At 38.4% G+C, this 121,383-nt stretch overlaps 11 protein-coding genes, 1 long non-coding RNA gene and 1 pseudogene across 25 annotated transcripts; 4 read left to right on the top strand and 9 right to left on the bottom strand.

Annotated features, from left to right (window-relative positions):
• Window positions 1-276: 276 nt before the first annotated feature.
• On the bottom strand, window positions 277-32,263 carry dpr9 (defective proboscis extension response 9). Of its 9 annotated transcripts, none has more exons than XR_015271446.1 (9): window positions 32,075-32,263; window positions 30,981-31,279; window positions 25,290-26,110; window positions 13,393-13,913; window positions 9,249-9,471; window positions 8,763-8,890; window positions 7,836-8,022; window positions 2,566-3,100; window positions 277-2,132 (listed from the first exon to the last, which is right to left on the bottom strand). XR_015271446.1 is itself a non-coding variant. In XM_020958050.2 (8 exons), the coding sequence occupies exons 3-8, from the start codon at window positions 25,660-25,662 to the stop codon at window positions 2,616-2,618; spliced, it is 1,917 nt and encodes a 638-aa protein (XP_020813709.2). In that variant the 5' UTR covers window positions 25,663-26,110; window positions 30,981-31,279; window positions 32,075-32,263; the 3' UTR covers window positions 277-2,615. The 9 variants fall into 9 exon arrangements, 5 of the variants coding, with proteins under 5 accessions (XP_020813709.2, XP_086688072.1, XP_086688070.1 ...); XR_015271448.1 differs by having other exon boundaries at window positions 2,566-3,078; XR_015271447.1 differs by having other exon boundaries at window positions 7,836-8,004.
• On the bottom strand, window positions 17,937-19,824 carry LOC110188343 (uncharacterized). Its single transcript, XM_020958051.2, has 2 exons — window positions 18,285-19,824; window positions 17,937-18,138 (listed from the first exon to the last, which is right to left on the bottom strand). The coding sequence occupies exons 1-2, from the start codon at window positions 18,344-18,346 to the stop codon at window positions 18,054-18,056; spliced, it is 147 nt and encodes a 48-aa protein (XP_020813710.1). The 5' UTR covers window positions 18,347-19,824; the 3' UTR covers window positions 17,937-18,053.
• A 1,678-nt stretch (window positions 32,264-33,941) lies between the features above and the next one.
• On the bottom strand, window positions 33,942-34,757 carry LOC110188637 (low choriolytic enzyme). Its single transcript, XM_020958412.2, is given in 2 exon segments — window positions 33,942-34,702; window positions 34,704-34,757. Coding segments are annotated over 2 exon segments (756 nt in total). The 3' UTR covers window positions 33,942-34,000.
• Window positions 34,758-36,045: 1,288 nt separating this feature from the next.
• On the bottom strand, window positions 36,046-53,593 carry LOC110188571 (protein fem-1 homolog CG6966). The gene is made up of 5 exons (XM_020958332.2): window positions 52,649-53,593; window positions 38,330-38,690; window positions 37,672-38,271; window positions 36,809-37,601; window positions 36,046-36,747 (listed from the first exon to the last, which is right to left on the bottom strand). The coding sequence occupies exons 3-5, from the start codon at window positions 37,809-37,811 to the stop codon at window positions 36,562-36,564; spliced, it is 1,119 nt and encodes a 372-aa protein (XP_020813991.2). The 5' UTR covers window positions 37,812-38,271; window positions 38,330-38,690; window positions 52,649-53,593; the 3' UTR covers window positions 36,046-36,561.
• On the bottom strand, window positions 37,895-41,275 carry LOC147643914 (protein fem-1 homolog CG6966 pseudogene; annotated as a pseudogene).
• A 547-nt stretch (window positions 53,594-54,140) lies between the features above and the next one.
• Window positions 54,141-89,775, bottom strand: LOC110188406 (uncharacterized). 2 transcript variants are annotated; one of them, XM_020958131.2, is made up of 10 exons: window positions 89,433-89,775; window positions 63,724-64,281; window positions 60,430-60,546; window positions 59,927-60,362; window positions 59,608-59,856; window positions 59,282-59,541; window positions 59,061-59,205; window positions 58,686-58,835; window positions 58,369-58,546; window positions 54,141-58,307 (listed from the first exon to the last, which is right to left on the bottom strand). In XM_020958131.2, the coding sequence occupies exons 2-10, from the start codon at window positions 64,266-64,268 to the stop codon at window positions 55,669-55,671; spliced, it is 4,719 nt and encodes a 1,572-aa protein (XP_020813790.2). In that variant the 5' UTR covers window positions 64,269-64,281; window positions 89,433-89,775; the 3' UTR covers window positions 54,141-55,668. The 2 variants fall into 2 exon arrangements, with proteins under 2 accessions (XP_020813790.2, XP_086688069.1); XM_086831943.1 differs by lacking the exon at window positions 89,433-89,775 and having other exon boundaries at window positions 63,724-64,292.
• Window positions 89,776-90,260: 485 nt separating this feature from the next.
• LOC110188317 (uncharacterized) lies at window positions 90,261-92,879 on the bottom strand. The gene is made up of 7 exons (XM_086831941.1): window positions 92,679-92,879; window positions 92,532-92,601; window positions 91,969-92,025; window positions 91,845-91,892; window positions 91,718-91,777; window positions 90,586-91,569; window positions 90,261-90,522 (listed from the first exon to the last, which is right to left on the bottom strand). Exons 1-7 carry the CDS (start codon window positions 92,784-92,786, stop codon window positions 90,329-90,331), a joined length of 1,521 nt encoding a protein of 506 aa, XP_086688067.1. The 5' UTR covers window positions 92,787-92,879; the 3' UTR covers window positions 90,261-90,328.
• Window positions 92,860-95,052, top strand: LOC147643913 (uncharacterized). The gene is made up of 3 exons (XM_086831940.1): window positions 92,860-93,139; window positions 93,201-94,727; window positions 94,790-95,052. Exons 1-3 carry the CDS (start codon window positions 92,860-92,862, stop codon window positions 94,963-94,965), a joined length of 1,983 nt encoding a protein of 660 aa, XP_086688066.1. The 3' UTR covers window positions 94,966-95,052.
• A 128-nt stretch (window positions 95,053-95,180) lies between these two features.
• Window positions 95,181-95,637, bottom strand: LOC147643912 (uncharacterized). The gene is made up of 2 exons (XR_015271445.1): window positions 95,540-95,637; window positions 95,181-95,294 (listed from the first exon to the last, which is right to left on the bottom strand). It is a non-coding gene; the product is annotated as an uncharacterized LOC147643912 (long non-coding RNA).
• Window positions 95,638-95,814: 177 nt separating this feature from the next.
• LOC110188318 (uncharacterized) lies at window positions 95,815-97,869 on the top strand. 2 transcript variants are annotated; one of them, XM_020958026.2, is made up of 2 exons: window positions 95,815-95,952; window positions 96,486-97,869. In XM_020958026.2, the coding sequence occupies exons 1-2, from the start codon at window positions 95,938-95,940 to the stop codon at window positions 97,701-97,703; spliced, it is 1,233 nt and encodes a 410-aa protein (XP_020813685.2). In that variant the 5' UTR covers window positions 95,815-95,937; the 3' UTR covers window positions 97,704-97,869. The 2 variants fall into 2 exon arrangements, with proteins under 2 accessions (XP_020813685.2, XP_086688068.1); XM_086831942.1 differs by having other exon boundaries at window positions 95,848-95,952; window positions 96,468-97,869.
• A 219-nt stretch (window positions 97,870-98,088) lies between these two features.
• Window positions 98,089-104,233, bottom strand: Glys (glycogen [starch] synthase). Of its 4 annotated transcripts, none has more exons than XM_020958119.2 (5): window positions 104,055-104,233; window positions 100,490-101,463; window positions 99,191-100,058; window positions 98,985-99,120; window positions 98,089-98,549 (listed from the first exon to the last, which is right to left on the bottom strand). In XM_020958119.2, exons 2-5 carry the CDS (start codon window positions 101,461-101,463, stop codon window positions 98,458-98,460), a joined length of 2,070 nt encoding a protein of 689 aa, XP_020813778.1. In that variant the 5' UTR covers window positions 104,055-104,233; the 3' UTR covers window positions 98,089-98,457. The 4 variants fall into 4 exon arrangements, with proteins under 4 accessions (XP_020813778.1, XP_086688064.1, XP_086688065.1 ...); XM_086831938.1 differs by lacking the exon at window positions 104,055-104,233 and adding an exon at window positions 103,337-103,954; XM_086831939.1 differs by lacking the exon at window positions 104,055-104,233 and adding an exon at window positions 103,219-103,360.
• A 1,266-nt stretch (window positions 104,234-105,499) lies between these two features.
• Window positions 105,500-106,501, top strand: Hr83 (nuclear hormone receptor 83). The gene is made up of 2 exons (XM_020958206.2): window positions 105,500-106,229; window positions 106,290-106,501. The coding sequence occupies exons 1-2, from the start codon at window positions 105,602-105,604 to the stop codon at window positions 106,499-106,501; spliced, it is 840 nt and encodes a 279-aa protein (XP_020813865.2). The 5' UTR covers window positions 105,500-105,601.
• Window positions 106,502-107,094: 593 nt separating this feature from the next.
• Window positions 107,095-119,465, top strand: sra (RRM_RCAN_like domain containing protein Sra). Its single transcript, XM_020958069.2, has 2 exons — window positions 107,095-107,393; window positions 117,916-119,465. The coding sequence occupies exon 2, from the start codon at window positions 117,922-117,924 to the stop codon at window positions 118,819-118,821; it is 900 nt and encodes a 299-aa protein (XP_020813728.2). The 5' UTR covers window positions 107,095-107,393; window positions 117,916-117,921; the 3' UTR covers window positions 118,822-119,465.
• The last annotated feature ends 1,918 nt before the right edge of the window (window positions 119,466-121,383 follow it).

The following is a 121,383-nucleotide window of genomic DNA, read 5'->3' as shown; positions in this document are numbered from 1 at the left end:
ACTCGACATTCATTATGCCTCCCCCATTGGGTTGGTTGGCTGGCCTACATGGCGTATGATTAATCCCGTTTCATTATATTATCGCTTATGCCACATCCTTGTTCCTCCGCCTCCTCCTTTCTCAGCTTCGTCCTTTGTCCGGGCATGAAAAATGGCTTGCCCCTTTGTTTTGCCAGCATTTAGTTATAGACTCAAGTCTCACTTTTACTTACGCATAATTTATTACACATTTGTTCGAGCCATTAACCCTCCTACTTGACCATTAAAACAACTCAATTAACAGTTGACATAATATGCTTTAGTTTCTTTCGGTTTTCGTTTTTCGTTTTAATTTTCTTTTTTTTTTCAGTTTATCCTCCTTTTATTTTCAGGTTTTTCTCACACATTTTAAAATTCTTACACTTTTAAAAGATTTCTGTTTCAGTTTCTCTTCGTTAAATCGTATGTCTGTGTGGCTCATATTTAATTGAAGGTTACTTTCAGATGTTATGTTTTCTTCTTTTTTTTTTTGCTTTGATAACATTGTTGATTCTGGAGGGAGGGGGGGAGGGGTTTGGGGGGTTTTGTGTTAAATAAACCATGTTTCTTTAATGTATATATATATATAGCATTTCATTATATAATAATTTTATAAATACACATTTACATATATAATATTTATTTCAGTTTTATGCGGTCTTTTAGTTTTCCTTTTCATGTTTTTGCTTAGACTTTAAGTATCTTAAGAACTTGCCTGATGAAAGTGGAAATGTTGACAGAATTTGATTGAGCAGAGTTATGGGGAAAACACCTTAAATATTTCAATATTTCACTTGACACAAAGGAATATTATCGGTTGACAAACATTTTGCAATAAATATCGAATATAAAGCGCCTCATCAAACACAATGTGAATCCTATTTTGAATTCCATTTTTTATTCGCTCCTGTAGCCTTTAGAATTTAATCAGAATTTATTCGCAAAATTTCGCAAATTTCGTATGAATAGATATTGAATGTTTATATTGTTGATATATTTTACATGGTAGTTGGGGGAAAAAAGCTTATGAAAAACATGTTTGGGGGTTGGATTTGCTTTGATTTAACCTCTGAATACTCATGCTTGGTTTCAATAGTTCTTTTTTGTTTTCTGTCTGTTATCATTGTTAAGTTTTATTTTATTTATTTGCTTACTGCTTAGCTTGATTAATGAAACTTTTTCCCTTTTACTTTAATTTTTATTCAATACCTTTTTCTGTTTGCTTTATTTTTTTGTGTAACATTTGGATTTTATTGGTTTTTCTTTCTTTTATATATATTCGGTTAGCTTTACGTGCTCTATGGCAAAGTTTGGTGTGATGACAGAAATTAGCCAGACAAAAAAGGTTTGAGTTTGCAACCAAGAGAGGAAATGGAAAATGGTAAATATAAATGGTAAATCGTGGAAATTCGAATGGAAAATTGTACTTGAAAACATTAGAATAATTGTGGAAAATTCAACATTTTAGTTAGATGTAAAATACCCTTATTCTGTTGGGTATTTCTTAATGTATCTCTTTATCGTTTCGTTTAACACTTGACTAATTTTTTGCTCGCATTGAGTAACAACAAATAAATGTATGAAATGTGCAACAATTTTCCGTCCTCGCCGATTGTATCCTAAATTCAAACCGTCATTCCTCTGCACGTTGGGTAGTAATACTTATGTTTATTCAATTTGTACATTACACAAGAACGAAACGAAACAACTTATTCGAGGGTTGCTCTTTTCAAATACTTTATGACTTAATTTCTAACCATTCAGATGCAGCCAAAAGAAAAATTCTCCCCCCGACGGGTTCCGCTCTTCGTGCCTCCCCACTCCTATTTTGCCTTAACTTGTAGCTAAGTTTTCCTTTGCTTTAGTTTTTCCTTTATATTTTACACAGTGTTTTTTTTCTATCCTTTTTTTCTGTTTTCTGCTTTAGCCTGTACTTGAAGTTGAATGTTTTTTTAGTTTGCGTTTTGCTAATTGCCTTTCGGTTGAATATTTATCTGTCTATTAGGATTTCGCAAAATGCAAATGAGAATTTTCCCTTTGCCTTTGGTGGAGGGGGGGAGGGGAAAACAGTCACAAAGTGGCAGTCGAGAAGCGTTTCCTGTTTTTGGTATTAGCTGGAAAATATATATTACTGTATTTTTGTTTTTCTTTCGTTTTTTTAGCCTACTTTAAAGGGTAGTTTTTTGGTTAAGTTTTTTTCAGCTATAAAATAGTATCGAAGGTCGGAAAGAGTCGATTGAAAAAGCGCCTCTAGGTATGCTATGCAGCCTATTTACACAATTTCCAATTCTAGGGAAACACGGGGGAACCAAGGACTTAGATAGCTTCATTGTATGATACAAAGTCGTACATAAAAAAGGCGACAACTTGGCTTGATCTTGACATTATCTCTAGCATAGTTTATATTTCATATTCATTATGTTTTTTTTTTCGTTTTTTTTTGTGCTAAATATTACGTATACGTCGCAGATTCATAGAAAAACGCAGTAGCCAGTAAAGTTATGTTTTTTATGTATACGCTTGATAGTTATTATAGTTACAGCTTACGGTTGAGTTAAGAGTGGCCTCGAGGGCGGGGCAGCCAGGATTGGGTGAGTTCACCTGATGTCCGTCTCGTAGAGTTGTCTAGACGTAGCCGCCTCCGTTCTTGATTGTAGTTTCAGTTGCTGCCGGCACAGGCAAAAGTCCTGATTCTGCTCCTGCTCCTGCTCCTGCTTCTGCTCCTGCTCCTGCTCCTCCTTCGTCCACTTGCCTAATATCCTTGGCCAGGGCCAACGGCCACACCATCGCCAGTGCTGGCATCTCAAAAGGCTAGCGAGGATGTATTGTAGAGCATGTCCTGACGACGCTTCTTCTCCCCCAGCTCCTCGCGGAGCCTCTCCACTCCTCCGCTTGGCTGGAGAGAGCGGGGGCGTGGCCAGAGCGGCGCCCAGGAGCGCAGCGATCCACCGGCAAGCGCCCAGCTGAAGAAGCACACACACAGGTACACAAACAGACAGCGAGTGGGCGAGGGGTGAGGATGCGCTAGTGCCGCGTGCTGCATTGCTGCTGGGAACTCCCCTGGAAACGGAATGGGAAACACCTGTTTAATTTACATCTTTATTGCTGTCCTTATACTCAGACATTTGGGGGCAACTGAAAAGTCATTAAATAGTGTTTTGAGAGCGTGGTGAAAAATGGCAATGGGGTGTCACTGGGGTGTGCTGAACTTGGGGGGAAGTCCCACCAAAAATTGGCAAGGACTCGAAAATAAAATCGATAAAAGTGTACTTATAAGAGAGCAGCAAATATCAGCTTGGTTTTCCATAGCATATATATTATATTTAATATAATATTATATATTTTTTACCCTTAATTTAAAAGCAGATTAAAATTGCCTCTGATTTTAAATCAAAATATTCATAAAAACATTTAACAGTCAATATAATGTCCCAACAAATTCATAATTTTTATTCCCCCTGCCTGTATCAAGTGTCCTTGCCGAGTTCACTTAAAATAAGGGGAGAATAAGGGAAAACTGTCTCGCTCCCCCTATATCCCATGTCCTTAATGCCGCATAATCCCCTCTTCGGACACTAACCGGATTACCAGCTCCACACAATAGAGGGGAGGGGAGCCGGTGGTGATAACCAAAGAGCTGTCAAACAATAAAACTGCACAGATAAACAGAAAGCTGAAAACAATACAAAGATTGTCGCCAAAGTCAAAACAACAGGCCAAAACAAAACAAACAGCTAAACAAAACTAACAAAAAGAATCCTTCGCTCTGCGGCTCGGAATAAAGGCAACAAAATACAGACAGAAACACAATGAAACCGTCGACTGTTTACAACTTACTGGAAGTGATACAAAAATACAGGTGCAAGAGCTGTGAATGCACCTGCAAACAGAAAGTGAAAATCACCCACCGTTGCGAGGAAAAGATTTATACAAAAAGTTGTTTTAAACAAGGCTTTACTTGGGTCAAAAGTCGCATTGTGAAATGGTGCAGGAAACTTGCAAATATCACAAATTTCAGAACTAAAGATTATTTTTAAACCCTTGTTGGGTATTCAGAAGCTTGATACTCCGCAAATAACTTATTTCCGACCCTATAAACAATATATTCTTGATCAACATCAACTGGCGAGTCGATCTAGCCATGTTTGCAAGAAAAACAAATGTTACGATTTTTTCAAAATTTTATAAGGGGTTACATCAATTGTCAAAAAATGGCAAACATTTAAATTTTTACAAATTTTAAATCCAGTATGAAGACTTATAAGTCTTTTAAAACCAAAATATGATAGCTTTCCGAATTTGAATAAATTCTTTTTTGTCTTAGTTATGAGTTTTTAAATCTTTGATTTGTTGAACAAAATTATCATACACAAATATCGATAAGTATTGATTGAAAAACGAATATTTTATGATTAGTTATTATCGATTTTTGATTCCATTCTATAGTTAATTTGCAAACTGCAAGGGTTTAAAATCATAGGTTATCGGAAGTTAATATTCCTTCCTTGTTTAAAATTTATTCTTTTATTTATTCCTACTTTTAATATGAATAAAAATATAAATATTTTCTAAAACTAAGCATAGTATTTCCAGTTCTTTCCTAAATTTAGTTTTGCAATCCGTGTTTTAAATTAATCCGTAAAATCTTTGTAAACTAACTCTTTAAAAACTTTTTAAACTCTTCCAACTTCCATTATTGCCTGGTAAAATCTTATTGCCATAAATATTTTCTTTCATTAAAATCAACAAAGTGAACTTCCGGAAAAAATTCAAAAGTTATGGCAGCTTCCACGCTTCGGAATGGAATTTTTTATTTCCATTAACAATAACTTAATACATTTTGATTCTAAAAAAGTCAACAAAGCAATTTCAACGAACTGCAGTTGCAGGACTCAACTTGCACTTGAAGTCCTTCCTCGAGTCTTAAGTCTAAAAGTCTGACAGCGAACTCAAGCGAAAATTGCAAACCTCTGAACCCGATGAAGTCGATGTTGATGTTGCTGGGGATTTGCCGAACAACAAGAAAACAATTACCTACATATATATTTATATATTTATATAGTACAGCTGTATATGTGCAGGTAACAATACAAAATAAAAGCAAAGTAATGCCAAAAGTAAACAGAAGAAAAGGAAAGTGAGGGGGATAAACTTTCGACTGCAACACAACAAAGGCAGGATTGGTAGAAACAACGGCGTTGACGGGCATATAATCATAATAATAATAATAACAAACAAAGTAAAAGCAAATGCAAAAAAGAAAAACAACAAAATGTAACGGCAATGGGACAATGGTGAAAGTAGCAGAACAACAGACAAAACATAATAATAATCAGAAACAAGTGTGCCAAAGCAGTTAACGGAAACAACGCGCATTGCATGCACAATATGCTGACAGGGATGAGTGCCCCTCCTCATGAACACCCCCCAAAAAGCCTGATTTATGCACAGAGAAAAATTCGAATTAATTTCCTATTAAATTTAACAAATAATTAAATAGTTCAACCACTTGGAATTCGGGCTCTAAAATATCTAACAAGCTTTGTTTTTGATAAAGTTTTACCTATAATTTTTAATGGCTTTAAATCACTTACCGAAGTTTAGCAAAAAAAGACTGTATGCTATAGAACATGTCTCAATTTATATATTAATTTTTAAAACATTAAAAATATTTGTTCACTTTTACCGAATAATTTATCACAATATATATTTAACTTTAGCCTCACAAACTTCAATCCCTTTCTCTGATTATGTTAAAGTGTTCCAAGTTTCTTAAGATTTTTTCTTAGCTTTCCCATGAATAATTACCAACATTTTTCTCTCGGTGCATGCATAATTGTGTATGTGTGTATGTGTTCTTTTGCGAAAAGACAACGCCGTGTGACATTATCTAGCAGACACCGTTGCTGCGACAACGACGACAACTTGACATTAGTGAAAGTCGCAAAGGAAGTGGCGTGCAGCAACTGCTGCTGGTTTGCCTTTTCCCACTTTTCCTGCTGCTGCGAGTAAGTTTTCCTATCCACTCAGCGGCGGTAGGGGGGAAGGCGTAACATAAACATAATTTTCATGTGGCACGCGTGCCAGATACACAAAAGGGGGCAAAGGAGGCCAAGACCCCAAAAAAGTCGGTTGAATTTTAATACTCTTCTTTTAGCTATTTTGAGATGAAATATAATAATAATTAAGAGTTTTTCAAGAAACTTAAGTTGTATTTTATTTCTCTTGATAACTAAATTCATAGGAATATTAGTATACTTAGTAGTATTGATAGATCTCATAGATCCTAATAGATCCTAAATATTAAGAACTAAAATAACTAGATTAGATTAAACTATGTAATCTCAATTTTCAATGTTTATTCTTGAATCTATAGATCTTTATTAGGTTATATTTCATAGCTTATATAAAATATAACTTAATAATATGTAACAAACCCCTTTCCTAAGCTAACTAGCTCCTTAAAAGTTAGTATATTTCCCTGCAATTCAGATTTTTACCCCCTGGCCAGACTCACTCGGCAAAATGTTGATGGCTGCCGGAGTGGTTGGCAGATGGGGATAAATGGATGGAGGGGCTCTGTGGTTAATGATTATACGGTTGGATGGGGAAAAAGCTGTGGGAGGGAGGGAAAACCAACGACTACTAACTGTCTCTCCATTCTCTATGATTTTCACGTGGCACTTTTAGCAGTTTTCACTTAGCTGAACTCGAACTTTCGCCTGGAATCGGGTACATGGAAATAGACACTTTTCCCCCTCCTCGTATAATCAATATTTGCTCATTGGTTTCCGAATCGATTCACCTGAACTCTTACTTTCCTGTTTTGTTGATGTTTCGATGTAGTTTCGTACGTAATTTTGCTTCAGTTTTGTCGTAGTTTCTCTAGGTTTAAACAACACTTTGTTGGACATTTATTTGTCACCTCTTGCTCGGTCTCCACCCTTTCGATTATCTGTGACAGTACTTAGCACCCCGCTGTGTGTTGTTCTCTATTTTGTAGTTGCCCTGGGTCTTTCCATGCTTCTGTGTCACTTCTTGGGCTGCACCCGGAGGAGCTTTAGCTTTAGCTGCAATTTCTATGGCTGCCTTTGGACAGATTTTAAGCCAATTGATACGCTGACTCAGGAGGCCTGGTGGCAAGTATTAGCTGCTCCAAAGGGGATTTGAGATTGGGATTTGGGATCTTCCACGTTTTGCTACAGGCAATTCTTCAGCGATTTTTCTGCATTTAACTTTCAGTTCTTACAAATTAAAGCGGTATTTACTTAGTATCCTTAGACACTCCTTGAGCTACAGTAATCTTTTAATTCTCTTGAATTTATTCTATAGCTACTTGGGAAGTCCTTGAAATAAACTTCAAATTTGATAATAAGATGACCTTATTTATTTATTATTTACAAGAGAAAAGTAATTTTACTTGCACTTTCGATTTAAAGATTTAATTGTAATTGCAGCTACATTAAATTCTGTACACAACCCAATCAGATTTGTTATATTTTTCTTCTGCATTATTATAGAATTTCCTTTTTGATTTATTTATTTTTTTTTTGGTGGCTGTAGAGGGAGTAATCTCCTTTTTTATCAATACCTCTTTAACCCATTATATGTATGTTGTTTCCCTTTTGTTGCCATCGCATTTATCCATTAGCATTCCCCATTGTTTTATTCACATTTTTGTGCAGTTTCCATTTTTGAATTTCCCTCTCAATTTTTTCAACCATTTTCCCCGACATTGTTTTCTTTTTTTTTCAATGTCCTGTGGCGGCGGATGATTTTGTCTGATATGTATTTGTGTTGTCGTTGATTTTACTTACCATTGAGCACATGTACGGTAACGCTTTTGGGCTTTGCATTTGATGGATTACATTGATAATGCCCCGAATCCGAGGGACGCGCCGATTTAATTAGAAGGAATGATGTGGTCGTATCGCCTTTATTGGTAACCACCGACACGCCGCCGCGCGGCGAATCATAGTTGATAATCTGCGGATGAGATGGAAACTTCCGAAAGTCATAAAGTATTTTTCTTACAAATTGGCCCGGCTAAAGGCGGATGGTCATAACATTTTCTAAGCCATAAACCAGAGGCCAGATTACGCATACGCACTGTTGCACACTTGGCAAATTAAAATCTCTAAGGGAAAGCCGTCGAAAATATGCTAAGTAAGGGAAGAGCAAGATTGCAAATAAAAACCAAGGCAAAACAATAAAATTAAATCTGTCGAGGGCACAGGAAAACAGGAGGAAAGATCTCATTCCTCCCTGCTAATGGCAATATATTTTTTCCCCCACCGTTTCTATAGAAAACCCATAACAATGGCTGGCGACCATCAACCCTTGTGGCATTGTTGCTGCCGCTACTTCGCCGGTACAATAAGCCATCCGTGAAGTGTGAGGAAAACACCTAAAGTGGAAACTAAAACGTGGCTCAGACCAAACAAAACCGAAATCCATTTAAAGCTCAAACCCAAGAACCCTTTTTTTCCCCCAAGCCTCAGGCTCCAAGCCAACTTCCTTCCTTAAATGGCATTTCCCTATAAGAAAAAATAAAGAAAGAAAGACGAAATACGAAAGAGGGAAAGTTTTTGGCCCGGCAAAGCTAATTTAAAAGTTACTAAATTGAACACTAAAGGGTACACCCAGACTCTGGCGGGATGGAAGCGATAATAATGCCCCAAAGTAATTGCGTGTCCTGGCAAATGGCATTGGCTTGGCTTTATGGTCGCAGGACTCAGACTTACAGCATTATTATGATTCCAAAAGATATAGGCCGGCGGCTCCGGTGAGTTGAGTATGACACAGGTGAGATTTATAGTTGAACCGCTTTCTATATACAAATCGGGGGCACCGATAATTTCCGTTGAAGGTTCTGCAAATGAAAGAAAAGAAACAAAAACCCAATTTAACGAGTGTAATTAAAACAATTTTACTTCGAATTCAGTTGGAATAAAATAACAATTAGCCAAGAGAGAGGATTCGCGCCCTAGGGGCATGGAAATTTCAAAAGAAAATCCAAGCAAGGGGGAGAAATGATTTCCATCCTTTTGAAACGCAGAAGCAATTGAAATAACGCCGAAAATGAGATGGAAATATTTTGCATTTACACTTCGTTCTACAGTTACTTAATTCAATGATAATTTAATGTGGGAAAACTTTCGGATGAAGGGGAAATCTTATCATTTACATTTTCAGTTGAATTTAAAAGTTACTTAAGGGGTATTACTTACCAACGACATTAAGGTGAATGTAGTGACTCATATGAGGTGTGGTCGACACCTGGCACTCGTAGATCCCAGAGTCGCGATGTTGCGGATACTTGATCTGCAGCATCCAGTCTTCGGTTTGCGGCTGATGTATGGCCCTAAAGCGCTGATCCGAGGTGTATGTGTACCGGCCAACAGTCAGCAAATGAATGTCCCGGTGCCGTACCCAGGACACTTGAAGCAACATCTAAAATAATTCAAGGAGAATGGGGGAGGAGATTCTTCAGATTTCAGATTTCATTTGTTTGGCAAACAGTTTAAAAAGTCAATTTCATACGCAGCTGCTCGAGACCCCCACACACAGACATGTGTAAAATGCAAATTTATTTTGAAATATTTTATATATATGATTTTTTTTGCACATTTTCTGTTCATGTTTCGCTGTGTGTTTTTGCTTGAGGGTGAATCCTTTGCAGGGACAATCGCAGGGGTGAAATGCGAAGAGTCCTTTTCGCCAGACAACCTGGCACCGACAAATTGAATGTAACACACACTCACGGCAACATACTCACATGTGTGTGTAAAAAGAAAACAAAATTAAAATTAAAATTTACTTAAACTCACAAATAATATATGATTAAAATCAGTATTTTATGACCTAACAAACCTATGTTTAGTAATTACTTTACTTGTACGCACAAAGTCTCTGCCAAAATAATAATATATTATTTGTATTTCATGGCTTAGTTAAGTTCTGAATTAATTATGTCATAAAGGAAGAATAATCTATATATTTCCCTATCCTAAACATTAATTTTTCTTTCGGTGTGCTCGTGTGACCACGCCTGAAACGCCTTCAGAAACCACCTGCTGTTTAATGCTCAAGTTTTCCCCCTGTCCAGGAGGCGCAACATTTTTAAGTGACGCTGATTTAGGGGTTGCCTCCGGCAGGTGGAGTGGGTTTTTCTCGCTAAAAGGTAAAAGTGGGCGGGGACATACACACACCTGGCTGTGTGTTGCGTGTCATACGTCAGCTGCTTGCTGAATATTTTCAATTTCAATGACAACAGCTTAGCAACATCCTGCCTAACGATGAGCGACGACGCCCAGGACGAGGACGAGGACGACTTTTGGCAAAGTTAATGGCCAAGAAACTCGACAGAGGAAGGAAGGAAGCTTGGGGGCGATGATAGAATGTTGGTCCCTGGACCAGGTGTTAGTTGCCAGACACAAAGGTAAACTTTGGCAGATGCTTAAGCAAAGTTGCATGTAATTAACACCAAAAGTCCTCAAGCACAAATGCCGAAGGAGTGAGTGAGTGAATTTAGTAGGAGGTAACTTTTCCTTCTCCCCCGAAAACCGCACAAATTTTCCAGAGACTTCGCCTCCCGTAGATTTTTATATGCGCATTAAGCTTGTTTACAGTATCGTAAAATTTTTTAGCATATCAATATTTTCTTTCATTTTCCCTGCTGCTGCTCTGCGAAAAAGCGAACATCAAAATCTGAAAAATTCTTTTACAGCTCAATTTGTGCAGACGAGTCAAGGTACATAAATTTGTTGGCACCTTATTTCTTTTGCAGGGTTTTTGAGGTGAAAATTACTGCCAAAATATGGATAATTAAGGGGGGAATTTGGATAAGAATTCAAGCATATGAAAAGTATTTTTAAATCGCATTAATCAGCTTTTTAAAGTGATTTAAAATGAAACTTCAAATCAATATAAATACTAATGATTCTTTTGTTTAAAATAAGGAAAATATATTAAGAAATGTTTATTCAAGCATTGATATGAATAAAAACCATACTTATGAAACATAAAGCATATCCTTAAAAATACTCAAGTATGATAAACATTCAAGGGAATATCACATCCTTTAAATAAAACCAATAACCCCTGTAGTTATGTCCTTGCTATGCTAGTAAAAAAGGAAAGGAGAAACCAACATAAAATACCTTTTGAAAGCATAAATAAAGCACTATCTTCTTTGGCGGACCATCCATCCACATGGCCATTAAATGGTTTTCTTTATTTCCATAGAATTATGAGAAAAATGGCGATGGGTCTGTGTGTGTGTGTGTGTTGGTGTGCTGGCATTAAAACATAAAGCTTTCCCCGAGCAAAGCGCAAATGAAAAACGTCATTAATAATGCAGAGACCATCAACATCCGTTCGCTGTTTATCATTATAGACGGTGTGAAGCAAAGAGCACACGTATATGTGCATGTACACGAGCATAAAACAGAAGGATTTCTCTTTTTTTATCTTTTTTATATATTTTTTTTCCTCCTTGGCATCGCAGGAGCTTAGCGCTCGGCCCAGATGCTGCCAAATCTCAGCAGGAATGATGTATTACCTTTAGTCCTTAGGATGGGGTGGGGAAGAAACTGAAGCGCGGAAGTGGGTGGTATTTTGGGAGGGTGAACTTGTGGCTACGCTTGTGGCATGCCACAGAGAACTGAAAGCTAATTAGATTTTAAGCTGCCACACGAAGGTAATGAATATATTTTACAGGTTGCCTAATGCTTCTCGGGTTTTCTTCTTGGTTTTTTTTCTCATTTTTTTTTTCAAGGCATCTGATGAGCCAGAAATGGATACTTTCTAAAGCTGTATCGCTAAATAGAATTTTATTTTTATTCAACGATATAAATTAGCTTTGAAAATTAAATAAAAGGTGTCTAAAAAATAAGGATTACATCAGCTTAAGCTCATAATTTAATGTTTGCTAAAGGAAAAGGATGCTTTTTAATCAACAATTGATTATATTGTATCTTTTATTTATAAATACGTTTCTCTTTAACCAACTGAATTATTGTTAAAAATTAAAACACATTCCAGCTTCTCAATTTAGTTAAGAAATCCCATTTAAAATGTATTCCCCATAAACCCATTTCCATCCTTTCCGCATAAAATTTCACACTAAACAAACTTTTCAGGAAATTTAAAGAGTTTTCTTATTAATTAACTTATGCTTTAGGAAACATATAGACCCAAAGATCGATGAAGTTATCCCACTTAGCACTTTTAATGAAGTTATCCTGGGAAAGAAGAGTTTTACCCCCTACATTGTCGTGGTGCGAAAAACTTCAACATTGTCCTATGGCAAAGGTGAAAAGCCTTCAGCCACCGCCCCAAATTGAGGTTGCCTCCCCACCCACCCATTCTCTAAAATTTAATAATCACGCAAATTAGTTTTCGAAACCGCAACTCAAACAAGCCCCAAAAACCTGGGCTAATCACAGCCTGCCAGAAAGTTGGCTTTGAAAATGGGAGCAGCGGGAAACCCCCCGTTTCCCTTTCTCCATTTCCCGTTTTTGAGCCAAAATGCCGGGACATGTAACATATTATTATCGGAAAAACGGGCAGGGACCTTCTCCGGTCGGTGGCGACGCCGCCGGAAGTGACGGAAGCCGAATGACTACGGGCCCCTAACTAAACTGGATTCCTGCCGAGCGAGCGAGAAAAGCTAGAATACAGAAAAAACAAAACGAAAGGCGTTTTTTGGGTCCTTTTTCCCTCATTTGAATAGTTTTTCTTCCCCTCCCCCTCCCGGGTTGCCCAGGTGGATGAAGGCCTTACGGCCGGAAGTGGAAATGGAAGCAGTGGTTCTGGAGATTGTGTTTGTGAAATGTTTGCGGCACTTCCTTCCGCTCACGACGAAAAGTTGAATAAAGTAAAATCTGTTTCCTGTTTGGGTATAATTAATCATTTTGTTCTTTGGCAAGCGGAACAATTAGCCAGCCGGTCCATGTGGGTGCAGTCAACGTGCTAATTAGGCCTTCCAAAAAAAAAAAGAAATAGGGAAATTGGGGAAACAGTGGTACAGGACGAACTGAACCACAGGACACAAATCGCATTTTGATTTGGCAACGACAAAGTAATTACACGATAATTGCATGCAAAAATTGTCAAACGATTGCAGGATAATTTTGTAATGTTTTAGAGGAATAGGTTTGCCGGATTTTCTTTAAGAAGAAAATGAAATATCCATGATGTTTTCGTTAATTTGCTTGTCTACCAAATTAATGATGTTATACAGATTCTTAAAATACTAAAATCCCTTTTAAATTAATTTGCTTTTGCAACAAAAAACCCACCTTTATTGACCATCTTTTATTGGCAATAAAATGAAATGCAGATGAAAGCTGTTATGTATATTTTACTCACCGTTTTGTTGCCCAGATTCTTGACGCGACAGTTCAAATAGGCCGTCTTGCCCAGCAGGGCGGTGACGTTCTTGGAGAAGGCCTGGTCGAAGTAGGGACCCGCATTGCGGGCCTCCTCCAGCAGATCGATGCTATTCCGATTGATGCCGGATGCCATCTGTGACGGGAACGTGTTGCTGCTGCTGCCAAAGCTGCTGGCCTTGTGCAGGCTGCTGCTGGGAATGCCAACGATTGTTGTCGAGCTGCCGCTGGAGGAGCTCCTGCTGGCATCGGTCGTCATTGAATTGGTTTCGGAGGCGGATAGGGACGAGGACGAGGATGAGGATGAGGCTGATCCGATGACTGACTGGTGGCCATTTTTGTTATTTCCGGTGGCATTGTTGCTACTTCCGCTTCCGGAGACACCAGTGGGACCACCAGCTGCCTGCTCAGCAGATCCTCCGCCAGCCTCAGTATTTGGTATAGCATTGTTACTGCTACTCATATCCTTTGATTTGTACGAGTCACGCTGGGCGGCATAAACTGAAAGTAGTGGAGGGAAAAGAATGGAGTGGGCTTAGAAAAAATATTTCACAAATATATCTTAAAGAAAAATAAAACTAACTTCAGAAAGACAAAGTTTATATACCCTTCATTTTGTATTGAATTATGGAATCGAATCGGAAATCAATGATAACTAAACTTCAAATATTCGCATTCTTTGGATCGATATTTATCGATATTTTTATATGAATCTTTTATCGTCATAATGCATTAATTCGAAATCGGAAAACTTTTCTGTGTTAGTATTTATTGGGCTTATAAAACTGCATATTTAATTTTAAATTTAAAAAAAATTCATGTGTTTGTCAATTTTTGAGAATTTTAACGATGTCACCCCTTACCTATTTTTTTAATTTGCAAAATTTTTTAAAATTTTTTTTTAACCCGATGTGGCTAGATGTATTCGGCTGTTGATACTGATCAAAAATATATATCGTTTATAGGGTCGGAAATAATTTTTTCACAGCGTTACCAGCTTTTCATCAAATTTATAATACCCTGAAAATGTATAATAATTCCCTGTTAATACCTTAGAAGAAGGTCTATTAGCTTATGGCTCATTTAAATATACTTTTAAGATCTCAATATATCTAAGTAGATAAAACTGGATAAATAATTTGCATGGCTAAAACATTGGCTATCACGTGCGAAGTTACTTCAAAATTAAAGCCGCCTAATCAGCAAACATCAGCAAAACGTTCATTGACAACAATTCCGAAAAGCAAACAACAAATTTTGCTGATAACAACAAAATTGCCCATATCATAAAGATTAAAAACAAATCAAAGAAGCTAAGTTAAACTAATTACAAACACCGACAGCTAAGGTTCAATTAATTTCACAAGTATTGGTAATAAAAGAAATACAACTTTGAATGCATTTAGTAATAAATAATTTTAAATATTAATATATTGTAATAATAAAAACTTGTAGATTGACTAATTTGCAACTTGCTGATAAAATATAATAATGAAGAAAACATCGGACTTGGCTAGTCTGGGGCATGGCGATAAGGTTGGCAAAAAAAAATAGTTGGCCCAAACTCAGTCAGTCCAATGTACAGCGAACTCTGTAATCACGGTTGGCGGACATGACTCTTAAAATAACTCGACCAGAATAACCCAACAAAACTCAGGCGATGCGGACAGAGATAGACTTTTAGCCATTTTCTATATAGTTTTAGATGTTTTACGAATATTTTCTAGAAAAACTAAGGAAAACCTAGGGAAATATCAGGTATAATTTAAAGTTTAAAGTATAAAGTTAATTTCAGATTCCATGATAAATATATTAATTATTATTGATATAGCTAACGTCACTTAACTTGTGTTATAATATATATTTATTTAATATCTTTTCTTAATTATAATAACCAACTCGACATCTCTGACATTGAATAATATAGGTTCTCTTCAATTTTTTTTATAATTTCATCTTTAATCTTAAACATATAAGATGGAAGTCTATATCTTTATAAATTTGCTCTCCTTCAACATTTCCTAATTAATATTTATAGAAGAATATTAATAAAACTAGCCACATTTTAGCAATTTTAAGCTAGAATATTTCACTTAATCAACACTGAAAAGAGCGAACCATTGAGTTCGTCAGATAAGATTAAGCGATTCCCGGTTATTGGGTTCTGAAGCTTTCTATAAAAGCCGCAATGCTCGAGGCTGGGAAAGTCATTAAAGCTTATTGCAGAATCGGCTATCGACATGGACTTGGCAATGGGAAAGAATTCTTGGCGGCTTCTTCTTCTGGGCCTTATCCTGGGGCTACTGCCTGGCATGAGTCAGCAGGTGCGTGTAGAGATTAGGGGGTTTCCAGGCACCAGATTCCAGGTTGCCGGTTCGCGATAAGCGAAGTTAATCGAACAATAATTGTTTGTTTATTAGTCTGATTAGCTTAACCACGTTCTCCGGCTTTCCAGGCGGCGTTGGTTGAAGCGGATTACTATACGGCCGGAGTGGTGGAATTTCTCCCAACCAGTTTGACGGAGAACGTGAAGGCCTATGTGGAGATCATTCTCTCTGAGAATGCTAGTGCCACGGACATTATTGTCTTTCCGGAGAGCACTCTGAATGGCTCTGGATCCATGACATTTGTGCCCAATCCTGAGGATGAAATTTCACCCTGTCTGAATGATCCCAATGCCACCCACTATGAAGAATTCCTGGTCACCATATCCTGTGCAGCACGCAATGCCAGCAAGTATGTGGTGATCAATCTCACTGAGAAACAAAAGTGCGAGGATGTGCCAGAGGATACAAGACCCTGTGCCTCCAATGGCTTGAATACCTACAACACCAATGTGGCCTTTGATCGCCAAGGTGTTGTGGTGTCCAGGTATCGGAAGGTTCACCTGTACGGTGAGAACAAGAACAGCACTCACTTGCCAGAGTTGAGCACCTTCGAGACGGATTTCGGGGTCACTTTTGGCCACTTTATCTGCTTCGATATACTCTTCTATACGCCGGCCCATCAGCTCATTGAGGAGCAGGGAATCACGGACTTTATCTACCCGGCCATGTGGTTCTCCCAGCTGCCCTTCCTCACAGGTGAGACAGACAGACACACACTCGGGGCTATCAACCTGCTACGGCGGGTTCGTTGACACATGGCCCTTATCTTGGCCGATCGATTACTAATTGATGGCTCTCGCCACCTCTCGAGATGGAGTGCCCTGAACCGATTATGCACTGGGAAAAATACTTGGGTCTCGAGTGGCTGTAATCAGAAATCACTAATCCTCCTCTTCTCTCCCCACCAGCTGTTCAAGTCCAAGAAGGCTGGGCTTACACGAACGATGTTAACCTATTGGCAGCCGGAGCTAGTCGTCCTTTGGTAGGCAATAGTGGCTCTGGTATCTATCATGGACGCAGCGGTGTCCTCACGAGTGTGATGAATCAGGGTTTGGGAGAGCGTGCCATCTATGTGGCCCAGGTGCCCAAGTACACAAAGAGGAGATCCGTCCAGAAGCGAGCCAAGAGGGAAGCTACGATGACCCCTCGTCGAGTGGCCACCAGTTCGAGTTACTTCATGAAACGCGATTACCTGGAGAATTACGAGACAGAGCTACTTGAGTTCGATGAGGCAGGCACTGGAAATGTCAGTAGGACTCTTTGCCAGGGCAACTTTTGCTGTCATTTTGACTTATCCTGGAGATCCTTGGTGGCAGAGAGCGGTAGTTACTACAGCTATCGTCTGGCAACCTATGATGGCTGGCGTAATGAGCAGCAAGTAGACGCAAATTACATACGGAATTGTGCATTGTTTGCCTGCTCTGGTCCCACCATCGAGGATTGTGGTAAGTTGCTGACCACCGAAGGAGCAGAACAGCAACCCCGCGTAGCCTTTACCCGACTGGCGATCGAGGTTACCTATCCGGAATCGAGGGAATTCCTTCTTACCCCCAACACCCTGCTGAATAATCTGCTTCCCCTGGAACCCAGTCAGTTCGAGTGGTCGCAGAAGGACTCTGCAGACAGGTGACCTACCAGGAGAGCAGTGTCCATGATCTCTCTTTTCATTTGAAATCTTATATCCTTGTACAGTTTCCAGCATGAGGTTTGCTTTGCCTTGCGGGAATCCCTGGAGTTGACCAACTTGCTGACCTTTGCCATTTATGGTAATTACTACGACAACGAGTGCACCTTTGACGTAGGCGATGAGGAGAAGCAACTGTCCTGTGGCTACAGGAGCGGCTCCAGTCCGAGAGCGATCCTTGGGGGATGGCTGTCTATGCCCTTGGCTTTCCTGCTACTTGTTTGGGCCAGAATATGATAGGACATTCGATAGTTATCCATAAGTCAAAGGATCTAAATTCAATCTTGAATTGAATCTATCTTTTGTTTTCACGGTGTTGGGTTCTAATACAAGTCTTCGCTTAATGACTTCATTGTTCTATTGTCCATATTCTTTTTGGAATCTTTATGTTTTACCACTCCTAATGCTCGATATAACCAGTATTTTTTCAAAACAATAAAGCGATCAAGCTAATTTAATTCAGCTTAATAGAGTTCCTCCGAAAGTTTATTTACAAACTCTCAGAGCTCCCGAAAAAGAGCTGCTTATCAACACGACATTCAAATTGAAACGTAACTTTGGTTTGAAGGACTAGGCCGACATCAGTTCCAAGCCTGAAAGCTCCCTGGCCAGAAAAACTCCCACAAAGAAAAGGGCATAGCTCTTGACCAGCATCCTATGGAGAATGGAAAAAGATTTAGATTATATGAAGAGCTGATACCACGTTTGTTTCACTTTTTTTTTAATATTATTCTTTGATGTTAAGTCTCTCAAATGCATGAACGTTATGCACATTGTTATTTAATAGTCATTGAAACTCACCATTGGAACTCATTCCTGTAGATATTGCGAAAGATTTGGAAGGGAAATGAAGACTTCGCCATTTCGATTAGATTTTTTTGAATACACTTTTCAAACGAACTTATTTGAATGAATTTATCAAGAGAGCTACTCGGAATGTTGACTGAAACAAAATGCGTAGCTTACTAGTTTATTTAAATTTAAGTTCATGGGTTGCTTTTTATTTTTTGTTCAATTCCAAATAATCGAAATTCATCATTTACCCTTCTGTGTAAAATTAATATTTCCACGATCAACCCAATAAAGCCATTAATAACGTAAAACAAATACCGCACTTCGAATCTGGTAATTCCCAAAGTTCCACTTAGTTTTTGCAAATGTTTCAAATGCGAAAAAAACTATGCCATAAAGTCCTTCAATCGATGGCCACAACAACTGAAAACTGGGAAACCTTGTAACTCGTTTGGGTTCAACTTTTAACAGCCACCATGCCATGCCACCTTTTGTGGCAACCATTTAGGTAATTAGCGAATTACGCACACACCCAAACAGGAGCACACGTTTTCCCAACTTTTTCCTGTTGTATTTTGTTTACCCTCCATATACATTTTTGTTGTAATTTTTTTTGTGGAAAGGTAACCAAAGTTTTAGCTGGCTTGAAGGTAAATTCAACTTTTTGTTTTGTTCTACCAGAATAAATTTCCGCATTTTTTTTTTTTTTGTTTGTTTGGAATTTTTCGTTTATCAAATTTTCATGTTTTTCCTGGAACAGCCCCACGGCTGTGTGCGTGTGTGTGTGTGTGTGTGGGGGGAAACTGGTTGTTGTCGTAGTTACGAGCAATTTTTATCCAGCATTTATCCATCACTTAGCTACGAGGACGCCACAGCGTCTGGACCAAAAAACTAAGCTCCACTCGCAGCTAAGCGCCGACAAATACACGCAGGACCCACGCATATATATCCCCGACTATATATATATATCTTGGGGGCACTTGATACGCTTATTACGTCGCAGCTAACGTCTTTTTATGACACTCTCCTCTCTGCCAATTTTATGGTTCCAAGCCAGTCATCCCGGCAGGACTGGCTAGCTAGCGACTTTATTAGATTAAACATGTTGTGCACGTCGCCTTCATCGCCCGAAGCCTCAGACGTCGAACAGGCCACCGACTTTGAGCTGTGATGCTGTTTGGAACTAGTGACTTGGTGGTGACTGTGACACATAGTCACTGGTTGGGAAAGTCAATGATTTTTGGTAGGAAAAAAACTTGGTATTAAGCCAAGGATTAACTGAGGTAATGAAGGGAAATAATATACCTTTTTTGACTCCACTTTTAGATAAATATTTAAAAAATGTGACTGGGAAAAAAGTATATAGATCAAGACGATCACATTTGTTAGGAAACCTAAATCTACTTATTTTATATGTATAAGAAAGTATTATCTATAGTAAATCATCATCACTCTCAGACATGTTTTTTATAAAAGTTTGAGGTTTTAATATAACCATATTTATCATAATTATTTATGTTTATTTAACCTTAATAAAGTTAGACCCTTAACAATAAATCTACAAATTTCATAGGTATAAGAAAGTATTTTCCATAATAAATACATCACTCTCAGATATGTTATTTTATAAAAGTTTGAGGTTTTAACATCAACATATTTGTCATAATTATTTATGTTTATTTAACCTTAAAAAAGTTAAACCCCTAACAATATTATTTAAGTAAATAAAAGAACATACCAAACTTTTATATATTCTAAAGTTTCTAAAACTATCTAAAGATTTAGAAAAATCTAACTATATAAATCCTCCAAAAATCTGGTCACGTTAAACGCGACTTTGGCTCATCGCTCATGGGGTAGAAACCCATGCACATGTCCACATGCTACACCCAAAGCTACATCTCCCCATCCTTTTCTCTGGTGTATGTTTCTGTCCCTATCTACCGCAACCCCTCCAGTTTATTGCCCAAACTATTAGCTGAGCATCAGCTTTAGCCCGTTGGCCATGTTCCTGCCAGATAAGTCGAATATCCTTCATCATGTGCTCCAGCTTCTACTGCTAGCTGCGAGCTCCGGTTTTCGTCTTTCCTTCTTTCCGTCCCTCTTTCAGGAGGAGCTTTCTGACGATTTTCCACCCCTTTCCACTTTTCCCTTTGGCCAACTGCTATTGACAGGCCAAGTAAAGCGTTTCGGAGTCGTCTGCAGGAGTAGTTTGTCTGTGCTCTTTGGTCCGCCGGCTGCCTTCAATTGGCAAGACCCGAAAACAATGTTGCTAATAACTTGACTCCACCCCCTTGTCTGTTCTGTGGGGGGCGGTACAATGGGGGCAAACATGATAATAAATAAAACGCCTCTGGCTAGAAATTAAAATAAATTGACTGCCTGGGACAAAAGACCGCAACGTCAACTGTTGGCTGCCAAACATAAATTAGACCACCAAACGAAATTATTTCTTTTCTTTTTCTCATTTTCGGTATATATTTTGTACACTTTATGGGGAAAGTACTTTAATTTAGAGAAGAATTAGGTTAGCACCATTAAATTGTATTTGTTTTTTAGAAGAGAAAAAAAACCACAAGAAATAATAAAAAGTTTTACTAAATAATTTTTCAAACTATTAAAATGGGTTTAAAAGATTAGAATACATTTAAGAGGTGTATTATTTGAATGTAAATTAATATAATATTTATATAACCCTAAACATTATATAACTATTTAAATGTACTAAATTTGTAGAAGGAATTAAGCTGCAAGAAATAAATTTACCATTAATAATTTACAAATAAATAAACAAGAAACTTCCAAGGCAATCAATTTAACAGAATCAAGTTTCTGTAATTTTTGCTTTAAATATCTTTACATTTTTTACAAAAATCTAACTTTAAATGTTTAAATTTTCTGGTAAAATATAATTATTTAAAGGGTATCACAGCATTCGTTCCCTTAAATTTCTTGTTAAAATCCCTTATATTTTATTTTCGGTTTCATTTCTGTTTTGGCTTAAAAGCGCCCTGCAGAAATCAGAAAGTCATGTGCCAGGGTCGCTGTTTTCCGTGGTAGTTGTTGCCGTGTTCATGTCCCCATGTCCTGGCTCCTTCCACGTCCTGTGTGCCTTATGTCCTATGTCTTATGTCCTGGTATGTTACGTCGACGTCAACGTCAGCAACTTGAACGCAAGTAGACCGCAGGGCATGCTGTGTTCCTGTTGCTCATCTGTAGCTTCGTCCTTGTCCTGTTCCTGTCTCCTGCCTTTCCCCCTGACTCCTCCGCTGGCTTGCTTAAATTTTACACCCACACAGTTATTATTAATGGTGGGGAGGGGATTCCACCCTCTGCGGTTTGCTGTTGTTGTCAGAAACATTTGAAATGTCAAAACTTTTAGCTCCTCCCCCGCCATCGCTGGCCTGCGTTTGACTGTCTGTCTGTCTGTTTTCTAAGGTGAGCTGGCAATAACATCAGTCGAGAGAAAATAAAGAAAAAAGAAACGACGTTAACGCTTAAATTTTTAAATTCACTTAAAAATTAAAAATCATTTGTGTACCCCACGCAATGGGTCGCATAAGAATTTTACATTTCTCTTTTCTTCTTTTTTTTTTAAATATTTAAAGGCTTCCATTTGTCATGGTGCCTTGGGCATTGTTTGTGCGGCTTTTACCGTGACTTTGTCTCGGCTAAAAGTTGAACAGAATTAAATCGAGTATTCCCGGGGATGCTCGGCGGCATCTTGTTCACCTTTGTGTTCACCTTTTGGCAGGTGATTTTTCTCGGGAATTGTGTGCAGGACTTCTAGGAATTGGCAAACGGTAATTTGAGCCTAAAGTTAATACGGTTTGTTGGCCTTGGACAGGCTTCAATTGGCCGCGGGATAATTTTTTCCCAGTTGTTTCCGTTTCCTTTTCTGTTTCTGTTTTGTATTTGGAAAACAAAAAAAAACAATGGTTAACTTGGATGAATTACAGATGAGCTGAGAGAAGACACAGGTCAGTTTATGCAACCTTAAGGACTTTTTCCCGAGGCTTCAAGACTTAAAGATTCGCTGATTCCTTAAAAATTACTTTATTTGTACTCGGTACTCGTTTTATTATTATTATTCCACTGAAATATACTATTTGACTCCTAATTCTATTAAAGAAAGGGTTAAATACTTTATGTAAATGCCAAAAAGGTCATACATTTTCTTGCATAACTTTCCATTAAAATCCATAAGTCAAATCACGGCTGTTCCGAAATTTTCGTGAAAAGAGAAATAATTTGAATTAGGAAAGCTATGGCATGTTCTTTATCTATGGATCTAGTGCTCCAATGCTCACGACTGGCCGCTTCATTAGGACCTAATGACGATTCAACTCGTTGCCAATCCTCTCCGGTGGCATTCCGACTCTGATTCCAAAAACCCGAATTCCGGCAGACCGTCATTAAGCGACGGAGCACGGCATATGAAAAATGAAAGTCAAATAAAGGGAGGTGGAAACAAAAACACACACACACACACACGTCGTCCCCGCACACCCACACAAAAAGAAAAACCCCCTCAGGAGTGGGAGGATTTCCCCCTCTCGCCTGGGACTTGCTGCCTGGCCTGGCTTGGCCAAAACATTGATTTCCCAAGACTTTTCAGGCACACAAAATTAATTACCTAACCTAAAAACGCAGCCCAACAACATGCAGAGGAAAATCAGGAAAAAAAGAAAGAGGAAAATAAAGAAAAGTGAAGGAGGGGAAATTATGTAAGCCAAGAGGCGGCTCCTGCTACTCGATGCTGATAGATTTTCCCTCTCGATTTTCCGGCTCGCTTTGATTTGGCTCGGCTCTTGGCTCTTGGCTCTTGGCTCCATGGCTTGGCGTTTTTCTGCTGACTCATTTGGGCATGACAACGGCCCAATATGAATGATATCGAAAATCGAAATCAATAAATGAAATTGGTCAAATCAATTTGGCAACAATTGCAATTTTGTGTATGGGTCTGAGGCACACAGCAAGAAAGGAAACTAGAGCACAAAAATTTGATTAAAGTTTTTCGTTTTTTCCCCCTGTTTGTTGGCCATAAAAAAAGTGATTGGAATGGAAAATGAGCTTGGCCTGTGGAAAAAGGCCAAGAAATTTGTTGCTGGGAATTAAGGCAGAAGGCAAAAACTATTCAAAATGCAGCTCTCAGCCCTGTTTTGAGTGAAAATGGAAAAGTTTTTATATCAGTGACCTGGCTGAGATTTATATTAATTTTTAAAGTTAAGTTAAGTTTAAAGAGTACATTTCATCATTCGAAAAATCTTTTTTTATCGAATTAATATAATGCTCTATACTAATACATAAATAGAATAGTTTCTTTGTGAATCAAATTTACTAATGTGCCTATACAAAAACGTATTATTTTAATTATTTTGTATTTTATATAGTAATTATTTCTTTCCTATATTTATTCCCTTTCAGGGTATTATAATATACATAAGTCAGAAGCTCTTAACGCTATGAAAAAATAATTTTCGACCCAATAAATCATATTATATGTGTTCTTGATCAGCATCATCAATTCAACCCGTAGCACTGCCGGTCCGGGTTCGAGTCCCGGTAGTAAGTAGCATGGTCACCCCCGGACCTTCCTTCCATTTTTCATTGAACTTCTCCCCTCACTATTGTAAAAAAAGTTGCTATACTACAGTAATTGTACAATAATAAAATTCAGCTCAATAAATAAGCATTTTTTTTTTATTTTTTTTTTATTTATTTTATTTTTTTTTTAAATCATCAATTCAAACTAGTCTCTCAGTTTTAAAGCTATTAAAATTAAACTTTGCGGTTAGCCCCTTATATACTCTCACTACTTTATATGTCGGAACGGATCGAACGACTATATCATATAGCTGCAATAGAAACGATCGTTAAGTGTATAGGAATATGCAGTACTTTCTCTCTCTGCCTCTCTTTTTTTTCAGCAGGTCTGTCTCTCTCTATGTATCTCTTGGGATAACATAGCTCTTTCTCTCTCGCTCTCAGTTTCTCTATTCTCTATTCTTCTCTTGACTCAGGGACTATAAATAGAGGCACTGCACTCGCTCTGACTTTAGTCTGCCCGTGGCCTCCCCACTGTTAACATCTATAGTGATAGTGATAGTGATAGTAATAGTGATTGCCCTTCGACCCATAGAATATCACCTCACCAATGCAACTCCTCTGAATTATGATATTAATTATTATATATATATTATAAATTATATTGATTTATAACAATAGATTCAAAACTAACCCAGACCTTGGCGCCAAATTTTTCCCTACATCATTATACACTTGATTTTTTAAAAAAATTGTCTGTTTTTAGAAGAATATGATTTAAGTCAGAAGCTTGAAACGCAGTGAAGGAGTCGTTTCCGACCCTATAAAATATATATATTATTGATCAGCATCAACAGCTGAGTCAATCTAGCCATGTCCTGTAAAAAATATCATTTTCTAATTTTCGAAATCTTTTCGAGTCGAAATTAATCTTTTTTGGCGAAATTATGACATTTTGAATCTTTAATATCTTTAATATATCTTTAATATATCTTTAATCGAAAACATTTTATAATGAATACTTTACTGATTGCACTAATTGAATTCAAGTATTTTAAATAATATTTTATTGATTTCTGTTTTTAATGTTTGTATTATTTTATATCTTTACATAAACAACTGTGTTGCTTAAACCATATTTATGGCGACTTTTATTGTCAAAATATTATTGTCGCCAACAATTTTATTTTTTTTTTAATCAAAAAAGAGTATATTTTAGGAGTGTATTAATTATCAATAACAAATTCTAACCAAATTTCAAAAATATCGGTAAATAACCATAAAAGAAAGGCTTTAAAATTCTTATTTTAATACTCTCAGTCGAATGCCCATAAAAGTAGGCAATACTTTAGAAACTTCAATGTTTGTGAAGGATGAGCAGATTGTCTCCTTATATTTAGTTTGAATCCTTGCTTATTTATCTAGATTTATATTTTTGAAAGATTTTTTTTAATTGCATTCACTAACCTCCATTGCCGGATATCAGAACGATGACAACGACGAGCATGCTGAGCATTATCAGCGCTCTTTGGCAGCCGCTGCAGTCGAAGTGAGCGCCAATGCTGCCGCTGTGTCCGCTGGAGTTGCTCCTGCTGCTGCTGCTGCCACTCCTGCTCCTAGTGATGAGTATATTGCCTCCAATTCCAGCGATGGAGGTGGAGCAGCTGCCTGGCCAGAGCCGCGTGCAGTGTGCGCTGATTTCTGGTGGGTCCGAGGGCGCCAGCTCTCGTTGTTGTGGCTGCCACCTAACTTTGCATATTGTGGCTCGTTGCTTTAAATTCGTTCGTTGCTTTCGCTGCTGCTGCTGCTGCTGGCGCGTTTCCATTTGAAAAGTTGCCATAATATTTCACTGGCGAGCGAGTGGGCGTGGCGGCTTCCCTTGCTAGTTTTCCTTGGGAAACCTATTTGAAAATGTGTTTGCGGAATACCGGGGGGGCGTGGCTGGTGGTGGCCTGATTAGCGCCTGCCATCATCATCGTCATCCTGCCGCGATGCGTGAAATTGCCGCACAACAACAACAAAAATGAGGCCAAAAAGGGCAAATATCCTTGTAGGTGGTGTCCCTTTTGGTTTTTTCTTTGTTTCTGCGTAGTGTGATTGTAGTTGTTGCTGGACTAACTACTTTGCATTGGTTCCGCTCGATGGATGCTGACAAATCGCCGCCATTTTCTCAGCAATTTATATTCTATTTAATTTCAACTTGGAACACAATTCCGGCTGGCTATCACTTCATCTTCATTAGCCGTTGTCCGCCATCCGGGATTGCAGGATGGCTGCCAGGATTCAGCCTGCGGAGGAAAAACCGTTTTTTTTTTTTTTTTTGGGGCGTTAAAAATGTTTGGAATTTCATTAAAAATTCAAACGTCAAAGTCAAAATAAATGGAAATTTGTGTGTTTGTGTTTGTGTTTGTAGGACGCCTCGGTCGACGGCACGTGCTGTCGTCCTTGCCAAAAAAAATAAAAATAAAAATATAAGGGAACCCCCTGCCATGACATCCTCTCCTCCACCTGAAACAAGGACGTATATTCTCTTCCTAAATATATTATATTATCTGGATGCGCGTGGCTTGTCTGTCTTTCCGGATTGGCTCTGTTTGCTTTATGAATGTGTTTCCAGTTACTGGCGACAACAGTTTTCTTTTTCCCCTCGCTCTGTATTTTTTTTTGTTTATTTTTATTTCGCAGAAATTCGAGCTATGCTGGCAATATCGTAATGTGATTTTTATTAAAGGCAACAAATAATAAATTAAATGCGCCCAAGGCAGAGTTGTGGAATTTCTAATTTACAGAAAAACGTTAAGGGGACTGACTGTCCAGCTCAGAAATTCTTTAGGTGATTTCAACAAGAAAGAATTTCTAAAGATATTTATCTAATTTAAGGGGAGTGCATTTGTTTAATTAGCTTTTGAAAATGCTATGGAAAATGGTTCCAGATTGGGGGATTCTTGGTATTATTTCAGTTGACACATTAAGACTCAAAATTTATTTAAATAAAATATTAAATATTTCTTTCAACCAAATGTATTATAAGTATTAAATATAACAAATTCCTGAGACAAAATTTCCATGATTCCCAACCCAATTTATTGTCAAAAGTTGCTGAAAAACATATAGAAACAGCATAATGTTCTGTAAACTTCTTGAAACCCAAACAAAACTGCTCTCATTTACTACAAATAAATGTGAAAAAATATATATTTTAAAAAGTTGTAAATTATATAAAAACTTTTGGCGGACATTAATCTAAGCTTTGGCTTGAAACTTTTCCCATAAATCCTTGCAATTTCCACGATCGGCAAAGCGCAGGTCCTTTTGCTCATCGCTAATGCTGAAATAACTTTTCACTCGATTCGGCATTCATTTGGACACGACCCTGGAGAGCACTTTCATTCCATTTTCCGACAAAAACTTTACGCTAATGTCTCCCAGCGCTGATCGTATTATGCCTATTTACAACTTTCATTATTCATTTTTGGAAAACTAATGACAACGAGAGACGAGAGATACAATGTCCCTGACAGCATCCAAAATAATGAGGCACAAAGCGTTAAACAAAAGGAGAGAAATAAAAAACTGGAATGAAGAATGAAACAAAAACAGGCAGGACTCGTCGTCGTCACAGTGTATAACTTACAGCAAAAGTTTCATTTAAAACTGTCGTGCTGAGCGAGTCCTGCGAGTCCCCAAACTGAAACTTTTCAACCTACCACCACCCATGGCACTTTAAAAGTTGCGAAAAAATACCATCCGTCCATCAGGGGGCGGAGATCGCAGGTCCACAGGGGTAGAAAAGTCATCAAGTGCAATGTCAGAGCTTGACAAAATATGCAGCACAGCCTCCACCTCCATTCCCCTAGTCCATCCGTGGCGTCAATGCGTGGCAAATCCAAGGGAAATGTGCCACAAAACTTTGGCCGGTCAACAATAGATGTGCCGCGGCGGGGAAAACGAGAACGAGAACGGGAACGAGATGGAAAACTGTCGAAAAGTGGCATAGGAAAAGCTTCTCCTGGCTTCAAGGTGATGCCTGCCGTAATTTTTCCCTTTTTTTCTCAAGCATTTTTTGTTTTTTGTTGGGCTGCTGCTGCCGGTGGTTAGTTTTAATTAGTGCCAAGGTCCGTCGAGGGTTAAGCACGTCACGCTGATGGCCGGGCATTAAGTTGTAAGTGCCAGGGCGTGACCGGCTAACCCAACGCCCACCAAACCCCTACTTTAACTAACACACAAAAAAAAATAATAAACAATATGCAACTAATTTGATTTAACAATTTGTTTAAATATATGCCAAGATAGTATAAAACTGGGGAATATATCTTAGAGTCTGATTGACATTTTAGATTACTTTAAAAAACCCTGCAAAAGTGAAACATACAAGCTACACTTGTTTCCTGACAAAAGATTTATAGCAAAAAACAGTAAAAAAAATATTTAAATAGTAGCAAAAAAGTTTCCAATTGTAAAAGAGTTTATCTTAAGGAATAATAAAAGGTATAAGAGCTCGAAAATTAAACTTAAAGCTCGAAAAACCTAGAATTCTATTTGAAAAATCGTATTAAATATAATTATTCCCTTTATACCTTCAGATTTACTACAACTGTCGCCTCAGAAAAAGATAACCCTGAATCATAAAGATCTGATTCCTACATTTTTAACTCCAAATTTTTTAAGAATAAACCTCATTACTCTCAAAATGCAATCAGGTTTTTTTTCCCAGTATACCTGGAACCCAGGTCCAAGTGCCATGCATAATTAAAGCTCAACGTCTCATTATAATTTCCATTAAAAAGTGAGTGGCCGCCACCCAAACAACAGCCCCAGGGGGGTTGGGTCGAAGGATGAGTTTATCCCCTTGGCAAGGACTATTGAAAGCATTGACTCGTCCTTTGATGGGCCATCGATGCGTCGACATTTAAAGCGACAGCTGTCACGTCAAAACAAAAGTGGGACACGATGGGGACAGTAGCCACGCCGATTAATAAAATATGCATGACCAGAGTAATTATGTTTGATTAACACCCATACCAACAAATATATATATATATATATATATTCATATAGATTTGCGTTTTAATTATGTCTTGCAATTGCAATTCACCTCTATTATGATTTTTGCGCTTAACAATTTTGCATCTTTTGTTTGCTTTTGATTTCCTGCTATTTGTTAAATATTTGCATAATATTTCATTCATTCAAAGTTGTGTGTTCATATTTTTGTAAAAATTTCAATCAAATAAATACAGTAAAGTAAGCACAATGAAATCCTTTGTGTTGCATTTGCATTAAATATTTAAATATTGTGTTGAAGGTAAAATGCAATAAAAAAATAATAATAATATATATTGCAAGCTGATTAACTTGCAGGCGAGGGCAGAGTGCAATTTGGGGTTAAAAAGGCCTCAAAATATATTAAGCGGTAAAATGTGATTGACAGAAAGCTATTTTCATTATAATGCAAACTAGGCGAGTGCTAAAAACACATTTAAAATTTCCTTCATGGTCAGATTGCTAATGTAATCATAAACCAAATGATTATATAGATTTTTTATAAAATATTTATCATAAAATTTAATAAAAGATTCTGGGAAAAAAAAAGAGTGCGAATTAAGCTCTTTTTTGCAGCTTTGTCAGACTGTCGCTAAAAATATTCATGCAAATATTTTCGAGTTTATTTACTCTTTGGCTTTGGGTTTATAAAGTTTAATATAGAAATTGAAAGGGCTTTTGTTTGTGCCCTACTTTATTTCAACTTTCCGCAATTGGGTTGCTCACACAAACATTTTATAAAAATATTCCCCTATATATGTTTTATGTAAGAACCTCGCATGTTAAAGTAAGCTTATGAATTTTTTGGGGGGACTTAAGCTGATTTGGGGCAGACAATGTATGGGGAGAAAGTCAAGGCAACGAAAAAGGTTAAGTACAATAAAAATAATTTATGTATTTGGGTAACTTTCTGAAGCAGAAAGTTCAATTTTTCAGCCGTAAGACATGGCCTTGGTGTAGCAAGAGGTAAATGAAATCTTCTCTTTTTTATTTCTATTTGTGGGAAGAAAATCTTTTTGCATAAAGAAGCACCCATTTAACTTGTCAGAGAAGCTGTTTTATTTTTTTATGCTGTAAATAAAGGTGACAGCAAACTGGGCAATAGGTGTACAAACATATTTTCTAAAGCAATCTAAATAATGGATCTGAATGGTGAAATTGGAAGGGTAAATGTATGCCAAGAGTGTGATTTTTTGGGATTTAAATATTTTGTGGTAGGTCATTATGAAAGGATTCTATTATCGGTAGAGCTAAGTCGTTATGCCATATCTAGTAAGAGAAGAATTCAAGCTATAAGTATTAATTACCAAAGGTAGAAATACAAATATTTTAAGAGGAAAAACAGTATTAAAAATATAACTAGAATATTTCAAAGACTAAGACTACGATTATAAGTTTCCATGACATTGTCATAGTTATCCGTATTAAGGTTCTACCAAAAAATCGTAATATATATAAGAATGTTAACCAGTTAACACCCTAAACTAATTAAGCCATTTCAATTTACCCCTAGACCTTGTATCTTTCCTTAATTAATTTATGATTTCTCCTCAACCTTTCTGCCTAATTATCATTCAAAGCCATCTTGAAAATACATATTTATCGTCGGCTGTCCATCATTGAGTCTGATTAGCAGGTCTTTGGCACTTTCATTAGCATAATCCAAAAATAAACGTATCTCAATCCTTTCGATACACGCCTGTCAATAAGTTGATTGGAGCGAAAGAACACCTGTGTGTTTAGTCACGTGTGTTTATACCCAAGGCAATTCTTGGAATTTTCATAATTAAATTGAGTTCACCATCGGAGGCCCATCCTTTTCCACCACTTTTGCTGACCACAGCACAGTGGAACAACAACGAGAAAATTAAACAATAAACAAATACACAATACAGGGGGCCACCCGTTGCTTCCTCGCACCACCCACTCAAACCGCCGCCCAAAAACCACTCAATTTCCCCCGCCACCAAACAATGACACAATTGTGTGGATTTTTCCTGCCTCTTTTTTTCCTGAACGCTATTTGGGTTTGGGCATTACACGATTATCGGCGTTAACTAGACAATAAAATAAGAAATTATCGGATAATTAGCTCATAAAATTAATCGGGCTTACCTTTACGCTTTGTCCTGCTTTTTTTTTTGTCCTCTTGTGGTTTTGCTTTGTTGATTGATTGAATTTTAACTGAATTAAAGTTTAATCAAAAGTTTTAAAGGTTCCAATTTTCTCTTTCTCTCTTTTTTTTATTCACTCAATTTTTTTTTAGCTGCCAGAAAAAAAGGGACTTTAATATTAATCTTATCTTCGCCCACGAAAAGTCTTTAGAAATAATTTGATTTTGACCTTTTTTTAACGTATATCAAGGATATCTCAGCCGTGTGATTCTCGTATTTAAGCCATTTCTCGCCTCTTCCCTTTTTTATGCAAATATTTTTTGGTTAAGCAAAATGCGACCCTAATTTATGGTCCCAAAGGGAGTCAACCCAGAAAATAAAAAAAAAAAACTTCAAAGGGCAACAAAAAAATCGCAACATTTTCCGCGAAATTTAAAAGGAAACACACGCAAATATTTCCATAATTATTTCTTAAATTCTTGGCCTCTGTAAAAAAAAGTTATATGCCAGGACGGCCTTCGCAAACAAAGAGGAAATTTGAGGAAAACAAAGTTGAATAATTTATTTTGTGCACTGCAAAAAAGTCAGTTGATTATGTTTAAATTCTAATGCAGAAACACATTTACTTATTTCAAACTAATTTTTTGATTGAAAAAAAGGGATTTCAGCTTCTACATAAAGTTGGATTTATAGTTTCTTGAGCAGGCTTTTTATTTTGTTATTATTTTAACTGTGTCTATGTTTTGTATTTTATTTTCTTTGATTTATATTCCACATCCGCCGTGTGGCCTTGGACAGGTGAGAGCTGAGCTAAGGGATCAGCTGGCGCAGATGCACTTGAGTCCTTGCCTTAGCTCTAGTTTGGTATTTTAGTTTTGGTATTTAAGTATTCACAGATCGCTTGGCACTTTGGCACACATTCTTAGGTTTTTTTTTTTTATATTTCACTAGAGTGTTGCATATTTAATTTTTGCATCCTGACACGCATGGCTCCATTTTTCGTATGCCTTTTCCTTCTATTTTTATATACATATACATTTATCCTTTTTTTCACATTGCGTGCGTATATCTCACATTGGCTCATTTATTATTTACCGTTATTGCACATTGAACAACTTTTACTTTCGACTACCGCACCCGTTCGTGCGTATGTGTGTGTGTGTGACCGTTAGGGCGTGTATATATGTGTGTGTGTTTGGTATATTGAGGTTGTCCTCCGAAACAGGACTTTCCGCCGCTTTCCACCGTGCAAACGAACCGAACGAGACGACTGCGCTGAATACACTGAAAAGCCACACGAACGGAATCGAACGGAAAAGCGAGGCTCCAAAGCCAAAGCTTCTGGTTTTCCCCTTTCTCTCGCCGCGAGAGAGTGAGCTTTTCCGCCTAGCACAGTGGGGCAAAATGCATTCGTCCTGCGAGCACACGTTCCAGTCGTAACACTCTCTCTCTCGCGAACTTCTTTTTCGAACTTCCCGAGGGCTAGCAGGTCGTCTCTCTTAAATTTGTCGCTCTCTTAGGTACAGCATTCTACGACCATTTGTTGACATCCTCTAAGGAATTCGTCCTTCATCTGGGGGCTTTAAAATTTATTAACACTTTTCCATTTAATTAATTACATTGCATTTTTTAGCTGAGTATTATGTCAAACACGGCATTAGTTTTTGGAAAACTTAACAATAAAAGCATCCTTCAATCAGAATTTCATACAAATCAATAGTAAATCTTTCTAAAAAGGTACTTCTTAATTTATTTCAGTTGTAAGTTTTTAATTAAATATACTCAAATTTTGCTACCTTTCAGCTATACATTAATTTAATTTTAACCTTTCGCAAATCCTGAATTTAAGGAATATTGCTTTTTCATTTCAAACAATAAAACCTAAAACCCACGCAAAGCCTTTGAAAAGTGTCGCCTAACACAATCTGATACTTTAAATAATTTAAAGGGGTGAAAAACCAAGCTCAAAAGGTCAATGTCAGTTATTCATCTTGTCTTTGGGAAAATTAAAGAAAGATTAAAGATCATGTTATTAAACTGATATTAAAATCGTTTACTAAGAAATTATATATAATATATTATAAAGAAATCTAAAAATAACCATTAAAAAACGACATTTATTTAACAGAAGTTAAAAAAAGAAGACAATTCATATTTTGGGGTATTCTGCTTTTTATAGATTTATAGATGCTTTTTATTCTATTGCTTTTTAACTTTTATGTGCCCCACCTTTATATTAAGACTCCATTAAAGTTAAAGTTTTTAAATAATATAGTATTCTCCATTTTCAGTTCAGTTTCCTATACGTTGACCCCTATCCTTCGGAGGAGGTTCTGGTAATGTGGGTGGTGCTGGGGAAAAATGGGAAACGGAAAAACGAAGCAGAGTGAGACAGTTGAAATAGGCAGCTCCAGACACTCGGCCTGCTTAAGCACTTAGTGCACATTAAGTGCCTGGGATTTGGATTGTATGCTGGCCGACTGCCCAATCCATTCCATGGCCATTCTTGAGCAACCAAAAGTCCCATCTTCCTGCTTCAGCGGCTCCTTCGTCTGTCTGCAAAGTTAACTGACACTTACACTTGCACTCTTCGGCGAAATCAAATGCATTCGTTTCGTTCTCTGGTCTCTCTTTTTTATTCAAGAGGCTTTCCCAGCTAACTGGCCCTGAACGATTGGCATTAAACGCCTTTCACCCCATTTGAGGGGGGCGGTTGGGGGGAGAGTAAGTCCATAAAATAAATGCCGATAAATGGTAACTGAATTAAAACGAGCAGAAGTTTGAGAATTTTCCGACATTAGATTGAAATGAAATGAAACAAAAACATTTGAGCATATTTCCTTACAAATTGGAGCATGAAAAGTAAGCACTTTTCTCAAGGAAAAATATGAATTTTTAGCCATGTCACGGAAATATATCTATAATACCAATATAGCCATATTTAACCCATTAAAAGATTACATTTTAGTATGCCATATATTTTAATTACCAATCATAGTCCTCGCATACCTCTTGCCCCATCTAACACTTGTACATAAAACGAATCTTGGCCCAATCACCTTCCGAAGGTCCTCGCACCTGACCCATTTCCCTCTCCACTGTTTCACCATTAATTAAAGCCCGAATTGTTGGTTTCGAAGGATCCTTGGCAAAGGCATTCTTTGAGTAATGCATCACACTCTCATAGTCATAGGGAACATTGAAGGTGGTAGTTCGATCCTGTGCCATAAACTGTGACCAGTACTTTCGCGGTATGTTGTCGTAGTCAATGACCACATACTCATCACGATCGGGACGACTTTGTTCGTGGAAGAGTCCCATTAGGTGAAGAGTTTCGTGTTGGATTACAGCCGGCATGGTGAGGCATTTCTCGTTCAGAAGGACATCGTGGGAGCCGAAGGATATCGGCTGATAGCCCACACGGGTACCGCACATATTCGGCGATTTCTTGAAGCTCACATATCGCTTTCCTCCGGGTGGAGAGCCTTCGAATTCCTCGAACTCTACGCAGGTTTGTTGACCGAAACTTGCCATCGCTGTCCTAACATTGGCCACTTCCTGTTCGGTATAGTCCTCCGAGATTCGATAGTATATCTTGTTTCCTGGCCAACGTTGACGCGGCGATTGCAAGGCATTACGTGTCTTGGCCTCCGCCTGATCATCATCCACATGGATCTCGTTATAATAGTTCTCGTAGGACTCGATGCCCTGGGAAGCCACCAGGAGAGGTCTCCAAAGTCACCACAAGAAAAAGGAATCCAACCGATTGGAGAAACATTTCTGTAACGTATGCTGCATTTACAGTAGAAATACCTCCTTTTATACCCATTTCATTTAAATTTAATCAGTTTTATTTCTGTCCCGAAAGTGTTCTTTAAATTAAGGTTTTACATTCAGACAATCAGAGTCAGACATATATATATAAATAAACATTTTCCTGGGCGAACCTAGAACACTGTGCAACAAAAACCACTTTGTAAGACTTCCAAGTGAATATTTTATTAATTAAGATATGAGCTCTTCTTTATATATAAGCTAAGCTCGAAATATTGAAGCTGGCAAAAGCTCGAGGTATTGTCGGTGAAACTCATTTAAAACAGATTTTTAAATCAAAAAATCTTTCTTGAAACTTATAATTAACACTAGAGTTGCTTTTTTAATAGCTGGAACGTCCAAAGAACACCTTGTTGCACAATGTTGTTAGCCAAACAAACACACACATTTTAGGTTTAAACCTGCTTTCCATGAAGGAGTGTTGTATGGAGCCAAATTTGACTTTATCCGCTTCCTAAGACCTATATGGCTTAGTTTGCTATTTCAGCTTTTGCATAGTTTAACATAGATAAACAATAGTTAGACGCTTGCATTGTTGAACTGCATTTCATTACACATTGTTGGCTAGAAAAGTGATAATGACTTGGACTTTGCTGCATTAAATTGATATCAATTTGTTCTAGAGGTAAAATATTATAAATTCTAATAAATTCTTGGTGAATAGGTCGTTAATTCATCTTTTGCTCAATTAATTTCCACTAGAATTCATATTATTACTAGATAACCTTGTCTTTAAAATTGTTCTCAGAATAATATTCCAACCAATTCACAAACTTAAAGCCTTCGCTACTCCATATATTCAGCAACTGTTCCTAGTTCCTCCAAGAAGTGTACACTTTTTCTAGCCATCAGTGTAATCTTTCAAATAATTTAAAGATTTTCCTTCAAAAATATCCAATTTAGTCTCTAAAAGTTATTGCTTTGGGTGGCACCACGTAAAAACAAATAGTTAATTTTTTGTTAATTACATTTTGTATATTTCCAAAACTTAGTTTTCTCGTTTATAAACAAAACGCATCACTTGTGTGTGTGTGTGTGTCTGTGAGAGGTTGGTGGCCGGTATTTATGTTTTTTTGTTTTTTTGTTTTTTAAGTTATTATTTTGGTTTTCCTCGGCTTGGGCGTGATCGCTGCAGCTTTGAGGAGTTGCCGGCCTTGTGCGCCGGTTAATTAATATTAAGCTGCTCGATCACGCCCAGGCTTTGGGTCATTTATATATATATATATTACATGTACATTCAGTATTCAGTTTTAATTATAATTCATATATAAAATAGCAAAGTAGCAAGAACACATAATTACAAAAACAAAGTTTGCAACACATTTTTTGCAAAGCAAAGCAAAATTCAAAGACAGTAGGTTATCTCTTCTAGAAGTTTTCATTGCATTATTCCTTCGTTTGTTGCTGTTTGTTTGCTTCATTGTAGTGGCTTCTGTTTTGTTATCGTTGTTAGTGGTTTTGACGCTCATCGTCGTTTCATCAGCCTGATCGGTTGTCCATCGATTCCCCCAGGCACTTCGCTTGCTAACATCACAAATCAGTTTCCAGTCCGTTTCCAGTCCGTTTCCACTTCCATTCAGCATAGTTTCGAACTCTCTCTCCATCTCTAAATATACAGTGTGTGTAGACGGTAGTCGTTTAGTATTACTTTAGGTATTATTTAATGGATGGCGGGCGGGCAGGCGATTGAGCGATTAAATGAATTGAGTGCTTGACTCTCGTTCAGTCCTCGTTCCCGATCCTGGCCTCTAGTGTAGCTCGATGAACTCGAACAGCGTTGCCGGCACCGTGTCCTCATAGCGTATGTTATGTTTCTTGATCGTCCTTGCTGCCAGGCACGCCAGCGTCGTATACTTCATAGGATCGATGACCTTATGCATCGGCGTGGGAGCCAGCAGACTCTCAAATGTCTCGCCCGCATGGTTTTTGGTGTCCTGCAAAAGTTAAGCAATGTTTTAGTATGAATTTTGGGTTTTATTCTAATTAACTGTATACCAAATGCGCTCCGCCTTCTAGGAGAATGTGCGACAGGGGCTCCACATAGGGCTGCATGGTGGCCAAATGCAGAGGGGTATTGCCCGCATCATCGATGGCATTCGGATCTGCTCCCACTTCCAGCAGGGCCTTCGCCAGCGTCACTGATGGAAACTGACAGGAGGGATAGCGGCCGGCCAGCGTGCCCTCCCGATAGCAGGCATAGTGCAGGGCCGTTCGGTCAAACCGAACGCGCACCTTCAAGCGATTCAGGCGGTAAAGGGCTCTCATCACTTGTTGACGCATCTCCGGGGTCAGGGTCTCGGTGTCCAGCAGCGAGCTCAGCAGACAGCCTATGTGAATGGCACTTATCATGGTGCAACTCAGGGCATTTGGATCACGATTGCAATCGTGCTGATGCGCTGAAAGCAACGTCGTCGAAGAGGTGGATGATGAGGAGGAGGAAGATGATGCCGAGCATGATGGCGACTTGTCAGCGGTCGGCATTTGCTTCTGCGGTTGCTGCTGATCCTTTTGCTGCTCCAGCGTGAAGGCCTGACCTCGCTCCACCTCCTTCACTGCCTTGTAGAAGATCGTCAGCATACCGTCCGCCTCGATGGGCGGAACAACTCGACCCCTGGGCAGCGGGCGACCGGCCTCGACCAGCATGAAGCTAAAGAGTTCGGCAAAGGACAGCAGGGAAGATTGCGTCATCGGACTGAGCGGCTGGAGGATCTTCTGCTGCATGGTCAGGGCATAAGACCAGAGCTCAATGCAGCGGTCAAAGCGTCCAGCGTCCGCATAGCTGGCACCCCTGGAAAAAATCACACAAATATAAGTTGTAAATCCTTGCAACATTCAGTGAAATCATCACATTCACAAACCTGTAACGGATGTAGTAACTGGTGTCCGGGTGCGTGGGTCCAAGGATTCGCTGTCTTATAACCAATGCCTGCATCCGCATCTCGTCCGGGTCAAGAACCATTTCCTCCAGCTCCTCCACAGTGGTCACCTCACGCACCATCTCGTATGCTGGCACTGCCTCCTGCACCTTCTTCAACAGCGGCGGTTCCACAGCCCGCTCTTCGAGGGCTCGACGCCACAGTGTTAGTGCCGCAGCCAAATCTCGCTTCCTATCCACATATGTGGCCCCAGCAGCTCCAGAGCATGAATCCTAGACTCCCTGCTCACACAGGGCAGTGTGATTAAGTGCTCCACAATGGGCATATGACCGGTGACACTGGCCGCCAGCAACGGCGTCATTCCATAGTAGTCCACATCCATGGTGGCGCCGTGTTTAAGAAGCAGTTGCAGTATTCGTAGGGATCCCGATTCTGCGCAATCGTGCAACGCAGTATTTCCCTTGACGCTGCACCGATTGACATCCGCATTTAGGGAGAGCAGATACTGAGCGATGCGGAAATGACCCTTGTAGCAGGCGATCATCAGGCAGGTGTGTCCGTGTCGATTCGCCACCTCAAAGTCTGCAAGAGATTAGGTAATTATTAACTATTCGATAAGATATCTATATCCTTGACTTACCCGCTCCATGATGCACCAGATATTTAACAATCTCGTAATGTCCGTCAAAGCAGGCGGCTCTCAGTGGTGTGGAATTTGTCCTCGTGGTGCTGTTCACATTCGCCCCCCGACGGACGAGCATCTTCACGATGCCCAGGTGACCGGTGGCCGCTGCGCACCACAGCGGTGGGGCATCCTCGATGGGCTCACCGTCAAAGCTAACCGAACCCACTTGTTCCACATTGGCCCGACACTTTGTCAATAGGTATTCTACAATGTCGTAATGTCCGTTGCGGCATGAGATGACCAACGGGGTGGCTCCGTTCACTTTTGCCGAGATCAGGCTGCCCACTTCGCTGGCACTTTTGTTGCATAGTGTGGCCTGTAATTAGAAAAGGAAAAGAATCTGGGTTAAATATATAGAGCAAAGTAGAGCATCTCTTAATCGGTCAGCCTTATCTGATAATTTATTCGTTTTTAAATAGGGCAAAAGCACAAACTAAGGCGTCATGTATAAGTGTTATGGCGCCATCGAGATTTTTTAAATGGTTTCTGGTTCATTACCGATACTATCACAATACTATCGCTCTATACAACATGAAAATAAATGATATTATTCTTTTACTAATAATATTTGTATTATTTAATGACAAATTAGAAAAAATTCAAGAAAATAAATCCAATCAAAATATGATTTAGTGATTTTAGTTAGTGACGTACATATTTTCACTGAATTAATATTATTTTATATTTGTTTGCTTGTGGAGATTACATATTAATTTATGTAGAATTATGAATAAAAACATTTCTACAAACATTATGCAGATAAGAACTTGCTGAGAATTATTATAAAATGTATTGTTATTAGGCTTTTATGAACTAGAAACTATTTTGTGGAATCAACAGATTCAATAATATGGGTTCTAGAACCTTTTTCTCGAACATTTGATTACGTAACTCTCTTTAAACCTCTTTAAACTTTAAAACTTATTAGCAAAATAAAACGAGTTTTATGTTGAATCATTTTCCGATCTAAGCTGGATTTTGGTTTTTTATTGTTTTCGTCATGGGAAATGCACTTGTTATTACCTCAAAAATTGTGTATACATTTTATCAATATTATATAGCCTTATCAATGCATTATCACTAGTTCCACATTGATATATGCATTACGTTTCTCTTGATACAGATCCCAAATCACATAACAATTCCAATTAGCTGCGTTTCTATATATATATTATATAAATTTAATCAATGAAAATATATTGATAATAATTTATAATTGCTTCCAAACAAAATGAAGACGAACAAAGCGATTCGCTGACAGAGAGGGAAAAAACTCAGGCCACCTGAACAAGAGATAATAAAATGGGGCGGGGAAAAGGCACATGGGGAGATAAGAGAATCGGAGATATATATATATATATATATAAATATTGCTAGCAATCAGCTGCTCTCACACTCAGTTGTCTAGCAAGCTTATAATTTGTATATTTTTTTACATAGTTGTCTCTCGACTTCCAGTCTGATATGAAATTGAAATTCATTTATGTCAAACGTGTCTCATTTTCGCCTTATGCTAATTATGTTGTTTGTCAGCGCGTGCAAGGCGGGTGGGGGGTGGTGATGCTTAGGGGTGGGGTGCCTCGGAGCTGGTCGCCAGATTGGCTACGGAGAATAGATTAAAGCCACAAAGGAATCAACAACAATTTACATATAATTATTTCTATACAAATTAAAATCAATTTCCATATTCCTACACAGAAACTATCATTTCTAGAGTTTTTAAAATCATTGAAGTATTAAGTTGCTTAATAGAAATTTAAATGTTTACATTTACTTCTCATTTAAAACAAATTTCTAATTTTAATAAGCTCAAATTTATTAAAAACTTTAATGAAACACTCCTGAAGGCAGTTGAAAGACACAATGTTGCTAGAAATATGTTGCGCAACATGGAATTAATTAGCAACAAGTAGTTCTTATATTTTGTTTTCAGTTTCTTTTTTACTTTCTATAATTTATCTCATTGTCATATTTATTCTTACTTTAAAAATTGATCTAAGATACGTTTTTAATTAATATATTTAATGTGTAAAAGTAAATTTTAAGGAAATACAACTTATAGGGAAGAAAACCTTGACAAGAAACAAAAGCATAATGTCAACCCATCAAATTCAATTAGAGCATTCTTCAATATGTGTGTGTGTCTCACCCAAGAATCGACATCAACAACCCAATAACCCCTCCCAGCCACCGCCTCTGATTGCATAGAACCAGAAACGAGATAAAAGCAAATAGGAGAAGCCGTGATAAAAGATGCCAGCCGAAAAAAACAACATGTGGGGGGTTTGGGGAGGAACAAAAGACCTTGTGAATGCCGCACGGCTTTTTTTTCGCTACAGTCCAACCAGACAAGTTCGACAATCTTTGGTAGAAAAAATATTATAACAAGAAATTATACCTTCTGTTCTCTCACAAATTACGTAACTTCACGCTTATTAATTCTAAATGTATTTAATTTTTAATTATAAGTAAAGTAAATGTATTTATATCTGTGAAATTGATTTTTGATAAAATGATTACTGTAAAAAATATATACATTTTGGTTTGAATTTATTTAAACAACATTATTTAGAGCTTGGTTTAATTCTATTTACTAATTGGTAATAAATAATATAATTAAACTACTAGCTGTATTTTTAATTGATTTCATTATATAACAAATTATACGTTTTTTTTTGTAATTTTTGCACATGAGTCTTAATAAATGGTTTCAATAACTCAATTTATTTAACCCAATTAAGTTTTAATGTATTGTTTTTATTGGATCCTTTTCGTTTTGTTTATTTTTTGCTATTAAAAAGCAGACTTTCTTTGATTGCTTCCTACTTTCTGTGAAGAGAATTTTCTTTTGGCCATTTTCTTGGTCTCGATATTATTGCTTTCGTCACCCGACGTCGGCATTCTTTTCCTTAACCCCATAAACCACTCAAACGCCCCGCCAATCAGCGCCTCGTGCGCGTGACAAGAACGAAAAAAAAAAATATATATATATCTATATAGAAATAAAACCAAAACAAAAGAAAGCAGTCAAAATAAAAATAAAGAAAAACATTTTTGGCACGACTATTAAGCAGAAAACGTATTTCTTTCCTTTTTTTGAAAACACCGATTATTGAGCTATATTCGCAACGGAACACAACAAGTGCAATGCGCAAGCAAATTGAACAATGAAAATTACGCATTAATTTTGCAAAAGCAAAAGCTGAAATATGTTTACAGCGACGCCTCATTTCCCCCTCATCCGCATTATTATTGACTGGTTGAACTTTTCGCTTTCGAACCCTCCCGAGGCGATATTGATCATCATCAGCAGCAGCAGCTGTTCTCTCCCCTTTTTTCCGGCTTCTGATCCATTCATTATGATTTCCAATTTATGATTTGACAGCGATGAATCAGCTTGTTGTTTGTGTAACTAATTAAGATTAAAATAAGCCAGTAATAATTGAAATATTAAGGAAATTAAATACATATTTTGTAACAATAAAAACAATGGGTAAAACTTAATACTAGATGGTTTAAAAAGCTTGAAAATTTGTATTAAAATCTACAAATGTTAATAAATATTAGAAAACTGCTTCACTGCTTCTTACTCCAAGAAATATAGTATTGAAATCATTTAAACTCCTAATATATTATTTAATTTTAGTCTAGTGTCATATAAGCACTATTTGCTCAATTCTCCGTGCATTTTTTTTTGCTCTTTTGGCCATCATTTAACCTTGTTACTCGGGCCCAAAAGCCGAAAGAAGCTTCAAACGAAATGAAAAGTCAATCTGACAATGGGGAAGGGGGCAGTCCGTGTGGCACAGAAATCAAACGGCACGTGAATTGTGGGCGGTACTAAATGGTAGGGTAGGGGCGTGGCAGGGCCACGGGGGGGGGGGGTTCTGGGCGGAAAGAAACGGTAGCGGATGTAGCAGCCGGTGGAGGAAAATCAATCAATTGTGCTCAGGTTACTAAGCATTATGCTATAATAGATGTGACCCCGTCGATATTGGTTCAGTGGCCTTATTGCCTGACTCGAAAGAATAAAAAAAATATACGAAATTCAATCAAGAAATTGAAGAAAATTATGGGAAAGTCTTCACTTGCTAAATGTTTTCTTTAATTTAATTATGCTAAGTAGGCGAAGGTTGCTAAGGAATAAAAAAGTAACAAACAATGGGAAAGACCCTGCTTAATGGGGTAAAAACTTAAGTCCTTCAATTTTGCATCATTTATGAACTGATAATTGAAAGATAAATAAAAAGTGAGCAGTAAATCCATTAAATTCAATTGTTAAATTGATATTTGCTATGCAAACTTCATGTACTTCATGCAATTTATACAAGATCAATACTCAGACATTCTCTGCATCTATTAATATTTATTTTAGCCATAAACGTATATGGTATGTTCTGATACTTGATTGTAATTTATATTCCAAGTAGTTTTACTTTGCGTAAACATTACTTAGAATTTAGTATATTCACATTTGCCTTGTCTCCCATGTAACCACAAAGTGCATTTCACCGATAAATTCTTGTTTATTTTTCCTTAGAATTTTAAGGCAAGACACTCACATGAAATCCCCGAAAAACGGAAAAGATCCCCGCAAAGCTTATGAATATTCCAACAAAATTGGCCAAGAGCAAATGCAGCTAGTCAAAGTTAATTTATTTTCTTAATTCCTATATTTAACCTTGCACCAGAAAAAATAAAACAAAAACATGAGAAATTTCACTTCCACAAAATTGTGAAAATAAATCTCTTTTTAATTTGTTCTCTGTTCCTGGGTTGTTTGGCAAATTGGGGAAATGTGAAAACAACAATAATAACACTGGCGATAAATAACAATTTCCCAAGGTATTTATGTATTATTTTTGTTTTTTTACATTTCACATATTTGTTCTCAAATTCAAAGGCAAAAAAAAGGAGAGTGGAAACACCTTGAACACATTTTTACCGCTATGCACAAATGTCAAGTTAAAGCGGCCTAAACACAGCTATTAAATTAAGGCAACAGCACGACCAAACAAACAAACAACAGCAACAACAACAAAAATTGTTCGTTTCCGTGTAATAAACAATCAACAACTTTCCATTGTTATTGTTGTTGTTGTTGTTAGCCACTGAAGTTGGCTTTGTTGCTGCTATTTTAGCCATGTTTTTGTTGTGTTTTTTTTTTTTGTGTGTGAATTGTTAGTTGGTCGTTTCGCTTTGTGATCAATTTTCTGCTTTGACCGATTTGAATATCTCTCCAAGGCACAGGGAAAAAATTTAGACTAATTTTTGGTTAAAAGATATTTAGTTGTAAGTCCAGGAAACTATATATAATATATTTAAAGAATTTTAATGGAGTAGTAATAAATTGTGGAGTTTCTTTGATTTCATTTGCATCTCTCCTAATGAGTGCTTTCTTTCGATAATGTTTTTATATTTTATGAAATATTAATGATACATTTTTATTTACACTTTAAGGTCTTAACTAAAACTGACAAGTTTCCTTTAAAGGTTTCTTTAAATAAAATATATTATATTATTTTTTTTAGCCTACCATAATTTCTTCAAGTGTCTGTGCCATTCATATACGCATAATTTATTATAATTTTGACATTGAACGAGTTCAATGTCGATGATATGCAAGTAGACGAACGCTCAAAGCCTCAAGTTCAACCGACTTCATCGACTTGGTCATCCAACTCCGATATATAATTCAATTTGGGATGCCGTTCGACCGATCGACCATTCAACTGAACACTGACCATGTGCGGTGCGAAATCCGTGGCTAGGGGTACGGTGCCCAATGCTGGTCTATTCAAATCAGTCAAGCCGTGTCTGGGCTAAATTATTTGGTTTATTTGTTAGCTTTAGCCACAGACGCGTCTGTGCAGCCGGCTCAAGGGTGACAGAAGCCAAAGCTTTTGGCCAAAAAGCGTGGGTGGCAGCAGACAATTTGACAAGAAGATTGCCCATCAGAAAGAAGCCCAGGAAAATGTATTAAAAATAGGAGATGAGAAATTACTGCACTAGGAATGATTTAGAGAGTACTTAAACCAATATATACTTATTTATCGAGTAAAAACTGTTGCTACTCTGTTTATTAAACAATTATCACTTGGTATAGCAGTCTAAGCTGGGAGAAAAAATTCGTAACAAGAAAGTAAGCTAACTTTGGGAGCTGAAATTTGTATACACTTTGCAGAAATCTGTCAAAATTTAAATTTAAAAAACCCTTCTGACTAAGTTCTTATAAGGTATACAAATAAGCATATTGAATTTAAAATTTTAATTGAATTTTCAAAATATTATCTTTAAGAAACATTCTTCTTCTATCGGACAAAGCTAGATTACTTCGGTTTTTAATACAGATATATATGTATATAATACTATCTATATGTATGTTGCAAGATTCTGACTAGAATATAAATACCCTGAAGAGTATAGAAAATATACATCATATTATATAATACGATCCATTTCACTATTACTTCATTAAAATAATCAAAGATTACGAAGTATTGAACACAATTTATTAGTATATATTTTTTCTATAAATGTATTTTAATATAAATCAATTTCTAAAGGCAAATTGTAATACAATTTCTCTCAGTGCAAACAGCATCACAACGTCAATATCAGACTGCGCCGTCGCAGCATCACCAACAAATTTTGAGGTCAACGGTGCTTTTAACGGAGCATCTCTAAAGGTGAGACCATCAAAACTGGTTCAATGAAAGGGTTCAGATTAGAGCCCAACCGGCAGTGTCAAGGTCAAGGCTGTTTAGACACATGGAAAAATACTAATTCATTAAATCAAGCGTGGAAAATTTAAGCATATCTGTCGCCGGTGCAGGTGTACTCCTATATCGATGGGATTATTTTTATTCTGTTCTTTTTTTTTTTTTTGTTTTTGCGAAGAGATAAGTGTCGCTCGCATAACGCTGAGCAAACATAAACATTGTGATAGCAGATGGGGATTGAATTCAGAAGATAAGAACAAATACTTTACCCACAACTCTCTTCTTGACATTGCGGCTTTCTTTCTTTATATTTCCCTTTAGATTAACGATTATATTTCTTGAATACTTTATGAGTCCCACACGACTTTTTCCTACGTTTTGTTGATTTAGTTAATCGTGCAATGAACTTGAGAACTTGGATCGCAGAACAAAGTGAAAGAGCAAACAGAAGTAAACAAAAACATTGATACCTGGAGCTGAATTATAAGGGGAAATCTATACTTGACAAACAATTTAAAAGCATTTTCAGTCCAAGTTTATTTACAGAGTATAAGAAAATTTTGTACTATTAAAATAAGATACATTTCTTTAAAATTAACTAAATTAAATCAATTACAAGTGCATTCCTTTGTCTTTGCTTTTCCTTGTTGACATCGTAAATAGTTAAGATTTGCGATAAGAATGCACTGAACGAAAAGATACGTTACCTAGAAGTAGTACGTTCGTATCTCAAGGTTATTCAATAGTCATGGTTAATTACGCGGGTTGTTAAACTTCAAATCCGGATGTCACCTTCACGAAATTATTATTATTATTGCTATTTGAATTTAAGTGCTTGGCTGTGTTTGGCCAAAAGAGGTCACCGAATTTTTACGACATTTAAAACAGCTGTCATTATAGTCTGCATTATACTTCCTTCCCCTTAGATTGTTCAAATATGGAGTCTAAATTTGTTTTACTAATTTTACTACCTCTATAGTTGGGAGTAGGTTTTTATTTACCAGAGCAATTGCTAAGCTTCTGTTACGAATAAATTACCCTTCGAATGTTCTCTATTAAAAAAAAAAGCTTTTAAATAACGAGATGTGGTGCAACAACTGTTTCATTTAAAAAATCTATAAGAGCCGGCCAAATGTTTAGCTTCATTAAGAGGTTCTACTTGGGGTATTTGGCAACTTGTTTTAGCACTTCCTACCGCCAAGTTTCGCTCCATATAGCGATTGCATAATTCCCCCGAAAAGCTTGCCAAAAGTTGCAAAACTATTCTATACGTTGGGACCAAATATGGTCAGACGGGTGAAACGGTTTCTCGATATTGCCACACAATCAATGCAGGAATTCTTAATGCTTTTTTTGCAGTGCATAGACCAAAACAAAAACCCCTTTAAATTGTAGGAAAACAAAAAAGAGACTTCAGGAATCTCCAATGGCAAACAAAAACACTTTGGAGATAATGCCAATGAACGCTATCATTATATATATATAAGCACAGAACACGCACCGCATTTAAACTGGGCTTTTGTATCTATGTATCTATTTATTTCTCTCTTTGGTTTCAATTGTTTCGTTATCTTTGTTTTGCTGTTAATTGCCCTTCCTTGTCCGCCTGTACATAGTTGTTGATGTTGTTCTTGTTGGCTTCCTCTCTTGACTACAGATGCTTGGGCTCTATATCTCATTCTATATGTAGAAAATTAAACATACACCAAGAGTCAGAGGTTTAGGGATTAAATTGTAGCCAATAAATAGGTATAGAAAAATAAAATTCTTGAGATGTTTATTTAAAATATTAGCAATCAAGACAACATTTTCAATATTTTACAACTAATTAAACAAAAACTTATTTAAGGAGAAATGAAAGTATATTTATATTCATTTTATGGGCATATTTTATATGAAATATTCACTTTTTTATACTAAAAAAATGTATCTAAAGGATAGGGAAATATATCAAGTATTTTTCAGTAATATCTTTCTTTGTTGTACCTATTACTTTTACCGCAATTGTTAAAGACTTGTTGAAGTGAGTAAATATTCTCGACTTACTGGGGACCAATGGCCACAGTGCCAGCGAATGACAAAGACCAACATCAACACCAACAGAAACACCAACACCACCAACACCAACAAAAACACCAACACCATCAACAACACCAACATCCACAGAGAATTCGAGTCAAAGTAAACCAGCAAGATTGGCTCTGACCTTACACACACCATTGAAAACTAATAATCAAGAAGCAGTTAAATGGCAAGCCAGTAGAAAAATAAAAAAACATTGACGTAAAAATACAAAAATTAGGAGAAGCAGGTCCCAAGCTCAGACTAAAAGGCAATAAAATGCCGCTAAACTTAAACAAAATCCAAGTAAGAAAACTAAAAGAAATATAAAAAACCATTTTGCATTTTGAGGTTACTTCAACAAACCGGCAAAGCAAAAGAATCAACCTCAACCCCAAAAATAAGAAATAAGAAACAGCTGTTGACCAACTCCAAAATCAATGTTCGGTTTTTAGGTTTTTTGCATAGAAACACAAGAAAATAAAAAAAAAAACGAAAAGCGAACAGCAAATGAGAAAAATAAATAACTAAATGTACATGGAATTATCTTTAATGTTATGCCTTGGCAAATGTTTTGAAAACGCTCAAGAAACGTTGCCTGATTGAAGTGTGTGTGTTTTTTTTTTTCTTGAATTGGAACGGACTTTTCGAATTTTGCTTTGCATGTAATTAAAATCATCAAGAAACAACAAATTACTACATACTTAATGAGTTCCAAATGAGAATAATTAATCAGTTTTGGTCAATTGCTTACGTATTGCAAGGTTAAACATTTGTAACCAATGAATAAAGTATTAGAAATTAAACAGTCTAGTGATCAGTCACTTAAGTTTAATTTAAATACAATATAAAGTAAAGATACAATTTATTGTATCTTTCAAGAACTAGTTAGCTGGAATAAGAGCTTAAATTGTATCCGAACCAAAATTGTATACTATTAATTGTTGCTTTGTTCTCTTTTGACTTCCAGATAAATAATCAAGATCATTGAACCCAGCTATCCTAAGGTTAAACGTAATTAATTTCATTTAAGGCAGTTATAGCTGAAATTAGTCGTTGAACCTTAGATAAACAACTTGCCTAAAGGGTTAAAGTTTACCAGCTCAATGAAATGTAGACAATTAACAAATACAAAGTAAAAATAATACTGGGGAAATTAAAATGACACGTGTGATATTAAATGTAATATTTATATAAATAGTACAATTATTAACTATATATATATTAGTATAATATAGTATATTAATTCATACGTATGCATCATTATAATAATAATATACCTAATAATTACTGCTCTGATAACGACTTTTTAAGTAAGGAAACTACAAATACAAGGTTTCGGAAATATTAAAAAAAAAATATGTAAAATAAATAGTTCAATTATATTTATAAACTAAACTAAACTATTTATCAGAATTTCGTCTTTTCATACCCTTTCAAGGTATTACAATCTTAGTCAGCAACGTGTAACGGTGTGAAGGAGTCATTTCCGACCCTATAAATCATATATATTCTTGATCAGCATCAACAGCCGAATCGATATAGCTATGTCCGGATAAAAAAAAAAATCAAAAATGTTTCAGTTTTCAAAAAAAAGATAAGAGGTTATATCGTTAAAATTTTCAAAAATCTTATTTTTTTTTATTTTAACCTATTAAAAACTGACATGAAAAGCTTTCAGAATTAAAATATATGCTTTTTTGACTGAGTTATGAGTTTTTTAAACTTTGATTTGTTATGAAAATTATCAGATTAAGAAATCGATGCAAAGAATGCAATTTTTTTTATCTTAGTTATGATCAATTTCCGTTTTGATGCTATAATTTAATTGCAACTAGAAGGGTATATAAACTTCGACTTCCCGAAGTTATTTTCTCTATTTTTTTTTTAACTTGAAATTGCAAAATATAAAAATTTGAGCTCACTTCAATGGACAAAGTTTCTAGAAAAGTTTCTATTGAGTTATCGAAGAGATCAGAGTTGGTCCAGTTCCGTTCCCATTCTCCTCCACCCGCACAGACCATCCATCAATCATCCGATCCGTCCCCATATCACATTGCCCCAAGATGAAACCCCAAAAACGAGGTGGGAAGTGGGGAAGTGAGGGGAAAAACGAGAAGGAAGAAGCAGTAGAAGTGGAGGAAGAACACAGAAATATTTCGTTGTGTGTTTTTACTCAACTTTAAGTGGCACTTCAACTTCGTGTACGTCCAAAAAAACTCTTCGGTAAGGTGTTTTTTCTGTGCGTTGTTGTTTTCCGCTCTCTGTCTTATTTTGTTGTTGTTGTTTGTTGTTATTTTTGGAACAAATATAAACAACGACGGAGCCAGAAAAACCAGTTCTATGAGGCGAAGGCTAGAACATGTTGCACCATCGAGCGCTGGTTGCCTCGCTCCCTCTCGCATTTGGAGCATTAAATGCAGCAGCCCATACACAAAAATAAAAAAAAAAAACTTAAAGCTATTTCGGGGCATAAGTATATATATATAGTATATAGTATATATTTACTTATTCCATTTGTGGGGGGACTAGTAAGCAATCCCTACAATCGACCGCTGAAAACTCACACCCCTTAAATGACACATTTCCAGGGTCGAGCCCCGGGTAAATTCAGGAAGTTTTGATGAAACGAAACCAAACCGAGAACGAACATGAATTTCCAGCTCGTCAATGCAGTCGGGGAAAAAACGTTGAGCTTTTAATTGAACTTAAACCAATTGAAAATCCATTTATAAAAAGTTCATCTTTGGGCATTCTCCTTATCTAATTTGAAGTAATCTTCAAGTTCAAGTTCAACTTTTGTGAATTGGCTAATTCGCTTTCAAAATTTGTTTTATTCGAATCTGGTTTTCAAACATGTTTTTTTAAGGCTTTAAATATTTATTATTTTCAAACGATTAGGATAAACTAGTTTCTTTCTAATAAAATATATTATAAATAATATATCACACATTTAAATTGATCACAGAAGCAAAGCTCATTTCCGGGTTCATCAGAATCGAGTGATTAGAATAAAATATGAATACTGGTTATATTTATTTCGCTCGGTGCAGAGTGTCGAGCCTTCCAAATTGGAGTGATTGAACGCTTTCAAGGATAATTGAAAGAAGCAGAAGCAGAAGCAGCGACTGCCAAAGGAAGCCAAGCTGAGCAGCGGGGGACAAAAGCTCAGAGCAATGGCTCTTTGTTCCCAACGATCGGCATAATAATCATTTTAATAAGCAAAGTGCGTTCGGGGAGGGGGGTACTGAAGCGGATGAGTGAAAGAGAGGGTTATATGGCCGGAGAAAGAGACGGGTAGAACCGCTCAGCAAGTGACTATCGCGGAAGTGAACTCCCTCCGCTGACGACGTGATTTCAGCTGTTGAAATTCGTTGGCAGTTATTAACGTGTTCCAAGAGACACAAACGTGGCTCCCAGGCCAAAAACAACAATCAAATAAAATTGTTAAAAATACTTGCTACGCATTTGGAGCACTCATCGGTTAACACAAACAAAATATAAGCAGAATAATACACAAAAAGCAAAGTCGCTGAGCTGATAAGATAAAGCCCCTCAAAGGAAATGAATCAAGCGTTGTGGAAAATGTGAAAAGCAAAGCATAAAGCAAAGAAAATATGTGTAATTAGCTTAAAGAATTTACTCAACCCATAAAAAATATTTGAGTTGTATGAAATAATACAAACTAATATTATTAAGATTCTCCTTCTTATGTTATAAAGTAGATTGAAGTCTGTATTTGAAACCTTGGGTATTACAAAATATTGTATTAATTTTGTTTTTTTTTGTAGTTTCATTGAAATAAATTCTTAATTTTTGATATTTTTAACAGGCAATACTCAAAATAAATTGATTAATTACTTTATTCTATGTGAGTAATATATAGTTCCTGGGTTATTTATAAGACCCTTAACTATACAAAACTGCTTGACTACAAGAACTAAGCTAAATCAACACTAATAAACGCAAGTAATTAAGAAATAACTTCTAGAGCACATTTTCATATTACATTTTGTAAAAATGCAAGTATTTTCAGACTATATATTTTTCTTTTTTTTTTTTTTTACGTTACACTTGCAATTTGCTCGGCCGAACCAATTTCCATTTCACGTTTAATTTATGAAAATGGCAGGCACGGGGGCCGCACACACAAACTATGGCTTTGCTAAACTTAGAATCAAACCCATACTAATAAGCGCTTATACAATCGTACTAAATAATAAACACCCACAAAGTGCGGCAAAAAATATAAAACAATAACTAAAGTGGGGGCCACAACGTAACTTAGCGTCAATGCAACATCGCCAATTGCAGCCAGTTTGTGTTTCTACTTAATTTTGCCAATGTCAAGCCGCCTTTGTGGCAAAGCTTGGGCCAAACTTAAGAACTTTTGTTATGCAAAGAGCGTGCTGAGGCAAGTCTTGCAGTCGCAGGCAAAAAGTTTCGCATCCGAAACGCCCACAAACCACAAGTACTTGTTATTGTTTTGCCTGAAAGCAAGTCATTTAGCGGATTTGTGGCTAAAATAAAATTTAAATCATTGATTTCATATTAAGAATATTTTTTTTAATTTAATAATGAAGTAAGAAAGTGTGTAGAAAATACTAAAAAAAAATTTAACTATGCCCTAAGCTTGAAAAACAGTGAAGGAGTCATATCCGACCCTATAAAGCCATATATGTATATTCTTGATCACCATCAACAGCTGATTCGCTATACCTACATATGCCTGGTTGAAAAAAAAATTTTGAATTTTTTTTTTTAATTTCAAAATTTGATAAGGGGTTACATCGTTAAAATTGTCATAATTTGGCATAAAATTTAGTTTTTTTTAATTTCAAAACTTAATATGCAGTTTTGTTTGGCTTCTAAAATCTAGCACAGAAAAGCTTTCCGAGTTGAAAAATATGCATTTTTGGCTTATTTATAACAATTGAAAAACTTTGTTTCACCTAAAAAAAATAACAAATAAAAATATCAATTTAATGTCCCTAGAATACATGTATCTTAAATTTTCTTGGTGCTAAAATCGATCAATCGAAATATTTTTTAAACTTGTACGTTAAGCAACCAATGAAACCATTATAAAACGTAGGGACTGACAAGTTTAATAAATCAGATTTTTTCTATAATTCTTTTAAATACTATTACTACGAAATAATATAGATCCTCCTCTATGTATTCTCACATCATTTAGCTTTTTTCTGGCCACATTTGCATATTTCGACCAACACTGGTGCAGAACATGCGCGTGTTCGGCTTAGCGGGGTGGGAGGGAGATAGTGAGAGAGCTTGTTGCGTGAGTGTGTGTGTGTGCTGGGAGCGTGTCTGAGCGTGTGTGTTTGTGCTGGAGAATTTTATTGATTAGTCACAAGGCTAAAAAAACACTGTCTCAGCAACAGCAGCAGCTGAGATTTCTAAACAACAATAACAAAAAACCAATGCTCGTCAAGAAATTCCAATTCGAACTGGACTTGAACAAAAATCTCACCTTCAATTGGGGCAAATTATTGTCCCGCGCAGCGTTGAAAACAATGAATTTATAATCCATTTTGTCGATTAATCTGTTTGCATAAATGCCGCAGAATGCGCTCTCGCTAAGAATTTATTTATTTCTTTTAGTTGTTTGGGCAGCAAAGAAGATTTATTTTGTTGTTTCCTTTCCTTCTTTCTCCGCCTTCGCCAAGAGAGAGAGAGATAGATAGAGAGAGCGAGAGGGAGCGCAGCCAGAGAGCGATGTGAAGAGCAGAAGAGCGAGATTCTTGAGGATGCTTTTGTTGTTGTTCTTGTTGCTGCTGCTGCTGGCTGGTTGTTCTTTTCCTTTATTTTTTATTTCAAGTAATTTATTTTTTGACGTGTGGTTGATTTCTTGCACAAAAGACGAGAATATATTATATATAACAATTGCGTTTTCGTCGATCTTTTTATTGCCTCGCTTCCGTATTTTCCTCGCCTTTCTTTCGTATGTATTTGCGCACTTTTCTTTAGCCTTTTCGCCGTCGTCGTCGTCGTTGTTTTGAGGAAGACGAAAATTTGCTGCTCTTTTATGCGTTTTCCGAATTCCTGCGATTCCGGGTCGTTTTAATTTTTTAAACTGGAACTATGGCTCTCTAAAAATCGCCAAAACTGGAAGCCAGAAAACACGCACAAGAACACTTGACACGCTTTTCGATTCGCGCATTTAACACAAAATCAGATTCCCCGAGTTTTTCGAAGAGCACGCGTCCGACAGCCAGGAAATTTGATTTGCCTTTTCGATTTCAAGTGATGCGAACCGAAAACAGCGCGCGAATTTGTTTTGCTTTGCTTCCAGTAACGACTTTTCCGATTTCCGCGGCGCAGCGGTACGGTTGTCAAAATTTTTTTTTTCAAAAGCTTGCCAGCACTCGTATTTATAGCGCTGAGGGTGTTGCCAGTTGAGCTTATTTCTGGCTATATCTATAGCTAATACATCTGGCTATATTTAAAAGTATGTAAAATGTAAAAGCTTTACGCAGCTAGCTGATAGCTATACAAATTCTTATGTACATTTGATAAGATAAATATGGATATTGTTTAAAATACGTGTTTTTTGCAAGAAAAATACAGTCTGCATTGACAGTGATGTAACTAAATTGAGAAATATTTCCCATTTTGTTTTATGTATTTGGAATAATGTAACAACGCTGATTTTGGAATGTATTCTACATACGCATACGGAAACATAGGGGGCGTCTTATAACGTTCACATCAGTGTTGCCAATTTAGTTTATTTACTCTCCACTCTTAATCTTTCCGCTCTGAATTTTTCTCTTTTCCTAGCAGCCATTTAAATCGTGAAATTCTAAGAGAGCGTCAGCTGTTGATAGTTTTATAGCAAGTAGCTAGTGGCAGTGAGCAAGATGTCTGGCAAATAAAAAATGATGCAGTATATTTAAATTTAAAATTTCCGTTGTATTGAATTCCAAGTTTAAACCTCATTTTTTAAGAAACAACTTACAGTGTTTATATTTATTTACTTTGGTTTATTTATTGAATTTATTCCATACAATTTCATATGCATTTTGTATTTGTTTTTAGTTGTTTCATTAAATCATAAACAGTTACATTGTTTTACATTGTACATTTGAATATGCTTTACTTAATATGTATTATTAATTTTAGTTCATACTTGTATATTTCATGTATGTATATATCATATGGTTATGTTTATTATGCATATGTGTGTGTGTGTTTGCTAGTTTGTTTCAACGGAAAATGTAAACAAAATGAAAACAATTGGTTATCGATTAGTTTCCTTTTCAACGTATTATCCTCTATTTGTAATAATATAATTAGTTAAAGCTACAACTTAGTGCGCATTCTTGTACTCATCGCCAACAACTACAACAAAAGGTATGACACATAAACAATAACAAAAAAAGGAGTTTATCGTTTTTTGTTTAACAACAGAGAACATACATTTAAATAAATTCAGTTAAAAGGTAAGTTAAAGTTTAATATTTAATAATTCTTAATTTTTTTTGTTTTGCTGTTACTTTTTCTTTACTCATTTCTTTTTATATCACAAGTTAAAATTTTGATTATTGTTTGGTCAATTTTATAATAATATTTAATAGTAGTTGTATATGTATGTATATTATAAATGGTATTTAGGTATGTGTGTAAATTATGTACATAAGAAAATATACTAATTGCATAATTTAATAAACATATTTCCGTTAGTATCTCATATAAATTGGTCTAGATAATCAAGTCAAGTGTTACATATTGGTTTCTTGGGTTCGAATTGGGGAGATTTTGGTATACAGAGCGCAGTACTAACGATTCGAGAGTGATATATGATATATATAGTTAAAAATAGTTGATTTTCTTTAAAGAGATTACATAGAAATTCGAGTTAGTTGCATGCGTTAAGTTTGAGAGAGGGTTTTTTGTTTTGAGTTTTCTTATATTGTTTTTCTTTTTTGTTCTAAGATATTTATAAATCGATTTTACTATATATTTAAGAAAGATATTTTTTATAGGAGACCCTTGGCGATGTGGCTTCTCTGTGATATATAGATATAGGGATACATTTGGATATGGTCTTTGGGATTGTAAAAACAAAACATACAAATGATATTTTATACTTGTTTAGATCTTGAACCAAGTAATAAAAGTATTACTTTATTAATTTCCCAAGACTGCGATATGTAGATATCCTTAGGATCTATATATCCACCACAATCGCTGACAATCTCCTCGATTTGAGCTTCCAGTGTCGATATTAGTAGTCGCTGGTGAGGGCCAAGTCTTGGGGTCTTCTCTCAGACCATTGACTCCCTGACGCGACCCTTTACCTGTAAATCGGTGTTTTTCTTTTAGTTATAAGTTTAAATATCAAGGACAGGACTCTTTGCACATCTAGACGTAGGTGGTGTAAGGGGATTTACACATGGAGAGACGAGCGTGCGATATGTCGGGATGGTTATTGGATTGGCTGCCTCCGCTGCTTTCCGGGATCGGGTCACTGTCCTGCATATCTGTGGGTTATGGCGAGAAAACACGCAGTGATCGCAGCAAAGTGGCCAAGACATTGGCCAAACACTCGGCCTGCAGGGCCAACTGTCCGGCTCCAATGGGTCCAATTTCCACACCTACCAGTTCCCTGAAGCTACTCGCCACATCGTGCACCTTGAGCACTATGTTCCGTGTCTGCAGTGGCGCCGACGTATGCCTGGTCATATCCTGGGCCAGCTCGGTGATCCTGCGAATGGCTGTCAGGCAGGAGGTTAGGTGTTCGGGCAGCGTAATCAGTGTCATGTCCGACATGGAGGCCACCAGAAACTTGCTGGCCGTGACCAGTGCGAGTGTCTGTTCGGTGAGTTCGTTCCGCGCCCGCTGGAACTTCTCCTCATCGATGGAGGTGCCACCACCGGCTGCCTGAGCCGCCGAGCACTGGGCCGCCACCTGGTCCAACTTGATGAGGAGACCCGACATGGCCACATCCGTTTTGGCCAGCAGCGCCTCGCCGTCGATCAGGTGACCATTCTTGATGAACAGCTTCTCGCCGTGCAGCTGCTGCGGTTTCTTGGGGAGCATGGGCAGTGTCCCTCCATTGGTTTGGTTCAAGTGGGGCAATCGGACGGTGGCCGGTATGGGTGGTGAATAGTGGGCGGGTGGTGGTGATGGTTGTGCCGTTGTTGCAGTTCCAGGTGACGAAGGATTGGTCGGTGGATTCACTCCGTTCAAAGGACGCGGGCGATTGGCGATGGGCGGCAACGGGGGTTTCTTGGGACCACTCACCAGGACATTAGTATTTGGATTTCCTCCCTCCAAGGTGGGACTTATGCGAGGCGGCAGCTGAGGCGGTCCAAGCTCCCTTTTCTCCTGCGATTGCGGCTGCATCTGCACTGGATTGGCCATGATTCTCACCTGCTTTTTGGGCGAATAGCGCTGCAGGAGCTCGGCACTTTTCGGTGGCCTTGCCGGCGGCGGAGAAAGCTGCTCGGAAGTGGGTGTCCTGGGCGGTGGTTGTAGTTCCTCCGGATCGGGTAGCTCCTCTTTTTTGCTGGTGGGACAGCAGCTGAACTTGCTCTTCCGCTCCACGGTGGCGTATTCAATGACATGGGGAGTGGAATTACTGCTGCTGCCGTTTTTGGCCGTTCCATTGGCCACCGATTGGAAGAACTCTCGCTTGGCCTGTACGGAATTGCTGTACAGGCACTCCGTTTCCACTGGCTGAACCACCGACTGCACCACCGATGGCTGGGGATGCTGCTGCTGATCCAAATTCGGAGGTGGAGGTATTATAAACGACATAATCTCCTCGGGTGTGAGCTCCTTGGCGGGCGTGGCCTTTTGGGTGGGTGGTGCCACCATTATTTGCTGCAGAAAACTGTCCAGCTCCTCGGCCTTGCCCTCAAAACCTTTGGGTGGAGCGGCATTCATTAGCGAGAGCGAATCCAGTTCGTCTGGGGTTTGGGGTGGCGGAATGGCACGTAGATCTATAAGATCTGTATCGGTTTCAATGAAGGTATCCTCCCTCACTTCGAATCCATAAATCTCTGAAAGCTGGCGGGCTGCCACATCGGTGTCCGCCGATGCCGCATTGCTAATCTCCTTCAGTTGCAACAGATACTCCCTCAGATTGTAGTCCTTGGTCTCGGCCCCAAAATGAGTGCCATCTGGACTGTGGAGACCAAAGCTACTCCTCTGCGACAGTGGTTGCTTGGCTGCTGCTCCAAGTCCTGCCACTCCTGCGGCCTGAAGTTGCATCATCTGCGGTCTCCGCGCTGTTGGCGACTGAGCCGGTGAGGCCACGGATTCCGAATCACTCTCACTCTGCGAGAAGTCGGTGCCCAGGGCCTGCAAGTCGCTGAGAAGCTGACTGAATCCATTGAGTTTCCTTTGAGGCCGGGGACTGGAGGTGCTGCACAAGCTGGGCTTTCGCTTGGGTGTGGCTGGTGTGGCGGGAGCGGATGAGGAAACTGGTGCCGTTTCAGGAATAGCATTCAATCCCTGCGTTATCCCACTCAGTTCGTGGTTAATGGTCTCCGCTAGAAGGGTCAACGAATCGCTGTGTTTCAGTGGATGTCCTGGCGGGATAGTAACTCCCGAACTTAATATCACACCGCCCTGCGACTCCTCCGTGGAGGAGACCTTGCTGCTATTGAGACTATCGCAATCGGAGTCGAATTCCAACATAGCCACGCCTCCTCCTCCTACGCCGCCGCCGCCCTGCTCCTGTTCACTTAGATACTGCTCGGAGGTCTGGACGAGGTGTTGTAGCTCTTGAACCCTTCTGAGTACCTGCTCGTTCTTTGCCTCCAACTGATGGCTACCCGAGTGGCTGCGTCCTTCGCAATAATTGCTACCGCTGCTATCACTCAATCCCGAATCCTTGGCTGCCTCCTCCAGCAGCTCAGTGGCCATCACACTGTGCAGGTCCAGGTCCATGGCATAGGGCAGCGATGGTGGCGCCTGTACGGATGATTGCTGCTGGAGTTGACCTCGCTGAACGAGTGGATGATACGGGGGCGACATCAGGAAGTTGACGCTGTGCGCTCTCGTATGGAAGGGCAACAGGTAACTCCAACCCGCTGGTAGCACTGTGTGCTGGGAAAGGAAGCCGGGAGCATTGTCCTCATCGTGGGGTTCCCGTTCTCGCAGTATATTTAACATGTTACCTTTTGAAGCAATTGAAATCATTAGGATATTTTCTTTAAAAAGTTTAAAAGAATGTCTCACCTGTTAGCAGTCGATAGTAGCCCCCTAAAACCAGGCTAAATTCACAGGCATCGCGATCCTCCATGATGAATTTCACCGCTCGATCGCCAAGCATGAAGATGGATACACTACAGGTGACATCGTCCTCACGATTCACCACAACATGAGTAAAGTCCTCGATGGCGGAAATAGGTTGTGGCTAAAAAGGAGAAAGGAATGGTTAATCGGTAAAACTCCAGCCAAACAAGATGAGTAACGCCATAACAGTTATTTTGCTTCAATGCTTAAACAAGTGCGTTATTCATCTTGTTATTAAAAAGGTTTTGGTGAAAACTTACCACCGAATTACGGGCACTGGATATCTGGCTAAGTCCAAAACGCGGACTCACCAGAAGGACGCGTTCGACGCCCTCTCTTTGGTTTGTGCTGAAACATTTGGCTCCATAGCTGGGTAAACTAGCAATAATATCTAGATAATGGAGTTTGGCCTGGAAAAATTACACAAAAATATGTTAAATTTTATATTTAGAAAGATTCTGCTCCCTCTTGAGTTTGATTCAGTTTTCTCTTTGTATTCTATTCAACTGCAAAACCAATAAGTGAATTTCCTTTTTTGCTAGACATAACTTTGTTATTCCTATTTGAATGCTCTCTTTTTATTGCATTTACTATTTCCCACTTTTGCTATACACATTTTCTCTATTTAAACTCACCTGCAACTGTGTGAGGACCTTGCTGGAGGATCCCGTCATCTCGGCGTTGAGCTTCAGGAAGTGTGAAATCAGACGGCGCAGCTCCTTCCGCTTCATGCCCTCGAACAGACTCACTGGGACGAAGCGCTCCAGCCCGAACTCTCGTCTGCAAAAAAATAAGAGAAGAGATTGCAAATTGTAAATAAAGGAACAGCATCTCGAGGACTTGAGGCTGAACTCACTCCACCAGCTTGACGGTGAGCTTTGAGGGGGAAAAATTGTTGGCCAAGGCGTGCTGATGCATGTGCAAGGCGGCCAATCGGAGTGCCAATTCCGGTTGAAGCTCTGGGGCGAATCTCTCCTGGTTAACATCGTTGCAGCACTGCAAATACAGGTAGTCCAGGGCATGGAGATCCCGCTGTGCCAGCTCTGCGGCTGAAATGGGCACAAAGGTGATCCGGAAGAGGCACCTCAACTTATGGGCGCCGGGACGAGCAGCAATCTTTGTGGGAAAAACATGGGATACATTGAGTTAGTAATATATTTCTATAATTTATTAAATGCTTACCCTTGCCAAGGACTCTTGTGGATCCAGCAGTGTGAGCTTGTTCCGCTTGAGACTCTTCACATGCTCCAGGACCAGACTGAATAGCTCACCGCAGCACAGACAGAGCTTATCCAGCAGTGAACTAACCACATCCTGCACCGTTGTGGTGGCATCGTACTTAAAGGACTTGGTTTGACCATTCTCAAGGAATACCTTCAACACATTGGCCATCGGTGGCACACAGATGTCGCCCAGGGAGAAGGCTGAAGGCTAATGGTAATAAGAAAACCTCAAATTATTTCACTTCCTTTCCGTAAGAAGATTCTATATCGAAACTTACGGGAAACAGAGGAGCTCCATTGACGCACACACTCTCCGCGAATCGGACTCGACTAGGACGTGACCTCAGTTTGGCTCGCTTGCCCGCAGAGAGAAGGGTGGACTTTCTGCCCGGAAGGATGCAGTGTGCCATCGGTTGGCAGACGAAGAGATTAACCTGCGACTCGCAGGCTCGCACCAGTTGGATGACATGATCTCGCGGCGCATCCTTTACATCCTCTCCATTCACCGCCAGGATTTGATCACCCGGCTGGAGTTTACCGATGCTAGGACCACCCTCTGTCACAAATCTCACAATCACGGGACGCTCACTCCCGGCCACAAAGCCAAATCCAAGGCTGGCGTTCCTCTGGAGCTGAACCATTCGTGGTTCTGGTGGATGCTCATCCCAGCGTATGCATTCAGGGGCCTCATATGTGGTCGTCTTGTTGAGGTGGCTAATTGGTATGATAATGATTTAATTAGGGTATATTTTGTGAACCATTTCCAGGACTATATACTCACTTGATGTAGTAGGAACGACCCTTGGAGTCTATGGCACGCTCCCAGCCATAGGAGAGCTCCTCGTGTTTGCTCCAATCCTCACAGGCAGGCAGCCAGCCAGCAGATTGAGTCATGTGACTGAAAATGTTGCAATAAAATGGTTTAAAAAGGGAGCTGAGTTAAAGGTAGGTAAACAAAATATCACAAAATGTGATAACCTCAACCAAATATTAAAATGAGTCCATGGAACAGTGCTCAGTCAGCTGTCAATGGCAATTTGTAATCCAATACAGTGAAAATGTATATTTATTACGAACCGCAGAATAAAATGCAATCATAGATATAGACAAGTAAGTCGTCAGCCGAGACACATCAACCAATGGCAACTAGTTCAGTCTTATTTATTTGTATTAAATTCAATTTAACTACAATGTATCATAGTTTATGTGCTCACAGCTTTGAATTCACTTAAATTCTCTTGTTTATATCCATGATTAAGCTGCATTTTACAAGCAATTTCATATTAGATAATAAACAATGGTATTTAATAATTGAAGACATCTTTGAGCAGCATATTTGTAGTTCTATGAAATTGTTTTTGTAAATTTCATTGGAATTGCAGCATCCTTCTATTTATAATTTTCAAGCATTACATCCCCCTTTGACCCTGAACTTGTGGTCACCCACACCACCCACTCCTCTCGTATCCAGAACCCAGAAATATGTTTGTATTCAGAAATGCATTTCAATTGACATTAATCAACGCTAATTGGGTTATTTGCTCAACTATGCAATAAACAGCAAACCCATAATCGGGACCCCAGAACTAGAGACAAAACCGGGCCTCAATCCACACACCCCAATCGAACCCAACTACAGTGGGGCCTTATTATGGTGAACTAATGAATAAATAGGAAATTCTATCTTGTAGAAAGTATCAAATTAAATGGGTTAATGTTTGGGATATTTATCGAAATGAAAAGAAAATATCAAAAATATTCAATTATAGAAAATATTAAACATTTAATTTATCGAAATTTAAATTTGCAATATTGCATGTTATCTAAAATAAAACAGCAAAAATAAGATATTCTTAATTGGATTATCTCCTTTAACTTTACATTAGAAATGACATACTTATTGTATGACATTAATATTGGTAATTCAGGGATATCCGTGAGAAATAGCAATGTAGAATCGATAACTCTACATTAATATTGGATATTGCTTCATTTATCGATACATCTTCGATAAGTCAATATTTCTTAGCCTCCCAGGCTCATATTAAGCAAACCAGACTATGCAAAACAGAGTTGAATGGAATATTTATAATCAAACCAATAAATAAATTAAAAGAATAATGAATTAATACGAAAATCATGTAATAAAATGTAAACAAAAGAAGTTCCACTGTAACCAAGCTCGATACCGTACACCACAACCCAATCCCCGTCAAAATCCGATTGCAGTCCCCACATCTGGGGGCCACCTTGGTGGCTTCCGTTGCTGTCTTTCTTCATTTCCTGGCTGCACACAATTGTGATAATTAGTTTTGCACTTTTGCACACTCTCTTCGGCGTGGAGAGGGAGTGGAGCCGGGTCCGGGTCCGGGTCCGGGCATGGATCCCACCAAGCAGAGCTGCTCACTCATTCAGACTATCGCCTCGATGGCAGACCCACAGACCCAGAGAGAGAGAGGCCCACCTACCCGCCCCAAGGCCAGCCCACTGGCAGAGCAGACCCCTTTTGGTTATGGCATTTTGTGTGCTTTCAGTTTGATGTGCAACAAAGTGTAAAATTATTTAATAGAATTTCGTGCATAATCAATTTATGTGCAGCAGCGAGAGAGAGTGGGCCCAGCATTCACTCAGTGGTCCATTCAATCTCTCCGCCAGCCACTTTCATCCAATCTAACCGGGCCAGGACACAGTCCATCGTCGGCCATCATTCCCTCACTTTTTCAGTCCTTCTGTTCCTCAGTCGTTCAGTGGGCCAAATGCCATGAAAATGCTTAAAAACTTTGCCCACGCTAATGGTCATAAAAACGACGGCCTTTCTGCCTTGTTAAATATTCTTTCTGTTGCGTAGCCAAACTCATAGAAATGGCAAAACTTATTAAAAAACAAGAAAGAAAGCTAACTTCGGCACGCCGAAGTTTATATACCCTTGCAGATAGAACTTCTATGAATAGGAATCCATACAATATAAATTATATATATTTGTGTTAAAAAACAATGAATAATAATACCTGCTTTCATTTCATTCACCTATACATATTATATTTGCAGTTTTACATTCACAGATTTGCATTTTTCCTCTACATCAAACGATCGTTTGTATGGCACCTATAAGATATAGTCGTTCGATTTTCATAAAATTTGACAAAAAATTTAAGACTAATATAAAATAGCTATACCTTAAATTTGATGAAAATCAGCTGAAAACTAAAAAAGTTATAAATTTAATTGTATTAATTTCTCGATCGTTCCTATGGGAGCTATATGATATATTGGTCCGATTTTCATAAAATTTTACACAAAATTGTAGAGTATAGTAAAATGGCTATATCTTAAATTTGATCCAATTCTATTGAAAACTGAAAAAGTTAAAAACTTTTTTGTAAAAATTTTACGATCATTCCTATGGCAGCTATATGATATAGTCGTCCGATCCGGCCCGTTCCGACATATATACGAGTGAGAGTATATAGAAGGCTAACTACAAAGTTTCATTCAGATAGCTTCAAAACTGAGAGACTAGTTTGCGTAGAAACGGACAGACGGACAGACGGACAGACGGACAGAAGGACAGACGGACAGACGGACAGACGGACAGACGGACAGACGGACATGGCTGGATCGACTCGGCTGTTGATCCTGATCAAGAATATATATACTTTATATAGTCGGAGGTGCCTCCTTCACTGCGTTGCAAACTTCTGACTGAAATTATAATACCCTGCAAGGGTATAAAAATGTGGTTTCAGCAAAATCCACGTCAAAATGCAAGGGGAATTAATGTCAAAACTAGGTATTTCTGAGAGTTTAATATTTAACTTTTTGACTTTTGTTGCTAGATTTATTTATTTTCATACTAGGGTTTTTGCTTAGAGCTGTTTAGTTAAGAAGTTTAGTTTTAGATTATGAAATCTAAATATTTTGTAAGCTAAGTTTGGTCATTTAAGAGTATTATTTAAATTCCCATAAAATATAATAAGTGGCTAAAACTTTTTTGAAATTACTGTTGACCATGGAAACTCCTTTTTAATTTTAAGAATTTAACTCAAGTGATTAGTTGCTAATATTAAAAACTTACTTGCAGTAGTAGAGCCTGCCCTCCTTGCCCACATGTACACTCCAGCCGGGCTTGAGTTTCTCCTGTATGGCCTCCAAGTGTCCATCAATTTCTGGCCAATTTCCGGCAATGCCAGACATGACACTCCCCTGACTTTGACCCAATATTGGCCCATAGATACCGGTGCCGCAGTTGGTTCCGCTTCCATTACCATTACCATTCCCATTCCCAATGCCAGTGACCAGGTCTGTTGTTGTTGTCGTCGTTGTTGTTGTTGTCGCCTCCAGTGCTCCAATTGGCGCTATCGCTGGGATTCCGGGCAGGGACTGCGGACATCCGTTGGAGCGAGTGGGCGTGGCATGGATGGGATGGGCAATGGAGCCATTTGTTGTCGGCAGCGTTGTTGTCAATTGTGGCGATGATGTTCGTGTCAGTAGCAAGGGCTTGGAAGCAGCTCCTCCTCCTGGTCCTCCTGCACCAGTAGCTGATGTACTGGCTGTTGTGTTGGCGGCATTTTGCAGCGGATAGACATCACTATTCGAACGCCCCGAAGGCAGTAACATCATTGAAACACATTCGCTGCAAGGAAAGCAAAGGCGTGGTAAGTTGGGGGGATAAGTCAAGTCGTTGTCGGGCCATTTTCACACATTGTTCATGCCACAAATCACATTCCGTTCCAAGACAGACCAAAGACCAAAGACCAAAGACCACAGACCAAGTTGACCCACTTTTGGCTCAAAACAGGCTCCCATAATTCAACATCCCGGCTGGCAGACTAAATACAGACCATTGGCATTGCCTTTTCAGCTCTCTCGGTTTCTGGACACAAGGAAAAACAGGTCTCCCCATAACAGACATCCCCATAATCATGACCATGATCATCATGATCATCATAATCATTGGTAGTGGTGGTGGGATAGGTTCAGGTTTTAGGCCAACTTGTTTTTAATGTTATGACACAATTTTCAATTTGCTTTTACTGTTTGGTTTCGTTCTCTTTTTATATCCCTCTTTCTCTCTCTGTCTCTTTTTGCATATGTTTTCCTTCCTTTATTTGGCAAATCGTGTAAACATGATTTGGCCAATGCGATGAGGAACTGGTTCCAAAACGGGCTCAAATAGTTGGCATTGTTTCAGCCAAGTATTCAGAGCACTCTGGGGTGGCAGGATCAGAGTGATCTTTGGTTGGGTTTAGGTTAAAGAGAAATATTCTCTAAAGGTTTAACTTAGAGATAATAATAACCTTTTAGAGGAAATATATAAATAATATTGTTCTGTAATTTAGTAAATAAATCGAAAAGCATAAATATAACTTAGAGGAGAGCACAAGAATATGTTGATCAACAAATGCTGCTAGTCTAGGTAGGCAAATGTTGCAGGGCAAATGTTGCTAGGGAATTGTAGCAGGACAAATGTTGATATAAGCATGTAGCCTTTGTTGCTTGCAGCACTTTGTTAACATAATTGTTTAATAACTTCTATATTTGCTATTTAATTGTACTCAAATGTCAAGAACACATTCATAAAAAATTCATAAATTTTTTTATGTACTTCTTAAGAAGAGCTTACTGTGAAAACCCTTAAAAAAAAAGTTGAAACATACTTTTGAGGCACCATATTCAGTGAAAAATTTTATAATTTTACGATTTATATTATAAAGACTTAAAATGTAGCTTAATTTTTGACACCTTTTCGTTATTTCCAAACACGCTAGGTATTTTTTAAGCCCAAATCCCGACTTCCAAATATTTACGCCCATCTTAAGCTTGATGTATCCCAACAAATCTACAAGTATAATATTTGTGCTTATGTAAAATTAATCTATACTCAAAGATTACACACATAACACATAACATCAAAGTTACAAGCCAAAAGCAAAGAAAGTATAACAACATTTCAACCAATTCGGTTTTTCGGGTAAATCCATTCAGGCATTGCCACAGAATTGATCAATCCCACCCACAATGTTTACACTGTCCAAACTCTTCAATAATATCAAAGAGCATTTGCATAATGTTTAGATTTCAACGCCACCATCGACAGCATTTCGACTTTCGCCTGCTGACATGGTTCAGTAAATGGCTTGCAAAAATAAAAAAGAAAGAAAAGATTTTTCTAAAATTTATTCCCCGAGCGGAAGAGGCGGTCAGGTGAAGTGCAGGGTTGAAGCCATGAGCAAGAGCTTGGGCGAGAAGTGAGTGCCAATGCCCGATAGTGCCGGCTAGTTGGCCGGGTCTAAACAAAAACCCAGCAACAGAGAGAGAGGGGGCCAAAATGGACGTGTGTTTGTTTGCTTGCGCAATTTCATCGGGCGGAAAGCTGGAGGAGAAGGGAATCGCAGGAATCGGATGATGGCTGGAGTGCCATACGGATAGATGCGGCTTCAAAAAACGAGATACGACAGAACCGAGCCAAACAAAGAGACATCCATTAGGCGAGGAGTCGAGTCGAGAGTTAGCGGCCAAGATGGAAATGGAAAAGGAGCTGCCAAAGAGCTCATCACGATGCTCCACACCATTATAATGCAAGGGGAGGAGGGAAAAGGCCATAGATTTTACACAGAAGGAATTCATGTTCTTATGATCTTATAAACAAGTTCTAGCTAACTAGGAGTATTGGTAAAGGAAAATATACTCATAGAAAACCCTTAGAAAAATTCCAATATAACTAGGTTTCCCATTTTTTGATTTCTTTAATATTTTGTATTACACATTATATCCGATTTATAGAGTTACTACCATTTATTCTCAGTGCCATGGACTAACAAGTAACGGCTTGGCAAACAACGGGCAAAACTGGCAAGCGACATGGTCAAGTTCCTTCTCGTCTCCATGTGTATTTTCCTCCATTTTCTTCCTATGCATGTATGTATGTGTGGTGCAAAAGTTTCATAAACAACTTCACAGATACATGCTATCTTACAGTAAAAACTGGAACACTTGAACAATGTTTTGAATTACATATTTTCTTTGTTTGGGAGTGGACCAAATAGACAAGTGCAAAAATGTTCATAAAGTTGTTCATTCGTTCGTTTGTCGGTTTGGTTTTTTCTTTCTTTATTTTTTTTCGAAATCTCTCGCTTTCCTCTTTCTGGTCTAGAAATTCTTGGCTACGGAATGTTGATTTGTCTTGGGACAAGAACTTGCCAGGCTGGCCCAAAGGATATTTGGCAAATATTTCCTTTCAAATTAGGAAATATTCCTCGAAAGTTTAGTTTTAAATTGAGAAGGAAAATGTGATAATTTCGCGTGGGGGTTTTAAATTATATTGAGGTAGTTTTTAGGAAAAATAAGTTATGTTTAACAAAAAAATAATATATCATAACATAACATACCACATAACATTGGTTAAGAACTGATTATAATTCTTAATTAAATATCCCAAGTTATACGACAGGGGATTATTGTTTCTACTTTTATTGATTATTATAGACCTTTCTTACAAGGATGGAATTTTACAAGGGGTTACATTATTAAAATTTTAAAAAATTGGCAAAATGATAATTTTTTAAAATATAAATTGAGTATGCAGATTTTTTACCCTTAAAAAAACTAACACAGAATTGCTTCCCCATTGAAAATTAATGCATTTTTGAATGAACTATGATGGATTTACTTTGCAAAGGTAAAGAATTTTCGGGCTTCCTTTTATGTTAGGGATATATTTTTAATTTATAGTTCGAAATGACTCAACATTTTCCAATTACATGAAATAGAAAAAACCTTTCCATTTCCCTCTTTCCCTCAAAAATGTAACAGTTTTCAATCACTTGTTTTTTAACCGCTGTCCAGAACTCTTAACTGTTCAAACATTTTTGCCATCGTCCAAAGCTCTTCAACCATCCATCCAGCCCCAAGTCGCCAAGTGTAAGCGATACGAAGTACGAAAGCGGTTCGAGCTCCTCGCCTCTTTCATGCATTTGGACACCAAGACCAAACAAAAAAGTTGTCAAGATGGGATGACAGGAAGGAGAGAGGGAGGGAGGGAGTGATGTAGGAAGGTGGGCTGGAAGGGGCGGATATGGGGGACAGGAAGAGTGAGGGAGGGGGCCTAGTGGAAACGGGAGCGACACTTCCAGCGAATGATTTGTGTCAACAGAGAGAAAAGGCAGCTGAGAAATGTTTATGCACGTGCGTTTCTGTGTGTGTGTGTGTGCTCATACCTATGTGTGTGTGTGTGTGTGAGGTGGATGACGTCGGGGCAATGACAGAGATCAGTAAATGGAAACCACACATAAGATATGTACAGTGGCAGGCAAAGCAATAGGAGCAGAGTGCCACACTGCTTGCTAAGTTTATCCAACTACATATTTCCTATTGAAAAATCTAAAAATTTTAGAAACCAAGTTTTATAATAGATATTTTAATTACCCAAAATTCTTATACCGTATATAAATTTAAATTGTTATAATACATAAATATGTATGATTAATATTATTATGTGTAAATATAATGTTATCCATCTTCATAACGTTTTATTCTTCATGGAACAAATAATCATTAGCCTTTTCAAAACAATATTTTGTTATTTTTTATTTTACTAAAGTCAAAACTTCATTTCAATATTAATTCAAAAAATTCCCAGGAAGTTTCTCATTGAAAGTGATAATAGATAGATATCTTCTTCATTTTTAAATCAATAAACTTTAAATCCAATATCTATAATAAAGAAACAATATAATCATAAATGTTCCTCATTGAAAATGAGCATAGATCAAACATATCTTCTTCATTTTTCAATAAAATAAACTTTTAAATTAATTTCAATAATAAAACAATAAAAATCATTAAAAGTTACTCATTGAAAAAAAAAAACCAGAGAAAACTCAACTCCCCTTAAGGGAATGACTTAATCCATGGCTTTTATCCATCAAAACACTTGTAAAAGTCCACTTAAAGTTGTAATTCCCACAGATAATTTCATAAATGTACGGATAAGATCTTCATTGCTATTATTTTGCCAACAACTGTCTGTCTGTCAGTGCCATGGACAATTGTAAAATGTCACTGCGGAAATTGTGCGAAGCAATGAAAAGAAATGAAATGAAAAGACAGCAAAAGTCTGATGATGGGGCGATAACAAAAAGAGCAGAGCGAGAACGAAAATGTTGACCAACTGTAACAAATAAAAAAGTACAACAACAACAACAAAAAGAAACATGTAAAAAATAATAAATAGCAAACAAATAAAACACACTGAGAAACAAAGTTAAGCTCTGCAAATTGTCCCAGTTCGGGGAGCTTAAATGAAAGGTGGATTGTTATAGCCCTTTCCCCTCCCTCCCCCCACTTTGAAGGAGGAAATTCTCCTTTGTCAGAGAAATTAAACACAATTTGTGAATGCATTTGTTGTTTGTATTAAAGACTCCAGCAATTTGTGGCTCTTACAGTACCCTCGTTTTTTATATCACCCCACCTTCCCGGTCTCATTTTGCTTGGCTACTTTTGCTTTTACCAATTTCGCTCCGATTCGTTATTGTTAATTGAAAAGAAATTACGGCGGCACAATGAAATAAAATTGCTTGTCGTTATTTATTTTGTTGCCACCGTTTATTTCAATTATACACATATAACACAAAGTAAAAGCAATATAAATGTGTCTGTGATTATAAAAAAAAAACATGCATATATAAAAAACCAAAAGAAAGTCATGTAAAAATGTATAAAGCTTGGATTGAAGAAAAATTAGTAAAGAAAATGAAAGATTATGTAGATAATAAGTTTTCTGAAAACTACATTTGTTTATACATTTTATACATGCCAACGAACTTGGCTAAATCGCCTCGTCTGCTGATGACTTTATGCTGTTCAAGATGACTTTTTCTTACATTTATTTTACCCTTGCAGGGTCTTATAACATAAGTTAAGATATTGTTTTAGTTAAGGTTCTTTACCCATTTAAACAAAATGTTTAAATATGACTCTTATAAAAGATATTATTTTCTATTTTAAGAACTTGAACTATTCAAGAAATAATAAAACTTTTTCAAACCAAATCAAGGCTTTCTCCTATTCAATTTTAATATAGATTTTTATGCAAAACTTTTACTAAACTACAAACTATTACTTTTCGCTTTCTCAGAAGCCTTGAATTGAATACTGCCACAACATTGAGAGTCACCGTAGTGCAAATCAATAAAATTAAAGCAGAAAGCTGTACCGAAACAGCAACCTTAACACCCCATAGGAATAGCCATGTGCCAGCCATTTGGTTAGATCGTTATAAAAATAAGCACACACATATGTGTGTATATACACACTCGACGACTGTGCACATACCCGTTGCCATATCCATATAGACACGGGCACCCATAACTACCGAAGCATCGATATATCGGGATATCGCTGCCGTCGCTTGCGGTCGAACGTGATTCTCAAAATGTCACGCACACACGGCAAAATGAAATGGAGGAAAAGCGGCAGCGGTATATCAATTTGTTTTATTTTATTTTATTTTCATTTTTTTTACTCAGTGTGCAGGGGGCCCCCCCTGCGGGGGACCAGGTAGAAATGCTTTCGCTTCAGACAGCCAACGATAAACATCCATTCATGAAAACCCGACAACAAACCGGGGAGTAACCTCTGTCATGGCAACGTTGAACTGATATAGTGCCAACATCTAGATAAATGTAATGAAAAATCCAACTATGCAAAGCATGCAAAACCTGTCTGATTAGCTACGTGTGATTGCAAAAAATATATAAATATATTATACACACAGCTTACGGAGTAAGTCTGGTTAATTAAGTTAAAGATTTTAAAAACATGAATGGCATAAAACCAAGAAAATCGTAAAGATACTAAGTTCAGCAGGGTCAAACAACTAAACAGGCTTTCAGCTTGAAAAGTTAAGTGAACTTTATTGATTTAAGTTAAATAAATAAACGTGCAAAACGTATTTAATGGGTATATTTAAATATATATTCTTACTTGCTATACAACGCATTCATTCAATAAATTAAGTCTATTCTACAAATTCCACGAAATCTTTTTAAAACATTTTAATAACTATATACAAGTGTTTTCCTTACCTAAACTTAAGCTTGTATAAAAACAATATGCAAGTTAAAACTATCTATATCTCATATAATTAACCCCGAATCAATTATTAACCATTCGCACCCCTTCGAGAAACATTAAAGTCTGTTCATTTATTTGCCAAATTAGCTACATCACTTAAATGCGCATTTAATCCAACTAATTCGGGGAGTCATTAGCGGCCTAATTTCACACTTTGTGCTGGATATATGTATGTATGTACATATATCCCGACAAAAGCCACCGACATCAGATGAATTGGAAAACAAAAAGCGAGAACAATGTTACAGAAGATTCCTTTTGCCGAGCGAACGACTCATTAGCAGAATCACTGGGGCACGCCCAAAAGCAGACTACAAACACACACACAGGGAGAGGGAGGGCGAAAACCATTCGCAGATACAACTGCAGATACTGAGATACAGATACAGATACATTAGCAGATACCAAACACATTCGGCAGATTACAACTTAAGACGAAACTTTTAATTGATATACGATACACATACCAGTACGAATCAAAAACAAAAAACGAAGTAAAAAAAGGCTAGGGGATAAAATAAACACAATGATGTGCAAATATTAAAATGAAATAAAATAGTTAAAGAAAATATTTATAATTGAAATGGTCTACAATTAAGTTTAATATGTATTATAGTTAAAGAAAATATTTTTAATTGAAATGGTCTACAATTAAGTTAATATGTATTAGTAATATGTATTTCCCTCGTATAACTATAGATTCTCTTCATAGAACTCATACTCTAAGCTGACTTATGACACTCGAATAATGAGTTTTTAACAAGTTCCCAAAGAAGTAAGGGAATCTGTAATAAGAGAGAGAGAGTTTATTAAGTGCCTGACGGGCAGGTACCACTTCTCTTTTTGCTTTCATGTTTCTTCCATTTTTAATAAATATATACACTATACAAACAGCGAAATGTCAAATGCAACACGGCCCAAAGGAAGATGACAGCTCACTGCCTGAATGAGCACCTTGGCTTCCAACGAAAGTAACCCCCACATCTCCGCCCACCTGACATAACGTGACGTGAAGTCTTCTTTTATTTTTTTTTCTGTGTCCAGGAGAGGGAGGGGGAAGGGGAGGCAAATGAAATGCAATTTTCACGTACCCAAGTCACATATCATGGGCCAATCGTGAGCCAAAGAGAGTGGAGCCGGCAAAGGGGAAATGGTAACGTGCCTTGCTTTTTTGGCTAACCTGATTGATTTCAACATATCCATCAGGGCCCCAGCATTTTCTTCCTCCCCCTCCTCCAGATTCGAGCGACTCACTTATTCATTCACTTATTGCTATGCTCACACTCTGCTAAGGCATGTGGATCCCGTTTGTTTTCAAAAAGAAACAACACGTTTCTACAGAGGAAGAAAAATATCTATGAAAAGTAAATGAAAAGTCAAAAGTAGGTGCAAAATATTGATACATTATGAGGGAGTTTTAAGTAGTTATTATTTTTATTATTAGTTCCTTTTTCCTGCAAACATTGTTTCTTCAAGACATACATATATTAGTACTAATTAATATAACTTTAAAGAGATAACCCGAAACCAAAGTAAAGACTTGCAATAGAATAATAAAGGGTTCTAAAAAAACATAATGTATGCTTTAAAAATACTAATTCACAAATTGATTGCATTTATCTATTTATTCCTTTTTAAGGATCTGGAGAAAACATTTAATTCTTGCCAAACCCTGAGTTGTGAAATATATGTATCTTCTCAGCAAACTTTCAGAAGGAACCTGTCTTCAAGTATAGTTAATTTTCTCCAAGTGACATTGTCACCCTCTTACTCTGTACTTTGTAAGCAGTTTCTTAATGCCATTGAGCAGCAGTCACGAAACAGGCAGCTATGTTATATGAAGTTTGAAGGCTTATTGAGGCGATGTCTCAGTTTCGTAGTTCCCTGGCAGCCGCAACCCAGACCTGTGGCTTTTAAGGGCGTTGCGATGGGAAGTTGATGTTTGATGGGCAGGAGGCTGTCGAAGGCACAAATGTGCTAACAGCCGAGATGTTGATGCTGGATCGGACGCAGGCACAGACGGATGGATGGATGGAAGGATGGATGGATGGAAGGATGGATGGATGGATGGATGGACGGGAGGATTATCAAATTGGCCCGGGGATTGTCCTGATTGAGGGGCAGCATCTGGTTAGGCAAATGTCGCCAACTTGTGCGGTTGTCGAAAATTTGCACAAGGAGTTTCCAACGTTTTCCACTTGGCAAAGTTTGCTGATGAAATGGTTTACCATTTGGGATATATATTGTATGGCTTCTCCGCAAAAGCATTTAAGTTATTGGAATCCAATTTAATACCAGAGATTACATTTTTAATTAAATGGGTGCCAATATATTGTTCATACTTTGTATGGAAATTCTATTTATTATTCGCATGAGAAAAGCTTTAGAAAATTACCAATTTTATCGACATTATTTTATGCATATGAAGCGTAACGTTTACCCACACATCGTGAGCTTTGCGATTTATAGAAGCCAATTATAATGTTGCTAATTGAATGCTAAACAGGTGAAATGGAAAACAAATATATTTGGTACAATGTATATGACTCTGTTAAGTGAATAAACGGTGATAAATTATGTTTGATAGTGGGTTTTATACAAGTTGTATTATAATTTGTTGGATTCTGAAATGGTTTTTCAAATCTGATTTAATTGCATTCAAATTGGATATTACTCATACGACCTGTGGCATTTTTTTTGGCGAAATGAAATCCCTTCCATACTTTACTTTAATTTTATGCTAATGAGAGTCAATAATAATCGCTTCAACAAATTCGCAAATATATCAAAATGAATGATATTTGTTATCAACGAATTAAGAGCAATTTTATGGAAAATAAATATTATTGAAGCACAATTACATAGATTCATTAAAATGCATTTGCCATAATAAGTAACTCAATATAAAGCATTACAAAAATGGTGTAGTCTTCCATAATTTGTCTCGCAAAGCGATGCCTAGTTAGTCCTTTAATTAATAACACAAATAAATCAAATATATATATATATTTCTGAATAATGGCCAAACCAAATTCAATTTGTCGTTGTCATCCAAATCATTTTCAATTATCCACTTAAGTATCGGTTGAGCCGAGACTCTATTTCTCGGTCTGTTACCCAATCGACAACAGACACAAACCAGGGATTATGTTTTTCCCCATCCAAAAAGCGTGTAATCATTTAGGATAAATGGCCTTTTTTCTGTGGGGGAGGCGAAGGCGACTGCAAAGAGTGCCACTGATTAGAATGTAAATTTTTACGAAATAGCTGAGACACTTGTATCATTAACAGCTGTTTCACATGACACATGACAGGGCAAGGCGGGGCGGTGGCAAGGCCATCCCACGTTGATGATGATGATGAGCAGTGGGTGGTGGGTTGTAGATTTTAACAAACTCACGCCCTGCGACACTAATGACTGCGAATGAACCTCCTTGACACAATTATGAAAGGAAGATTCTCGCAAGACTGAGGATGAGGTGATTTCTGGGGGAGGACGAAGGAGAAACCTGGCACTGTCACTGAAGGCAGCTTAAAATAATGGAAATAAATTGCAAAATTGTTTAATGTTCGTGGCGCGTTTGGCAATTTGTCGTCCTTCAAACCACCCCCTAGGACTCACACACACACACACAAAGAGAGAGCGGTTCAATGGAAACCGGATGTAGGACACAATTGGCGGAAACGTTCGGCCGGGGAGTTATTGATTTTCGAATTTAACGGCTTTATGCTTTATTGGCCAAGTCAATTGCTAGCCATTTGTTTTTTGCCGCTGGCCTGGCTTCGACTTCTGCTTTTTGCTCTGTCCTTTTGTCTCAGTCTCAGTCTGCGCCACTTTCTTCTCCGTTGCCTATGTTTCCTGTGACTAAAGTGAACGCTGGAGAAAGAGTTTTGGAGTTTATATAAGTCTTAAGATTGAATTTCAAAGGTAAATTTAAAATATTTAAGGAAAATTTATATACAGGCAGTCAGAAACTTTGAATAAAATCGTTGATTTTTAATGGGAGTTATAAAAATATATAGTTTTTAAGGATGTTGAACTTCTGCAACATCTTCATTGCTCTACATGTCCCTCGCAACATATATCTTTACTTGGCAGTTGTGCAATATGTTTAGCAGCATTTTACCCCCCTTTGTCAACATTTTCTTTGGCTTTCTCTTATGTTTAATTAAACTATTTCTTAAATTCTAGCATAATTAAGGAAACTAAATTAATCATGTTCCTTGTAGTTTCACTCATTTTACTGTTGCTTTCCTACCTTTTTCTTCTATAATAAACTATATTTGTATATTAATATCCTTTTTCCGAGTGCTTCCTGTACCTGCATTCAACGTGGCTACTGGTTCTGGTTCTGGTTGGCCTGCTCTGAAATTGGCGTTTCCCTTTTCGGCCTTTTTACTTAAACCGAAATGTCGTTTCGATTTGGTTTCTTACAAATGGCCTTTCAGGTCCACTCCCCACCATAACCCCCTATAACTGCCCCGGAAGCCCGCCTCGTCAATTTGTTTGCCGCTTGTGTTTTGGCGAATTAGCCGTTTAGCCACAGGCAGAAGAAAAAAAAACGAAAAAAAACGAATATACGGAGGATAAAAATAGGGAACACGGACTGGATTGGAGAGGCTTTCCAAGGTGTGTACGTGTGCACGAGTCCAAGGCGAAGCAATTTATTGCATACGCAGAGGGGCAAAATGTGTGTCCTGCTCACCCGGGCGGCTATTGTAGGGCTTTGGGTTTATCAATGAGGCGTTTGAACTAAGCCTTATCGGGGCATCACCAAATAGACGATGCCCCCACTGATAAGCAAGATGTCCAACAACTTCTCCCCCCTTCCTGCCACCGAAGCACAAGGAACTTGACTTTGCCCCATAACTTCGCCAGCTAAAGTTGGCGCATTCCATTGCAGACAGAACGAAAAGTTGGCAAATATTCCCTCAACTTCCACACCCAAGATGGAAAAAACACACAAAAGTTAGTCCCCAAAATAGGAAGAAGGAGGGAGATTGTCTATGGACCTTGGGGATTTATCTATGCCCCCCCCCCAAAAGGTTGATTCAATTTCCGTAGAAATGCGATTATCTGGAATGTGCAAAATTCATGTTTTGTCAAAGTTAATTGGAAAATTGAGCATAAGAAATATTTGATCGGGGATGAATATTTTTAGGAAAGCGAAGAGCAATGAATTTGCATTCACATTATACTAAGTGCTTAACTTCTCATTGCTTTAATATTATTTAACTTTAAAATGAATAAAAGCTATTGTTTTGAGTTCAGAGCTTATGCCTAGGGGCAATGTGAACAAATTACTCAAATATTTATTTTCACAAATCCCAATTAGAGCAGATTGACATTTCTCATTAATTAAATTTGCAAGGACCTAAACAGTTAGTGCCCGAGGGCGATTCCAATTTAGAAGCAAACAGCCAATGCTTGGAACTTTCACATTTCAAATTAAGAATTCTCGAATCGTGTTCAATCGAGAAATTCCATCGCTCTATCCATGGATTCATTAGGCATCGCGTCAGGTGACTGCCTCCACGTCGCCTCTGCTCACTTTGTTTGCCACTCGAGTGCAGGCAAAGGTCCTCCAGTGTGCACTTGCTATAAATAAACGCACACAGCGACACGTAGCAGGACACACACACACACACACAAAGCAAGGAAACGCCCCCAAGGCGTGCATTAATTACAACTTCCGGTTGGGGCTCGCCCGTCAAGGCGAAAAAAAGCGGGAAAAGGAAGCGAGCGACGTCAGATAACAAAACAGAGAACGCCATTAAACTGATTGAATGACAGCCTGATCAACTGAGCGAATGAATGACTAGGGAGCCGTTAGGGTTTGACTTGAAATGTCACGTTTCATTGAAGGGCCAGGAGCATAACAAAAAAAAAGGACCTCCCTCTCAGGTGGTTGTAAAATAGACTTCCTCCCTATAAAAGGTCTGAGGTAAGCACTTTTTGTGGTAAGAGAATCTATATTTACTAAGCTTTAAAATGTTATATTTTACAAGAAATAAATTCTGAAAGCAAAATTACAATATTTATAATTTGTGGGCTTGCCTCATTTTAAATTGTGTGCTTTATTAACATTTTTTATGATTATTATGAGGTGAATATTTTATATTTTGCAAGAACTTCTCTTAGGTGAAGGTAAAAGCCTCCCAAAACCACTGAGAAAATAGTGTTCATATATAGAATAATACCTAACAAATTGAAAAAACCTAAAACTAAGTTTTAAATAAACACAATTAAAATAATGAATTATAAAATACTCACAAATTACAACATATTCCTTCTCTTGAACATGTTCATTTAAAACTCTAAATATGGCAAAAGATCTTCTATAAATATTTATGCAAATACAAGTGCATAAAAATCCCATTTCAGCTGCAGCTATAACATTCCAAATCAAAGAACCTTTTAAATTGATTTTACGATATCAATCTCAAGAATTTTTTACAGTCTCAATGATTTTTCCGCAGTGAAAGAAGCAACTCTAAAAGCAAGAATGAGGAAACCAAATCATGCAATCAATAAACAATGATACGGACGAAGCAATTCCTATTCCCCCCTTCTATTGTTTACACGGAAAATTTCTTAACAAGTGTGAAGTGAAAAGCCGAAGATGGGGAAATTAGTACAGAGGTGGATATACATTTCTCAAATGCCAAACGAGGGAGAGAGAGAGTGAGTGGGTGAACAAAGGGATTATTGACTTGGGGCAAGTTTATTTTACGCCAAATGAGCTCAACCGCAAAATATCGATTTAAATCAATGTCCATCCATCTCACCCTGGTCTTTTGCTTATTTTTTCTGGGCCCTGACTGGTCTGTTCTGCTCTGCCAAGTGGATTTGTCTACAGCGAAAGGAAGGGAAGGAGGAGGAGCAGGTTACAATGGTGTAGGTGGAGGTGGAGCTGGGGGATTCGGATTGGACTGAGGCAGGTCACGGTGCCTTGCCTCCATGAATGGGAGCGCGTGCACATGGCTAAAACATGGAACCCGTTGGGCCAGCTTCTGTGTGTGTATGCTGGCTGCGTCTTTTTTTTATTTTTAGACATATCGACGTCTCAGCTATAAATATTATTTCTATTTTATTACACATTTTATTCGAAGCGATGTTTGTGTGTTCTCCTCTCTGAGGCACTGTTTTCGAACTCGCGAGCGCTGAGTGCTCGGTTCTGTGCTACATAGGTTCTGCGGATCCCTGGGCTAGGGCAACATCTGGCCGCAGCACGTGCCAATCCATTTGGAAATCCCTTCCAACCAGCCAGTCTGGTCCACAACAAAAAAATAAATTATATTACATCGTTACAATCCAAATAGAAAGAGCGGCGACATGGGATCCAGTCGAGAGTAGAGTTGAGAGCATTAATGTATGCACAGCATTGGGTTTATGCTTCGTAGAAAGCTATCAAGAAAGTCGAAGCCCAAATTTGATTTGTTCAATTTCAATAAAGTTGTCACAAAACAAAAGGAACAGAGCTGTGTTTAAGGTTTATCAAAGATATCTGATGTCATATGTTGTGCCTGAGAAAAGTCTGATGATGTCTTTCGTGGTGAGAGATAAGCCTTCACCAATATTTATGAAGATGCTGGAAGAATTCCTTGGTAAAGGCAATTAAAAACCTTTTTTATGCGTGACATGTGGTTAAGATTGTAGAGAATGATATTATTTATAAGATAAATATATTTTTCAAGAAATTTTATTTATTTAGAAGGAATATTTTGATTTTGATTACTGTAAATCGTTATAACTCATTAAATTTATACCTAATTAAATTGTTTAATCACTTAAAACTCTTATCATTTTTATATTATTTCCTGTAAATAACAATTCTAATATAAAAAGACTAATCCCCCTCCTATATCATTGAATTTCAAGCATCTCCTTTCATAATCCATCAAGATCTTTTACAACAAGACACTCGTCAGAGTAAATCATAAAAAATACGGGCAAAAAACGAGATCACTTGTCTATGAAAATGAAAACGAGGCAATGTCGGCGGTTTTTTTTGAAGACCCCAGAAGAAGATTCGACCCTTAGACCCGCAAATAGATGAATCCGAGCCAAAAGGGAAAGGCGGTGGTGGGATGCGATCTTATGGGATGGGCCACTGGTGAAGAGGCGTTGGCATTGCGTTGACGACCACGTTAAATGACTGACTGAATGACTAAGTGAGTGAATGAGTGACTGAACGACTGAGTGAGTGAGTGAATGAGTGAGTGAGTGACGGGCCCTACTCGTCCACCGATCCCTCTAAAAAACTGAGATCTTGACAAGCAAACGAAACGCTGAAAATACAAACAGAGAAAATCAACCCAAAAGCAAGATATCAAGATCAAGCCGATTCAACGGAATTCCATTTAGTGCTGGGCAAATAACAAATAACAAATGAACCAGGAACTACAACAAGGTAAATGGAGGAGAAACAAGTTCAAGAGAAAATTAAGGTGTAATTGTGCTTTGCAGTAACGGAAAGTCGCGACTCCAGAACAAGAACAGTCATAAAAAATCAATGTTTGAAGTCGGTGTTTTATTGCTTGATTCTGTTTTTGTTGGCGGGAAGGGACTTTTCCCCCCTCTGCTGATTGAAGGGGCAGTGGGTGGAAAAATCAGTGGGGCAGCAGTTACACTTTGGCCCTTATCAACATTTGTCCAGGCGGCGCAATAAACTTCCATCTATTGTGCTGGACCAGGTCGTTACTCGCCTCGCAATGACCGGAATAATGCTCAATATGGTGGCATTGGATAGTATATATATTGTTTATGTATCCCAAAATTTAATGGAAAAATATAGCAGAGTATTTAGAAGTATCAACAAAGGAAGTTAAAGTGCTTTGAATGCAATAAAATAACAGAATACCTGATATTATAATGATAGAAACTTGGTCCATTTAAACTCACTTAAAATGCTAAATAACAATCATTAATATTTCAATCAATAATACAAATAACTAGTATAAATATAATACAATTAACAATCATTAAGTACACATAAATATTTGTATCTTAAATGCCAATAAGATACACATGCACAATTAGATAAACTTCCTTCCCCTTTACTATTTACCAAATGGTGTTGGGCAAAATATCCCTCAAACACTCAAATAAAATCTGGCAAATAAATCAAAACATATCACATAAACTTGAGAATCAATCCTGGCCACAAGAACCTCCTTCTCAAACCACTTGACCCTCTATCGAAATATGCTTACTATCATCGAACACTTGAACAGCCAGCCACAAAGATACAATTTCCTACACCCAAACCCCCCTTAAGTGCCTTGACCCTTTTGGCCAACCGAGGAAAAAAGATTATAATAATAATCGTATATTGCCGCAATGCCATAAAAGTTGACCAACTTGGGGGGATTCCAGCTCCAGCTCTCGAGATTTTCCATACATATAAATGAACTAATTTGGTTTACGCTTTTTGGGTGATTTTATGGACCGCAGTGCCGGCAAATGGCAGCCAGAAAAAGCCCTGGGAATTTCTCATAGTGTAGGAGGAGAAGGCAAAAACAATTGTACTAAAACATAAATTTACTTTATTAAATAAAGAAAATACAGCCATAATTCTTTGGCTTCCATTTCGTCTTCTCTGCTGACGTTGTCTCTGCCCCTCGTATATATTTTCCCTCTTTTTCTTGGCTGGCGTCATTGTGGGCGTCTTAACAACCACGCCGATGGCCAACTGACGCTGAATTCTGGCCTTACTTAACCAAAAATAATTATGTGGGATACCTCCGAAACACACACACACATTGGACACAACTAAATTAAGCATATTTTATCTATTTTTATAAAGAAATAAAAATAATAATTTGGCTGCTTCTTGCCATTTGTTAATGGCTTTGAAATGAGCAAAAAGTCAAAAAGAGCAACCACCAAATATTTCCAATAAAAATATACCAAGATTTATGTCACTCATAGAAGACAGATGTATACTCTTTCATAAATATTTTGAAACAAGGAACATTCTGCTATTAAAATGCTAAGTTTATAGATTTGAAGAATCTGTTTTAACAACTACTTTTAATGGGAAAATGTAACTAATAAACTTAAATAATGTTCCCTAATATAAACTCTTGTCTTGAGTAATTTAATTATAATTTTTATTTATTAAGAATATAACGCCTTTATGTTCAATGAAATAAGCTAATTCGTTATATTTACTTTAGACTATAAATTAGTTTAAAGTAAACAGAAAATTTCAAGGCATTTGCCAAGATAATTTCAAGTTATTTCAGGTCTTCAACCTCCGCTAAAGATCGTAATACCCATTATATACACCCGTGTATCGGCAAAGGTGGAAACTCTTTCGCAAGACGCCAACAACTATAACAGCTTCCACCTGCATGCCCCACAAACAAACAAACAAAAAAATAAATGAGAAGACAACAAATAAAAAGTGAAGACGAGGCGTTGTCTTCGGTGTGCCTTTTTTTCCACGACTTCTCCCCAACTATTTCACCGGCGTTTTGTGTCTCGTTTTTTGTCTTGTAATTTATTTATAAAATCTTCCCCCTACACAGACCAGACCAAAAGTTGAGCAGAAGACGCACCGAAATCCGAAAAAAAAGAATATATATATATATAAAGTAAAATAACGCACACCGGAAGTTGTGGCTGGGCGCCTCATCTCGCCTTCTCTTCGCATTCTGCATCTTTCGGAAGCCAGACAAATGCTTTAGAGACAAATTACTTGATTTGCATATATATATATAGTATATATAGAAAGAGCATTTTCTCTCACCCGAAAAACCTCTCAACATTGTCAATTTTTTTGTGCTTCTACACGCTCTTGTTCGGTTGATTCTTTTTTTATGGAAATTTATCAAAAATTGGATAAAGGGGGGACCGACCCAAGAAGTGGAGGTTTGAGCGCAAATTTGACGCGCAACCAAGCGCAGCAACCGAATAAGAAAAACCCACCCGAAAAGGGGCGGTAAGTTGGGAGTTTTTCCCTCCGCCCGAAAATTTTCCCAGCTGTGCCCCCTACTGTCAGTTGGACAAGCCGGCTTTGCTTAAGACGGGTTCCATTCATTCATTAATACCCCAAAAGCAGAAGCGACGCGGGAGATATCCCAGAGATACTTTTTTTTATTACACGACGACTCCGACTCCCGCCCCCAAAGACATTGCACCAGCATAATCCCAATAAGACGATGATTCGGGCTGACTGACTAGATGCCATTGCTATGGCAGCGATTACGAAGGAGACACCAGCCACACCAGCATCCAGCATCCAGCATCCAGCATCCAGCATCCAGTATTCAGCATCCAGGCACCAGTAGCATTCGCATCAGCCAAAAACAAAAGTTAAAGCCAAGTTCCTGTAGCCTGTACAGTGGTCCAAGGTCGTTGGGCAAATGATAATGCCAACAGATTTAGAGTGAATAGATCAACAGATGGTCTATATAAATGATCTCGAAATGAAATGTTTATGAAGTGGAGGACAAAGAAGGCCGATCATTGATGATGGTTTAATGGATAAATTTAATGAATTGATTTGTCTTGTTGATTTTTGAGAACATAAAGTTATATATATCACAAGTAAGGAAACTATCTTTGGGATGATTGCAGTTTTTGAATTATTTTATAAAATAGAATTGGAAATTGTTCAAAGCTAAGCTTAAAATATTAGCAGTTATTGGCTCGATATTTATAGATATTTTTTATGATAATTTTCCCGAGATATCACAGTTTAAAAAACTCATAACTCGGTGAAAAAAGTATATATTTTAATTTGGAAAGCTTTTCCATGTTAGTTCTTGCTTGTTTAATAATTAATTTATTATAATATCCCAAAATCTTTCTGTAATTCGAATTAATTTTTTGGATTTCACAGATTTAATAGAATGTATCCTGAATTTTTTTGTACCCATAAGGAACATGGAGATAAGTATTGCTCAAGTTCCTACCAACATTTGCCTTTATTTGGTTGAGTCAATATTTTCTTCTTCCTTCCGTGATGTTTAAATAAAGTTTGTTACAAACATAACATAAATAGACAATGGGAACAAGTATAGCAATGTTTGAAGTAAGATGGGTACATTACATTATTTATTACTTTCGAAAGGAAAATCTATATTTTTCAGCTATATACAAATAGCATATATATTTCAATAAATACTCGTAAATAGGCATATAAACCCAGAATAATTATAATAAACTAGTTTCACAGATTAAGCACTATCTCAATGTGATGCTCCACTGATGCCCTTTCCCGATAGAAATACATATAAATATAATGTAATGGATGCATGATGGATGGCTGGCGCCGCACTACTGACTAAGCAGGCAATAAATTTTCCAGACCCAATCGCTATCAATAGATGATCAGATCAGGTGTAATACGATCGGTTATAAATAGTCTCGCGTAACATCGCAAAATAATCTACGCTGTTCGATGCCCCTTAATCAGGCGGCAACATCAACCGGATTATGGGGCACAGAGGGACCCTTATGGAATCCCATTACTCAATCGGAGGCCCTCTAATGAGGGGAAGAAATCAAGCAAATTAAATTCAGATCATTTTTCCAACCAGTGAGTGCAGTGTGCTGGCGGCTAATACCCAAAGCTCTCGTGCAATCGCGAAAATGTAGGGAATTAAGTCAGTCAGTGACTGTGTGTAACAGTTAACTGAATTTGCTCTCCGAGTTGCACAATCGTTGGGGAGGAGGAAAGTCGGTGGGAAATCGAGGAGGCGGGGCAAAGCTGCGGAAAAAGGGGATCAGACGAAAGTCTTACTCAATCCCAGTTTGCTGCTGCAGTCAGTCTGGGGCAAAAAGTAAAACTCAGTTTGAATGCAGCGCAACTAATTAGTTTTGAGGCTGCCTTTCTTGCTGCCGTAATCGCAGTGGGCCACAAGACGGCGACAATTTTTCCCACTGAATTTTCACTTTTTCCTTACCCGGTTTTCTTTCCATAGCTCGCTGCGCCGTGCTACGTGCCCGGCCAAAGAAATCAAAGAAAAAACCGAGTCGAACAAAAGAATTTATGAGCTACGAAAAACTCTTGGCCTCGCACTTGCTGGGAAATAAAGGGAAGTGGGAGGAGGCAGTGGCAGCTTTTCTATCTTTGTTATTTTTCCCATCGGCATTCGTTGTTCTTTCCAAATAAAATTTCCATAAAATGAAAACCGTAATTTAAAAATATTTAAATTGCTTTTTTTCGGGCCGGATTAAGCTTAGTGCCAGCGAGTATATACATAAACATATATATTTTCATTCAACTTGTCTTGCAAGGGGTCAATTAATTCATTCTTGGCATTCCAAATAAATGATTTACGCCACAGCGCCATAGTTGTTCCAACAGAGAGTCGTAAGATTTATGTTTTGATAAATGAACTCTATGTTGTGGCTTGGTTACAGCAAGTCTAGTTCAAGAATCTAAGATAAAGCATTGTTTCTTGCAAATAAAACCAAGAGAATAAACCGATAAAGCTAGAAAAATGGTTTGTTTCATGTAAATTTATGAAACCATAAAGTAACTGAAAAAGCTTGCTTTTAAATCAAATTTTCAGTTTGTTCTACGATTTCAAAAACACAATTGTTTGGTAATTAAGTTCTTAAATTATATTCTCTTAAAAAGAATAGTTCCAAGTGCGATCTGTATCTAGTTTTCGGTTTATAAACTATGGGAAATTTATCTATAATTTAATTACCATCAAAAAATAATAATTTAACAAAGGCTTTACAGTTTGTTTTATTTATCCCCAGCCTTATCTTTACGAACCAATTGGCTGATTAATTATTTTGTGTTAACTTTCCTTTTTTAATGGTTCCTATAAAGTGTGCTTCTAATCTGTAATTAAACTAAGTAAAGTTACGACTTTCTTATGACATCATTATTATGTGTAAACACTGCCAAACTTTAACAAGAAACTCAATTATATAGAATCAAATGCAAAGATAAGGAAATCGGAGTGCAGAAATATAACAAATCAAAGTAATCGATGACCCTGCCACAAGGGTATCGAATGGATGCCAAGTGCTTTTTACGATTATATTTTATTTGAATTTTATTTGTCGATTTCTTTGCCACTGCCTTTTGCATGCTTAAATTCAAAATCATGGCCATGGCTCCTAGCATGCGATTTCACGTTTTCTGATTGTGTTTTTTTTTCTTCGATTTTTGGTCTTTTAGCCACACACAATCACATACAATTCGAACGAGAGACACGCAAATAAATAAATAAACATGGCTGAATAAATGAATATTAAATGGCCAAAAGCTTTGACCGAAAACCAAAAAAAGAAAAAAGGCAAATAAACACAAGTAATAATGGAACGAGAATAAACAAATGAATGCTCGCCAAAAAGTGATATTCGATACGTAAATGGAAGAAAATGTTTAAATGTTTGTGTTTGTTTGCCTAATCAATTTGCCATGATAGTGTACATGTGTGTGTGTGTGTGTTGCCTTAATATTTGTTTATTTTGTCAGAGGGGCAAACGAAATTAAATTCTAAGCCTGCAACAGGCAAGAGATCCAAACAAATATTTGAATGACGGCCATAAAAATTGAATTGAAATAAAGCAGAAGATTGAAATACACTTGCAGTAAAGATATACCTAAAAGAACAAGTATCTTTGAGTGTTTTTTTAAGCCGCACTATCATATTATTCCATCAAATAATGGAAGGTATAAAAAAACTTAATAATAGTTTAAATTACATTTCAATAATGCCAGAAATTAAAAGAAAAATACCTGTTAAGAATAAATCTGATATTTGCAAGTCACAAAAACAAGTTAGTACAATTTTATTAACCAATTTGGTTAGCTCAAACATTGTTATTATAAGCTAGAATATAAATAAATCTATAAGTTGCAGATACTCTCTTAAAGGGTAACCAGAAATAAAATAAAAAAGCCACTGCCGACGTCATCGAGCAAATATTTTAAAGCTTGAATTGAAACTTGAGGCTTGAGGTTTATTTTTCTAATACTGTTGCCGCCCACGTACAGCGCACAGTAACAACAACACCTAAAGATACATCAGCTAAGAGATACTTTTACAGACGCACACACACACAAAGAAGCGAACAGTGAGAGCGGCAAAACCGCGAGAGCGGAAGCAACAACTTCGACAGCATAGAAGTGTGCGAGGGAGAGGAGGCGATCGGTGGAGCTGCTGGAGGGGGCGTGACAGCGAAGGGGCGGAAGGGCGCAAAAAGGGGGAAGCGACAAAGAGGGGAGTGACAAGCTTTTGCGGTTTTTAGTTACACCAACCTCAACTTGTTTGCCAGTACCATGGGACGAAATGGAAAATTAATCAAAAAATGGAAATATTTTCTATTGGTCATAAAAGAAAATAATAAATAAAATTAAATATTTATTATTTAAATGATAAAAGTATAATCCAGTATAAAAGTAATGATGGGACGAATTTTAAATATAAGTAGATAGAAGTATATATTTTAATTGTATAGATTCTATAAAATTATATTTGTTGTAAACCTATAAGGTCATATGTAAATATTGAAAATAATATTAGGTATTTAAAATAGTATTAATAATAGAAACTTCAAGCCCCAATAGTTTCAGTGGCAAGTTTAAACAGTATTTCCCATTAAATCAAAAAATAATTCTAAATACAATATATTTACTAGGGCCCCAAAAAAATTAAATACTTTTTGATTTGGAAATTATATAGAATCCCCCATGCAGTAATATCATAAAAATTACAAATTAGAAGCGGCAGAAACGATGGCCCACTGTGCTCGCGATGACGGTGTCTTTTGCCTTACGCTATTGTCATTTACTTTGTGGCAAGCAATTACATGCGACAAGCCAAGCGGCAGTTGTGTTGTTGTTCTTGTTGTTATAGCTGTTGCTGCTGTTGATATTTGATGTTTGCAGCTTATGGGTTTTCTGTAGGCGTGGCCCAGTTTATTGTTGCCATCGTAGTTTGCCACATTTGGCCGGGAAAATTTATGTCAAGCCGACTTATTTTTTCTGTTTTTTTTTCGGCCTCTGCGCGAAAACATGCGTAAAAGTAGCTGCGAAAAGACAGCCCACTGTCCTGCTTCTCCTCTTTCCTGCCCCCAACTTTACCCCTTATTTCTAACGCTTGCTGAAATTCAAATGCCAGCCAACAAACATGCACAAACTTTTTTTTTTTTGGTACCCAAAAGGGGTGTGTGTGTTAGGGTGGCTCTAAATTTACATAAGCCAATGTTCCTCTAACAATAAAACCAACAAAATGTAGTATCTTTGTTGTAAATTGTATTCTATTATTGAACAAAAGAAACGACCGTCATAATCGTTGTTTACCTCATAAAAGTCAGCATTAAGAGCCGGCGTTTGTTAACCTGAGCTAATAACTTCAATTGACACCTAAAGTTAATGGAAAATATGGAGCTTCTTAAGTTTACTACCATACTTTGACTTTAGGCACGTTCTTGTTAATACATTTAAGCATAACAATTTATATAGTATTAAGTTTTAGGAGACTTTTTGTGCATTATTTAAAATGGGAAGTTTTTGGTTGTATAGTCTTTAGTATTCTGGCAATATTTTGAATATTCTTCAATTTCTGATTAAGACTTATTAGCTTTATAAAATGTGTGTTCGGGAATAGTGACATACATATCTTCTAGATTCCTGAATAACATAATGTTTCCATTTATTAGTAGCTCAAAGGGAACTGAAAGAAATATGCAATACCTTTCTATATATTTCTTACTACATCGACGTCTAGTCTAATTAATACACTTAAATCATATATAAATATTAATCCATTTAGATCTGATTTTAATCTTAAAAACTTTTAAGAAATGAATATACCCAAAGGACAAAGCTTGGTCAAACTAAGCAAAGTTCTTTTAAACAATTATTCCGAAATGTGGAGTCTGTGGTCCACTCCTATCGTACCACCCCCCATTACGTGTGGGCGTGAGCGTAAGGGAAGAAAGGAGGAGAAAGAGAAAGACAGAGATGGCCTGCGTTTAACAGCAGCGTTGACAGCCGCATTGAGCGCTTGGCATCTGTCAAACGTGTCATACGCAAAATAGCTTAACTGTCATAAAAACAACAAGTGCGTCAGGCAGCGGAGATCGTAAAACGCTTTATTGCAAACCCCGAAGGGCCGGAGTGGCAGGGTAATGGGGCGGCGGGGGTGTTACACACATGGCAAATGTGCGGCGCCGTTTATGTCTCACAAATGGGAGCAACCGAGACGGACTGATGGGTGAGAGCGAAAAGGTAAACACTCGAAAATCCCATTGATGAGAAATTCCATTGGGAGCTGTGTTTTGATTTCCATAATGTTTATGTTTTATGTTCTAACCGATTTATTTGATTTATTAACTTTACATCTGTAAAGGGAAATTCCTTAGAGGATTGGATCATTTTTTTAAATAAAAAATAACTCCCATTTCCAATAGAACACTTGCCGAGTTGGAATCATTTTCGCCTGCAAGAACAAGTGCAGGTATAGAAAGACAACTGTACGGATACGTAATATTAATGGTTTTATTTAAGAAAACCGTTAACATGGTAAATAAAAGCTTTAAACCTACTTAACTCAGGTTTAATGCTTTATTTTTACCATTTCAACTTCCTCTTAGCTTCGCTAATGTTTATGCATTATGGTTTATGTGATTTATTTATTAACTATCCTTTGCAGCTCTCCCACAGCTTGTTTCTCTCTGTCTATGCCCCACTCTCTTTCATTCTCTCACTCCTTTCGCCCGCTTCTTTCTCTACTTCGGCTTCTGGTCGAAACGCCAACGCCTCGCACACATACACACACTCGCATAGTTTTTGCCCCATTCACATGCACTCTTGGCTGTGTGCGTGGTAGAGCGCTGGGGTTTTAATAATAGCACACACACACATTATAAAAGCTCCCGCTGGAGCAGAGAAATGTTGCAGTAAAAATTTCAACGCCCGCACTTCTGGCAAATATCAAAAAACAGCAAGCAGAAATCACAAAAGCAAATACAAAACTTTCTTACCAACACAGACGCAGGCACACAAACTCCCTTTGCCCGAGAGGGCTAAAAGGGCGGCGGGAGGCGGGCGGAAGAGAGAGAGAGAGAGTGGGAGGAACTGCCACAATAATACTCTTGTTGTCTGCGGCAACAGTTATGAGCGGTGCGAGAAAGAGAGGGAGATGCAAAAAAAAAATAACAGGAAGTTTGTTGATTTTTTCCTTCTTTTCAATTAACACAAACTACAGGGGGAATGAGAAAGAGGGAGAAAGAAAAAGTCAGGGGGAGAAGAGAAGAGAACACCTCTGTGGGAATTCTACAATTTATGATTTTTTTTGCACGGCATAAACAAATGCTTACACAACAGCGCAATTTATGTTTATTAAAGATAATTTCTGTCTCTTCATTGCCTTTGCCATGTATTTGCTACCCGGCCTTTTCTGAAATTTTATATTTTTTAATATATTAACGAAAATATGCAAGTTAAAGTTAAAACTTTGAACTTTCGGTTAACCTTATATGTACACATGAATGTCTTTTTAATTTCAGTTTTTGCTCATATGTATACATTATTACTATACACTTTTTGTTTACTTCCCCAGCCAATTGTTTATTTATTTTTGCACGTTAAAAAACCACAACAGAAAAACCAACAAAACACACACGCATAGGCAGTTCACACGCATACCAATTCATATTTACCGTACCTCTCACAACAACAATTAGTTTTTCACCAAAATGCACTGGACGTCGCTCCCGCTGTCGCCGCTCCGCTGCGTCGCTGCTGCTGCGCTGCTCACCCCGTAGCCGACACTTTTCTTGCTTTTGTATTTGCAAAGACACAAAAACACACAGTGAGACACACAATCACAGAGACACCGGCGCCGCCGACCGCCTTATTCTTTTTTCAAACAAACTCAAATCCGCTAAACACACACACACCGAACGGTAGATGATGCCGCGCCGTCGTCGTAATTCGTTTTATTTTTTGGTTTTTATTTTAAAAACATGCCGTCCTGGACCGTCGCGCTCGAAAATTTTTTGGAAAATGACGTTGGTCGCTGGTATTTATAGCCTTTAACCGACAGTGCTGGCAGTTAAGCTTTATTCAAACTAATTGAAAAAGCTTTTGAAAGCTTATAGACTGAAAAAGTGGAATTTAATATATTATTCCTATTAATTTTATTTTATAATCAACGGTTTTATTTGTATAAATTCTTACTTTATCTTTTACATTCTTTAAGTCCATTTAAATATTTAATAATTATTGAATTAAAATCCCTGTGCCTACATTTAAATTTTACATTTTACCCGTGTAGAGAAAAATTGATTTTACCTATTTTCCCCACTAGGTAAAATACTAAAATTGTATAGTGTGCCAGGTTATTGGATTGGGTGCTTTTCTGTGTTGGATTTTAGAAAGGTGCAGGCACAAACCATTGCTATTAAAGGGGAAACCCAAATTATTAAAAATCAATAAAGATAATTGGGGAAATATAAGCCGAATTAACACAAAATTAGGAAAAAATAACATATTTGTTGACTAATTAAGTACAGGAATCTGGATACTTTATTAAAGACATCGACTTAACAATTAGCAATGTCAGTAGCACTTCTTATTGCACCAGTCCCAAATGCATCCATCGTTCGGATTGCAGCCGAACTCACCCGGATAGATTTCACAAAAGTCTTGGGTATTCATAAAGCCACAAAATCCATTGGGACAGAAATAGCTGTAGCAGCCGGGCGAACATTTGTCCCGGAGATGGTCCTTGCATCCGGAGCAATCTAGAACATCTGCAGGGATATATGTATTTTATGTTACCTCAAATTAAGTTTGCTAAATTATTTAAAACTCACCACTTTCCTTGCAGTCAGGTGTGCTGCAGGCCACCAGCGGAGGATTGGGCGGCATTACAACCATTTTTCGATTGAGGTACTCTGTCTGAACGACCTGCGGCGGCTTGAGGTAAATCACATTTGAAGTGCAGACCCTCGGATCGCATAACTTGTGATCCTTGCTGGAGCACACCCAGTTGGGGGCGTAGTTGATGCAGATGCGGGGACTCTTTACCACACAGCAGCCCGAAGGCGGCAGGTTGCCTGGAAAGGCCTCATCTCCTCGCTCCGTCGTGGTGGGCACTAAACTGGGATATACCCAAGGTCGTTTCGTGCTCGTCTTCACCATTGTGTCTTCGGGTATTGATGGTGGCGTTGCCTCGTAGCTTTTATCCGAGTCCGGATTGTAGGGATCGGGTGTAACATACTCAACCCGATTTATATTCTCACTGGTTACATTGTACTTATGCTCGTTGTGGATCACATTGCCGATCTCCAGGATGGTGGTAATATAACCAGGCTCCTGGCACCGTCGACCGTGCCATACGGTTCCTGGTGGACAGGCCGGTGATATGCAGCGTCCGGCGTAATATTCGCCTTCTGAGCAAACGATTTTGCGGCACTGCTCCTCGTAGAAAATCGAATCCGGTGGACAGCGAACATATTCCACAGGAGGCGGAAGTGGAATTTCTTCAGTGGTAGTTTTTGTTGTGGTAGTTGTTGGTTCTGTTGTTGTAGTGGTAGTTGTTGGTTCTGTTGTTGTAGTGGTAGTTGTAGGTTCTGTTGTCGAAGTTGTAGTTGTTGGTTCTGTTGTTGTAGTGGTAGTTGTTGTGGGTTCTGTTGTAGTAGTAGTTGTTGTGGGTTCTGTTGTAGTAGTAGTTGTTGTGGGTTCTGTTGTAGTAGTAGTTGGTTCTGTTGTTGTTGTAGTAGTAGTTGTTGTCGACGCAAAAGGACAAGGCACTGGATTCGTCGGATGGCACAAACCATCAACATTTAGGAAATATTCTAAAATATTTAAAAGTCTAATAAATACATATTCATACAGTATTTAAATCATAAAAGCTGAAAGCTTTTTTTTAACCATGTTAAAAGTCTAACTTTACTCAAATAATTATTGGTAAAAAGTTTATAATTGGTATATTTTTATGCTTACCATCAGGACACTTTGTAGTTCCTTGGGGATAGCAGTTTCCATTTTTGTGTAGGTACTGGCCTAAACAGAAAACAAATCATAGATTAATTATAATTCGGCTCTTATTTAATTTATTTATTATATTTACCAGTTTTACACTTTGCATAACAATTGCCATCCTGGCTTAAGTTATAGCCTGTAAAATGTTAAGAATATATTTAAATAAAATATATATACCGAGTGAAGTGAGGTTCAGGACTTTTTAAGCTTACCAGGGGGACATTGATTAGTCTGTGGATAACAATTTCCATCTGTGTTCAAAAAGTATCCTAGAAATCAATACCAGATTATTTTATAAATGTTTCGAAAAGTCCAATTAATTGCTTACAATAAGTAAGTTAAGTTCAGTGTTGACATTAAACTACACTTTTTTTATGCAATGAATTAAAATCGCTGATAAGGAATTCAAGCCTTTCCACTTATCAAACTTTATCGATTATTTATAGACTTAAAGGCGTCATACTTATTGCCCAACAAATTAAAAGATAAAATCATTAAAATAAGCTCATTGAAATTGTAAACAAGAGACACCTAAAACATATTTATAATATATTATTTTTTTGTTGTAAGTAATGTAATTTATTTTTAGTTTACAAAGCCATTTAAACATTCATGTATGGATGTTTGGGTTTGTGAAACAATTAACATTAAACACAAATGTACACAAAACCTTACTGATAATCTTGGACTCTACAGAGTACGCATAATTATTTTTAGAACTGAACATTTCGTAAATACTTTTTATAAGATTTCAAAAGAGAGAAAGAGACCTTACCCGTGGGACAACTAGACACGCTTTCGCACCGGCCATTGATAAACTGATAACCCGATGGACATAATGGCTCCTAAGGAAATTGGGATTTCGGATTAGGGTTCAGATATTAACAAGTATTTGCTGACAATTGTATTATTTATTATTTACCACGATATCTGCCAAGGAAATTTCACAAATTAAAAGGCTTATCAGACATCCGAGGAGAGCTGATCTCTGCAATTTCGTAGGCATACTGCTTGATTTCCGGAACAACATCTACGGGATCTGTTCGCGATGACACTCGAAGAGAGACTAATCAAAGTGTCGATCCGGCGATGAGCTCACTAAGATGGCTCTGAATGGAAAGCATAATTGCCGGCACCGCGATAACCTTCTCCTCCGGATCCCGATAACGCTGAAGGTCGCACTGGCGACAGCTTCTGGTTTGGGGTATTTGACTGGACTGTTCCTCATCCGCGATCAGTGTGTGCCGGTCTCAGTTCTAATCGGCATGTGTGATCGCAAAGTGCTTCCCTGGTGGCCGCTTCTCCTGCCGCTGCTAATCTGTATCACCGGATTTCCAGTGGAGGCTATCGATTCCGATTCCAATCAAAGTCTCTGCCCAGATGGTGAGTTAATTGAGTTGTACTCTATTCGATCCTGTTAATCCAAATCATGGATGTTTTACAGGCGAGGTCTACATCAATGGCGTTTGCTCCTCTCCGGCCCCCGTGGTGTCCCTGTGTCCCAATGCTCCGCTAAGTCCGACTGTGGTTACTCCTAGTCCACCGACTACTCCACCTTGTCCCAATGCTCCCTTATCTCCCACTGTTGTGGCACCAAGTAATCCTCCTTGTCCAAATGCCCCCTTAACTCCGACTGTTGTGGCTCCAAGTAATCCTCCTTGTCCTAATTCTCCAGTTAACCCCACTGTTTGTTCAACACATTGTACAACGACTTGCGTCACGAATTCCCCAACACCTTGCCAAAATTCGGGTGCCAGTCCCTGTTTCAATAACTGTATCCAAACCTCACCCTGTACTTCTCCATGCAATAATAATAATTGCGGTAATCCTCCTTACCCTAACAGTCCTTACCCCAATTATCCATATCCCAACTATCCATATCCCAACAATCCTTGTCCAACCAATCCCTCTCCCAGCAATCCTTCTCCCAACAGTCCTTATCCGAACAGTCCTTGTCCCAACAGTCCTTATCAGAACAGTCCTTGTCCCAACAATCCCTCTCCGAGCAATCCTTACCCCAACTATCCTTGTCCCAACTATCCTTATCCTAGCAATCCATCTCCCAACAATACCTCCCCCAGTAATACCTCTCCCAACAGTCCTTGTCCTAACAATCCCGCTCCCAACAATCCTTCCCCCAACAATCCGGATTCAAACAATCCAACTCCTTGCAATCCTGATACAAAGAATCCTTCTTGCAATCCTGATTCAAACAACACCACTCCCGCTCCTCTACCACCTCCGCCAACCTATCCGCCACTTCCGCCTTTGCCGACCTATCCGCCACTTCCGCCTTTGCCAACCTATCCACCATTTCCGCCTATGCCAACCTATCCGCCACTACCAACGTATCCACCCTGGCCAACAACATCAACTCCTCCTCCGGACGATATTGTCGAGATCCGTTGCCCGGAAGGAACTATCCTGGTAAAGAACCGCTGTCGCCTTCTCTACTGCGGCGGATATGGAGTCTATGCCAATGGACACTGCACACAGGCCCGTTGCCCGCCAGGATTCGTTTGGACTGGCCACAGGTGCTCCATCCCTCGGCCCACGGAGTTGGGGAATATCCACCTGGAGAGCACCGTTCACCAAGAGTCTGGCAATTTGCCCCATTTGATCACAAACAATGTGAACAATGTCAAAGTAAATGCCTCGATTGTCATACCGGGACAAACCTCCGAGGAGGATGAGGAGGAAGTGGAAGTGGTGGTGCCACAACCACCAACGGGACCCTGCTGTCAAGTGGTGGCACCCCGAACCTGCACCGCCCAATCCAATGAGACTTACAGATGCTTCAGCCGGAGCCAGCAGCAGTGCGGTACCTTCTGCAGTGCCAACCGAGTGGTGCTCGTACCGATGGTCGTCTCCACTTGGATGACGCAGGCCAACAACCAGATGATGGTCATACCGCCCAACTGGGCGGGTCAGAGTTGCCAGTCAACCGGCGGAGTCTGCCAGCCGGCAAACAGTAAGCCAATGAGATGGAAAACTCCTGAGTAATGGTCTGATTTTTCCGATTTCCTTTCACAGATTTCTACGATTGCAGCGGCTGTGCGGCCGGTGACTCCTTGACCTGCTCCTCGTACTGCTACTCATACAAATGCAGCAGCCACAATTGTGCCTTTTATGATCAGTCTCAATACTGCGCCCAATATCCTGGCCAAATCGGATGCCGACCCTCGGAAGGATGGTTCCCGACAGGGTAAAAGGAAGGCTTTTCATATACAAATATAACTTGGACTTTTACTGAGTCACAGCGTTTCAACAAGTTCAGTTAATAAATTACCTATGGTAATTAGTGGCATTCTCAAAGAACTAATAGATTGGGTTTGACTGTTGTAATGTTGGTAACAATTTGGTTCTGCTGTTGGTGAATAGCTGTAGATGTTGATATTTTTGTTGTTGAACAGAAATTCATAAATTTTTGGTAAATAATTTAATAATCTAATTAGCATAGAAGTTTTAGTTGTAATAATTGTTGAATTGGTATCTAATTCCTTGTGTTGTTGGTGAATGGCAGTAGTTGTTGTTATTTCTGTTGTAAAAAGAAAAGGATACGGCATAGGCTTTCTTAAATAGTAAATTTCTTCAGTGTTTTTTTTGTAATGTTTTGTAATTGTTTATATACCTTAAATTTCTAGCCAATCAACCCTTTTGGGGCTGAGACAGCACACTGTTTACTTATTGAAATTCAATAGAACATATTTGACGTCACAGGGCAATGTGCTGATATAAGAAGGTGCGTCACTTTTAAATATTGCCTATATATACAAACTTTACCTTAAACCTTAGGAGAGCGGATGTTCTTTTACATTTAAATATTCTATTTCAACGGATTCCCCTATATTTGTTGACAAAACTGACATCAAATCTAAAAACAGACTCTAGTGCGAAAATCCTTATCGATAATCATTTGCCAGCAAAGTTTTTGCAGCATGCTGGAACTGTGAGACTTCGAGTGACTCGATCCACCTATTGAGTGAAAGCTTTTGTCAATAATCAATTCATTGATAATGTTATCGGGTGTTATCTTCAAGGGTAGGCGGCGGTGTGTGGTGGAGGGTTTGTGGGTGGCGATACCACACAAGCACTGCAGTTGAGACTCCACTTTTCGCACCATCGGACGTACATAAAACCGAGGCGAAACCAAGAACCACAAAGCCGCCAAACACTCGATAATGCCGCATTCCAAGGTGAGTAATGAAAACTGGCGGCGGGATCATCAGTGTCCCGGAATTTGGCGCCGTTTTAAAGCTAAAATAAAATTGGTAGAAGTGCGATAATGGCAAAAGCATTGCCCCAAAAATTCCAATTCTATTTTCTTTTTTTTTTCTCGCCATTTCGTTATCAAGTGTTCGTTATGAAATTTTTGTGATTGGCAGATGGTAGCCAATTTAATGGGCCTATTAATAATGAAGATAAGATCACATATTTCTCGGCTTACTGTTACCCAAAGATGTAATAGTTTTAACACACTTCCTAGGGAAAAAGTAGCTTAAATAGATTATTTCATTTGGGAAGAAATATATAGTATAACATACATTTGGCAAACTTTTAAAGCTCACCGATAGGAAGTATCATATTTTATCATATTTAAGTGGAACAGGAAGTATAACCTCAATCAAAATTGACACTTAATACTTGTTTGTTATAGTTATTTAAACAAATATATCACTATTATATTTATGTAGATATATTCATATCACAGTACTTGCACATTTTCCAGCTCCACTTGCCTGCGGTGGTTGGCCTCTTCTTGTTGCTGACCTTTGGCACCACCACCACTGCCCTTCCATCCGACACGCTGAATAACAAAACAATTGTGGTGCATACGCCGCTTCAGAACTATGATCAACCCACTATCAGGGACTACGAGGAATGCCAGGCGAACAGGGATCAGTGTCTGAGTGTGTGTGACGATGATGTTTCCTGCATTGAGGAGTGTCCCGTATGCCCGGAACTGTACGAGAAGCCACTAATGGTGCAGGGCGTAAATGATACGGATGTGGTGGCACCACCACAGACCCCCATGAACACCACCAACATTATTAGGCTGACGAACGAGATCAACAACATCATTGAGCATCAAATCCAAAACCGTAACCAGGTCAATGTCCAGGTGCAGCAGAATGTCTCCCAGGTTGGCGGACGCTTCGGATTGGGCTACAGTGATCAGGGTTCCTGCTGCTATGTGGTCCGCCAGGATCGGGAGTGTGAGAAGAAGGGTTCGGAGGGATGTCGCGAGAAAAGCCGCCAGCGGGTCTGCGGAGAAAGGTGCCAAGCGAGGGTGATGCTGGCCAAGTTGGTAGTCCAATGCGATGCTGAGAACCCTGACAACTGCCACGAGACCATCGAGTATGTGCCCAGGCGGAGGAGAGTCCACCCGAGAAGGCAAAACCAACCATGCCAGTACCTCGGCAACAATTGGCCCTACTTCACATGTGGCCAGGACCAAGGACAAGGTCAAGATCAGGAGGCTGCTGACACTCCCAGAGTGAAGCGTAGCACTTGCCAGCAGTGTCTCAATATGCCCTACGGATACATCCTGCAAAATGGACTCCCACCTCAGTGTGCCGGCTGCTTCCAGGGATTCGGAGCACCGATGATGCCCATGTACAGTATTCCGTACATATACAATCCCTTTGTGCCAACTCCCCCTGGATATCCCGGCCACTACCCCGGATATAACAATGGCAACCACAATGGTAACCAGAATGGAAATGACAACGATGTCACGGGATCTGGAGATGATGGTTTTGTAGTCTGCGATGATGATGATATAGAAAAATGTCTAAATGATAAATATGGTTCACTGGAAATGGCACCTGAGAAGCCCCAGGAGGATCCGGACTATAATGTCGAAGCTCAGCGCCGCAGGAGACGGCAAAGTCGCCGTCACTTTGTGCGATCGATTTACAGCAAACGAAACCGCAAGGATAACTAATTTGAATCCTGATATATGTACATACATATCTCCGAACTCTTAAGATTTTCTGTGAAATTAAATTTAGATACATTTTACTAAACCAACATTGAACTCGCCATTTGTTTATAGAACTATTCCCAATAAAGAACTATCTTCAAGCGGTTTACGCCGCTTGAACTCCTCAGCTTTGTATCTTATGAATAATTAAGGAAGTAAATTCTTAGGTGACTTGTAAACTTGTGATTTAAATTGTAATATCCCTGCCTTTCAGGCTAGACTAAATTTGTAATTTTAATAGTCTCGTTTTTAGCTGGAGAATATCTGGACTTGAAACTAAAGACTTCTACCTCTGACATTGCATTTTGTATGTACAAATGGTTATAGTTTACTTGACCAGTGAGAGTGTACTTTAAATAACGATTTATTTGATAGGCAGGGTGAGGTGGAGCAGGGTTACAGGGCGTGGGAGACCTCGTCGCTCTCCTTATAGACTAAACAACGTTTAATAAAATCCTTCCTTTTTAGTGTATAATAGTACATAATAATTTGATTTGATGTGTGGAAACAATTTGTTCTGGCATTTTCGGTTACAGGTAGATAGTTTCGTAGGCTTCTTTCTTACTAGGTGGAGGAGGCTCCCACCCGATCGCCACCCTCCTCCTCCTCTCTCGATGAACTGTGGTTTGGAACGACGACTACTAGAACTTATGGTAATATTGCGCGTGTGTTTCTTTTAGTTGGTTTCTGTTTTGTTCGCTAAAATTTGAAAGGTCTACTTGATGCCCAGTTCCTTGAGTTCAGTTTCCTCGTCGACGGAGTCCTCATCGTCTGAGCCATGCACCGATGGTGCCGGTGTGGTGTGACCTGGTAATAAAAATAGGTTTTTTAGTATCTGAATTACATAATTGTTAGAGTCAGGCGATTGATCAGTATACATTTTAACTTTAAAATCAATATAAAGCCAGTAAAGTAATATTTTGAATACAAAACTTGTCTAAAAGTATACAATAAAGGGTTTTCAGTTGCTTATCAGTATTTGCATACAGTATTTAAACAAATCATTAGTAGTTACGTATGTAATCAACAATCATATACATATTTGTTTACTTTTAGATCTCAAACACAAACGTTTTTATTTCCAGAATAAAAACCATAATTTTAGAAAGACTCTGTTCAACTGTATGCTTCTTGGGAATGTTTATAAATGCATTTATTTATAATTTACAATCAACTAATTAAGGAAAAATGCTCAAAATGCATAGATTTACTGAGAAATCGCTCTACTCTCATTTCACTTACGCGATGAGGTGGGGCTTGGCGGTTCGCTATGCGGCCGCGAGAAGATCAAATTGTTGCGCGATCCATAGAGTGACAACTCATCCACATAATCCGGATACACAGCCTGCAAGGCCTTAACCCTGGCCTGCCTGTAGTACTGTAAGTATATAAATATTATAAAAAGTTAATTTACACTGCTAAAAGTAAAGTATTTGTGATATACTAACAATGCCCAGGGTGCGCCAATCGAGCAAGTCGCTGAGTCGCTCCGTGCGGTTACGCTGGATGATGCGCTGGCGGCGATTGAGGCGCGAGAACTCCATCATGAAGCTGGACAGCTGCTGGACACTGTTCTCCAATCCAATATAGCGGCGATCCACAATGTAGATGCCGTAGGACTTGGGATCACTGATGTGCTCCTGCATGAAGCAACCGAATCCGGACAGATTGGTGGTCACACTGGGTATACCCATCACCGTACACTCGGCGGGTGTATATCCCCAGGGTTCGTAGTATGAGGGGAAAACACCCAAGTGGCAGCCACGCACGAACTCCTCGTAATCAATGCCAAACAGGGGGTTCGTAGAGGTAAGGAACTCCGGATGGAAGACCATTTTCACCCGGTCGTGCACCGAGTTGAACAGATGACAGCGTCGGATGGAGGCCAAGACCGGATCGTTCCAATCATCGGCCACATTGTGTGTGGTAACCGGTGGCATCGAGTCACGTTGCATGGCAAACATACAGCGCTTGATCTTCACCAGATCATCCTTCTGCAGCAGATCATCGGGATTGGGAATATTACCCTTGAGGCAAGTGTCGAACATCCGCTTGCCCACCGCCTGCTGCACGTTGTTGATCGTGTCGCGAAGTTGCTTGATCACAGCATGTCCGCGCAACGAGTCCACATTGAAGTTGTTCGTCTTGGTTGGGAAGATGAGGAAAGCCACCACCGTGGTATCGGGTTTTTCATGTTTTAGCATAGCATTTAAGCGAGCCAGTGACTCGATAAAGATGTCAGCTCCCTTGTTACCAAACTCGTAACGGCCGGCGATGAAGAAGTACAGGGTCTTGTCCAAGTCAAAGTCCATGTGGCTGTCGGGAAAGGGTAAGAAAAGGAGATAAATTTAGTATATAGCACACTATCAATTGGAACACAATCTATGTATATCTAATTGGTTATCTTTAATCCTGATACCACATTTGTAGACAGAACATTTTACTTTGTTATTCAGTTGAAGGTGTGAGCTGAGCTGGTAACTTATATTATATATAGTTTCCATGCTATTAAATTTCATTTTATGATTGCATTCAGTTTAAATGCAAAATCATATATGTAATCTTGCTTCTAGATTACAGATTGTCATGTTTTCAATCGATCGATTAACCTTAATTCAAGGGTGAAGATTTTACATTAAATTTCCGCATAGGATTTACGTAATGTTCCCTCTACTTCTTTTGCTTACAAAAGGTTAAGATCTCATAGAAATAAAAAGGATAATGTTATTTAATATCCTTGAACTCACCCGTAGAAATGTCCTCGAACAAATTCATTGATCTTCTCCTTGGCAACGGCATGCAAGTTCTGGAACTCATGAATAGCCGAGAACTTCTTGACATTCAAACCATTGGGCGTGATAATGTCCGGCTTGCGCTTGAGCAGATGCTCCGCCTCGTAGCCCGTAATCTCCGAGACGGTGGTGAACACATGGGCCAAGTGGGTGGCACCTCTTTCCAGGCAATAGCGATGGTAGATCTGGCGCTTGCCCGCCTCCTCGTCCACCGCAAATTTATCCAGATTGTTGTAGAAATCAGTATTGCCAGCACACAAATAACGTCCCAACAATGTGGCATGGGTGGTGAACACAGTGGCGATCTCCACTAGGCGAGTACGTAGAACAATTAGGGCCACACCAGCTTGCCACTCGTGGAAATGGGCCACAATCCTGGGGGCACTGAGCTCATTGTTCTGCGAATAGGTAACGGCGAAATTACGGAACTCCTCCAGGAACTCGGCAATCATGAAGCCCAGGATAATGGCATCGTTGGTCTCGATATCCAAATGAGGTATTCCAATATGGCACTTCTCCCACATCTCCGATTTGAACTGATCCAGCTTCCAGGCAGCGGACCCAATATCGAACAGGATTAGCTGCGGATTTCCATCCACCAGCCAGCGACCAGTGTGGATTTTGTAGCCACGCGATCGCAGTGAGTTCACGGCATCCAAAAGGGGATTTCCCCTCGGGAACTCCATCTCCTCCATCTCAGTGCGGGCACAGTTCTCCTTGTAGGGACCCATCATGCACAGCTGCTCGCCCATCTCCTCGGTGGATACATAGGCCTTGGACCGGATCACCGTGTAAATGCCGCCCACCTTGTTGGCCACCTCCCATGCCACCTCGAAGTTCCAGCGATTCTCACGGGAGGCGATGTCACCTCTGTCAAAGTAATCCTTCAGGTCCGCCCCGGACTCCACTCTCGAAAAGCGACGATTCATCTGCAAAAAAAGAGCATAGAGGAAATAACAATTTGTAAGTCATAAAGCTTAGTTTGTATTTGAGTTTAATTAGATGATCGGACTTTTAGGGCGTAAGAGGTGTTCTCGTTGTCCTCAAAGCGATAGGACTGTTGTCGGCGCATCATCTTGATATGCTGGGAATTTTGTTGCAATCTAGGCGCCGCTGATCTACAGGCTGAACCTCTCCGTTGAGGCTCTCGTTGCGGACTGATAGTGTCAACTAAATTTAGCCACCGGCTTGACCCACATTACAAGCTACGATTCCTTATCAATACACTAGAACTGAGCGCGAAGATTGCATTATTTAGCACTTGGTAAAATGATTTCATAAAGGTATTATAATATAAATACACCTTCCTGAAACTACTTTTGCTTGAAACATGATTGGAGGTCTATAAGTTTTAAGATCTAATTCGAACTTTCCAACGTTTCAAAGGCTCAACTGTTACTAAGAGTGATTTAGGAACTGAAATGAGCTCTATTTCTCCCAGTGCAGCGACCGCTCTTGATGTCGTAGTCATTGGGCTGGTCATTGTCATCACACGCCGGTTCATTCGTTGCATCATCACGCAACGAGGTGCGATCGATCCGCTATCAGGCGAATGCCATTGCATCGATGCAGTTTACGGCCTGATAAGACAGTAGTTGCGGTACCTATGCGACAACCGCCCCTGTTCCTGTTCCTGTCCTGTCCCTGACACTCGCTTGCCGGCACATGCATTTATGTACGTGACATGCGCCATTAGCCAAAAGCCATAAGCCATGTAGAATATATATGTACATAGATGATCGTACGTTGGGCCTGTCCATAAACCATTTTCAGATTCTATTTTTAGATGTAGGAAATGGCCAACGATGAGTTTGCCACTTTTATTCGCATATGTACAATGTATACAGGAAAATTTGTGCCAAAATTTGTTCATTAATAACGTCATAGATTAGCTGAAGAAATAAAGCACGGGACCAATTTAAATAATATTACTTTAAATTTAAAAAAAATAAAGTGGTTTTTGGTTAAAGAAGGGAAAGTTTCATTACGAATAAAATGAATACATAATAATAACCGGAAATAAAAATTTACACAGCTTTCATTATGTGAAATTGGTGTTTTTAGGAGACCTATAGACATTTAATTGGTTTTGTTCCTAATGACCTTGACGATTAACCATTTATGGCCTGAGCACATGTAATATCAAAACACTCAAATAAACAATAGCTCTTACCAAAATCGCCATTTAATGTATTATTTAATCCTATGACAAAGGGCACACACCCACCCATTATCTTATCTGTGTTGGTATCATAAATTATTGTTGACTTGTCCAGGACTCTTACACAGTTGCTACTATTTTTATCAACTGTTTTTCGATCTATACTCTCCACAGGAAATTGAGTTAATTAACTGAAGTTTTGTTAACTTTATATAGCTAACATCTTTAGAAGGATTTAACTTGGCAATTAATGAAAGTTTAGCATTAATAACTATCGGTTTTCCTTAATCAAAATGAATGGAAAATCCATAACAAATTTGATTTAATTTCGAGGTACTTGGCACTCCCACTGACAATTAGCTATCTAATCTTTAATGTTATTAATAAATTATGTTTATTTTAACACTGTGTTCGGCCTTTAATCCAGTTGCAGCCGCTAGAGGGCGCATTCAGCAATTACGGAGAAAAGAGATCTTTTCAAGTGCACTTCTTTCTCTCTCTCATTCTTTCTTACACCTCACACCTTTCACTCGGAACTTTGTTTGAAAACAATTAACGCAGAAATGCAAGAAAAAGTAAAAGTGATATTTGGACACTGGGTTCGAGAGTCTCTCACAATTGATGCGGCAATGTCTTCTTACACTTGATAATTCTTATTCAATTGAGCAATGGGAGGTGAAAATTAAGGCGCTGTCGCCCCTCTCGCTCGCACACAGACACGCGCTGCTGCAACACAACTCCAACAACAAGAAGCGGCAGCTGAGAGGCCCCAAGTGCGCCTGTGTTTGTCTGTGTGTGTGGCAGAGATATTTTTTCATTGCCAGAGCGGCGGCAGCTAAAAGTCAAATAAAGGTCAGTGGCAGTGCTGTCGCCGCGACGCCGCTGCGAGCAGAGCATTAAAAATTGTTCACCATTGTTGGTATAGTTTATTCTTGCGCCCCTTTTGATTATTGTTTTTTAATTTTTATTTTTCAACCCGCTCAACAAGTTTTAAACTTGATAATTTTGTTGCTGCAGTTGCGGAGAGCGAGCGAGAGCGGGAGAGAGGGGAGAGCGCAAAGAATTTGCTTTTTTGTTGGGGTTTGTAGCGTTTTTTGCAAGCGGCCGGCGCATTGATAACGTCTCTTATCACCGCTTTTTGTTTATGTTTCACGTTTATCACTTTTCCAGGCAGGTAGTGCGAAATTCTATGTTTATATATGTATGTGCATTCTGTATGGCGTCCGCTTGGCGCCACTTTCAAAGTGCAACAAACACTCGCTGATAACGCAATTTGTTTGTATTTGCCAGTGTGTGTGGGAGTAACTTTTGAGTAATTTAGCACGCGCGCAGGTAGTACTTATATTTCTTTAAATTCACCTTAAAGCTACAGCAGCCGCTGTTGTTGGCAACACGAAACAAAACGAACAACTAAAAAGAAAAAAGAAATTGAAAACAAAAAGAAAATTCATGGGCACACTGGGAGACGGTGATGTTGTAGTTGCAGAGTGGGAGTTTGCGCAGAGCGGGAGAGGAAAGCAGAGAGCAAAGAGGAGAGCGCAAAGGTAAACGGTGTGACCGTGCAGCGGCGTAAAATACCAATTGAAAGAAGATAAAAGAAAGGTAAATACAATTGCCGCCATTCTGTGCAGGATTCAAAAATGTATTGACCATTCTAAAATGAAGCAAAACCAAAAGCAAAGAATTCTCAGCAAAATGTTTTTTGTGAACAAAGAAAATAACGAAATCAACAGGTAATCGTAGCCCAATTAATCCAGTTATAGCTCTAAATAATTTGGCACAGTTTTATTTCTAAATGAACCTCTAAAACACCAAATTACTAAAATTAAAGCTTTTAGTTTAAGTGAATTTTTATTTATTGCAACTGAGATAAAAAATGTCTTCAAAATTACGAAATGATTAAAGAGATACAAAAATTAGTTTACTGAGTGTTTAAAATGTTGCTATAATTCGAATTTCTTCTAGTTAAAAATATGTATAAATGTTAATTTATATCTATCTATTCAAGGATACAGCAGGACTTATTGTAAAACAAAGTTTATTTTCTTGCAATCTATATCATTGGCAAATTATGTTGGTTCACGTTGTATATTCATTTTTCAGAATGTTACATAAAGTTAATAAAGCCTTGTAACCCATGTATTTGTGATATTTAGAAACTGAATTCGAATCAACCTAATGTTATGTTTATAAAGGTGTGTCAAATATTAAAGTACTTTACCTAAATATAACAACGCATTAACTGTGACTTACAGCTAACGTTGAATTACCCCAAGTCGCCGTAGAATTGCAAGGATCTGAAACCCAGGTGAGCTTACACGCTTACACCCCATTCCGGGCTCCACCCTCCAGGACTCTTCGCTATTTACACGGAGTGTCAGCGCTAAGGACTTCAGCGCGGACACTTGAAGTGGCCAGCGCGCGTCCAATCACAGAGCAAAACAATAATTGTTTACAAATTGTTAACACGCTCGGCAATAGTTGTATGTGATTGTCACTTTTGACGCGCAACGCCTCTGCCGGGAGCGTCTCCGGCAAACAGAAAACCACAAATCACGCTTGGAGCACAATGCACTCCTACACTTTGAAAATATTATGGTATATAGGAATCTTGTATCCTTAAAAAATTAAGCAGATCTTTCAGATCTGTTATTATATCTAGTAAATATTTTTTCCAACTGAAACAAGTTCACAAAGGTGAAAAATACAGACTGAAAATATTGAATTATGGATACCTTTTATTATATTAAGAAGTTTTTTTTTTACTGTTACCCCCATCATTCTTTCCAAGTGTATTTGGTTTGCATATCCTCTGCGGGCGTGGGACATCCGGTTCGCATATAAAACCGCCAATATTCATAGGTCCCTGATTCAGTCGGACGCGACTCTTATTGGCGGCGGTGACCATGTCGAGTATTATTAGTGCCTGTTCGGTTTGCGGAGATCAGAGTTCCGGGAAGCACTACGGTGTGTCCTGCTGCGATGGATGTTCCTGCTTTTTCAAGCGAAGCGTAAGACGGGGCAGCAGCTATGCCTGCATTGCTCTCGTTGGGAACTGTGTGGTGGACAAGGCGAGAAGGAACTGGTGCCCCTCCTGCCGCTTTCAGCGATGTCTGGCCGTTGGAATGAACGCCGCCGCCGTCCAGGAGGAGCGGGGTCCACGCAACCAGCAGGTGACCCTTTACCGTGGCACCCGAAGACATCCTCCGCAGCCCCAGCCTACGACATCAGCCACGCCGCACTCACAGGCGCTGCACTTCCAGATCCTTGCCCAGATCCTGGTCACTTGCCTGCGCCAGGCGAAGGCTAACGAGCAATTTGCTCTGCTGGACCGCTGCCAGCAGGATGCTATCCTTCAGGTGGTGTGGAGCGAAGTCTTTGTCCTGCGAGCCTCCCACTGGTCACTGGATATAAGCTCTATGGTGGATGGATGTGGTGATGACCAGCTTAAGCGGTTAATCTTTGAGGCACAGCAGCTGAGGGCCGACGTGCTGGAACTGAACTTCCTGGAAACGCTCATCCTGTGCCGGAAGGGTAAATAAATGTTTTCAAGCTAACTTGCCTTTATAATTTAATTTCCGCTTTGTTATATAGAGTTGGCTGTCAATGCCGAGTATGCTGTGATCCTGGGAAGCCACTCGAATGCGGCCCTGGTCTCCTTGGCTCGGTACACACTGCAGCAGTCAAACTATTTGCGCTTCGGACAGCTCCTTCTTGGCCTCAGACAGCTTTGCCTGCGACGCTTCGACTGCGCCTTATCCTGCATGTTCCGCACCGTGGTATTCGATTTACTGAAGACATTTTGAACATTTTCTTAAAAAATAAGAATAGTTAACCAATAAAATAAGATGTGAATCTTTTCAAGTATTATTAGGTGTGCTTGTAGCTTTGGCTACATAATTTTTATACCCTTTCAGGATATTATAGTTTTAGTAAGAAGCATGGAAGTCGTGAAGGAGCCATTTCCGACCCTATAAATCATATATATTCTTGATCAGAATCAACAGCCGAGTCGATCTAGCCATGTCCGGTCAAAATTTTATTTTTTTTTAAGGGGTTACATCATTTAAATCCTCAAAAATTCTCAAAATTTTTTAATTTTGTAAAATTATAAATTGAGTATGCAGATTTATTAACCTAATAAAATAACATAGAAAAGCTTTCCGAATTGTAATTAATGCGTTTTTGGTTAAGTTATGAGTTTTTTAAATTGTCGAACATATTCTATTATTTTTACGCCACTTGGCGCGAAATTTAAGCTTTCGATATATTTCAAATGAGAATTTGCCCCATGTATATGTAAACGTGTAAAATTGTCATATTGTACATTTAAGATGTCCAATGTTAAATAACAGCTTCGGAATTCAGAGTGACCAACACACAAATATTTAAAAATATCAAAATAAAAAACGCAATATTGGGAAAAATAACAACAGTCCCACTGAAAAGCTGAAAAAAACAAAAATTTTTTAAAATTCGTCGCGAAAGGTTGTGTTTCGGTAAAAATACGCGCGCTTTGGCGAATGACGCAGACCAGAAGATTCTGCACGTTCTGCACCCGAAGATTTCCTTTGCTTTGCCAACAACAACAACAGCACCTTCGCCGGATAGCAGCAGCCGCAGCAACAACATCACCAACGCTGAGGAGGGGGCGCGTCGCAATTAGTCTCTAAATTCCGAATTGTTTATAAAGAAAGGGTGAGTAAATTGATTCATAAAGAGATATGTATGTTGCAAATAGTTCTTACATAATTCAGCCGCCGCAGCAGCTGACTTTTATGGGCGAATTGTTGCTGTTGTCGGTGGTGGTGGTGACGGCGGCGAACCACCCTGCCCGCCCCTTTCCTATTTCTATCTCAGTCTCTTGCCTCTCTTTGTTTTGTTTATAAACATTCCGAGAAAAGCCGCTGCTGCAGCAGAAACAACCAAATAGTTTTTATCACAAGTAAAGTACAAGGTTATCACAGCAGCGCAACAAAAAACACCCCCACACCGCAGCTACCCACGCCACTTGCTCATTTGTTTTTGTACACACGCCATCATTTGCCGACAAAAAAAAGTCCGTGCTAAAAACATCAACAAAACTATTGATACACTTTTTGTATACCCTTAAATTTCGAGCGACAGCTAACTAGAAATTGAAAGTATTGGAAATCGGGAACTAAAGCTGATAATTAGATAGTTTGTATTTATAAAGACAAATATTTTAAAATGTTGACAGACTGTTTTTGTTTTATTAATTTATGAGCTTATCTATAAAAAAAAAAAACGAAAAAGAAATCTGACTTTGCAAAGGCCAATTTTCTATGCGCTCTAATTTGAAACTATAATGAACATATTTCAACAAACGTATTTTTGGAAAACCAAATTTGATAAAATCAGAAGGATTTTATGTGGTGTGGCTTGTTATATAAATATTCTAGTATTATTATTATTATTTATATAGTGGGAACATGTTATTCTAAATTACCTATAAAGGTACAATTTCATATAAACCTTCATAGATAGTAGAAAAAAGTTTCCATTGCTTATCCAATTTGGAACTCTAAAGTGAAGTTGATTTATTATAAATAATAATATTAATTCACCTATACCAAATTTGGTTTTAGTGTTATGTTACTAAATATATTTTGAATATATTTGAATCCTAAAAAAACCAACTTTCGGAAGAGACCGTTGGTTTAGTTTAAATCCCCATTTCCGCTAATTATATATCGATATCCAGAATACATCTCAATCACAAAAAGAACCCCTTTTCGGGAGAGCCCCTCGGTCAGGTTAAAATCCCCTTTTGCGATTAATTATGCAAATTCAAGGGACTTGTTTTCTTATAACAATTTATTTGTTATCAAAGTCTTAAGGTCTAATTCAGAAAACACTGGAATGTTTATTCTGCCAAACTATCTTTAAATATAAAAGAGAAGAACTAAAACAGTAGTTTCTTTAATGACTTGCTGTATTTTATGTTGACCAAGTGGTAAAAACGTCCTTTTTCAGTTCTCACTTAACAAAAATATCAATTCGCAGTCATATAGTATTATTTTGTAACCCCACTTAAATATATAGCTAAGGAAATAGTACCTATTACAGGAATTAATATATTCCTAATTTTTTGGGAAACTCTAGATTCTGTTGAACTTGCCTTGGATTTAAGTGATTTACCATGAAAGAGTAATCCAGTCTCGGCGTGTCTGGTTACTTTCCAATGACTTTGAGTCCTCGAATTCATACCGAGAACCACCCAATCAGCAATCCTGCAGCAGCTGTTGTTGCCACTGCTCCCATTACTCTTGCGTGGGTGTTGAATATTTGTTGTTTCTGTTCTTGTTTCTGCGTTGCTGTTATTGAATTTTCCTTCTTCGGTTGGCCATCAGCTGCTCTGCTCGGTTCTCCGTCCTCTACGTCGTCCTGTCCCGCATCCTTTGTTTGCCGGACTCCGATTGGAGGGAGGCATGTGGGTGCAGCCGTGACCGTGACTGACAGCCCAGTAACCCCCAAAACACCTACGATGTTATTGTTATCGCATACTTTCCCAACCGCAGCACTGTGGGACATTTTATAAACTAAAAGAAAACTTTAAAATAGTTTTTAGTGCGACTTGTTTGTGTAACACAAAAGTGCATGTCATATATTGTATGTACGATCTTAAGGAATATTTAAACAAATTTACAAACGTAACCTACAATTTCTGAGTAGATTTTGAAGTAACATTTAGTTCCAAATAGTTAAAGGTAGTTTACCTTTAATTTAAGCTGAGCTCCGTTTTGTTTATAAAGTTAAAATTAAACTCACATTCCTACTTTTTGTAAGGCTTCAATTGTTAAAATATCTGTCCATTGAAAGGAAAATGCTTGAAGGTAATCACCGAATAAGTGACGTTACAAAGAAGTTCGCTTTCTGAAATTAAATTCCACCCACTGTTGGGTTTCCCAAACTCTGAGGTTGCTGCCTGAATTTCAAACGTGGCCAAGTCCTTGGCTGGAAAGATGAAGACGTATTAGAAAGGAGGATTGAGGTGGTTTTGCTGCCACTGCTGCGGTGGCTTTGTTGCTACTGCCCGGGTTATTTTATTTTATTTCGTTTTTTTTTTTTTTTGTAATTTTAATTGCTTTGAGGTACTGTAGAAGCCCCTGGTTGGTTCAAAAAGCAATGCTGTCGGCGACGCCGTCGGATTCCCGAAAATTCCCCAAGAGAAACCGAAGGCAATAAATTCAGAAATGCAAATAAAATGCGAAAGTTGTTGTTCCCCCTTGTCCCCCCATGTATTTGATTCTATTTTTTACCCCGGCCAGTTGACAGGAGGGGAAGGACGTGCTGCGTGGGCATCCCTCTGCTGCCAGCTAGGCAACACAACACAATGACCTGGCTGTAAATCCCGACCTTGGCTTTGCATAGCGACCTTTGCGCGGCTTAGTCCCTTTTTTCTAGCAGTGCCAGGACTATCCCCCATTCTCAGCGTCCTCGTGTCTGGGGGCCAAGACGGATTCATCTCTCCAAGCCGGGTTCTATTTCCAGCCAGCTGTTCGGATTTTCAGGGCAGAGAAGGCGTGGTTCTCAGTACATTATGACAAATTAATACTTGTGAATCCGTTCACAGTCTATGTAAATCATAGTGCCATGGCAACGAAACGCTGGGAATTAAAAAGTTATTTGCAATAACAAAACAAGGCCAACTTAGAACCAACTATCTACCTACCCGTTTCGAGCAGTTATTAGCTAGGAAATAAATGTGCCTAAGCTATTAAACTATTATATCCAAATAGGTTAAATCATTTTCAATGGAATACACAGCCCATCGTGCTAGCTAAAAATTAAATTAATTATTTATTTAATTGCTATAGAAATATAGCACTATTCCAAGTCAATAATTGTGTAAAATTCTGTTCTGTTAAAACTACAATTCTATTTCCCACACATATATAAATAAAATCCATATTTTAAGCCTTTAGAAGAACTTCCCTCTAGAACCGTTGATAGAGTTGAAAATAAAAAGCGAAAGTTAAAAAAAAATCCGATTAGCCTTCAAAACACTCAATAACAAGTCATCACAACACACACTTTGTTGTGGTGTTTTTCTACCAACAACGTGATGGTATATAAAAGAAAACAGATTAAAATATATATATTTAGTTTCCATAGAAATAATGATAAAGTTGGATTTCGAAAACAATGTCTTAGAACTATAACGATTAGCTACCAAAAGAACCACAAGCACTCGAAAACAAGGCATTTGAAAGAGCCTGCAAAAAGGCATATCAAACAGTTTTCCGTGTGTGTCCGGGCCAAGGAAAGATCACCCGTCTATGCTTTTGATTGGATTCGGACTGCCGGCGGACAGATGATATGGGAGTGCGTATATTTGCCCAGAAAAATTATGTATACGCAGCGTTTCCTCATTGAGCGGTTGAGCGCTGTTCGCTGCTGACGCAAAATAAATGAAACGATTTTTAAAATAAAAGCAAATCATCTTTTTTGTTCCCCTCCCAAAAACGCCGTGTTGCCGTTGTCGCTTCTGCGTTGTCCATTCTATGCTATTTCTGTTGTGTTTTCTAGCCTCTTTGCCTTCGATTCCATTTTTTTTCCGGGGCTTGCCAATTGATGAATTTAGTACAGACCGCTTTCGTCAATTGGCTTGGTTTTCGACTGGAGCTCACTGCACTTGCACTGACGTCAGGTCGGCCGGGAGGCAAAGTGCCCCTAACTCACTTAACACATCGACGGTCCGATTGGCATATCGACTATATATGCTATATACATATATATATATATATCAATTCGGACCTGGGGGAGCATGCAGGGGCTGTAAAACGTCTCAATTACCGACAATAGGCGCTGCCAAATGTTATCTTTGGGAGGGGAAAAAAGCAAGGGGGGGACCTAGATGCGTCCATTTGGTGTGCGTCAGTGGGGACCAAACCTCGGCGGTGATAAGATGGGGCCAGTGGGGACTACCGTGGCCAAGATTTACGATTGCCAGCGAGTTTTAACCGGTTGAACCTAACTCCTTGACCAACTGACGTTAGCACTAGTTAACAAGTTTCAAAATAATATTGAAGAGTTCACTTCAATAGATAATATATTTAAGTATAAACATATTTTAAGTGCCCATCTTTTTGGTATTTCCTGTCTGGCAGAGTCCCCCTTCCGTTTAAGAACCTGGCTCTTGAGTTGTTGAAGAGCCACTTTACATATTTTCCTTTACATTTTCATTGACCCTTAAAGAACAGAAAAGAAAACTATAAAAAAACAGAAAGAAAACTAACTTCAGATAGCCAAAGTTTATACTCACTTGCAGTTTTGCAAAGTAGGAAGTAGTTATGTAGAATAGAACCAGAAATCGATCATGACTAAGATTAAACTATTCGCATTGAAACGACATTTATTATTATTCTAAAATGACAAATGAAAAATCATAACTACGCCACAAAGGCATTAATTTTAATTCGGAAAGCTGTTCTATGCTAATTTTTAAACGATTAACAAATCTGCATACTCAGTTTTTAAATTTAAAAAATTTAATTTTATGTCAAATTTTGGCAATTTTAATGATGTAACCCCTTATAAAATTTTAAATTTTCGAAAAAATTTCACAAACCTATTTTTTGACCGGACATGGCTAGATCGACTCGGCTGTTGATTCTTATCAAGAATATATATGATTTATAGGATCGGAAATGAGTTTTTCGTAGAGTTTCAAGCTTCTGGCTAAAATCATTATACCATTCTTTGACCCATAACTATATTTTTATATAAAAATTTGTTCTACAAATCAAAGTTTAAAAATTTCATAACTAATCCAAAAAAGCATTCATTTCAATCCGTTGTTTTAAGCTCGAAAAAAATAATAAAATATGTAATTGAAAATATAATAATATAATCTATAGATTATTATTTAAAGAGCTAATCACAGTAAATAACTAAACGGTTTCATTTGAAATTCAATCACATTTGTTCTCATGTATTTATTATATACTTTAAGAAGTAAATAGTACTGGCAACGACTTAAATAAAAAGCTTTTAGTGATTAAATTTTCCCATAATTTAATGAAAATTGTAAAGGAAAAAGGACTTACACACACATCCAGACATTAGAAAAACGAATTTAAACTAGTTCGGTCCCTCAACCCCTTAAAAGGCAAATGGCTACTGACTTTCGGCAGCATATAGTGCCGATGGGCGGCTGCTCTTAATATAAATCGCTTTTGCATATCTAAGTTGGCCAAAACTATTTTGGTGTCAAAGCGTTGACAAGACGGGCTCACACAGAGACAGATGTACAGATGTGCACAGTTGCGAGTGACAGGCGACAACAAAGGGGCTGGGCTGGGTCTGGGAAAACTCCTCGGAAAATCGCCCAAGGACTTTGAGTGATAACAATCCAATTTGCGAAAGTTTGCAGTGGGAAATGTGGGGGCTCAACTTTGACAACACTGTGTGTGTGTGTGTGTGTGTGTGGGCCTCATTGAAATTTTACAATTACCAGCCGAAGGCCGGCTTCGAAATGACTGGAATTTTCTGCATCAAATATTTTTTGGTAGGCCATTTCAATCGGGTAAATGGGAAAAAATCATTTCTCATATTTACCTGCTGCGAAAAATTTGTTTTCTAGCACAACGTATGCATTGTGGTGAGTGTGTGTGTGTACCCAACGGTGTGTGAATGATTTAATTAACAGTTCATGCCTGGAAGTGTCGGGTAATTACGAAAACCTGACATTGTCATGCAATGCCAAAGGTAAATTCAGCCAACTCAGTGAATTCCCCGGGCTCACCGCAGCTCTAGGAGAGCCGAGTGGGAGTGGGAGTGTGGGATGCTGGGATGCTGGGACTGTGTGGATGGATGCTAATGCCTAACCAAAGGTCGCAATATCAACAGTATCAACTATATAGTCGCCCCTTGTGACGCCCCTTGGTTACGGAGGTGGGTAGTCACTGGGCTGCTGTGGTGTTGGTCAAGGGGATTACGTTTAATGAGTCCACGAAACAAACCCACAAATCAGTTCGTTCAGAGTTTCCTATTGAATTAGTCACCCTGAATGTAATCTGTACGAAAAAAATCATGTACAGTGCAACTGAAAGGCAAATTAAGGCTTAACTTTGAGCATAATTAATCCCTCAATTGAGTTATACATATCATATATCAAGGTGGAATATTCCCAGGCTATTTTATTTATTAAACATAACTTTATGTGAAGCTAAAGGACACAGAATTTCGCTGATTTATAACCAAAGCCTGGGACCACTTTGCATTTTGTATACATGGTGGGTGGATGCTGGGATGTGACCAATCAATGACCCGCCAATCAATGTCATTTGTTCGCAAAACCAAAACCGCCAACCATGTGGAGGCCCCCCTCCCCTAGACCTTTGTCCTATGACCTTTGGCTGTAATTATATCTTGCCACAGCAGCCGTGGTGAAAGCGGAGTTGTTGTCGCTTCATCCGAAGCTCAATTACAGATGTGCAGCCACGGGGTTGATGTATATTACCCGGAAATTACTGCGCCTGCACAACAATATTAGCGATAAGCTAAAACCGAAAACAAAGGAGAGTTCCATAACTAATTAGGAATCAATTTATATCCCTGCTCAAGCTTCCTTGTGCTAAAGTTTCACGCCTAGACTTGGCTTTGCTCCTGCATAAGTTTGAATTTCAGGACACCTATGCTGGGAACCTCTTGACCTTTGACGCTTAGAGGGTTTCCGCGTGCAGCAATGTATGTCGACATGTGGCAAGCGTTAGATGCCACTTGCAGGCTTTTGCCTCTCAACAGGGGAAACCGCAAGGCTTTTGGAATAACAAAACCTCGCGCACGTTGAGCTCGACAAACACTGGCTCAGGGGACCCACAGGACCGATTTAATTAAATTCCCAGCAGCGATGGTACACATCAATCGCAAATATCCGTGTTGAGGGAAAGTTGGAAAATGCAGTGGAAAATCAAATTAATCTTCCCCTCGTGCTATTTGCATATTTCGCATGGCAAACAACAGCAACATAAAACTGCAGCTTCCATTGGAGACTGGATCGGGGTTTTCGCCTTTTGTCACGAAAACCAGACGATAAAGTAAATAAGGCCACACAAAACTGATTAACCCGTGGCTCACATTTGCAATTCAACATTCACACGCGAGATCAATTTTGAGTGGCTGTGTATTTTGCATTTGCATTTCGAATTCAATTACATTTTGTTAATTTACCGAAGGACTTAAGGGGAAAAGCGGGGACTTCCAGGAAGGAGTGTTATCGAATGATTGACTCGATTTCTAGGAATAACAGAAATTAATTGGTTTTCTCAAAGGTCAAAGGTTGTAAGCCATTCTCTCCTAGAATGTCTAGTTAAATAATCACAAAAGTAAGCTTTAATTATTATAGATTTTTATTAGGAAGAGAGTATTAAATTTAATTTCATTTTCTACCAAATTCGAATGGAAACTTAAAGGAATCCTCTTCCTTTTCCTGCCTGCCTTTGGGGTGACATACATGCTGGCCACTTATGGCCAAGTCTGCAAAGTCTCTCAGGGCGGGATGGGCTGAAGGATGGATTGGATAGCTGGCTGAATGAATGGATATATGGATGCCTAGATGGTTGGGTGCTGGCTGGGAGGACGACCCACTTGATATAATGATGACAGCAATTATGAATGAGTGAAGGTCGCTGGCTAACGACCGGCAAGCAATTCATCATCGTGTCGAAACCACGGCAGGGGCGGGTCTAAGAGAGCTACTTTTGTCTAGTGTAAAGTGCGCTAGGCCTGCTTTTCTTTTTGTTTTTCTAATTTACATGGAATGTGGATTGCGTGCAGAAACAATGACGTCACGTTTTGCGATTTGCATGCCAGCAGCTCGTTTACGCTGACTTGCATTTGCCAGCGTCCTCGTGCTCCCCAGAGATTGGGATCAAGACCCTTGGCAAACAAAGTGCACACGTCATGAACGAGTTTCCCTTCGGTATTTTCCCTTTAAATTTCCACTGCCTCTTCCCCCCACACACACACACACAGCCAGCTTAAACATCTCCACTTCCGTTCCGAAGCACAAAAGTAACAATTGTGTGGGTGTGTCCTTTTCGAGGAAATCAATCATCCGGAAATAGATCAACTCGTCGTTGGGGTTTCTTTTTTAGCCTTTGTTTTTATTGTTAGCCAAGCTCTCAGCTGCGTTGAGGTGAAAACCAACACAAAAAAGAGAAAAAACAAAAAGCCCTGGAAAGAGAAAGTAAAATATCCTTCAGGGGAAAGGGGTGCCCCCAGTGGCGTCTGGCGCGCTTTAAAAAAACCCCCCTGACACTTGGCCTTGTCAAACCTTTCAAGTGCTTATTCATTTTTTTGAGTGCATAGTGAGCGTTTAAGATGGTTTATCAGAAACAAGGGTGCTGCAATTTAATTAAATTACAAAACCCATTTACTTTGAGCACGATTTAAGTGATTAAAACTGATACAAATCTTAAAGTAAACTTTTCATAACTGAGCAGAAGATTATAAAATTGTAGAACTATAATTAGAGTAATTAAAAACTTAAAGGGATTATATTATATATGTTTTTGCTAATCTTTATATGGGCATTTTTTGTGTAGTTTTTTGATTTTACTTAATATGTCTTTATAAAACTTAAATATACTGTTAAGCTCTTTAACTAATAATCTTCATAAATATGTGCAATCCTAGCCAGAACTCTAATTAAAAACCATGAAAAAAGTTGAATTCAAACTTTGACCCTAATGTATGCACATAATTTTAATTAATGAATTCAAAACAAATATTTTTACCTCTCCATGCACCTATCCCCAACCGATTCTCGTAAAAACTTTATTGCAAATTTCTCCCAAGCCAATTTTGTCTGCCCAAAAGCGACGCAAATAACCATTTGCATATAGCCATTAGAGAGGGGAAAGGAGAACTCACTTTCCTGGGGGTAAATGGCATATAATTAACTCACTGCATATTGCTGATTCATGGGTGGCAATAAACGTCTAAGAGAAATGCTATTTTTATAGCATACAAATGGGAGGCGCCTAGTATGCTTCGTCGTCGGGGCAATTATTATTAAAATAAAACCCACGGCGGCGGATTCCCTGGTGCTGGTGCTGGAGCCGGGTTGAGGTTACGTGTCGGTGGTCACAGGTGCGAAAGCCGACACACGTCACTGTTCCTGTCCTAATGACGCCAGCAAATGTGGCGCCAGTAGTTCCAAACCAATTCATTCATTCACAAAAAGAATTCGCCACTATTAATCAGCCGTCTGGCTCCTTCCCCACTTCCCAACAATAAAATCAAGAGCAGTTGTGAATCAACAGTGCGTCACCATCGGATCTCTTCCCCTGCTCTTTGGCAGTTCCCGCTCCTCGTAGACCTATTGATTAGCTTCACGTGTCGATACTTAAGACCTCGTCCCCCACACTCGCTTTCACTACTTTCCCGCACTTCAGACACGTCTGTAGTTTTCGGTTTTCGTAGTTTTTACGAAGGTTGTAGGTTTCGTAGTTGTGCAAGGACCAAGCCATTTTTATTGTCCTCGCATCGTGCTCGAAATTTTTGCTGTAACCGTGTTACGTAAATAACTGTGTTTACTTACAACACCCTTCGGGCCTTGTTTACGTAGTTGGGTTAGTGGGGAAGGGTGTGGAATGGAATTAATTTGCAAACACTGTTTCCCAATCTTTCTTTCTTATTACGTTCTTTTTTTTGTAGCAATATTTGGAAGCCTGGCCAACTGACAGTTTGTGTTTTGTAAAATGTCACGAACTTGTTGAATGCAATTACTGTTGAATTCTAGCTTTTCATTTTATAAATATACCCGTGTGACTATTGTCTTTTTTTAACCCGTTTAGCAGCAGTGAAAGCCAACCTTTAAGCATTTTAATTGATTTAATTAACCAGAATAGACTTTTAATTAATTGGGTATAATTAAAATTGAAATGCTTAACAAGAAGAGATTTTTAATAGGTTCGGTTGGCTTACTACGTATCTTCCAGCGTGGTAAAAATGTATATGAGATTTACATTTATACTTCTGAATTATATTATACCCAGCAAAAAGGTATAAAAACAGACCTATTATTTGAAAAATCTAAGTTTTCCGGACACCATAATTAAGCCGCATTAATTTTAATTCGGAAATCTTTTCGGAGCTAGTTTTTACTGCACTAATAATTGTATATGAGATATTTATATCCTCCTTATTTTATGAACCCTCCATCTAACCGGTCTTCTTGCATTTTCAGGCAGCCATGTCGGAAGCCATCAAGTCCAACAATAATGCATCGTCCGGTGCTCCGCCTGATCCTGCCGCTGGTGATGCTGATGCAGGATCTGGCAAAGCCAGTGAAGCGGCCAGTGGACCAGCAACACCGCGCAGCGGCAATCACAACAATAACAACAGCGGCAGCAACACCAAGAGCCACAAGCTGAAGTCCACACAGAATAGCAGCGGGGGCGGTAGCATAGACAAACTGTCACCGGATCAGGACATTTACATCAATGCCGCCGATGGTCTGCCCAGTCAGCATCCATCGCTGCCACCGGAAACGGCCGTGGACAGCGACACGGAACCGGAAGTGGATCCCGATTCGTTTGACGACCTGCCCACCTCGATAATCGTGACCAACATTCATTCGGAGGTTTTCGCCAATCAGGAGTTGAAGCACGCAATGGAGGAGCTCTTTCGCACATTCAGCGAATCGGCCACATTCCAGTGGCTAAGGAGCTTCCGGCGGCTGAGGGTCAACTACGACAATGCCATTGCGGCGGCCAATGCGAGGATTAAGCTGCATCAGTATGAGTTCAACAAGAAGACGGTCATCACCTGCTACTTCGCACAGCCGGTGACACCGGTTAGCAACAAGAATCTGCAGCCACCGGCGCCGGTCAAACAGTTCCTCATCTCGCCGCCCGCCTCACCGCCAGCCGGCTGGGAGCCGCGCGAGGAGGGTGAGCCGTTGGTCAACCATGATCTGCTGGCCGCCCTGGCCAGTCTGACGCCCGGCGAATCGCATGAGCTGCACCCACAGAGCGAGGACCAGCCGGCCATCATTGTGCACACGGCAATGCTGCCCGAAGGAGGCGGAGGTCCAGGTCTGGCCACAGCCAAGGCGCCGATTGTCCAGACCAAGTGTCCGGAGCGGGCATAATGAGGACATGGAGAGATCAGACGAAGCAGCTCAATGGAAGCTGAATATCGAAACCTGAGTTGTACATCCAAAACGAAGGGGGTTGGGACCGTTGGGGACCGTTCCGGTTGGGGCTTTGATTGAGTATTTTTTGTAAATATTTTCCGATTCAATTGTGATTAATTTACACATACATAAATTTAGCTACGTTCGCGTATGTTTTGTATTATTAGGCACTCGAACTCCTTTACCGCCCTTCCCCTAACCCATCAAGTGTAGCATTTATCCCCGAAATTGGCTTCTCTGAGTTCATGCGTTCATGTTCTTGGCAAACCGCCTCTATATGTGTGTTTATCTCTCGATATTGAGTCTATGTTTAAGAATATCGTCTGGATGGATTACCTGCTAACCACAAACAAACATATATCTCTATCTCTGTGTACCTTCGATGGGAAATCGGTGCCAGAGAGAGGCTCTATCGAGAGCAGCGATCCGAAATCCCACACATAAAGCTACTACTATTATACCTTCTATGTAAATGTTAATATAATTCTAAGCCAGCGAACGGTATCGCATCAGATATCGGACATGCATACGTATATAAATGTATAATGCCTACGTGTAGTTAAAATTTAAATTAGAAATATATTCAAATTCGAAATGAATGTTCTCAAATGTACCAAAAAAAAAAAAAAAACAAAATAATAGAAAACAAACAAAATACCAAAAAACGAAACAAAAACAGAAAAAACCGAAACAAAAAACTCTTTAAAGCGAACTTTGGGTCAGGGAGTGAAGGCTCTACTTTGGAAATCCCACTGATGCCATAGTGCAATTGCGTGGAAATTGCGAAAAATAATTGCCAAGGCTACTGCAATTCGAAGCTTCACCTGAAAAGAGGGTGAGGACGTAGCCTTTAATTGAGCGAAAGTTGGCCAAAACATTGCAGGTTTCTCGTGGCCAAATTTAGCTCCAGAGGAAGGTATTTTGGTATCAAATATACCCATTAAAGCAAAGTTTTGAGGGCCATAAAAATATTGTACTTGCATAAAGTTATATTGCAAAACTTTCAGTGATTCTGAGCAGCTTAAGAGCCAGTTTCATACCTTCCAGAATTATTCAACACATACCTTAGAGAACTGGCCAACACTGCTGCTTTATTATTCACAAAAACAAGCTGGAATGGATGATATCAAATCTTAAAGCTTACACTAACTAGACAGAAGAGTACAATAGCAATAGAAGTATTCCTAACAATTTTTGCTGGGTATAATTTAATTCAGAAGCTTGTAAAGCTGTGAAGGAATCATTTCCGACCCTACAAACCATATATATTCTTGATCAGCATCAAAAGCTGAGTCGATCTAGCCATGTCCGGTCGAAAAATAAATTTCTGAAATTTTTCCGAAAATTGAAAATTTTATAAGGGGTTACATCATTAAAATTGCCAGAATTTGACATAAAATTGAATTTTTGAAATTTGAAAACTGAGTATGCAGATTTGTTAATCGTTTAAAAATTAGCATAGAACAGCTTTCCGAATTAAAATTTATGAATTTTTGGTTTAGTTATGCGTTTTCAAAAGCTATGATTTTTGGACAAAATTGTCTGTTTTTATACCTTTTTGCAAGGTTTTATAATTTTTGTCGAAAACTAAGCAGCATCAACAAACGCAGTATGCTGATTTAATAGTGCAATAAAAACTAAGCACCGAAAAGCTTTCCGCATTAAAATTAATGCAATTTCGGCTTAATTATGGTGTCCGAAAAACTTAGATTTTTAAAAAAATTGTCTGTTTTTATACCTTTTTGCTGGGTATAATTTAATTCAGGAGCTTGTAAAGCTGTGAAGGAATCATTTCCGACCCTACAAACCATATATATTCTTGATCAGCATCAAAAGCTGAGTCGATCTAGCCATGTCCGGTCGAAAAATAAATTTCTGAAATTTTTCCGAAAATTGAAAATTTTATAAGGGGTTACATCATTAAAATTGCCAGAATTTGACATAAAATTGAATTTTTGAAATTTGAAAACTGAGTATGCAGATTTGTTAATCGTTTAAAAATTAGCATAGAACAGCTTTCCGAATTAAAATTTATGAATTTTTGGTTTAGTTATGCGTTTTCAAAAGCTATGATTTTTGGACAAAATTGTCTGTTTTTATACCTTTTTGCAGGGTTTTATAATTTTTGTCAAAAACTAAGAACAGCATCAACAAACGCAGTCTGCTGATTTAATAGTGCAATATAAACTAGCACTGAAAAGCTTTCCGCATTAAAATTAATGCAATTTCGGCTTAATTATGGTGTCCGAAAAACTTAGATTTTTAAAAAAATGTGCCTGTTTTTATACCTTTTTGCTGGGTATAATTTAATTCAGGAGCTTGTAAAGCTGTGAAGGAATCATTTCCGACCCTACAAACCATATATATTCTTGATCAGCATCAAAAGCTGAGTCGATCTAGCCATGTCCGGTCGAAAAATAAATTTCTGAAATTTTTCCGAAAATTGAAAATTTTATAAGGGGTTACATCATTAAAATTGCCAGAATTTGACATAAAATTGAATTTTTGAAATTTGAA

The sequence above is a fragment of the Drosophila serrata genome, unplaced genomic scaffold (assembly GCF_035046125.1).
Source record: "Drosophila serrata isolate PLE 108 unplaced genomic scaffold, ASM3504612v1 contig_241, whole genome shotgun sequence".
NCBI classification, from domain to species: Eukaryota; Metazoa; Arthropoda; class Insecta; order Diptera; family Drosophilidae; genus Drosophila; species Drosophila serrata.
Note: the sequence above shows the minus strand (reverse complement) of the source record. Positions and strands in the feature narration are given on the sequence as shown.

Bases quoted from the DNA above. Each gene is read 5' to 3' on its own strand.
- dpr9 (XM_020958050.2), bottom strand. From the start codon at position 25,662: ATGGCAACTTTTCAAATGGAAACGCGCCAGCAGCAGCAGCAGCAGCGA. The intron at 8,023-8,762 runs GTAAGTCTGAGT...GACTTTCGGAAG, and splicing joins TTTGGAATCATAATAATGCT to TTTCCATCTCATCCGCAGAT. The intron at 3,101-7,835 runs GTAAGTAAAATC...TAAATTAAACAG, and splicing joins TACCGTACATGTGCTCAATG to GTGTTTCCCATTCCGTTTCC.
- LOC110188571 (XM_020958332.2), bottom strand. From the start codon at position 37,811: ATGGTGCGTGAGGTGACCACTGTGGAGGAGCTGGAGGAAATGGTTCTT. The intron at 37,602-37,671 runs GTTTGTGAATGT...GATTTTTTCCAG, and splicing joins AGTTACTACATCCGTTACAG to GGGTGCCAGCTATGCGGACG. The intron at 36,748-36,808 runs GTATACAGTTAA...TAACTTTTGCAG, and splicing joins TAGAAGGCGGAGCGCATTTG to GACACCAAAAACCATGCGGG.
- LOC147643913 (XM_086831940.1), top strand. From the start codon at position 92,860: ATGGCTCTGAATGGAAAGCATAATTGCCGGCACCGCGATAACCTTCTC. The intron at 93,140-93,200 runs GTGAGTTAATTG...GATGTTTTACAG, and splicing joins TCAAAGTCTCTGCCCAGATG to GCGAGGTCTACATCAATGGC. The intron at 94,728-94,789 runs GTAAGCCAATGA...TTCCTTTCACAG, and splicing joins AGTCTGCCAGCCGGCAAACA to ATTTCTACGATTGCAGCGGC.
- LOC110188317 (XM_086831941.1), bottom strand. From the start codon at position 92,786: ATGTTGTTCCGGAAATCAAGCAGTATGCCTACGAAATTGCAGAGATCA. The intron at 92,026-92,531 runs GTAAGGTCTCTT...ATTGATTTCTAG, and splicing joins CGTGTCTAGTTGTCCCACGG to GATACTTTTTGAACACAGAT. The intron at 91,778-91,844 runs GTAAATATAATA...TTTTCTGTTTAG, and splicing joins TTATGCAAAGTGTAAAACTG to GCCAGTACCTACACAAAAAT.
- Hr83 (XM_020958206.2), top strand. From the start codon at position 105,602: ATGTCGAGTATTATTAGTGCCTGTTCGGTTTGCGGAGATCAGAGTTCC. The intron at 106,230-106,289 runs GTAAATAAATGT...TTTGTTATATAG, and splicing joins GCTCATCCTGTGCCGGAAGG to AGTTGGCTGTCAATGCCGAG.
- Glys (XM_020958118.2), bottom strand. From the start codon at position 101,609: ATGATGCGCCGACAACAGTCCTATCGCTTTGAGGACAACGAGAACACC. The intron at 101,464-101,546 runs GTCCGATCATCT...CTTTTTTTGCAG, and splicing joins ACACCTCTTACGCCCTAAAA to ATGAATCGTCGCTTTTCGAG. The intron at 99,121-99,190 runs GTTAGTATATCA...ATATACTTACAG, and splicing joins ATTGGCGCACCCTGGGCATT to TACTACAGGCAGGCCAGGGT.
- sra (XM_020958069.2), top strand. From the start codon at position 117,922: ATGTCGGAAGCCATCAAGTCCAACAATAATGCATCGTCCGGTGCTCCG.
- LOC110188343 (XM_020958051.2), bottom strand. From the start codon at position 18,346: ATGGCGAAGTCTTCATTTCCCTTCCAAATCTTTCGCAATATCTACAGG. The intron at 18,139-18,284 runs GTGAGTTTCAAT...CATTCTCCATAG, and splicing joins TACAGGAATGAGTTCCAATG to GATGCTGGTCAAGAGCTATG.
- LOC110188406 (XM_020958131.2), bottom strand. From the start codon at position 64,268: ATGATGTTACTGCCTTCGGGGCGTTCGAATAGTGATGTCTATCCGCTG. The intron at 60,547-63,723 runs GTAAGTTTTTAA...CAACATTTTCAG, and splicing joins GGCAGGCTCTACTACTGCAA to TCACATGACTCAATCTGCTG. The intron at 58,547-58,685 runs GTAAGTTTTCAC...TCTCCTTTTTAG, and splicing joins CCAGTGCCCGTAATTCGGTG to CCACAACCTATTTCCGCCAT.